Source organism: Numenius arquata, chromosome 2, assembly GCF_964106895.1.
Source record: "Numenius arquata chromosome 2, bNumArq3.hap1.1, whole genome shotgun sequence".
Lineage (NCBI taxonomy): Eukaryota > Metazoa > Chordata > Aves > Charadriiformes > Scolopacidae > Numenius > Numenius arquata.
Window position 1 is genome coordinate 48,417,865 of NC_133577.1, and position 122,716 is coordinate 48,540,580.

General features: G+C 48.7%; 1 protein-coding gene across 1 annotated transcript; it reads left to right on the forward strand.

The window, feature by feature from the left end:
• Window positions 1–3,543: 3,543 nt before the first annotated feature.
• Window positions 3,544–95,883, forward strand: GALNT14 (polypeptide N-acetylgalactosaminyltransferase 14). The gene is made up of 15 exons (XM_074168237.1): window positions 3,544–3,672; window positions 39,371–39,540; window positions 58,497–58,595; window positions 68,723–68,790; window positions 71,203–71,268; window positions 73,062–73,183; window positions 77,275–77,362; window positions 78,051–78,135; window positions 79,499–79,602; window positions 83,943–84,069; window positions 86,684–86,776; window positions 88,084–88,167; window positions 89,131–89,275; window positions 95,028–95,147; window positions 95,725–95,883. The coding sequence occupies exons 1-15, from the start codon at window positions 3,544–3,546 to the stop codon at window positions 95,881–95,883; spliced, it is 1,659 nt and encodes a 552-aa protein (XP_074024338.1).
• The last annotated feature ends 26,833 nt before the right edge of the window (window positions 95,884–122,716 follow it).

The window sequence follows — 122,716 nt, forward strand, 5'->3', positions numbered from 1 at the left end:
GCCAGGGCTTGCTGGGGTTGCTCCATCTTAAAGTAAACCATGATGTTCAGTTGAGACTCCTCAGCATCCCCACTTAGGGGTAGATTTTGATCCTTTCCTCTGATCGCTTCTTGAGTGTATCTGTTTAAGCCCCTTCCAACTTTCCAAAAGAAATTGTAAATTATTTGTGACCTTTTTGGAAAACAAATGTGGTTTTTTTTTTTTTTCTCCTTGGATGGGATCTCAGATATGAACCAAACTCAAACCCAGGAGTATTCCTAGTAAAAACTGCACTGAAGCAGTGTCCAGCTGGTTTGTAGACCTGGTGAGATTAAATTCCCTTGAAATGTGCTTTAGAGATGCCCTTGGAATAGCAAGGAGAGATACTTTCCCCTTACCACCCTCTGCTTAAAGGCAGGACCTTGAAGGGCCATTGCCTGAGGCTGCAGTTGTGAAGAGTCCCCCTTCCACTCAGAAACGATGTCCTGGTTTTTGCTCTCATGGAAAAAATTGCTTTCATCACCTTCGCAGTGCTGATACCAACAAATGCTAAGGACCCATTTCCTAGACTGTTTTTCCATCTCTGGCCTTAAATTTTGCTCTCTTGGAAACAGGTAGGATGTTACGGACCTCACTTGTGAAGCATCTGAGATTGGCAGAAGAAAAATTAGGAAAATGAGGAAAATACGGGTATCAATAATACAACAGAAGGGGGAGTTTTATTGCCATATTTTTAATGGAATTGCAGTAGGATTTTTATACAAATCTCTGAAAGCCTATGACTTCAAATAACTCTGAACCTACGGATTTGTACTCCTGCCTCGTTCTTGTTTAAATAGCTGTGACTATCATCTGCTTGATGTATTATCTGTCCCAGCACATGTGCACGCGGTCAGGAGGTATAGACTCCCTTGGAGATCCCATGCCTCGCTGGAGCTCCTCAAATCTCCTGTCTCATCACAGGAGGCCTGCACAGAGCAGCCACAGGGCTCCAGCAGGCAGGGATTCGTATGGTGTCACTGTGGTGTCACCCTCCTGGCTGGTGTAACAGGGAAGAGTCGGGCCTTTGCCCGTTATCTCTGCCGGGCGCAGCGGGTTATTCATCACAGCACCGAGCCCTTGCCAATAAAGCTTTTCCTCAGCAGAGGGAGTTGTTTCTCAAGGTAATAAGATAGCATTATCTGATTGCATTTTTGTCAGGTATGTCCTATTTATTACCTTACCTGTAATCTAATTTGTAATGCATTTCCCTGATATTTTTCTATATTTCCCGCCTATATTTTGTAATAACTTCCCCTGAAATTCTGACCTACAAAAAAGACATGGTTTTGAATCCAGATTTGAATGATAACACACACACCCCTCTCCAGGTGCCTTTATCTGGAAAAAGCTCTCCTGGCATGTAGAAAAGTCCAGTAGGAAAAGCTCAGCACCCTCTGCAAACGTGTCAGGGGAACGCTATGTTACAGCAGCTGAGGTCGCTTCCTCACTGCCAGGAAAACGCCAGCGGCAACTTTCTACTTGTGGCAAGATGATCATTTTGGGTCAGAAAGCCATTCCTGCTCTGAAAGGGAGGTATGTGAGAGGCAGCAACCAGCCTCTGCCCATAGCTGGGGTGGGCACAAGGTAAGACGACAACTATAAGCCATGTGAAAAGCCACCATTGATGAGCATCAGCTACTGAAAGTTGCTCAGGTGCTTCACCTCAGCTTTCAGAAGAAAGCAAAAAGCACCAGTTTGGGGAAAAGAATGACACCTGCCTCCACCTGCAGGTCCCTTCTAGGTTGGGCAGAGATGCCTCATGGTGGCAGAGCTGGAGTGAACGGTCCAGCTACCCCCAGCACAGGGCTGAGGAAGGTTAATTGGTGTGACAAATGATGCACACCACAGGAAGAGGTGGCATTTTCAGGCTGGCCTCCCACGCAATGTCGGGCTGGTGGTTCACCAGGGCTTTCCACTCTATTAGTTTTGCTCCTGCTTGGCTGCACCACCAAAACAAAGTTCAACCTAAGCCTGCCTGCTGGATCCTGGATTTCATCATTCTGGTAAAGGCATTTCAAAGTCAGATGGCCTTAAAACAAAGAAAGAGAAATGTCCCTTTTTGTGGATGCTAATGAAATTTTTATCTGGGCATCTTTCTGTGAATGTTGGGCCTGAGAGGCATGGATTATGTTAGGGGAGAAGGGCTTACTGAGCCCTGGAAATAAATCAGAAGAGGACAGAGGATAAAGATGGCAAATGATAAATTAACAAGTGACAGAAAACAACTGCAGGAAATAATAAAAACCAGGAGGAGTGTGTGGGAAATGCATAGGAGAGGTTGTTTACAACATGTGCATCGGACTTTCCAGCATTTGACATCTTATCTCCAATTCATTCCATATGTTACTTTATGCATGGATTTCTGTTTTTATGGGGTTTGTTCTATAGTTTTTGTACTAACATGAATGACTCACATCTGCTCCGATACTTAATGTATTCTCTAATGTCTTCTGCAAGGGATTGCTCAGCTCGTGCAGTACTTGTCAGCGGCAGGATCGGAAGAGCTTGTGAGTCAGGCAGGTGAGCAGGGACAGACTGGGCGAAGCAGCTCTTTTCTGGACTCCTTCTCCATTGGTTATGTTTTTTCCCCTTAGCAATGTCTGTAACTCCCACTTTGGCTGCCCTGCGTGGACCGGGTTGTTGTGCCGGGGCTGTGGGTGGATCCAGCAGGGAACACTCCACGGGACAGGGATGACGGCTGAGGGCTATCCCCGCAGGACCACGGCCCGGCACGGAGCTGCTGCCGGCATACCAACAGCTGATGATTATGATTTTATTTTTTAAGTGCTCTTGACAGCTCCGGAGACTCGCATCTTCTCTTCCAGATCCAGTAATTAAATTCCACCTACCTGAATTCCCCCTGCTGTTTCAATTGGATAAATTAATCTTCCCGTCATGTCTAAGCCTCCTCTGGGTGTTGTTGAACGGTGGCCTCCCCTCGCCCCGCAGCCGGATGGGAACCGGGATAGGGACCGGGACCGGCCCGGGCCAACTTCGCGGCGGCGATGCCCGTCCCCGCGTATCCTTTCGCGCTCGGTTCGGGGGCGCCGGGAAGCGGCCCGGACCCACGCACGGTGCGTGGGAGAGGAGAGAAAAGGGCGTCCCCGGTTACACCCTCCCCCTCCCCTTTCCCCTCCAACCGCTGTGCTGGGTGTCCCCGTCCCCGGGTGGCCGCATCCCCGCCGGCGCGGGGCGGTCCCCGGCGGAGCGGGCAGGGCCCCGCCGGTCCCGGGGTGCCAGCCCGGCTGTCTGCGCGCTGCACCTTCCTCCGGCGAGCGGCACCGGCTCCAGCCCCCCCCTCCTCCCGGCACCTCCTCCTCCTCCTCCTCCTCTTCCTCCTCCCCTCCCCTGCAGAGCATGCACAGCCCGGGACTCGCATCGCCGGCTCCGCGGCGGGCGGGCGAGACCCTCCTCCCCGCCTAACCCGGCTCCCGCTGCCCCCGGAGGCGCCCACCGCCCTCCCCTACCCCCTTCCCTGACCCTTCATCCCTCCCCACGGACTTTTCTTCACCCCTCCAGAGGATGAGGCGGCCGACGCGGCGGCTGGCGCTGTCGCTGCTGGGGGTGCTGTGGCTCGCCGCCCTTCTCCTCTTCTTCTTCGGGGCCAGGAGGAAGTTGGAGGCGGCGGGAACCGAGGGACGCCCGTCGGAGGTAAGGAAGGGGCGGCGGGGCCGGGGCAGAAGTTCCCGGTGGTTTTCGGGACCCCTCTCCCACACCATCCCATCGCGCTCCCCTTAAAGTTTTGAACCGCCTGTGTGCCCTTTCCTTACCCCTCTTCCCCCCCTCCCTCGGTGAATTAACCCCCGCCCGGTCGCGGTGTCCCCTCCTCCGCACGGCCAAGGGGAGCGACGAGCCTAGTCGTTCCCCCCCGCCCCGGCTCACCGGGGGCTGCAGCCGTCGGGGGTCCCCGAGCCGCGGGTGCCGCTGGGGGGTGGCGGGGGCGACGGCGGGACCAGCCCTCTGTCCCGCCGCCAAGTTCGAGCATCCCTCACTTCGGGGCCTGGGGTCCCCTGGGGAGCAGGGCGCACTCCAGGAAAACGAAGCGCGTGTTTTGTGGTATCACACGTGGGGCAGGGGGGACTCCTTGCCCCACTGGGTCATGCAGGGTTTCTTAGCCCTCTCCTGAACAAGAAAGGCTCGATCCTGGCCCAGACGAGAGGCAGAGAGCGTTCAGGTGGTCCCTGGTTGGGGCATATCGGTTGGTGGGTACATCAAGCACGTTAAATCACTGGGGTTTTTAATTACTGGTTTTGTTTGAAGACAACGGGGAGGGGGTGAAGTGTTGCCCTGTAAGTCTCAGCCTGGGTGGAAGAGGGGTGCCTTTGCAATCCTGGCTTTCTGTGTCATGTTTGAGACCCCAGAGCACACCAGAATGACAGCACGGGAGAGATGCGAAGAGCATCCTGCTCAACACAGGGAGTGAAACAGCGGAGTTTCACTGCCCAAAGGCTGCAAAAAAGCAGGGAGCTGCAAACAGCTTCATTTGAACAAGGTCCTGTGTCCTCTCCTCTCTAACGGCTGAGCAGCCTGAGCTTAGCCGGGGGTTAACTTCCCAAAGGACACGGATTGGCTGCTGATCTTAGTGATACGGCTGTAAATCTTCAATAAATTAGTCGGGGTTAAAGCCCAGGTCCTGAAAATCAGCTGAGATTAAAGGTTATCGCAGCAGAGGAAGGGTGCAAGCCCTCAGCTCCGATTTTGCACCGGTGACACCCAACCGAGCGTTTGGCCCATGACTTACAGTGACTCTATGTGTTGGCCAGGTCTTTGGAGAGTCTTGTGTATGCGTCACCTCTACAACTGAATTAACGACCTGATTGGAAAAAAAAAAAAAAAGTCAGAACTCATAAAGCTTACTTTGATTTTTTTTTTTTTTCATCCGGAGCAGAGGAATTATTGGTTTTCCATGTTTTTTAAATAAAAATGATTGAGGAGGTTTTTTTCAGGCTTTCAGAAATCTTTCATTCCTAGCAGAGGGGAATGAATCTGTGCAATTTCAGGCCCCCAAATAAATAATTTTATATACATTTATTTATTTAAGCAGGGAAAGGTAATCAGTCACTGAAAATGGAGTTAGAAGACAGGCGCTTTCTTAACTGTAACTATGCTTTGGTGTCAGTAGGTTTCTATCGGAACTGCCTTCTTAAAAATTGCAAAAGGAGACCTGCCCTGTTTGATGTGAGCTCTTGTATTCTCTCCTTGAAATGAACCTTGCCTCTCGCTTAGCACCAGCTGCAGCCGAGATGCTGTTTCATTTTGTGGCCTGTTTTGAGTCTCCGCTCCCGTTCAAGGCTCCCCCCGCCCCAAGGAGAGGGTTGCTGATGCTCTTAGGGGCCGGGCTGGGCTTCCGCAGCTGCTGGAGCGAACTTCTCCCATCACACAGGATTGGGCCCTGAGTTTCGAAGCTGCAACCTCCAAGTTGCCATAACTCCAGCAATTTCACTGCTAAAGTTGCCTCTCCTTCTTTTCCTCTGAATTTTCCGTCAAAAAAGTTGCATCCCCTTGAGATCCATAGAGTGCAGATTCTTTTTTTTTTATTATTATTATTATTTTTTTTTTTAATGCATTATATTTTTTTGCTTTGGAAACCGCTTTTGAGCAGTATGAATTGTAAGCTGGTTGTGAGCGGGGGGGACGTGGTGTCACTTTGTCACTTCAGCTAACCCCTCTGAAGGGCTGCAGAACCGACTTGGGTACCAGAGGCAAGGGATGCCGGGCTCCAAAGAGGAGGGTCTTCTGTTTCCCCTGGCGCACGGGACTGGGCAGTTAAGAGTTGTCCTCCCAAATTGCTTGAGAAACTGGAGGTAGTAGGTTGGTAACAGCACTGCAAACTTCGTGTCACAGCTATGGAAAATGGAGCAAATCCACATCAAGTTTCCTGGCAGCGTTTCTTGACCTGTGTGGTTTGTTTTTTTTTTTTTTTTTATCCTCCCCCCAATCGCCCCCCCTCCGCCTTCTCTCTCAGTTGAGCTTTATTTCTGCAGCCATATGCACACCATATATCATGCCTCGTGTGGATTTAACCTTTAGACCCTTCTAGTTAGGCTCCAGCTGGTAATGCCTCCTCCTGCCTGCGCCTGTCTCCCGGCAGAGCTCTCGGCACGTGTCCCATGCTGGAAGGAAGGCCGTGGTGGCTGGCTGTGGCACCTTGGTGGCTTGCCAAGGGCCAGCGGCAGAGCTGCTGCTCCCGTCCGCATGGAGGGTTCTCCTCGTTCATTGCTTTTATTTTTGATCTGCATTCCCTCCCCTCCCCCTTTTCCCCAAATCCTGTGCCAGCTCCAGCCCTCAGCTTCCCGGAGGAAGGCTTGTGATGGCTTTTCCTATACCTAGAGATCCCTGTGTTGGGGTTGGCAAGGTCTGCAAGGAGCAGGTTCTTGGTGTGAGGGGTCTGCTGTGGTCTTCCAGTCCTGCCTGCCCCCAAACATGCTGTCGGCCTGGCCCCCCTCGGCCCTGGTGGAGGTGGGTGTTGGGGCAGGTCTGACAGCGGTAGCTGGGCTTTCCTGAGCTGCTTGTGCCCAAAAAGGTAGACGCAGCCGTGTGTTGTAATTAACTTGGCTTCGCCGCCTCTTTTTCTTTTTTTTTTTTTTTTCTTTTTTTTTTTCTTTTTTTTTTTTTTTTTTTGTGTGTGTGTGTCTGCTTTCTCCTCTAATCCCACCTCCGTGGTGCTCTCTCTCACCGCTGCCCAGTACCAGGCAGCCTGGGAGGGCTCCCCTTCTCGCCGGCCCTTGCTCCCCTCAATCCCCGTCACCTCCTTTCTCTCCTCCTCCTCCTCCCTGCTGCTTGCAGCCGGGGGCGGTACGTGCCAGGGCTGCCCGAGCAGGCTGAGGCTGGATTTTAGGGTGTGAGACTCCCTCTGGGCTGTGGGGTGTAGTAACCTTGCAGGGCTGGTAGCCTCTAGAAGAACATTGTTTGCTCCATTTAGGACCTTAAAGCTGTTCCTGGGACAACTTCCCCGCTCCCTCCGGTGCTGTTATTGCTGCTGTCACTTGGGATTTGGGTTTTTTTTAGTCTTCCAAAGGGCAGATCAAGCCCTATTAGTGCAGTGAGCGAAACTTGCCCTCACCCTGCCCTTTATAAAGTCCTTTATAAATTTATAATTTATAAGTTGGTTGAGAAGAGGAGCTGGAGCGACATGCTTGTCTCTGCCGGGGTTCCTTGTCCCTGGGGCCTGGCCAGCTGCCTGGTTAGTAACCGTGGGCTCAGCTGGCAGTAAAGCCGAGTCTGATGGATGAGGGTGTTAGGGACACGGGGTTACGGATCGACTGGGACTCCTTGATACATCCTGCCCTCTCCCTGCCTTTTGGTGGAGGATTTCAAAACCCTTTGCAAGCATTAATTAGTTCCAGCCTGTCTCCCTGCCCCGGCAGTTTTCCAGCTGGATAAACCGGGACCCGGAGAGGTTAATTGAACTTTGTATCCTTATGGCTCTTGGTGATTCCAGAGGAATTGGGAGTCGCTCAACCCTCTTGGAAAATCAGGCTGCTGGTGACCCACCTGGAGTCACACAGGGAGGTGGCGTCGGGGCTTGGCACATGCTCCGGTAATTTGGGCTCGTGGCCCCGGACTACGGCCCAGCATCTCCCCTGCCTCCCCTTTGCTTTTCTTTGGGAAGGGAGAGTACACGCATATAAATTAATAACTTAATTACATTAAGAAATAATGAAAGGAACTGATACGCGGGATTAATTACAAGCAAATTCCCAAATTGATTTGTGAGGAGTACGTGTGGCTGGCTCTGCAGGGATGCTCCGTGAGCGTGCTGGCTCCCCCAGCTCCTGCCGGTGCCCTGTGCCAGGCTGCTGAGGATGCTAAAGATGGAGCAAGAGAGGGGTAGGGGACAACACCACCGTCATCTCATCTTCTCCACCTGGTGAATCCATATCAGACCAAAGTGGGGAGCTGGCAGTGAAGGGCTCGCAAAGGGTCTGGGCTCCGGTGCTCGGGGCCAGCAGTGCCTCCAGGAGGGGCAGGAAGGTGGTTGTTTTTTGTCGGGTTTTGGGGTTTTTATTTCTCTTCTTTCCTTCCTGGGTGCCAGCTTGCACCCTCTGATGAATGGCTGAAGCATAGCCGACAGCCTCTGGAGGGAAAGCGAGTCCATCATGGGCTGGAGAAAATATTCAGAGGAAAAGTTCCTTTTATTAAAAAAAGTGACCTAATATACTTGCACTAGTGTTTGCCATGAAACAGCTCCTTTCTGGGTGCGTTCAAATGCAGCTGGGGGATGGCTGCTGTGAGGTGATGGGAGGCTCGGCCCCCTCGCTGCCTGCTGGAAGGGCTCCGGGGTGCTCGGCACCCGGCAGGATGGGACCCCGATGCGAAGGGACGCCTGCCAGCTCTGCACTTCTGTGCCTCGCACCAGCCTGCGCTTCCTTCTGCATCGTCGCCTTCTAGAGAGCCTCGGCACCTGGAGCTCAGCTGACAGTCTCCAGATATTAAATTCCTGTCAGTTTTGCAGCAGCAGAGCCACTTAACAGATTAAAATAACTGTGTATCCTGCAAAAATCCAGATCTTGACAATTAAGGGATTGAAGTGGGCAAAGCTGTCGGGAACAAAAAAGGCAGAGCGTTTAATACCAGGGAAGCTCATGTTGGCAGGGGGCACGGCTTGGGGCAGGGGTAGGTCCAGGATGGGAGAGAAGAGGAAACTTGTGTTACACTTTACCAGTGGAATCTCTAGGAGCAAACCCAGGCTTTCTAGCACATCCAAAGCTTTGATGGTGTAGGAGATAGGGTAGAATCCAGTTGCTGTCTCCTGCCGGCATATTTTGCGATGAGTGGGGAAATATACAGTACAAACCTATGCCCAAGCCATCCTCCTCTGTGGGACCAGGCGGGACAGGTCTGGTCTGAGAGAGTTGGGATTATTCAGCCTGGAGAAGAGAAGGCTTCAGGGAGACCTTAAAATGGCCTTCTAGTACCTAAAAGGGGCTACAGGTGAGATGGGGAGGGACTCCTGATCAGGGAGTGGAGCGATGGGATGAGGGGTAACGGTTTTAAACTGAAAGAGGGGAGATTGAGATGAGATCTTGGGAAGAAATTCTTTCCTGTGAGGGTGGTGAGACACTGGAACAGGTTGCCCAGAGAAGCTGTGGCTGCCCCATCCCTGGAGGTGTTCAAGACCAGGCTGGATGGGGCTTTGAGCAACCTGGTCTAGTGGGAGGTGTCCCTGCCTATGGCAGGGGAATTGGAACTGGATGATCTTTAAGGTCCCTTCCAACTCTAACCATTCTATGATTAATAAGTGCTGTTTCTCTGGCGTTCGCCTTCCTTTTGGTAGGCCTGGGGAAGAGGTTTTCTCAGCACAGCCACCTCCTGGTGCAAATACCTGTGTCCTCAGGGAGCTGGAGCGAGGCAAGAAGTCCTCCCAAAGTCAGCACTTGATCACCTTGGCTACTAAACCAGCCACGGACAAACCAGTCTGCCTTTTACATCTTGTTTAATTAATCTACTGACTGCCGCATCAAGGCGCTGTCTGAGATACCTGTGAAACAATAGGCACTCGATAAAAACCCTGTTAATTTTTCACTGGTAATTGCAACACATGAATTTTACCCCCATTACATTCTGGTAGAGCTCCCTGTTGCAGCTGTGACTGATGAGGGGCATAAATATTGATTGAACAAGACCTGTTGGCTTTGCAGAACGGTGAGCGTTGGGGTGTCCAGGCGCCTTTCCTGGCTCAGTGCTTTTAAAAAAACACCAGGGAAGGATGGAGAGGATGCAAGGATTATGCTTCTTTGCTTGTAAGATGCTAAATAAATTTTTATGCAGCTGTTACGCATCTTGTTGTCAAGAGGTGTTGAGCACCAGAAGAGGAAAAAATACTTTTTATTCTGCTCTGGAAGAAAGAGCTGGAAAAGTCCTGCTGCTGTGCTCTGGAGGGGTGTCAGAGGTGGTGATGCTCCTGGGGTGAGCTGGGCTCAGGAGTGTCACAGCCTCTCTTGTAATCTGCTTCTCCTGGCAAGGTCCCTGAGGAGCCTCCTCCCAGTGGGATGTCTCTGGAATGCAGCGTCCCTTGCTAGCTGGTGTGGCCTGGTGGTGTCCCCTCAGTAGGTGACAGGGAAAGGCATGAGCCCTTGTCCCTGCAGGTGGGTTTTTCAGGAGAGCTCAGCTCTGGCTCATGGCCCTGAGCCCTTGGGTGACCCTTAGGGATGGGCTTGACAAAAGAAAGTCCTGCTTTTGAGCAGGGGGGTGTGTCTCTGAAATCAGCTCTGTGTCTGGATGCCAAGGTGTCATAGACACAGCACCTATGTTGTGAAGCGTCTTCATGCTTGAGAAAGATGCTGACTACCAGGGAAGATGTTTTTTTTCATAGAATCACAGAATGGTTTGGGTTGGAAGGGACCTTAAAGGTCATAGAATTACAACCCCCTGCCCTTGGCAGGGACACCTCCCACTAGACCCAGGTTGCTCAAAGCCCCATCCAGCCTGGTCTTGACTTTCCACTTGCCTATTTATCCTTTTGCCACCTCAGATAGGTACAGAGGTGGATTATTTACTCAAAAATTTCCTCCTCATGAAATTCTTCCTTTCCATGATAAGAGAACATCCCATCCCTGGAAGTGTTCAAGACCAGGCTGTTCCACAGCCCACGGGATGCTGGTTTGGTACTTCTGGGTGTGTTTTCCCCATGCTCTAGTCTCTTTGCTGGTGGGAAAAGCAAGCTTGGGAGAAGCTGTGGAAATGCAAAAGCAGCCTACTGCAGCTGGGAGAGAGAGACACGGTTCTAACCATTCCCTTCTGCGAGGGCAGCCCGGCATTTGGTGCGATAAAACCAATTACGGGGAATGTATCTGCAGAGAAAGCAAAAGTAGGATCTGTTTAAGAAAGACGTTTGCATGAAGGGGTAATTATGTGTAGCCTAACGACAAAGGGTGCAGCGGATTGACTATTAATTGGAGTAGTGCGAGCAGGAGATTGCTGGCGTTAGCTTTGTGTTTCTTGCTGGTTTCCTCCTGTTTAAAGAAGGAAGGGGTGAGGAGCAGATGATGGGGGGGGGAGTGTGTGTGCATTTGCTCTCAATCCACTTTCCTGTGCAATGAAACAGCCATTTCCCCCCCTTTCTCTCACAGCGAAATGTTCAGATTTGCCAGCGACACTTAGCACAGTTGCTTACTAAGCTGCAATTAAATTGATTTCCCACCCTCTTTCCCCTTTTTGGTTCCAAAATCTCAGCAGGAGTCAGCGTTACGGGAAGAGTAGGAGAGGAGGAGATCTTGGACCCCCTCCTCTGCTCATCTAAATCAGTGCTGCTCCACTCTTCCTGTGTATTTCCATAGGAGTTGGGGAAGGTGGGCTCCTAGGTATAGGTTTTCCCATGTGGCTGCTGCTCTGGTGGGGTGGGGAGCCCGAGGTCAAGCTGGATCAGTCTATAAGGTGGCCCTATAGACTTTCCCCCTGGGAAGGGATCCGCTGTGGTGTTGGGTGTCCGCAGGGGAGCTGGGGCTCTGACTGCTCATGGCACAGGGGTGCTGGGAGGATGATGATGATCATGATTTCTCATCATTAACACCTTGCCTTGGGAAAATGATGGGTGGTGACAAGTTCAGCAGGAGTTCACTGCTTTGTTTACGGACGACGGGCATTAGTAGTACTAATAGTTTGCTGTCAGGAAGCTCCTATGAGCCTTAATTAACCCTTACTGCAGCCTGAGGGAGCGAGAGAGGCGCCGTGGTCCTTTGCACATCACAGAGAAGCGTTTTGGGAAGGGACAATGTGCCGGTTTCACTTCCCCATGTGTGGGGGGGAACACGCTGGGTTGGGGACTGTCCACAGCTAAAAGGGATGCAGAGGCATCGGTGGTGGCAACTGTGGGGCTGGGGCCATGTAGTCCCCCGCCAAACTCTGTCTTGCCCACACGTGGGCAGAAATTAGTGATGATTTACCACAAAGCAGCTTGAGCTCCAGCTTTATGATATTATTTGGAGGAGCAAGTAAGCTAATGATTGCATCTCGTCTCGGGAAGGACCGCGGGAAGGGCAGCACCAGAAGAGAATTGATTCAGCAGCCAAACAGGTTCATTTTCACATCAGTCTGAAAGACAAGGGAAAGGTGGATTATTTATTTATTTATGTGTGTATTTATTTATTTATTTCCCCGCTCTGTCTCAAGTGCGACTGAGGGTTTTAGCCTTCTCCTCTTTGATTTTCTAGTGGAAACGCCAACGATAAACCTGATTGGAAAGGGATACGAAGAGAAAAGGGTTCGTGCAGTGCAAAAACAAACGAGCTCTGAAATCACCTTCTATTCTCTAAACATTATTTGCAGAGCCAAGGAAATTGAGACGGATTATTCCGGGTTTTTTTTTTTTTGAAGCCACTGAAGGAGTAAGTCCAAAGGATGTACTTTGGCCCAAGCAAGGAGAGCAAGGCTGCTTTGTCCTGGCTTTCTAAATAGCTTTGCCTGCATTTAGACACAGACCATTTCCTCCTCAAGGACCACTGTTGGCATCCGCTGGTTACAAACACACCTCATAACACATTATGGAGGCACATGGCTCGCAAATAAGACACGAGTATGTTCAGTGGCACGGGCCTTGGTTGCAGCCCCCCCTGGGCGGGGGAGTTTGTGCACATCTTTTCTTTCTTGTGCATTGAATTTTTAGTTGCTTGGCATTAGGTGAGACGGAGGAAAGATGGGAGGGAGGCGTTACCGGTGCAAGCAGGCTCATTTTCAGTGGCTTGGGTCAGTTCTTTTTATTAAATGTTGTTTATTTATTTTTATATTTTTTATCTTTAAGAAGAGGTTTGGTTTTTTTTTTCTTTGAGTTGGGGTAATCTGTTCTACCCAATGGCTTGATTTGGAGTCCTTCAGGATGGAAGAATATCCTCTAATACCCTTTGGGATCTGCATCAGGGGGATGTTTGGGATGCGGCTCCTTTGCACTTTGAGCTTGCCCAGCCGAAATGTGAAACTTGGGGTTGGGTTGGGGAAGGTGGGTGGTTTTCCCAGTGGGTAGAGCAGTGGGAAGACTCAGGGGGGCTGCTGGAGCTGGCGTCTGGGAGCCGAGCCAGGAGGGAAGCTGTCGTGTTGCACCATCCTGCCCTTCGGCAAGAGCGGAGCTGGACGGGGAGGGAGCAGGGAAGAGCTGTGGCGTTTATAATGCCCATTGCATTTTCCCGGCGTGAAAATACAGTGTAATTTGGAGAGAGAGAGAGAGACTCAAGCATGCATTAACCAGCCATCTGCTCCCGCGACTGGGATCAAAAAGGATGAATATCCATACAGAGCTCGGAGTTAAACTGTGTACAGTGTGTCGGCTGCATATGGCCTGCTTCTCATGGTAATGAGAAACGCTTCGTGAAGCGGCCTCCCATCCTGCAGGAAGATCTCTGGTTTAGGCATAGAATCACAGAATGTCTTGTGTTGGACGGGACCTTAAGGATCATCAAGTTCCACCCCCCTGCCATGGGCAGGGACACCTCCCACTAGACCAGGTTGCTCAAAGCCCCATCCAGCCTGGCCCTGAACACCTCCCGGGATGGGGCAGCCACAGCTTCTCTGGGCAACCTGTTCCAGTGTCTCACCACCCTCACAGGAAATAATTTCTTCCCAAGATCTCATCTCAATCTCCCCTCTTTCAGTTTAAAACCGTTACCCCTCATCCTATTGCTCCACTCCCTGATCAAGAGTCTCTCCCCATCTCTCCTGTAGCCCCCTTTAGGTACTAGAAGGCCGTTTTAAGGTCTCCCCGAAGCCTTCTGTTCTCCAGGCTGAACAACCCCAATTCTCTCAGCCTGTCTTCATAGGAGAGGTGCCCCAGCCCTCTGAGCATCTTTGTAGCCCCCCTCTGGACCTGTTCCAACAGGTCCATGTCCTTCCTGTGCTGAGGGCTCCAGAGCTCGATGCAGTACTCCAGGTGGGGTCTCACCAGAGCAGAGTAGAGGGGCAGAGAGATCTCTTGAGTAAAACAGAAGAACCAACCACAGTGCAGCCCTTGGGGATGGGTACTCAGCCCAGCAGTGCCCCGGTGGTCCTGTCTGCTGGCCGTGGCGCGGGAGGAGCTGATTTTGGGGTGGAGGAGGTGACAAACGTGGCCTGGGGCTGGCCAGCAGCAGCTCTCTCTGCCCTGCTGCCATGGCATGGAGTGAGGGAGGGAGGGATGGATGGATGGATGCATGGATGGGTGGACAGTTTGCTGCAACGCAGGGATGGCACACGTCTTGGGAAGGTGCTAGCAGCGATTCTGCTGTAGGGTTGAACTTCTGGGAAGTGAGAAGGAAAAGCAATTTGCCTTTTTCTCTGAAGTTTTGACATTTTTTACCATATAGTTAAGTACCCACGAAAACACTGTTCTGGGTGTTTGAAGACCAGGACTGAGGTTTTAGAGTGGAGTGTGCTGCTGTGACCATCACCACTTTAATTTAGCCTCTAATAAGAGGGTGTGGCTTGAATCTTGCCCGGTGCAGTGATTTACACGAGTCCCGCACAGCGTGCCCAATGGCCTCGGCTGCCTTTTCCAGTAACTATTTTGTTTTATTCCTTCCTGCTCCCTGCTGACCCCAAGCCCATAGATGGAGGACAATGTTATGCACTTTCACGCAGACTTTTCTGTTGTGCTCAGTGCTCTGGCAGCCCAGGGCTTCATGAGCAGTAATGATTGTATTTTCACAGCTCCTGGATAGATAAGGATGCGCATCCCCCTTAGCAGAGGTGGTACATGAAGGATTTGGTCAGTGGTAGAAACGATGAGCAGATCAAACCTACAAACAGCCTGAAATCTACTGAGACTTCAGCTGCTGCGGTCTGAGGACGTGTCAGGTATTTGCGCACAATTAAGCTTTGCAAAGGCTTCTCACTTTGCCTGGTTTGGTGGCAATCTTGGGGGGGGGAAAGTGAAATATGTGAGCCCATTAGAGAGGCTGTCATGTGCCTGATTTGAAGTCTGAGCCCCAGAGCTTGGAGAAGGAAGGAGGTCTAAAAAGAGAGGTCACCAGGATTTTGTGATGGGACCAAAACAACTTTTTTTTCTCCCCTGGTTTTGTGATTTGAAAGAGAATCTGGTTCTCCCTGCCCAGCCCTCAATCCCCCTGCAGTAGAAAACCAGCCAGGACTTTTTTTTGAATGAAATAGCTGAAATTTGAAATTAGACTTGCAAGTGGCAAAAAAAAAAAAAAAGAGAATTGGATGGTGAGAAGAGCGGTATGTTGGTGGTCCCTGCTGCTGCGGGTGACAGGGTCGTGCCTGATACTCTGCGTAGACATGGATATATCTCCTCAACAGAGACCTCCTGGATGCACCTGCACGCTCAAGAAACACGGTATTTCTGCTGTTTAACCAAAACCTTGGACTTGTGCTATTTAACCAGAGCGTTGTACTGAGACGGCAGTTGTAGAACTGGGGCAGAAGCTGGTATAAAGGCATTTTCTGAAGGTGGAGCAGCATGTGTGGGTCCAGCACAGGGGTTTGCTGGAAACGAGCTTGTTAAATAAAGTGTAATTTGCACCTTTTAGTCTCAGTGATGCCAGCGTGTGGGCACCCGTATTTGGGATAAAAGCTTATTCTGCTTCAATTAATTTTATATCAATATAAGCTGAATAATTAAAGGTGTGCATGAAAGACCGGGTAGTCATTTCCCTTCCCTCCGGTGCAGAGGCTGCACTGAAATAACTGGGGAGGTGGGAGCACCCCGCAATGCAGGTGTTAGTCCAGCTGAAAACTGCCTGCACCATAGAATCATAGAATGGTTTGGATTAGAAGGGACCTTAATGATCCTTTAGTTCCAACCCCCTGCCATAGGCAGGGACACTTTCCACTACAGCCGGTTGTTCAAAGCCCCATCCAGCCTGGCCTTGGACACCTCCAGGGATGGGACCATCTCACAGCCAAACAATTCTGAGTTTCTAGATGTGAGTAGCCACCTGGTTCAACTAATTTTTGGTGCAGATCTCCTGGTATTAACACCAGTTTGGGCATTAGCACCAGCTGCGTGTATGGCCTTGGGCAACCCAGCATCTCTCTTTCTGGATGCAGGCATGGGTCCCACAATGTTCTCCCCATCTTCAGGCAGAGCTAGCAGCTGTTACTTTATCTGGAAGATAAAGCAGATGAATTTCCACTTTTTTCCCCCTTACTTTGTTTCAAGTCTGTAGGGCAGGAGTGGCTGTAGTTGGCAGGCATTTTGTTACAGGAGGTTGCGATAGATAACTGGCCGTTTTGGCATCAAAATCATGAGGAACTTTTCAGAATGATATTAATCCAATAAAAGAGTAAAAACTTTTAAAGCGTAGAAGCTGGGGAGCTTTTTCCTTTGAGAATGGACTAACGCTTGACCTGAAAAGTATGATACATCTCTACTTCTGAGGTGCAGGAAAACTCATGCTGTGCTCAGGGTTTCTTCTCCTCCCCCGGTAATCCTTTCCCAGTGCATCAGGCAGAGGTATGGGAGATTAATTTGCCGAAGGTCTTAACGTTTGCTATGTGTGATGGGGACTGAAGTCCCACCCGGGGCCAGCTTTTGCTGAAGGAGGCTTTAAAGCCACCCAGTTCATCCCAGCACGTGCTTAAGGGCTTTTGCCGCATGGGATTTGCTTTTGAGAGAAGGTGCTGGGAAGCCAGTGCTCGCTTTTTCTGTAAGTGGGGCTGATTTTGGATGCCGGCGAAGGAGCGCGGTGGAGTTTGGCAGCCCGGCAGCGTGGTTTAGTGCCTTCCCTCGTGCCGCCTGGCTGTGCTCTTGCACGAAGCCACAGCGTGATTACAAGGGCTGTTAAATGCCCTTAATATTCATGCTGTTAGAGAGAGCGTTACTCCTGCGGGCTCTGCTGCTGTTTGCAATTGCATCGCACCGACGATTAAATCACCGATGCCGCATTGAACAGTGTGTGAAGTCCCTCCAGCCAGGAGATTCAAAGGCAGAATTAAATCTCTCCTGTTAGCCGACCTCCTTTTTTTTTTTTTTTTTTTTTTTTCCTCCCCTCCAACTCTTAAGTGGCAGCGTTGTTTAAGCAAACAAAACACAGAGGGAAGGGCTCAGAGCCGTGAAATGAGACGGGAAACGAGCCTCTTGCAGAGAGGTTAAGAGAAGAGGGCACGGGCGCTGCGAGGGAAAGGAGCCGGGGGTCAGGGCAACACGGGCGGGAGATAGCTTTGCTGTACACACCGCTTCTCCTCGTGCTCTTCTCAAACACCGACGGGAAAAGCAGTGTTCTGAGTAAAACATACATATGTGTATATATTCATGTGTATATATACTGATATATACTTGGTAGTGCAGCAAATGAGGGAGTGGCACAGGATGCTACGGCAGGGGTGTGGGGAGGCTTTTGGAGCCGAAGCCACCAGCTGCTTATGGTGGAAGGTCCCCAGTCCATCCTGATCTCTTCTGGGTGCTGGGGGGGAAGCTTCTCCCTGTTGGTTTTATTTTTTTTTTTTCCTCTATGGATGAGTTGGTGTTCAGTTTGCGGAGCGTCTGTTTCCTGCCATGCCCGTACCGTTGTCCCAGCTCCCGGGTTTCCTTGGCTGGCACTGGGATGCAGACGTGTCCCCATCAAAGCCTCTTCCCTCACATGCGGCCTCAGCCGCCACAGGGGGGGCTTCAGCCTGCCGGGTATTTTAGGGAAAAGAGCTAAAAGCAGTTTCTCGGTACCCTGCTTCACTCTCCATCCCTCCCAGTCCCCTGAGGCCGTGTCCTCTCTTCCCTGCCTGCTTCCCTGCTCAACCACAGGTGTCATCAGTGTGTGGCTCATCTCAGAGGTGTCCTGGTGCTTCCCGTTCTGCCCCAAAATGTGCAGTATCCATCTGGCAATACAGACTTGGATTTAGGTCATGGGACTGGGGGCATTGAAAGGCCCGTGGGTGTCTGGAAGAGGGGTGCTGAGTCAAACATCCTTGTCCATGGGGAAACGTTGGGGTTTTTCCAAAGGCAGGTTCCCGGAGGTGCCGCAGTGGCCTCAGCCCTTCTTTTCTGCGCCGATATGGACAGGGAAAAGGCTGGCACCCCCATAAATGACTCCTTTACAGAGTCTTGGTGAGAAGAGTCCTGACGAGGTGGCCATTAATGAACCTGTCGGTTAATCACTCCCCCGTCGGTTTTGGTTAGAGAGAGCAGCGCGGCGGGGACGCCTGGCTGGGCACCGGCAGGAGGCTTTGCTCAGGCTTCGCCGAGCCTCCATTGATTTTTGAGCTTGTCACGCCGCTCATTAGGAGGAGGGAGAACGAATTAGGTGCTTAGCAGAAACGCTCCAAGTCGATCCTGATGGAGCAGGTTTCTCTGCTGCCTGGTTAAGGAGGGGAAAAAAAATCGTCTTGCCCAAATCTCCTCCGCTCCTTGAGCACTCAGCCTCAAACCTCCCGTCTTCCATCTGTCCCAGCATCGCCGGGCCCTCGCTGCAATAAAGAATGAGGGAAATTGTGCTGTTGGTGCTCTTGGTTCGTGGGATGGTTTTCTGCCCTGTCTCCCTCCCTCTTGTCCTGCCAGGCTCCCGTGGCTGGGTCCGTTGCTGGTGCTGCAGAGATAAACGGTGGCTGTAATGTGAACTGAGAAAAAAAAAAAGAAAAGAGAATTAAAAAAAAATAAAAAAGGGGGAAAAAATGGGGGGGAAAGGTGTATTCTACAACATATGGGTTCGGAAATGAAATATCTACCTCGACCAAGGCCCCTTGGCTCAGCAGCATGGTCCTGGCAATGATTTGAGGTGCTGCAACGGGACCTGCTGGGGAAGGGAAAGGGGTTCCTGTGTGTGCAGAGCTGCTCTGGCACCCTGCCTTCCCCCCCCCCCCCCCCCCCCCCCGGCTTGCTGACAGCAGCTAATGGATGGCGGAGATAAGGATGAAAGCCAGTATCCGCAGTGTGTGCTGAGGCGCGGGGCTGAATAGAGGGCACCAAATGGAGCTAAATCATAGACCAATTTATAGTCTCGCCGTCTACGGCTGTGAGGAAGGTTTGAGCTGAGATACTATTGTTTGAATGTCTCTGCAGCTCTTAAGGTTGCAACCTCTCCATTTGCTGCCTGCCTTAGCTGGGTTTCTTTTTTTTTTTTTTTTTTTTTTTTAAATTTTAAAGCACTTTCCTGCTGGTGAAAGGCTGACAGCCCCCAAGGCTTAAGTCTCCTACAGATTTCTGCAAGCAACGGCGGCGGTTTCTGGGTCCCTGAGCTTCCCAGACCGTGTCCCTCAGCCCTGGCCCATGTTTTGGGGCCAGGGAGAAGGGTGTTCGGAGCCGAGTTGGTGGTAGCCCCACTGGTGGCTAATTATCCACTCGGAGCTGAACGGAGCCTGGCAGTTCCCCGTGGGCCACAAACCAGATGTCGGATGGCAGTGATTTAAAGCCTCTGTCGTCTGGAGACAAACTGGTGATAATGATTCTCTTTTTATAGACGGGGACTTTGAGGCACGGGAAGATTTAATGGGAGGCTGCTTTGTAAAATAAGCTACTTAGCTAAGTTTAGTGAAATCTTAGCCAAATTAACTAAAACTCAGCTAAATTTAGCTAAAATCATGGGAGAATTGTCATTCTTGATGGGGGGGAAAAAGCAGAAATCAGAGGCGAAAGCGAAGAGTTGGTAATGTTGATGAAGTTGTGTCAGTAATTCAGGAGCTTGCCCCAGCCTTGAGTGTGCTGCTGAGTTTTGGTCATCTCACTGCAATGGATGCTGGGTTGGAATAAATGAAAGCGGGACAAGGAAAGTTACCTGCAGGGGGAGAGAGAGGGATTTCACCAGTGGACTTTGCTGCTGCCCGGCATCTGCAGGGTCGAGCATCTGATGGCTGGCAGCAGGAGGATTTGATGCCTACATGGCCAACCTCAGCCACAGCTTTTATAAATGGAGGAAAAGAGGTGGCCAAAAAAAAAAAAAAAAAGGTCTTTTAACTCGGGATGGTCTCTCGCTGGCTAAAAATTAGGGAAAAACATCACTTGTAAAGGAGTTGCATGTAGCCAACCAGTATGAGGATGTTTGTGTCTTCATGGATGGTGGTGGAGGCAAGGTACTGGGTGAGGTGTCTGGTTGGTACTGGGGTTGGATATGGAGGAAAAAGCAATGCCACTGTAGTCCTTCTCCCTTGGAAACAAATCATAAGGAAGGAGAAATGAAGAAAAGCCTCTGTAGCTGAAGGAGGAGGTGAAAGAGGGTGAGGTGAAATTCAATTCTGCAAGCCTGGCTGTCGGCCAGCAGGCTGTGGTGAACTTCTGCCATGTTCTTTGGGATCTGTCACAACCGGGAGCACTTTAGGAGCTATTTTTCCTACAGCAGAGCTACATCTTTCCGGAGATGTTAAGCTGCTGGAGACAAGATGGATTGCTGCAGAGGTACAAAGGGCTTGGATGTACGGTTTTCCCTTTATTCCAATTTATGTTCGAGAGAGTTGTAGGCCCAATGGAAAATTATTCCTGGTAGAAGATCCGATGATGTGCTAGTGGCTTTCTGCCTTTTGGCTTTTCCCAGAGGCAGTCCCAGTGGACTAACCGAGGGGTGTCGGTGTTACTGGCCAGTGGTGGCAGAGCTGGGCTGTGGGGTCACTGTCTCCTCCTGTGGTGAGGAAAGCCGGGCAGCTGATGTCCCCTGTGGATCAGAGGTATGATTTTCTGGACTGGCTCTTATCCACCCGTCTATTTTCAGCCCTTGGAGCCAGCAGAGTCCTTGCATCCGCCTTGCATCCGAGTGGTACCAATGAAATTAGATCCAGGTGGAATGATGCCAGGGGAAGCCATGGGGCAGCATCCCTGCCTGCAGCAGGGGGGTTGAGGACCACAAAATTGGACTTCAGGCTGACCCCAGAGCCTGCACCACTCTGGAGAAGGGAGAAGGTGATGCAGAGCTGGTTCAGTGAGCAATGCAGGGGTTTAGCCGGCATCCCCAGCTCGCTTCTAGGGCAGGAATTATTGCAGCTCTGTCAGGAAAGTGGTCTTGGAAGAAATACCCTTGTGGAGGCAGAAATCTGAATAATCTATCAGTTTTCAGGCTGCTCTGATAAACTTTTGTTTTCAGAAGTGAGAAACAGGTGACACAGTCTTTTTCCTTCCTCCACAAATAGTCAACCTCCAAACCCACCCCCCTGCCATTAACACAGTGAGTAGGGCAAAGAAGAAATATTTCTTTTTTTTTCTTCTTTTTTTCATTCACTTTTATTAAATATTTTATTAAGAAACATTCACTTTGGCCTGCCCAAAAGCACTCAGTTTCGGTTAATGAATTTATTTCTTCCATCTGGAAGCCCTCCACCGACAGCAGCCCCCCACCAGCAGGGCAGACGCCGGCCCTGCTGCTTTCCTGGGGTCTGGGCAGCGTTTTGCCATCAGCAGTGTCCTTTTGTGGGTGTGGGGGCTGCTCGAGAAGGGACGGGGATACTGGTGGATGGTGGCATGTCATTTCAGTTCGGTAGCTCCTGTCTTGGGTGTGGGGCTCGGCTCCGGTGTCGCATCGGGAAGACGGTGCAGTCGTGACGCACACAACCGGCCCCTCTTCCAGGTTTGTGGGTAATAACGAGCTGTGGTGTGAAATAGCAGTTTCTTTTAAAGCAGACTTCTCTGCAAAAATCCCCGTGAATTTAATGAAGACTTGGAAAAGTTGTTCCTGGTATTTTTATGCCGGCATATAGATATCCGTAAAAGAGCCCTCCCTTAAGCTGAAGAGAAAGGAAACCATTCATTTTAGCGTCTGTGCGTTTATGGATTGATTTTTACAGAATCCTATTAGTTTCACTGCCGGTAAATGGCACTAGGACTCTATTTCAAACCAGAGAATGTCAAGAGGAAGAGATGAGTGTTAAATATTATCCTACCTGTTGCTGTTTGGATGTAGCTCCTGCTTGTGTCTGAGCAGAATATAATTGCAGAGGCCAGGAATGCCAAGTCGATCTCCTTCCGGCTCTTTGCTTAATGAAATCATTAGGAACCAGGATAACATAAGAGGCTGGTATTACACTGTTTCAACAGCCTATTAAATAGATCTGATAACTTTTGTGCAACGCTTTCTTAAAAGCAAAGAAATGCTCTCCTGTAGCTGTTACTTGGTGCCCACTTTTGAGAAAGAAATGATTTATAAATCTCTTCGTAAAGAAACAAGTTACATACAATTTAAAAAAAAACAACAAACCAACCCTATAAACCATAGACTGCTACTCCTCCCCATAATACAGACGATTTCTGGGGTTTTTTCTTTTTGCCAGGTGGAGGGCAGAGCATCCTCTCCCAGCCCAAAGAGCTGCTGCCAGCCCGTCTCTACCTGACCGCAGCTGGCACAGCGACGTGTTGCAGTGGCCATTTACACCTTCCCTTCGCCCGGTGTTCAAGCCGCTGACAGCCAGATGGTTTCATAAACAGCCACATCTCCTTGGGCCAAGGGTAGCTCACCTTCCAGTGTCATTACCCGTCTCTCAGATTATTACGAATGAAAACATACTATTAATGTAATTTCCCTTCCCCCCCCCCCCGTTTAAGTTCCCTGCTTTGTGCATGTCACTCGGATTTGGCAGTCCAGTGCTTTGATTTATGTTGATAGGTCGTTTTACTTTTCAATTTCAGTTTCAGCTACACTTGATTTGCAGGATGTGGGGAACTTTGCGATTAAAACCAAAACTGAGCTGCACACATTGGAGCGAGGCAGGAAAAGAAGCAGGCTAACGCATTAGTAGAATCATAGAAGAGTTTGTGTTGGAAGGGGCCTTTCAAGGTCATCCAGTCCAACCCCCCTGCAATGAGCAAGGACATCCTCAACTAGATCAGATTGCTCAGAGCTCCATCCAGCCTGGCCTTCAATGTTTCCAGGGATGGGGCATCTACCACTTCTCTGGACAACCTGCTCCAGTATCTCACCACCCTCCTTTTAAAAAATTTGTTTTTCCTTAAATCTAGTCTAAATGTACCCTCTTTTAGTTTAAAGCCATTACCTCTTGTCCAGGCACAATAGGCCCTGCTGGAAAGTTTGTCCCCATCTTTCTTCTAAGCCCCCTTGATGTACTGAAAGGCTGCGATAAGGTGTCCTTGGAGCCTTCTCTTCTCCTGTAGCTGGAGTAAGAAGGCTTTGTCAGTAGGTTCCCCTTGAGTGGGTGGCCTGTAGTAGACACCAACACTTTCAGTATCACTAGGTTTTCTAAGGGTTGCTCTATAGCCTGTGGAAGAGTGGGAAACTTTGGTGCTTCAGATTGAATGTGGCTACCCCAGGAGCCGAGGGGATGCTTTAGGGAGCACTTGCTGTGCATTGTTGGTGTGTAGAGTGTCATAGTGATGCTTCACAGTCCCCCCGGAGGGGACTGAGTGATGCCAGCTGACATCACCTTCCCTTCCCTGTGGTCCTGCTGCAAGCACAGCATGTTACGGATGTGTTGAAAGGGAGGTGGGTAGCGCTGGTGGCTGTGATAGTGATGTGGAACCCCTTGTGAGCAACAGGCATCGCTCATGATCGAGCAAGATGCAAGCTCATTCATAAAACGTTTGCAAACCATTAACTGTAACCCTGTTATTAGCTGCTTGTATCCGTCCCTGCTGCTTGGGCTGCTCCTTTTGTAGCCCAGCAGCCCGAGGCATATACTTCTGTCTTCCATCCTTGTAAAGCTGATACCGGGATAAATAGAAAGAAGATTAGGCCTGATGAAGATTAGGAATATTTTGGATATGTTTCAGTTAGTTTGCCGTGGCAATTTAATCCTCCTCTCCGTGACTTCCAGCAGCACTGGAAGAAGAAGAGAAGGCGCCCGGGGCTGAAGACTGATGGGAATGTGGCACAACGAATAGGGGGCACTGCTTAGCCGTGGGCATGTCGGTCTCCTTCTTGGGAAAAGCGAATCTGATGCTTTACCAGACCGTTTAGAAATGGCAAAATAATGCGAAAGTCATATATATATTTATGTATGTTTTTCTATATATAGGTTTTCTGCAGCTGAGAGGGAAGGGGTTGTTGGCAAGATCAGCAGTGTAGCCTCAGATGTGTTATTTAGGGAGGTGATGCTGCTGGTTTTCAGCCTCCTGATCACAGACCCAGAAAAATGTGTCTTAAAGTCATTTCTCCTGTTTTGCCTCTGTGGGCTGCCCAGCTTGCCCCTGCATCGCGGCAGTGGAGACTCTGAGGATGTCACTCCAGAAAGAGGAAAGGATCTTTTATTTGAGGGGAGGTTGGTGGAAGAGGTTGGTGGCAATGTGTGACCAGCAGCCTTGCTGGTCCCCCAGCTGCAGCGGGCACCTGCCAGCACAGCCTTGCCACGAGTTTTGTCCCTGCTTTAATATTGGGGAATCATTTCTGGGAGGGGAGGAGAATGTGGATGCTCTCATTCCTGGGCAGCCTCGGGCTTTCCTGCCCGTCTGAGCGAGGAGCTGCCCTGCTCTGCCTGGGGACTGGTAAAATTCTTTTCCAGATCAGCGTTGAGCTCTCAAAAGCGGTGCAGATGCTTCGAGCTTGCCCTTTTTGCCGTGTGTAATTTGTGAGTGCAGCCGAGGCCGGGAGCTGCGTTTTGGGTGGGTTAGTGCCAGGGCACCTTTCAATTGCAGGGCTTGGCTCCTGGCAATGACAGGATCTGGCAGTGTCATCTGAAGCCTAAGTTTCAGCCTCTCCCAAGATCTTTGAGTCTATTTGGAGCTGGATTGTTGGGGTTTTTTAATTATTTTTTTTTAAGCTTGAAAAAAAGTGGCTTTTTTCCCCCACAGCTGTGGGAGAGTCCAGTAGTTGGGCTAACGGTTTATAGCACATTCCAGGTGGATTTGCATCCCACGGAGGGTTTCTGGGCCACTGTGGGCAAAGCAGTCACTGTCTCTGCACTTTAGCTGCCCCGTCAGGGTGTGGAGAAGGGATGGGGAGCCCTGGGTGAAGCGGTGCTGTGTTCCAGGGACAGGGGACAGCGGCCGAGGGGAGCTCCCTGTGCCAGCCCCACTGCTCTGTGCTTCCAGATTAGGGGAAATACAGCCCGGGATCACGGCAAAAGCTCTCTTTGCCATCTTCTTCACCCACTTGGAGGGTTAAAAGTGTCTTGGTAGCTCACCGTGTAAGGCTGTAATGAAAATTACGCTCAAAGCAGAGCTAAAATCCCATTTCTTTTGCCCTTTAATTATTTAATTTATTTTCTATATTTAACGCATTTGCTCTTTGTGAGTCAACTGGATTTTTCTGTAATATTTTTTGCTCAAATATTTATCCACGTCGGCGGAGGGAACATTTTAAAATGAGCCTCACCGAGCTCGCCCTGGATGCCCTAGTGTTTCTTCTGGCTTCTCCTGCTATTGAGACGAAGCGGTTCCTCGCTTTACATTTCCCATGTGTCTTCCCTGCTGCTTCTGATACAGGCGAAATGTTAAGCCAAAACACAATGAAGAATTTTAATTTTATTCCCTGCGTTCACCACTTTTTGTCTCGGAAAGTAAGGGGCCGGTGGGCTTAGGCTGCTGCTGGCAGCAGAGCCCTGCTCCGGTAGCGCTGGCTGATGCCCTTTCCCGTTCAGCATCACTGATGCTGGGCAGAAGATGAGGGATAAGCCACCAGGAGCCTGCCAGAGCTCAGCCATGGTGCTGGATATGGCAGAGCCCCCTCCAAAACCCTTGTGGTTTTGTTTCCCATCTCAGTGTGGAAGAGCATCTTGTCCTGATGTACCTTGCTCCCAACAGCCCCTGTGCTTTTTAGCAGCATGGACTCATATTTTAGAATAATGAGGCTTTTGCTGCTTGTCTTTTTGTAGATATTTAAGTGGCGAGGCAGGGGGCAGGACTGTGGAACAGCCTCTTCCAGGTGACTTGTGCGTGGGTTTTACCCTGCTGCCGGCAGAGGGGAATGATGCTTGGGAAGCACAACCAGCCCCATAGCAAGCACCGAGGGCTGGAGCCTGGTGGGCAGGTCACAGAACCACAGAATGGTAGGGGTTGGAAGGGACCTTCAGAGATAGAATCATAGAATGGTTAGAGTTGGAAGGGACCTTCAGAGATAGAATCATAGAATGGTTAGAGTTGGAAGGGACCTTAAAGATCATCCAGCTCCAACCCCCCTGCCATGGGCAGGGACACCTCCACTAGACCAGGTTGCTCAAAGCCCCATCCAGCCTGGCCTTGAACACTTCCAGGGATGGGGCATCCACAGCTTCTCTGGGCAACCTATTCCAGTGCTTCACCACCCTCACAGTAAAGAATTTCCTCCTAATATCTAATGTAAATCTCCCCTCTTCCAACTTAAAACCATTACCCCTTGTCCTGTCACTACACTTCCTGACAAAGAGCCCCTCTCTGGCTCTCCTGTAGGCTCCCTTCAGTTATTGGAAGGCTGCTATGAGGTCTCCCCGGAGCCTTCTCTTCTCCAGGCTGAACAACCCCAGCTCTCTCAGCCTGTCTTCATAGGGGAGGTGCTCCATCCCTCTGATCATCTTTGTGGCCCTCCGCTGGACCCGTTCCAACAGGTCCATGTCCTTCCCTGATCTTCCTAGATCGTCTAGTCCAACTCCCTGCCAGAGCAAGGTCACCCAGAGCAGGCTGGACAGGAACGCATCCAGGTGGGTTTTGAATGTCTCCAGAGAAGGAAACCCTACATCCTCTCTGGGCAGCCTCTTCCAGGGCTTCGCCATCCTCAAAGTAAAGAAGTTTTTCCACATGTTGAGATGGAACTTCCTGTGTTCCAGCTTGTGCCTGTTGTGCCTTGTCCTGTCACTGGGCACCACTGAGAAGAGCCTGACCCCATCCTCTTGACACCCACCCTTTAGATATTGATCACCATTGATGAGGTCCCCTCTCAGTCTTCTTTTCTCCAGGTCTCTCAGCCTTTCCTCATATGAGAGATGCTCCACGCCCTTGATCATCTTCATGGCCTCTGCTGGACTCTCTCCAGCAGTTCCCTGTCCTTCTTGAACTGGGGGGCCCAGAACTGGACACAGTGCTCTAGATGTGGCCTCACCAGGGCAGAGTAGAGGGGGAAGATGACTTCCCTCAACCTGCTGGCCATGCTCTTACAAAGGGGTACAACCGCAGCAGCTGTACCTGGCTGGGATGAGACTCTTGGCCAATGCTGCTGCCAGTGCTCTTCCAGAGCAGGGAGGAATGTGCATCCCTGCTGCCTGAGTTGCCGTGCAACCTCCTCCGAGGCATTAAGCGATGTTGGAGACGGCTTACCAGGGACTGTAGCATGGCACAGACCATTAGTCTTGCTGAGTACAGCCACGATCGTGCTTAGCGCTGCCTTCCTGCCTCTCGCTGCTGAACCGTAGAGCACTTTGCAACGATTAATTCAGCGTGAGACTCTTAAGTGAGCATTATTGCCCCTGTTTTAGAGCAGACATAAAGGTCGCTGGCAGGCCAAGAGCAGAAACTCTCTGCCATACAGACGTTCACCAGCCTAGTTGTCACAAGCCACCGGCACCTTTTGGGTTTCTCAGCACCTTTTGGGTTTCTCAGCACTTTTTGGGGTCCGTTTCATTGCCCTTGAGATGTTCCTTCTGCTGCAGAAAGGGGGTGTGTGTTCAGATGCTCATCTGTACCCAGGTGGTTTGGGATTAAAACTCTCTTTGCCTGTGTAGGAGAAAAGGAAGTCCTGGCTTGTGTAAGCAGTTATTTCTGGTGTGTCTCTCCCCGGCATCGGCGTTGATGTGGGCAGCAGTAGCACGTGCTGCCAGCTGCAGAGGGACCAGTCCCAAGACGGACCAGCCATCAGGACCAGTGCTGGTTTGAGCTGCTCAAGCCTGCCTGCCCCACGGTTGGTAGAACGTCTGCGCTGATGGCTGCGTTTTTGGGAAGGAGTAGCACGTCTGCTCCTCAGCAGGTCTTCCCCATCCACAGGGTTTCTGCTCCCCACCCTTCCTTCCACGAGGTGTTGTGGCTTTTGCTTGCTCTGGTGTGCCTATATCTGGTGCGTGCCCAGTCAGGAGCACCATCAAGGCTTCCACATTGTGTTTTCACGACTGATGACTCCAAAAATCCTCTTTTCCTTATTGCAGTGAAACGTGTGTGTATGTGTGAGAGAGAATCAGTGCCAAATGCAGATTTTATTATTTTTCCCGATAATAACAACAAAGCTTGCTGCCTGGCTGCTGGTTTCCATCCAGATCCCCCTGCTTTCAGGAGGTGTTTTGAGTGTGCTGCAGCAGGTGACTTAGCAGTGGGTTTGATTTTTATTTTTATTTTGAGTGGGTTTTGGTACAAATTATTTTTATTATTCTTTTTTTAGCTTCTAGAGATGTGCAGAAATATTGATCGATGTTGCCAATGTGTTGGGGGAAGGGAAGGTTGTCCTGTGTCTTGGGTTGTGACATAGCAGTGCTTTTTGAACCACCGTCCTCCTGGAAATGAGAGCTCCACTGATGGTCCCTTGGTGGTAACGCAGCTGTCCTCCAGATTACAGATGTTGGTTGCTACAAGCCCAATTACAGCTTTGGTTGTGGGTTTTTTGTGGTTTGTTGTTTCGTTTGTTTTTTTTTCCCTTCCTCCTCCTGTTTCCCTTTTGCATCTCTGATCTTCCTCGCAATGTGGGGAGCTGTGCTCGTGCTGCGCAGCAGGACGGGGTGGTGGGATCTGCATCTCCACGCTTATTTGCCTGCTTCTCTTTTTGGGAAGGTGCTTAATGCTGCTTAAGCCTGTCCCTCAAGGGAAGCAGTGGCTTTTGCGGTGGCAGAAGGTGGCCTTTGCTCCGGAAGAAGCTGTGATTTTTCCCAGCACCATCTCTTCTCTCCCTATGGGGATGATTTTTGGGGGCAGATTTACCTTAAAACATTGCTCAGGCCTCCATATGAGCTTTGGACCTCGCTTCCAGCTCTGTGTTGTCCTTGGGCTGTCCCTGCTGCATGGACCTGGCATGTCCCATGCCCGGCCGCAGATCTGCTCAGGGTTTGCTCGTGCAAGAAGCAGCATGGTGCTGCTGGAAGGTGACCAGGCCCTGGAGATCTGCCCGACCAGGTCACACCAGCCCTGCTCTGCCTCTGGTCTCCCCCATCCCCAGCTAAGCCCGCGTCCTCCCAGGGCACAGCACTTTTTTGAGGCTCCTGCAGCGCCTCTGCTTGTGGCCAGCAGTCTTTCCTCGACAGTCTTATTTATTTTCTAACTCGCCATACCTTGTTATGGTGCATTTTTCACTAGCCAGGGTTTGTTGTTTTTTTTTTTTTTATTTTATTCCTATTACTGAGCTGAGATAGGGGAAGGTTGGGCTGACACATATGCTCTAAATTATGCTGTTGTATCTCTGATGCTGTCAGTCATGTCGCTCCCAGGCTTGGGATCTTGCAGACACTCCAGCAGCAGGTACCTAAGGATCAAAGGTTTAGATCAGTTCTTGCTGTCACAAATGTTTTATATCTAATTTCTCCTTGAGGAGAGTTGGGGGAGGGGAGGGGGGAGAGAATGGGCTGGCAGCTGGGTAGTACATGCACCCTGGAGCATCATCGGCGTGACCTGAGCTTCATCTCCTTCCTGCCTGCATGTTGAGGACCAGCTCAGGGTTACAGAAACACCTGCGCCTCTGCAAAGTGTGTGTGTGTCTGAGGTGAGGAGATGGTCACATTGAAGCCTGGGTGCTTTCTGTTGGTGGGGTGGCATCTGAGAGGTGGGCACTGGCGGGTCCCCACACTCTGGCTCTGCATTGAGGGTTTGCAGGATGTCCCAGGGGTTGGTACCCCACAGCTGCAGGAAACCCTCCTCTGGCTCCTACACCCTCTCAATGCATGTTTTCTGGTGGTCCTTTTAAATATGTTGGAGAGGTCATGCTCTGACCAAGGTTTTCTCTCCCAATACCAGGGTAGCTGCTTGGTGTGGTTTGGACTGGGCTGGCCCGCAGCGCATCACTGCACGGAGCGTGTCCACCAGGAAAGCTCCCTGAGAGGGCCTGGGGGGGGTTGATTAGTCACCAGCCATGGTTTTCCTCCGCTTTTCCCACTCTGCAAAGAGCGGGAGTTGGGAAGAGAAAAAAGAACCCTTGTGCTGGAGTTACTCAGTGCAGGTGATGCTCCCTGGGGTGCCTCCAGGGCCAGGAGGAGTCTGGGGCTTTTCCAGAGCTGGAAATTGAGTGCAGGAATGGGGAGTTTTGACTGATGGCATTTCTTGTCCTTTCTGAGCTTCTTCCCTGGAGCGGCTTGTGCCTTGGTGCCCACTTGGTAAAGCTCTGCTCCTCAAAAGCAGTTGGCTGACAGAGGGAGGGGGAAAGGCAAGCTGGTGGCTTCCTGAAGACAGCTAAAACCTTGCATATAACTGCCTTGTCTATTTGCAATTGTTTTATTATGCTTTAATATTTTTTTTTCTTATCTCTGGGGTTTTTTTTCCTCCTGTTAGAATAAACCAAGATAAAATGAAGGCTGAGCTTTCCCTCTCTTGGAGGCACTTTTCCCTTTGTGTTAATACGCTGCTGTTATCCCTCGCCCCTCGTTGCTGCTCAGCTTGGAAGGGCGGCTGCTCAGGGAAGGATAGTAGCATTAGTTTCTAAAGCCATGTAAAGATCCCCATGGAAGCAATTACCAGATGGATTACCCTTGGCTTTGCTGCTGCGGAAAGGCCATGTCGGGTCGAGGATGCCGAGTGTATTAACAGCACGATCCCTTCCTTGCTCCAGAGGTGCGGTTGGGATTAGCAGCCTGCTTTTTAAAGGGCTGGGTTCAGAGCAGGACTCCGGCTGCTGGCTCTATTCCCCTTCCCTCCCCCCAACCTTTTCCCCCCAGTGCACCCCATCCTGGGCTGTACCTTGGCACGTGGGACCCAAAGCTCCATGGGTAAGGGGGGGAGACCTTCTCCGACCTCTGAGATGCTCAAGCTCTGTGGTTTGGTGGGAGCTTTGGCTTCCGCACAGGAGGATGAGCAAAGCTCAGCTGGAGACCGAGTTGCAGCTATGGGCTCCTAAGTACTAAATCATCTGCTGCTCCCACTGAAGCCTGGGAGGGCTGGGTTTGACCTTCATGGCTGGGAAGCAGCTCATGTCCGTCCTGAAAAGGCACAGAAGGAAAACAAAACACCGTCTGTCCGTGCAGGAGCTCCCTTTCGCCACTCTATTTACTCGTCATTGGTCAAGGCTCTTCCCAAACACGTTTGACCTCTGATGGTCCTGGGGATGAGCTGAACCTGGCTGGTGCGCAGGGGGGACACGGGATGGTGCCTTCGTTTCTTTCCCAATTAGTGCCTCCTGTAATTGCTGCTGACCTTCAGGGTAGCAGCTCTTGGGCTCGCCCACGCCATGCAGCCAGCAGGAGGTGGCACTGAGTGGTGGCAATGGGCTGTGGAGGGGCTGCCCGCGGTGTCCTGGTCAAGGCGGCACAAGGATGGCAAAGATGCTCTCTGCCATCTCTCGGCACCTGGCAAGCCTGGGATGGGGTGACAAAGCGACCCCCTCTGGCAGAGGGGCAAAGACTCTTGGGGGAGGTGGCATCAGGGAAGGATGGAGAGGGCAGGTCTCCCACTGCTGGTGGGAGTGGCCTCTTTTTTTTTGCCCCCCCCCCTTTTTTGTTTGTTTATTTGTGGGTTTTTGTTTTTTTTTTTTTAAAACCCACAAACTAAACAAAATGCCGAACTCTTAAAAATATAAAATTCTGAGTGGAGGCAGAGACTCTCTTGCAGACTCTTAAGACCTATTTAGTCTTGTTTGCTGTCCGGAATTACTGTTTGCAGAGCTATTGGAAGAGTTAGCAGGAGCCAGTGGGCTCAGGCTGACCTCGCTCATCCTTTCTCGGGGAGCTGTTTTGGTGGAGGCTTGGGAAGACTGGTGCAGCCCGAGCACAAGCTGTTGAGAGAAGGGGAGCTGCAGGCAGTGGGAGGAGGAGAAGATGACCAAAAATCCTCTCCATCCTCCTGCTTGGCTCTCAGCACAGACAGAGCTGGGCCTTCTCTTTTCTCCAGTCAGCAGCTTGGTTTGTGCTGACCTCCTAAATATTCAGCTCATTATACAGTGTAACATATAAATAAAACAGAAGCAGGCAGCAATATTCTCCAGGAGGATATAATCGGCTTCCTTTCCTTTTTAATTATACAGGATTTGTCTTCATGTGTCAGGCTATCCTATGGGCTAATGTATTATTTTAAAGAATTAAAGTCTATGTTCTTTACGCAGCGAAGCGCTTCTGTACATCTGTGCGCGCGTACCTGATTTTGGGGGTCTGAGCAGGAAAAGCATCTTTCCGAGTGGGAACGCAGGGAATTTTATAGCTGGAGGTTGTTTCTAGAGGTCAGTGGCCTGGACCCTGTGCTCCTCTCATAGGGAGGCGGGAGGTTCCTCAGCATGTTGGAGATAATGGAGATCACCACAGGGGTTCCTTGGGAATCTGGCTGGGGCGTGTGATGCTGACTGGGAGCGTAGCCACTTTCCAGCCTCTCTCAGCCCTGTTGCCTGGTGCAGTAGATGTCTTAATTGTGTAAATGTGTGCATGTGCAACACAGGAAAGATCCAGACACCCCCCCGGCAGAGGCAGGATGGTGTCCTGATGCTACAGCCAGCAGATAGGAGCATCGTCCAGGCGTGAAGCTGAGGCCCAGGCTGCCTGCAGGGGCTGGGGGGGTATATTTTAACCTGGGACCGCTGCCGGCACAGCGAGTGCTTGCTGATAAGCGTGGTGTGAACTCTGAGCTGACTTGCTTTCTCCTCAGGGGAAGCCCTGGAAACAAAATTTGGCCTTTCATCAAAGCAATGAATCTGTCATCTTTCCCTCCTTGCGAGTCCGAGTCCCCTGCTCCTGATTTGCAAATAAATTCCCCGTTTTGGTGGCTGCCCTGGCCGTCCATTTTTAAAATTAAAGCTTTGGTGCCCTTACTGGAAAAAGCATCAATAATTCTCTGGCGGCTTTTCATGCTATTGTGTTTGGCTGGAGACTTTAGCAGATTTAAACCTCTGGAGGGTGTTTCGGACCCAGTGTATCATTTACCGCAGATGCAGACCAGAAGATACACAAATAGCTGTTTCTAGCTGTGATCTACTTAATGATGGCACAGCTGCCCTAGCCCTGGGTTGGCTCCTTGCACTGAATTAGCAGCCAACAGCCTGTGCTGATCGTAGTTGAGCATGGGGACATTCAGAGGAGGGCACTGGAGAGCCTTCTCCAGAGCCTGAATGGGGATATTTCCTTCTAGGCAGCAGCTGCAGCCGTAATTCTTGAAGGTCAAGTCTTCTTCCAGTTCTTGAAGGTCAAGTCTTCTTCCAGGTCCCGAAGGTCAAGTCTTCTCTGTGGTGGCTTTTCAGCCTTTCTCAGTCCTGGGGCCTGATGCAGTAGGTGTCTTAATTGTGTAAATGTGTGTGTGCGTGCAACACACAGGAGAGATCCAGATGCTGCCCACGCAGGAGTGGGCGTTAGAGGGTGAGTTGGAGAGAGACGGATAAAGGAAACTGGGCAGTGGGCAGGGAGGGCAGCAAGGGTGGTGATGGCATGGCCTGGGCCTCAGGGCCAAGTGAGAAAGTGGGACACTTGCTAGAAGGTCCTCAGGGACTCGTGTTGCCTGCTGAGCTAGCAGAGGAGGAGGCAGCAATGCTCCATCCTTTGAAGATGGAGCAGTGTGCCTGCGGATGTGCGCGAGCAGGGAAAGGTCATTGGCAGGGAGAAGCTTAATGGTGAATGCTCAGAGCTTCTCCAGGGACCCCAGCTGCAGGACATGCTTTGCTGAAGTGCTTTGCTTTAATTAGGTATCCGTATTAATATTTTATTTGATTTTTTGTTGTTGTGTTCTTTCTTCCCCTAGCAAGTGGGGTCAGAGCAGACTCAGATCTGCAAGTCTCCCTGGAGAGTCAGTAAATCACCTCCAGGCAGTGGGAGATGCTGGCCCTCCGTGAGGCAGGGTGGGATCCGGGCAGACCTGGGTCTGCTGTGCATTCCTGTGGGGTCCCAGAGGAGCTGCCACCAAGGTGCACTTGGGTGTTACACCCAGGTACCAGTGCAAGAGGAGGAGGAGCTTCACAGCCCTCACATAAAGGATCTGGGGCTAAAATCCCCACCGGGTAGGAAGACTAATTAAGGGTGGATGATAGCTGAGGCCCAGAGCTACATCCGTTTCCGATGCATGGTTGGTGTCAGCGCAAAGCTGGAGAAGAGGGCACTGAGCCAGTGAAGCACTTAAGCAGGTACTTAACTTCAGGCATCTAAACAGGGATTTCTGTGGGCTCCTCCGAATGCCTGGAGTTGCTTAGGTTTGTATTTAAGTGCTTGATTGTCTTGGGGGCTGTGCAGTGTGGAGAAGAGGGATAAGAGAAAGGAAGTCTGGGATGTGACCCTTCCAGGGTCTGTGATGGTTTGCTGTTGAGCAGTACCTGATGCGCTGGAGGACGTAGAATCATAGAATCGTCTAGGTTGGAAAGGACCTTTCAGATCATCTAGTCTGACCGTCAACCTGACACTGACAAAAGACGGGTATGAAGGCTGCTCTCCAGGGACCCACAGCCTGATGTTGGCACCACCACGCACCCTTCAGACAGGGAAAAGAGCATGGCCATGGTGTCCTGTCCATCTCCCCCTTGTATCTTGGGGATGAGGCCACCGGGATGCATGGCACTGGGTGCACGGGGCGAAGCATGAACTTGACTGATGGATCTTGTGTCTTGATGCTCCATCTGGGCAGTTCGGGGAGACAGGGAAGAGGACAGAGGCAGTGTGATGCTGCCCTGCTTCTTTCTCCTCTGGGGCTGCTGACCCTCTTAGTGCATGCGCCGGCACCAGGGGACAAGGAAGGATGAGCCCTGCCCTGTTTGAAGCATTATAATCCTTTCAGATGGCATTAGCGCCTCGGCCGGTAACGGCTCTATAATTGAACCTCCTGTTTGCCAGGGCCTCGTGCTTCAGCGAGACATTTAAATCTCATTTGTGTAATGCCTGGTTGCAATTCCCGCTGAAAGATTGTCCTCTGCCTCCGGTACCCCCGAGCTGCGCCGAACAGGCACACGTGCTCCAACTGTCCCCAGGCAGAGGAGTGACCCGGCGCGGCTGGGCAGAAACGTGCCGAATGGCATCTGAGTTTCTAGAATTTTTGCTTGTTTATTGGAGCTTTTGCTAGGCTGATACCTCTCTATCTACCTATTTATTTATTTTTCTCCCTCCCTCCCTCCCTCCTATTTTTCTTTTAATGTCTGAGTCCCAGGGAAGGCAGGATGGAGGCTCAGCTTGGTCAGGGATGAGGTTTTCCAGGGAAAGCTGGATGTGAGGGGGTCCGAGGCAGAGGCACATTTGGCTGCTGCCAGACCCCTCCTGGGGTCATCATTGCACCTGCAAAACCCCTCTGCCTGACCAAATATTGGGGCTCCCTGGCAAATCCCTGGCAAAACCAGCCTTGGGTTTGCTGCCTCTGGAAAGGATGCACGTGGTGCCCGTCCGATTCACCTCAGTCTAACGACAACACTGAGCACCCCCAGGAGGGAAAATGGCTTTTATTTTATCCAAGGTTTCAGTTTTCTATTTTAGAACAGGACCAGGAAAGAAGAAAGTGAATCAGAGTCTGCTTTTGGCTCATGCCACCCACTCTTTCTTCTCTTTCTTTTCCTGGCCTTGGGGACCAGTGTGACCTGCCCGCCCGGCTCCGCTTGGGCCAGGCTTTTCACCTGAAATGCCCTTTCCCTGTTGGGCCACCTCACCACCACAACACGCTGGCCCCTTGCTCAGTGTCCAGCCTGCTCTGGCCTCTGGTGCCAGGGAGGGGTGCCTGAGGGGACAGGCAGGAGGGGACCGAGCATCCCGCGGGGATGCTGCGGGCCCGCAGCAGCCACCGGCTGGGTCGCTCCTTCCTCCTTCCCGCTCCAGCGATCCCTGCTGTACTGTAATCACACAATTATTATGCCATTAAAATGTCATATTCGCAGAAATCCACATAAACAAGGCATTAGCAGTTGCCAGAAAATTGTAGTTTTACTGCTAATGACCTGCTCTCCCCCCGCATCACCACCCCTCTTTTTTTTTTCCTAATGTTATTTTTTCCCTTTTTTTTTCTTTTTTTTTGGTTTCTGAGCCATGATTTAAGAGGCAGATGACAAATTACATCTTTGCACCGAGAGGCTTTCGATCTTTAACGTACAGTTGTGGTGAAAAGCTGCCTCCGTGCTTGCTGGCGGGGGGTTGCCATTTGCCCTTTGCTGGTGAGGCAGTGGGCAGTTTTGTGGGGTGTGCCTTTAGTGGGTGTTTTTGGGGGGTGTGCCTTCAGTCGGTGGTTTTGGGGGGTCTGCTTTTAGTGGGCTGGCAAAGGAGAAGGCTCTCAGTGAGCTCTCTTCTCGGCTTGGTGCTGGTCTGAGGCAGGAGGTCTTCTCCATGATGGCTTTTGTCCATGTCTCCTTGCCTGGAGGGGTCCCTCTCATTGATCCCCCCCCAATACAGTGTCGGAAGGGGAGGCACTTGTTTGCTGAGAGCAGCTGGCTACCCCTTGGGTATTTTTTTTCCCTCTCTTTCCTGCAGACTCATTGAGTCTCTCAAAGTCTTTAAGCATTGACTGTGTTTCCTATAATTAATATCAGCCATTAAACTGCAATGTTGAAAGAGAAATTACCTAATTCCAAGGAAAAAAATGAAAATTTATTACCAGTACATGAGAGAAAATGAATATGAAACTTGGAGAGAGGAGCCCTGTAGAAGATAAATAGAAAGGCAAGTGGAGTATTGACTTGATCCTTTTCTAGTGCAGGGTAATTTGGCTTCTAAAGTGAGTTAGATCATAATAAATTAAATTTAGATTTCTGCACATCAGTTAAATAACTCCCAAGACAGAATTCTGGTGTGAGGAAAAGGTGATAATACATGGCGGAAATATTATGATGAAGACCTTATCCAGTAACCCGTACCTGATGTGGCATCCCTGGGTGAGTGAAGGGGATTTCTCCCTCTGCTTTAACTCTCTTTTTCCATCCCTGATCAGGTGCCGAGGAACAGGGTAGTCCCTGGGTGCAGGTCAGGGTGGTCTCCTGCCTCCCACTGCTTGCGTAGCTGGGAGCTTCTCATCTGAGGCCACTGCCTTGCTTTCCCCCACCACTATGTACAGGTATTTTTTTTGCAAAGGTTAACCCAAAAAAGTTAAGAAAGTTAACCCAATCCCTGAGCTTGTTTTATAACTAAAGCTCTTTGGCCAGGTAGTGGTTAAAATAACTCCTTAATCTCTATTTGATGTCCATTTGCTATTGATTTCACGTGTGTATTTAGCTACCGATATTTAGGAACCATCCTACTGATAGCTTTCCTCGACTGAAAAAGGAGAGCCTGGGGGAATCAAGATGCAGGTTTCGTGGAGGTATTAGTTATTCACTGTGGTGTGAACTAAGAATGCAACCCTTGGATGAAAGGTATATGCAGGGCAGGATGAGAAACAAACGCCATGGCATAAGGCACTGGTATTTATCTATGCATCCATTTACCGCTCGGACCACCCCCCCCAGTAACAGGATGGTAGTGGGGGTGGATGGATGCAGGAGAGATGCCATCCCAAACCTCAAAGCACGTGCCAGGACCCTCCTGTGGACCGAACCCTGCTTCTGCTGGCCTGGCCAGAGCCCCCCTGCCCTTGCAGCACATGCAGAAGCTCCAGTTTTCCTGGAGCCGTGGCTTCCTGCAGGAATTTGCCAGCCCTCCAGCCTGAGAGCCATCGGATGCTTGCCCGCCTGCACCCTTCTGGCTGATCCAAGGCTATTGGGTTTAACACATAAAAAAAGTAAATATACATATACATCCAACAGCCTTAAGTGGTATGTGGCTGCTTTTAAAAGCCATTTATCTTCTTATTAAGTTTGGTAAAACCAACTTTTACTTTTCTTCACAGCATTAAAATTTAGGGACTGCAACTGCACGGCGGTTGCTTCAGTGGCGCCAGACCCCCCCGGGGTCATCACGAAATCTTATAAACGTCGGGCTGTCGGTGGCTCGGCGGTGCAATCGGCTCACTTTTCCCTGATCTTTTACTGCGGCGGTAAATCACATTTTGCAAGATGCCTTAGAAAAAAAACATAAGCAATATTTATCACCCTGTGTACGTCGGTCCTGCTGAAAGCCTGCAGGTGGGTTACATACATCCTCCTTGTGAACCTCCTGCAGTGACTTTACTGGTTTCAGAACTTTCTTCCAGCTTTGAGTAAGTTTTTCCCGGTCCGGAGTAACTTTCTCCTAGTACGGCTGGTGGCTCAGTGGTTTCTTCTGATCTTCCCTGCACGGGGTTAAGCACTGGAGGAGCTCCTGAGAAGGCCATGGGGTCACACTGGGTGAGGAAGAATATGACCCTGTGTCTGGAAACCCCTGCATCCCTGGGCTCTGGTGGCTTTTTGGGGGTGCTCATGTTGCCGTGACCCAGGATGGTGTGGAGCATCGTGTGGCTGGAGATGCCCAGCTTGGTGCTGCCATGGTTCACTTGCAGGAGCTGTTGCTCCCTCCTCCCCTTTCTATGACTAGAGAGAACATGCTGCCAGATGTGAGTAAAATCAATTACGGGATAAAAATCACCTGTTTCAAAAGCTTCATTTTGCACTATTAGCAGGCAAAATCGGCTTTGAGATGGTGTGAGCTGAGGGGAGGGGGGGGGGGGAGAAAAGAAGAAGAAAAGATCAATTATTGGATAAGATCACAATTTTCTTTGGGGCTGAGATGTCTGTAAATGTTTGCATCTCTCCGTCTTACACATAGGCTGAGATCAAAGAGGTTGTGCTGCTGTAACGATGAGATCTTATCAGTGCTACATTGTGCTCGCTGGCTCAGGAACTCCTGAGGGATGCTTAAACTCCCCGTCCCCAGCAGCATCATGCTGCTGAGGGATGCTTAAACCACCTCCCCCCCCCACCCCCCCACCCCCACCGACAGCATCTTGCTGCTGAGCGATGCTTAAACCCCCTGATGGCACCAAGCTGCCAATGGATGCTTAAACACCCCAACAGCTGTCGGAGCTGTTGAGTAACCCCCAAAATACAGCTCCTCCATCCTTTTGGAGGGGGGGACACCACACGGGCACATGCTTGCCCACTCTTTTCCCTGCGGTAGGGCTGAAGTCCTTGGTGGGAGATTTGTTGCAGCAAAGATGGATGGGAATCAGGCTGGGAGGACCACGGCTCCCTTCTTCCAGGGTCCCGTTGCTGGAGGTGGCCCTGGGGCCAGGGTATGGCTGTGGAAAGGTGGGACTGTGCTTGATGAAACTGCTACTGTCTCATGGCCCTTTCCCACCTGAAAGGTTACAGCGGCGAGGGGGCATGTGGTGTAAAATACCTTTGTATTTTTTTGCTGGAGAGAAATTAAAACCCTAGCAAGACCTTTGCGCTTTTATATTTCTCGAGACGGTGCTGTTTGAGAGGGAGAACCACCAGAGACCTGAATTTGTTTTCAAATTAGTCATTTTAAATTCAAATTGGCAGGCTGTCTTTGACATGCTGTTTGAAGACCTAGGGAAAAAAAAGCAACCAAAACCTGAAGCCCTAATGAGGCTCCTTGTTAGCCTGCGCTTGCGATGCTTGCCCGGGGGGCCGACCGACCTCCATCAGGGCTCAGGAGGACCTCCAGAGCGGGGTCAGACGTCCTCCCACCTCTCCTTTCTCTAACGGGGCTGACTTTGTGCGCGCAGGGCTCAGACGTGGACTGGGACGACCTTTGGGATCAGTTTGAAGAGCGGAGGTACCTGAGTGCCCGGAGGTGGAAGGGCGGCGAGGACCCGTACCGGCTCCATGCCTTTAACCAGCGGGAGAGCGAGAGGATCCCCAGTGACCGTGCCGTCCGCGACACCCGCCATCACAGGTTCTGCCTCACCCCTGGTTTCTCCTCATCTTCCTCACGAACCTTCATTGTATGGGTGGATAGTCCTGTTCCTCTTCAGGGCCGTGGTTTTGGGATGCTAGGTGGGTCTGGGCCCCTTCCCCCACACCCACCGGGTGCTCTTGGGGTTGGTTCTGTCTGGGTTGTATTCTTAGGGCTGAATCTTTTCCTTTTCTTGATTTTCTTGGCATGTCTGGCAGTCCTAAACCTATTAATTAAACCTGTATAAATTATTCCAGGACCATAGGGAATGAAAAGAAAAGCCTTTTTTTTTTTTTCCTTCAGAAAAGTAATGGGTGTGCAAGAGCACATCTCCACGATGGGCAAAATCTTCACGAGTGCTGGGAACTCTTGCTCTGCAAGAGGATGCAATGAGATGGTGCAAGGGTGTAAAGTAACCCCTCAGCACTTACTTTTCTCTGCAGAGAGAGGAGTTAACATGGGGAACAAGGAACTGGTGGTGAGTGAGGGGCAGAGGAAGGTAAGAACTTGTTGGGTTACAAGCTGCTCCAGCTCCGTTGGGGTCAAAAATGTCCTCTGGCACGCAAAGGACCTTTTGGGAGAGGCAGGGAGGATTGCAGTTGCCTTGTGGGACCCGCGGTCGCCTGCTGCTGTCAGTGTGAGTAGGGCAAGGTGGGAGTTCTGGTGCACCCTCCTGTGCCGTGACTGCAGCTGTAACTGCAGCTCCGGTCACCCCTCCAAACTCATCAGGGAAAATCATAGAATCATAGAATGGTTTGGGTTGGAAGGGACCTTAAAGATCATCCAGTTCCAACCTCCCTGCCATGGGCAGGGACACCTCCCACTAGACCACCTTGCTCAAAGGCCCGTCCAGCCTGGTCTTGAACACCTCCAGGGATGGGGCAGTCACAGCTTCTCTGGGCAACCTGTTCCGGTGTCTCACCACCCTCACAGGAAGGAATTTCTTCCCGAGATCTCATCTCAATCTCCCCTCTTTCAGTTTTAAACTGTTACCCCTCGTCCTATTGCTCCACTCCCTGATAAAGAGTCCCTCCCCAAAAATCTGCCCTTCGCAGCGACAGCTTGTTGATGGTCGGTGGGGTTAATTGTTAGTCTGCTGGGCAGAGTGATGCCGGAGTGTCCTGCTGGTGTGGGAAATACCCACAAGGTTCCCTCAATGCAGTTTTGCCTCATCCTCTGAGGGCACAGCGTATGCCTGACCCCCAGCAGCGGTCCCCCAGTGGGGTCCCTTCTGAAGGAGCTGTTCCTGGCTTTATAGCCGAGCAGCCGTCCTCTCCTGCCTTCTCCTGGGAGCCCACTGGAGGGAAGTCCTGCTCCGGTGGGAGCTCTGCGCTGGACCCAAGCATAGCACTTTGCTCCCAGGTCAGAGCGATTCAACTCCTGGCATCCTGACCCAACTCTGAATTTCCCTTCTTCTAGTCCAAATGCGGCACTTTAGGCTGAAAAGCTCAAACAGCAGCAGTGCTCCAACACTAGAGCAAGCAACGTGCTTTATTTATTTATTTATTCTTTTAGCTCCTTTTCATAGTAAGGACCAGATGCTCCTTTCTCCAGAGAGGAGCTGTCAGCCCTGATGGACGCCTGTTAGAGCTGAGCGGAGAGCGAGTGTGCTATTCCTGGAGAGGATTAATGCCAGGGATATTAACCATCTGCCCTATTAAAAGTGACGGTTGACTTGGTTGCCCCCTCGCTGTACCCCTGCTGTGCGGTGGCAGCCACCTTGTTCCCGGGCGGGCAGATGCGGCTCTGAGTGCTCCTGCAAAAGAAAAGCTCTCATTAAGGAGGAAGCGAGGGCACAGCACGTGGGAGGGGCTGGGGCTAATTGCGTTTGCTTCCAATTTCCTTAACCCAGTAATTGGATTCTGATTTATCGAATATGCCTGAACGATGCTGCGGATGATGCACCATTAGCCGAGCATTAGAGTGGCCGCAGAGGAAATGGGGCTGCCGGGAGATCTGGGGGAGGCAGGCGCTGATGGGTGAGATGGAGGAGGGAGAAGGGTCTGGGCATTGTGGTTGACAAGGAGAGGAAGATGCAGAGTTTGCAGAGGCCTCTCTGGAAAGAAGTCCTTGCTCGTGATGCAGGTGTCCAGGGAACTGCCAAAGGCGATGCTCTGGTGGGAAAGCGTGGATGAGCATGGACTGCTCTTGAAGAGCAGGGCGAAGTTGCTGGTGGCTGTGGAAGAAGAACATGTGAAGAGAGTCCAGTCGGTGGTCCCTCCTACAAGGGGGAGAGCAGAGTTCTGCACACCCAGCGTGAGAGATGGGGAGGAACCCCCAGGGTTCAGGCTGCGTGACCTGCTGGAGGCTGTGCTTAGAGACTTGGTTTTGATGGCAAACCAGGTTGCGGCTGCTTTGGGAGAGCCAGGCTGGAAGTGCTCAGACTTTTCTTGTATGATAGTGAAGCCAAAGAGGTGGACCTCAATTCTGCTCCAGCTTGCCTTGGAGGAAGGTGTGTCCTAGCATAGGCCCTACACCAGGGGCACCACCATGCCAGGAGCTGTGCCAAAATGCTCCTTCCCAGCTGCTGTTTCCAAAGAAAGCTTGCGTCAAGGGCAAGAGACTTTGGAGAGGGTCTTACCCACCTCTTGAGCACATCCCCATGGGCAAGCAGGCTCTCCTTCAGCCTCTCAGCCAGATGTTGTTGCCTGAAGCAGCTTGCTCTCCAACTAGGTTTTCAGCATGTTTGCTCTCCATCTTTCATCCCCTCTGCACAACGTGTGGCGGCACCAAGACTTGGAGATGTGCAGACCACAGTAATGCCCAGAGACCAGCACCTTGTCGTACTGATCCTAGGGTTGTGGGAGTGCTGCTCCTTACAACCCCTCTGTGGAGTGTTCTTCACCAGGATGGTCGCAGAAGATTTCCTGGAGTTCTGTTTGCTAATCCAGCCAAGCATCTGGACTTGCCAACAATAGCTGAATACACAAAATCTGGCAAGGCCTGAGCAGCAAACTCCTTGCCAGAAGGTCACGGAGAGGGCAAATACTTTCGGCAGTGTGGGATGTGGCACCGACAGCCAGTTGCTTAGCAATGTTTGCTGGATTGATTACGTTTTTAAATTGCAGCTAGTGGAATGGTTTCACATGGAAAGGAATCACAGTGCTCCAAGGAATCAGAGCTGGAGAAACCATGGTGGCTCTCCTCGCCTGCCTCCGGCCAGCGCAGGACTGAAACTTTGTGCTTGGTTTGTGGGTGATTTCAGCCAGGGAAATGCCATGACTTCTGTAGACCGCGTCATGTCCCTCAGCCTGGAAGATCTCATAGCTGGAGCATTACTCCTGGTGACCTGCCCATGTTTCCCTGCTGTTGACTGCATTCCTGGTTGCACGTTGACTAAGCCCTTGGAGCACACGAAGGGATGTCTTTCTCCAAGAGAGGAGCACATATGGTTCTATGGTGGTATCTTACATCCCCACCAAGAGTCAAGGTTAAAAAAAAATCCCCATGACCACAGCAGAGCAGGCTGGACTCAGATCTAGCCGGCACGTCCACATCATGCACAGCCAGCTCACGCTCCTGGAGTGGGTGGCTAGTCCGCCTCCGCTGTGGTAGCCACACGCCGTTGGGATTACATCATTGCAACGTCCCACCTTCTACAACTCCCACCGGCGAAGCACAGGACTGAGAACGGCAGCGAGTGAGTCAGTGCCAGGCGCATGTGGGGAGAGGAGCTGAGGTTTCCAGGATTGCTCAGCGGCTTGGAAAAGCCAAGAGGGAGGATGCCTGCCCCCCCATCCCCCCTCCTCCCAGCCAGAAGATTTCGTCGTGATGGCTCCTGGGCGTTTTCCATCTGCGGCAGACGGCTCCTGGGGAGGCCGGTACTTGCCGCGCCGTTGCTCCATATGCTGCTGGGGCTGACCCTCCGCCTCCCAAACGCTCTGTTGGGTTTAACAGATGTGCCGATGCTGTTGCGGCTGCCAGGCTAAGGCTGGGACCCACGAGTCTCGGCCTGAGCTGGGGTTTGCACCCACTGCCGGCGGCAAAGCAGGGAGGTGAAACTGGGGATGAGTCGAGTGGCTTGGAGGAAAGGTAAAAGCCTCCAGCCGACTTCTTGAGCTATTGTAAATCATGTCAGCCAGCCTCAGGCATCCCCAGCTGCCTGTTTTCCTCTATTCATTGTGATTTTTTTTCCCTCCGCAGCACCGATATGAGCTTAGCAGTGCCGTCTCAAGAGCTGGTAGAGCAAGGAGGCCAGTGATGGAGCCTTCTCAAATCCTAGCATAAGGCAAGAATCCTCAGAATTTTTGAGGTTCCCTCTCTCACTCCTCCTTACAAGAGGCCCTCCCTTCCCAGCTAAACTTGAATTTAGAAGCTGCTTGAGGGGGTGCGTCTGTGTGCATGTCTGAGGGAGAGAAAGCAGCTCTAAAATCAAGCTACAATTGAAGCGTGAGGCTGGCAGGGATACTGGTAGATACAAAGATCAGGCGTTGCATCGTCTGCTGAAGATGAGAACATCCTGGCAGCCTGGTGGCCCAGTCACGCCAACTCGTGCCCCCCTAGAAAAGCTCTGCCCTTGTAGTCTCTCCTGTTGCCTTGGTGGGGAGCGACACACCTCACTCAAATCGCAGTGTGGTGCCAGCTGGAGAGGGTCTGTTGGGTGGGAGAGCTGCTCAGGGCTGATGGCTCTGCTTGTGGGGACAGTTCATGGAAGGATGGGAAAGAGGTGATGCCTGTGACGTTCCCCTGGGGCAGAAAGCTGCTGTCTTGAGTTCTCAAGGTCCAGAAAAGTCAGGGTTTTAGCCCTGAAGCAGTACACCCGGCAGCTCTTGTTGGGGTCATGGAAAATGCCTGACTGTGCTTTTCATGGGGATGACTGTGAGGAACACATGGTCCCGAGGATGGTCCTACCTCTGCCAGGTGTGGTACCTGCGTGGATCTCTACTGCTGCACACCTTCCCCATGTCCTGTGTGGACGTGTTTGGCCTGCAGCATGTGAAAGCCTGCGTGGACACCCGCGTGCAGATGGCATGAGGGCAGCTCTATTTGAAGTGGCTCCTTTTTTTGGCTGTGCTGATGATTGCATCCCAGGAGCGGCAAGCAGTCAAGTGCGCTGAGAATATTGTAATATCTTCTTGGAAGTGAAGATTCGAAGAGGAGACAAGTAGATTTGAGACAAGTAGATTTTGACAGCATTGCCTTTGGCTTACTGTGTTTATGATCCCCTTGGATTTACATTGCCTTGTCTTCCTTCAACTTCCTTGTCCATTAGACCAAAACCACTTTGAGGTGAACTGAGGTGAACACTAGGTCTCAGCAGCTAGGAATGCCTTTTGTATCCCATATAGGGATTTAGACATCTGATCTTTCTTGCCTGGTTTCTTGAGAGTATCCAGAGGAGGAACTTAATGTCTGGAGATTGACATGTGTGGAAAAGCCCATCTTACTCCGCGGGGAGGACGGAGATGGGGCTCTGCTCCGCTGTACTCAGCGGTACCTGACCATTAGACCTGCAGAAGCAGGTGGCCAAGCCCCCTTTGAACTTGAGGGAAGGTTTGCAGGGATGTTACTGGGATGGATCTTGAGCGGTTGAGAACAGAACTGAAACTGGAGGTTTTCCTGGTCTGCTGTTGCCCTTCCCTTTGCTGACTCCATACATTTCTCACCATGGCCTCTGGGTTGTAGCTGAGCTAATCTGGTTTCCTGTGTAATGCAGACTAAGTCCAGAGGGATTCTGTTATTTTTAAAATCTGCTTATTCAGGCATTGTCTTTTGAGTTGCTAACTCTGGATGTGCTGTGATGTAGACCAGGGCAAGAAGTCATGTGTGTGCAGGTGGTCTCCCTGCTGGCTCCATCTGCTCAGGGCAGAGGGGTGGTGGGACAGCAGGGAGCGGGCCATGTCTGAGCAGAGGTGCCTAGTGTGTGGTGGGGGTGGATGGACCTCTATCCGTGAGGATGGATGGAGCTATAAACTCTGAGACGTGAAGGAGGGAGCCTGGTGAGGAGGATGGGGGAGAGGGAGCGCCTGAAGGCTTCAACACCTTTGGACTCAGCAGTGGCAAAAGCTGGAGGAGGTGTTCCCATGCTGCTATATGTATGTGCTGCTGGCTTTGCTCTCTCTTGTGTGGGCTGGGGGTTCCCTGGGTGGGTGCTCCGCCAGGAGACATACGTGGTGCAGAGGATGCTCTGAGGCTGAATTAGCTGGATAAGAGAAGATCTGTAATCACCCTGCCCCTTTGGTCTTGGTATCCTTCTTATTCCTGATGACAGGCAAGAGCACAGCATGACCCTGCAGGTGAGCAGTTACACAAACGAACTGTGGAAAACACGGTTGAAACAGAAGTATCTTCATCAGGAAACAGCATGATTGCTTTTGTCTCTTGGAGACCAGGCCCCAAGAGGTTAGTGCTCGACGCTGTGTTTTTCTGTCACCTCCTTAGGCTGTGATCTCTGGGGATGAAGATATGAGAACAGTGCATCAAGGAGGGCAGGGGTTGCTGTGTGTCTTGGGCATAAAGTGGAACCACCTGAAAGGGCCAAGGTTTTATTTCTGCCGTCAATCAGCTGGCTTTTGTGGCCTAAGTTTGAAACTTTCACAAGCTGGGCGATGTCTTAAGAGAGAAATGCTCTTGCCTGTTCTTCTGTGCAACTTGGTAACCGTTTGGTAGCAGTAGAAATAGCTAGCACAGGTTGTTTATGTCAGGGAAAGTATTTTAATATGTTTTTTTTAACTTCTCGTAATGCAGTTCAGCAGCTGAAAGTCAGTGAGAGAGATGGCTTTGGGCAGCCAGCTCGCCAACCACCGATCAACTGTTTGAGATCCAGCTGTACCATGTATGTAAGAGGGGATTGTCGTGTGCTGGGATTTTCTGTTTTAGGGAACTGTCATTACTATCTCTTCCGGTCATAGTTACCCTGTTTCCAAGCTCTTCAGCCTTCCAGGAATTCAAACCTTTGCTATACAGGTTGGTTACTAGCACAGTCAGTTCCCCTAGCTGGGAAAACTTGCTGTCTGCTAACAAAAGGCACAGTATGGAGCTCCTTTTGTCAAAACCCACTACTTCTACTTTTGTGCTAGGGTTTATACCTGCTGACACTCAAGGTTTGGACCTCCTATGACTATAGGTGGGCCAAAATCAGAGTTTTTCACTCAAAAGAGCTCAGTTCTGCGCTTTGTAGATTCAGTCCATCTGGAGTCCTCACCACACATAGTGGCATTTTGTACATGGTCTTCTGGGTGGACTCAAACTTGAAACTCCAAGGAGATTTGGGAGCAGGTATGTGATCAGAATCCAGAAAGATTGTTTTCAGGTAGCAGAGAGAACAAGGAGTGCTGAGATTTGCAGTTGTTGGCAGCTAAGAAAGGAGAGCAAGACAGGTTTCCTTGGTATTAATGAGAAATGGGCACTTCATAAAATCATAGAATAATTCAGGTAGGAAGAGACCGCAGGAGGTCTCTGATCTAGCCTCCTGCTTGGAGCAGGGTCAGCTATGAAATCAGACCAGGTTTTTCTCTCGATGCAGAAACCACTGAGCCCTCTTGGGCTCCTGCCTCTCAGGCTTGGCCCAGCGTTCTGTAAGACCTGACATAATTTACAAACCCTGATTGCAGTGCACATAATTTGCAGTTCTCCCCCAGCTGCCTGTGTTCATGTAAGAAGCTTGGAAGGTGCTTGAGAAGCCTGTCCTTGCAGCACTTGCCTTACCGTTATCTTTCCTATCTTGCAGACACGATGGACCCAATTCAGTCACAGAGAGTGCATTTAAATGAGAGGAGGGTTAGGTGCACACTGGAGCACGCGTGCTGAAGCCTCTCATCCTCGCTGCCTGCCACGTTTTCCAGGATTAATTGTTATGTCAGTAGCAAATCTGTGTTTCCAATCTGTGTACCGCTGTGTGGTCGCTCTGATAGAGGTGCTGAGGTGACTGGAGACCGTCACCCATGTGATCAACAAGCAAGAGTCTGTGCTGCTGCTTGGGTGACATCAGTGTGTTTGGTGGCCTCAGGTCATTCTTGGTGGGACAGCAGTGAGAGGAGTTCCCTCTTGTCCTCTTCTGGGGCTCATCACCTAAGAATGATTTGCTTAACTGCCATACTCATGTATCTCTTCTGGGTTGACATTGAAAGGCTTTGCCCGTGGTGAGGTTGCTTGGACTTCAGCAGAGTCCCCACAGCGCTTCATAGAATCATAGAATTGTCTAGGTTGGAAGGGAAACTTCCAGATCATTGACACTATCTGCTTTTCATGCTGCTTGGGATTTGCAGCTGTTTTCATGCCCTGCTTTCCACTGTGCATCCTCTGCAGTGCATCCAGTGCGAGATGTGGTGACCCTGATTCCCTGTTTCAGGTTGGAACTGAACTCCTAAACTTTTCTCTTCCCTAAGGATTGACAAAACTCGGTCAGAGACAAAAATCCGTCTCCCACTCAGAGACAAAAATTCCACGGAATCTGTACTCTGTGATGTTGCCCGAAAGTGGAGAAAAAGTGGAGGCTGGTGATGTTCTGGAGCAGGGTTGGTTGTGTCTCCGTCATGGATGCTGGAGGGATATGGCCAATGTGATGGTGCTTATTCTGCAGCAGTGGATTTGCAGTCCTATTCCTCCCCCTCCTTTTCTTTTTCTTGAGTGAGAAAGATGAGGGCGACCCTTGGGAAGGAGTTGAGGAGAGAGCTAGACTGTACGAGGAGCTGATGGAAATGTATAGGCGGGTGTTTTGAATGCAGGAGGATGTGTCAGTTAAGTGACTGTGTTACTCTTTTTTTTTTTTTTTTTTTTCCTTCTGGAGGGCAATGCTAGTTATATCTGAAAGAGCTGTGCTGGGAGTGTGAGTTATGGCACCTGTCTGCGCAGCGAGCTGAAACCATTCCTGAGCTGTGTTCTCAGCTAAAAGGCATCTGCGGGGCAAAGGGGATCAGCAGCGTGGGTACTGGGGGAGTCCAGAGGACCTCGGTGTCTCGCAGCCTGGCTCCTAGCAGTGGGGGTGACTCTGGTCTGCTCCAGCAAACACCATAATATAAATAATATTAAATTTCCTACTCACTGTCCTTTGTTTCATAGAATCATATAATCATGGAATGGTTAGAGTTGGAAGGGACCTTAAAGATCATGGAGTTCCAACCCCCCTGCCATGGGCAGGGACACCTCCCACTAGACCAGGTTGCTCAAAGCCCCATCCAGCCTGGCCTTGAACACCTCCAGGGATGGGGCAGCCACAGCTTCTCTGGGCAACCTGTTCCAGTGTCTCACCACCCTCACAGGAAAGAATTTCTTCCTAAAATCTAATCTAAATCTCCCCTCTTTCAGTTTAAAACTGTTCCCCCTCATCCTATTGCTCCACTCCCTGATCAAGAGTCCCTCCCCATCTCTCCTGTAGCCCCCTTTAGGGACTGGAAGGGGCTATAAGGTTTCCTTGGAGCCTTCTCTTCTCCAGGCTGAACATCCCCAAAGTTTCTCTAAGTTGTCCCTTGTCCCAACCCCACAGTACCTAGCTGGGTAGGAAAACCATCCACACAGGACAGGCATCCTCGATTTTGAGGACCTCACTTAGAAGGAGCCACAGTCTCTATCCTAATTGTCTCTTCCTTGGAGGAGAGTGCCTTTATTTTGTTTGGACTGATGTTTTGCTTGCCAAAAATTACTGTTTCAGAGAGGAAAAAAAAAGCTGAAAACAGTTTATCCCCCTTCTCCAAGTGATAGATTTTCTTCACCGAAGTTGTTTTGGTTTTCTTTCCCCATGAGACAGTTTTGGAAATTCCCCACCCACCTGTCCTTTGCATTTTGCCAAGAAAAACGCATGCACAAAATAGTTCTGGGTCGATCTTTAAGGTCCCTTCCAACTCTAACCATTCTATGATTCTATGATCTGAAATGACTCTTCCCTCCTCCTTTTCCAGTTTCTCCATTTGCTCTGCTTGCATCCCAGCCCTGTTCTCAGCAGCCTCCTGGGGAGATGTGTGCTGCACCCCCCTGATGAGGACTTCTCTGCAGGCACTGGGGGAACCTTCTTCTCTGCAGTCCCCATGGGAATTTGCTTCAGTGGTGGGTTCCTCCCATGAGAACAGGTTTGTCATTGGGATGGAAGAGTTGGGGGGCCCCTTAGGGTTTCCTTCTTGTTGTGTAGATGGGCATCAGAACAACGAGGGAAGAGACTGCCCCAGCTCTGGCAGAGAAGGGGCTTGGACCTGGTGCTCTGGTGCCAGAGCTGTGCAGCTCTTGTCTGAGTCTCAGCGCCTCAGTTTAAAGCATCCCCTGAACCTGAGGGCATAGACGACGATGAGCAGAATATGTACAGCCTTTGGAGCTGGGTTTGGCCTCTCTAAGTATTCTACAGCAAGTTAGTTTGTGTTGACAAGTAACTGCTGGTTAGCTGTGCTGTTAACCCGGAGTTGAGATGCTGTCTATCCATCAATACCACGTGTCTCTCTCCAGCCTCCAGTCTCTTACTCGGTCCCTTGGGAAACAGCAAAGCTAGTGCTGCCAGGGCTAATTATTCCTCAAGACAGAAGACATGTGATAAAATATTAACCTTTTTCAAAAACAGAACCCCAGTTAATTAGCTCCACTTCTGCGACACATTCACCCAGAGATAAAAGCTCGCTCCCCAGATATCTGTCTGTGGCGCGGTGATCTTTCTGCATGTCTCTGTCACGATGGGGGACGGGGAGGGAGGGGGGAGAGCTGGGAATATTAATAAAAGACAGTGACCTGCCAGTTGCTGAGCCCTGAGGACAAACTGCTCCATTTCAAGGTGAGCGATGTCCGGGTGCAGGCACCGCTGCTTTCATTCGAGAGGCTGAAACTGGAAATGGAGACTGAGCAGGTGGTGGGATCCCATCTGCTCCGCTCCCCTTGCCTGGGTTACGTCTGTGTTGTCGGTGCCCCACACTTCTGAAGCCTAAATCTGGGGGTGGTGCGGGTGGACAGGGCTCAGTAGAGCTGAGAGAATAACCGTGTTTCCATTCTTCGGTTATTTAAGAAAAAGAAAAGCCAGGACTTGGCAATTTCAAGGTAAAACAAAAGGAAAACTCTCAGTGAATCTAAAAGTAAAAACACAGGAAAACTTAAGGCCAAAGGGATCTGTTTTTCTCATCCTGAAAAGGAAAAAAAATTCATTTAGATCACAAATGTTTTTGACACTTTAGTCATCTGAAAATGACAGGCTGTATTTAAAAGCAAGTGATTTTGAGTATCAGTTGAAAAGCACAGGTTGGGCTCCTCTAGAACAAACGATGTGCTGGAGTGGAAGTGATGCTGTGACGTGCGTCGGCGGCTGCTGGAGCCGCTTGTGGGATGATGTAGCACCACCGCAGCAGTCGCTGCACCGGGGGGGAGGGCTTCTTCCCACCAGAGGAAGGGATGGGGGGTCTCTGATAGACCAGGATCAACCAGCAGCCCCAATGGTGGCCCTCAGGATGGGTGTGCCAACACCAGTCAATCCATGGAGCCACTGGGTCTCCTCTTTAAACTCAATGTGCCTCCTTCCCTGCAATGGACAGAGAGGATCCTGGGGGTTTTATAGGGAAGTAAAATTTAACCTTGCTTTTCCCAGTGCCCATTGCAGAGAGTGATGCAGTGCCCTCCTGAGCCATGCTGGGGCCCGCTGATGACTTCATGATGGACATCGCTTTATCACCAAGTGCTTTGGCGCTCCTGGGGTGCCATTGATCACTCTCTGCTAGAGCCATCCTCTGCCTTTGACTGCTATAAGATATTGACCATCTGTCTTACAGTTATTATGTGCCATCGATTACTTTGATAACTTGCTCCAAGTAATTCTGACAGAATGAAGTTGTTTGTTTAACTTTCATGCTTGTCTCAGTTTTTCTATTGACCCAATACGTTTGCGTAGGCTGAAATCGAAGTCGAGTATTAGTAAGCAATGGAACTAATTCTCCGAGGCTCGCTACTATTGATAATTAAGGCCATGAGACAGTTTCTTCCATCAAACTCTTGTTTGTTTTTTTCAGCTACCCAGTGCCTCAAGTCCTTCTCCATCAACTGTAGCAAAAGGGCGATCACAGGCAATGATTCAGGGCCGTTTGGGTGGATTTTTGCTGAAAGCACTGCAGAGCCCTGCATGCTTGAAGTGGTTTTGAGCTATTGCAGCATGGAGTTGGGTTTGTGCTTCTCCCACTTATGACCAACGAGGCGTTGTGGGGATGGGGACTTTCACTTCTTTGCTTTGCCACGTGGTGCCAGGAAGCTCTGGTCAGAAAGCAGCCTCCCTAATGTATCTTTACGTCTGTGATTCTGACCCTCTGGAATGTAATTTCAGGTTGTCCTGGCTTCTAAAGATCTTTAATACAGGATTGGTGGCTTTCCAGGAAGGTGCAAGGTGCCAGATTTTGCTTTACTTTCACCGAGTGAAAACCTTTGATGTCAGCTCTGATATTCCAGTAAAACTGGCATCAGAAATTTGGCCACGATTTAAAATTTTACTGAAAACAAAGAAGGTTCGGTTCTTTTGTTTTGTTTCCTTTTTTTTTCTCCCCCCACTTTTGTTGGCTTCTTTTTTCTTTTTGCCTCAGTTCTGAGGAAGGAAGGGTGGGGGGAAGTCAAGAAGCAAGACAGACCCTGAGTCTGTGTGGAGGGCTCTAGAATTCTGAATTATTCATGAGCTGCTTTGAAAATCAAGACACACAATCTAGTTTAACTTGTGCAGCCGTGCTATTCTCTCCTTCCTTTTTAGTAGGTTCTTTTTTTTTTTTTTTCTCTCTCCCCTTTTCCAAAGACAAAAATCCAGCAAATTTTTAATAAATTATAAATGCATCATCTCGTTGCTTTTGAGGTTTGCAGGCAGCAGCACGTCATGTGCACAGAAGGTTATTTTTGCCTTCTTCCATTTCCCCCTTTCTTCGAATTTAGCTGTTTGATTAATTTTTCAGATACCTATCTTGCAGGGAAAAGAAAGAAAAGAGACCGAAAGAGGCGATGAGTTAGAGGAAATACTAATTGTGCACTAGCCAAATATAGCACTACTTCAATTTCCAGAAGCTGTGTAGAAAAATGTCCTCCTTGCTCAACCCAAGATGGTTGACCTTCTCTGGTCAACCCACAGTTGAGTTGAACTAGGGTTCCTGTTTGCATGTTCCTGCCCTGGTGGGCAATGTGCATGGTGGTACCCTGCCAAGGCTTGGAGCTGCTTGCCTTCAGGGTAAGCAGTAGCTGTGGCCATCACATTCATGGTAGCACATCGACTCCAGAAGAACACAGAGGCTGAGAAGACCTCTTTCATCATCTGCTGCATCTTCTCCTGCCCTTTGCCTTTTTTCTAGTATTTTTGCGGTAGCATGTGCTGGGGAGGGGAGAGGCGGGGACTTGGACAGGTTCCTCTGGGAGTCTAATCTACATCCAGAACTGGTTCAGTGCCTTGGCAGTGTTTTCCTGTTGGTCTTCCTTACAGTTTTATCCAATTACATCTAGTTAAAGCCTGCTAAATAATTCCTTGACGGCTCTGACGCTAACCACCATTGAATATTTGTTGCAGATGTGCCTCCTCACTGTTGCTCAAGCCCTTGCATAGCCCCAAGTCGTCTGCTCAACCAGGGATTCCTCCCTTTTTGGATTGCTCCCATTTCTCCCTGCCCCAGCAGCCCCTGGGGCTGTTTCATGCCACCCTGGAGAGTTTTTCAGTCCCTTTTTGGGAATGCAAATCTGGGACGTGTGCCAATCCAGCACAGAGAAATCCTACCAACCTTTCTCAAGGGTGTTTTTTCTTAACTTTGGCAAGCTGAACTTCAGCTGGAGTTCCCTGCAATTACATGGCTATCACCAGCTGACACCTGACTCCTCCTCCCTCCTTCTTTCCTTTTGGCATGGCTGCTTTCCAGAGTCCTCCACCTTCCAACTGTTTCTTTCAGCCTCTCTTTGCTCTAGACCTTTTGGTGTTTTGGTAGGACCAACCTGCCTGCAGTCATGGCCAACCTGAGGTGGATCTGCAGGATCAGGATAGATGCTGCTTTCCAGAGTCCTCCACCTTCCAATTGTTTTTTCAGCCTCTCTTTGCTCTAGGCCTTTTGGTGTTTCCATGGCACCAACCTGCCTGTGGTCATGGCCAACCCGAGGTGGATCTGCAGGACCAGGGTAGATGCCAGAGGGTCTCTAGCTGGTGGCAATCCCGGCAGCCATTGCTCTTCCTATAGTGCCACAAAGGTCACATATGTGCTCTGAGCAGTGACATTCATGCTCCAATTGTGGTGTGTCCTGGTGGAGTGCTCAGCATCAAAGTTCTTAGCATTATGGAAGAAACCCCAGAACTTTCTTGGTAGGTTTTTGTCCCAGACCTGACCCCAAGTGCAGGATGTACAAGCAGTGAGTGCTGGAGACCTGCAGCAAGGCAGACCATGGTCAACCCTCCTTCCAGGTGGCAGCCTTGCTAGGAATTGTCCTAATTGAAGGGGTGCAAAGTGTACCTGTAGAAGGAGGTGCTGGCATACCTTGGGAATATGAAGTAGGAATTGGAAGGTCTCTCAAATCTGGGTGACAAAATATTTTGAGGTGACATGCAGAAAGGATGGCTTGGGAAAAGCCAGGAAGAGCCGAGGGTGGTGACGAGGGTCATGAAGAAGGCCACTGACCCCTCTGTGTGCTCCGGTCATGCAAATACCGTTTTGTCGTATCCCATTTATGCTGTTGTATGAGACTGATGTATTGACTGTAACGTGAACGGCGCTTCTTGAATTTTCCACCTCTGGAGGGCATGAAGTAATGATTTTTTGAAAGGTACCCTGCAGTCAGACTGAAGTCACTGGACTTAATGCATGGGGAACTGAGAAATGCACAGATAACTGGGAAAAATGCCAAAGACTATATTACCCAGAGGTCAGGAGAGACAGCGCACGGTCCTGTCCAGCAGTAAGATCTATGAACTTGTTAGCTCCCATACGATTCGCCGCGTATGTTGCTTATAGGTCTAAGTCTCATCATGCCCAGGGTCCCTATTTTCAGAGTATTTTCATGGAAATCGCCTGTGATTTTGCTTCAGTTCGAAGACAGGGTTTAGGCACAATGGTATGACCAAGGTGCCCATGTGTTAACGGCATGTTGGGAATACGGAGTTGAGATGTTCTGCTCCTTCCACCCTGAAGGACTTACAGCAAGCAGCCAGTCCAGGCTGGGATTTTCCAAAGGTGTTTCCTAAGATGCAGCTGAAATGCCCCACTCATAACTTTCTGATTCTGAAATTATTTCAAATTCGAATGGGGAATAATCTTAAAACAGAAAAGTTAAACTTTCCATCAGATGGAAGTTAGACTGCTGGATTTGCAAGAGGAAATAATAATTTTTTTTCTCCAGCTGGATGCTCTCTCTGGGATTTTTAGGGTAGGCCAGCCTGGCTTCTGCCTTGTTTTGGTCCCCCAGATGCTGTGAGCTGGTGGAGCAGCCCATCTTGCCAGCACTTCAGCCTGGCGGGATTCCTGCTGGCACTTCTTGTGCAAAGGTTGCTCCCTGGTCCTGCTGCAAGGTTTCAAAGTATGAAACTTTACATGACTTCAGCCTGTGAGTTTCAACACACTGCAACAATAAGCAATGCAGCTATGACTTCCCCCCCCAACTTTCTTTTTTTTTTTTGTTTGTTTGTTTGTTTTTTTTTAACAACCTCAAAAAAACCCCTCAACCCTCCAAATTTTATTGTTTTCCTGAAAATGTTCTAGGTGGTGTTTTTGTGGGGTTTTTTTTTTGTTGTTGTTGTTGTTTTTTTTTTCTTTTTGGCAATTGGGTAACCTATGAAAATACCATAAGCAGCACAAAACGTTTATCCAGTGACAGCCCGAGGTAGCACAGGCAGCTCTTAGCAGGTTTATTTTCATTATTACAGCAATTTTAGGGCTGCATGCTGCAATTTTCACTTGCAGTGAGGTATTAAATTGAAATTACCCCAGATGTAATTGTCACACAAAATAATTCTGGACATGCTGGATTTAATGCTTTTCCAAGCTGTGGTTTTTATTACCCAAGCAAGTGCCAAAAAAACACTTGTAGTCAACAACTTAAACTGAAATTTGCCTTCTGAGGAGCCAGGATGTTTAGCTGCAGTTACACTGGGGGAGGAAGGGAAGGAAAAAAAGAAGGGGGACCAACTGGAGGGAAGTTTGGGAGGGTTCCTGAAGGAAGGAGGAAAATCCTGAGCAAGGGCAGAGTCGGGGCCACACAGGGACCCCGGAGGAGCCCTGGCAGATGCAGCAGCTCAGCCTGACCCTTTTTGGGCTGATTTTTGGGGCGGGGAGTGACCCAGTGCTGGTCACAGAGGTGAAGTGAGGCTGGGGGTGCTACCAGGTCCCTGCCCACTCCGTAGCATCAGTCCAGTCTTTGGGATGCAACGAGCCAGGCGTGAGTCACAGAGCCACTGACCAAGCCCTGGAGTGTTCTCTATGTGATGTTTGAGTGGTTTCCTCGTGCATGTTGTCTAATTAGGCTGGTCTGGGTGTCTAGACATCTGGAGTTTTAAAATCAAGTAGTTGTCATGCATGAGGAGCCTTTGTCACAGCCCTGGTGGGCTCATGCAGCGTGCAATATCCCTGGCACTCCCACTGGTGGGTGATACAGCACGCATCCGCCCAGGCTTTATTTATTAGCTTCTTAACTGTCGTAATAACATAAGTAAAGTATTGATGGCTTTGTATTTTCCACACTCTTTCATTCTTTTCCAGAAATAGCTCCCCTTGTTTGCTCCACACAAGCCCCCCCTCTCCCTGGTGTCGTATTGGCAGTGGGTGGGAGGACACGCATCTGGGAAGGGTTGGGAGATAACGGTGTATAAATAGCAGAGGGAGAGCAATCGTCGTCTGTCTCTGCAGCTCTGCAAAGCGAGCAGGAGCTGAGCCTGAGAGTGGAAAACCAGGCTCCCAGCAGCAGCATCACCAGCAGCTTCTTCTTTCCCATCATATCAAGTTGGCAAAGTTCAGCTGAAGTTGGTGATGGAAAGGGCCACCGTGACACAGCTGAGCAGCTGAGGGCACGACCCGGTGCTGTTTAGTAATTCAGAAACCCACTGCTTTTAGCATCCCTGAGATGTAACTATGATGAATGAGGGTGTTGTTGCACGGGGCAATGTCACTGAATTTTCTCGCGCATGCGGAGGGACCGTGCAACTTCAGTGTCCTTTGAGGATGGACCTAGAATTAGAATTGGTTGAATGACGAATTCTGGGGGTTGGTGACTATGCTGAAAGAACAGGGTAGTAATGAGAAATCTGCTTTGGTCAAGCGGAGGCAGGATTTGGGAAGGGTTTTGATGAGAGAAGGCAGCAACCAATTTAGTATAAGCTTGCAAATGTTTTTTTCTTTCCTTATCTTTGGAATTATTTCACCTGTTGCTCACTCTTTTTTCCTTTCATTTATGTCACTTCGTAAGTAATTGGAAATGCAATTTAAATTGCAAAATCCAAAAAAAGGTGAAAAAAACCTCATTAAAAAGAGCTTCTCAGGCATTTTGGCATTTCTGAGGTGCAATATGCTGTGCTGACAGCATAAACCAGCAGCATTCGGCTACTGTTGCTTGCTTTTTCCTCCCCATCCCCACCTTAATTTTTCCATCTGTTTTTGCTTCGCCTTTGAAGATACCGTGGGCCAGAGCTTTGGAGGAGGAAACTGGTGTTTTGTTGAAAGAGTGGTTCTTCAGTTCTCTTTCCTGCTTTATTTGAGGATGGTTAGTGGTAGCACCTGGGCAGTAACACAAGAGCGGGCAAGTGCCTTATGGATGGGAAGGGGCATGATGGCTGTGATGAGGAGCTCCTCAGACTTGGCACCAGCTGCCCACCTGCCACTGGTGTGGCATCCTCTTAAGGCCATCACAGGGGCTGACAGGGACCTGGAAAGAGCAGCACAGATGTAAGAGGTGTATCCAGATTTCCTGAGCTAGGAATATGTTGGTGTCAGTCTATAAAAGCCACAGATTTCATCAGCTAAAGGTCAAAGTCATTACAGAGTCTACAAGGTTTCCTCCTGGGGCTGTGGTTGAAGTTGTGGGTTTTCACCTTCTGCAGGCTGGCTTGGAAGGTGTTAAATCCCGATCTTCCCTGAGGTGAGGTTATGCTATTAAGGCAGAATGAATAAGGAAACAATCAATTTAGAAAGGGGACTTGGCTTACCTTGCAGCTGGCTGGTGGAAATTGCTGCCTTGGGAGGTGGGGGAGAGGCAGCTTGGAGCTGGAGCTGCAATGATGCTCTTAACCTCTGCTGGTGCCACCAGCTGGGTGGGTGCGAGAGCGCTCAGGCCACTGCTTCAATCTAAGAAAGAAAAATACACCTTATCACAATAAACCAGTACTTCTGAGATGATACTGAAAGCCCCATGAAGCTCAGAAAGCCACCGAGGCAGGGTAAGACTTGCAGCTGGCCTTCTGCAAGCACCTCACCTGTGGCGTCAAGGACCCGTTTCTGATCCCATTGTGCTAAAGTCAGTAAGGAGTATCTTTGCTGGAGGTGGAATTGCCCTAACTAATATAATGCCCTTCTTTACTGTGAGGGTGGCAGAGCCCTGGAAGAGGCTGCCCAGAGAGGCTGTGGAGTCTCCTTCTCTGGAGACATTCAAAACCCCCCTGGATGCGTTCCTGTCCAGCCTGCTCTGGGTCACCCTGGTCTGGCAGAGGAGTTGGACTAGATGATCTCTGAAGGTCCCTTTCAACCCCTACAATTCTGTGATATAAAAAACAAGGGTCTTTATCTTCCCGCCGCCCATTGGTGTGGGAAGCTGGCGGTGCCAGGAGGGTAAGCTGGCTGGGAAGCAATGGTTAGAGAAGAGGGCTGCAAGCTGGGTGCCTCCATTCTCATCCTGCCCTATTAATGACAGTTAAGCTCTTTTTTTGCTGCTTTAATCCTCCATGACTTACTTGGCAGTTTCTGGACTCCTTCAGAAAGGATTCACGCAGAAAAACTCTTTTTTTTATTATTATTTTTTTTCAGTAGTGGCTGGCAGACCATCTTCTGATGGATACTGCTGCCTGCGTTAATGAAGTGAGCTCCTCCCTTGAATTCCAGCTCCTGAACGGCCTTTTCCTCTTTCTCCCTCCCCAGGTGTACGACTTTGCGCTATCGCCAGGACCTGCCGCCCACCAGCGTCATCATCACCTTCCACAACGAGGCCAGGTCGACCCTGCTAAGGACAATTCGGAGGTAAGAGCTTCCAGCTTTGCTGGAAATGGTCTTATTTATAAAAGCTTTTAAAAAAACCGAGGTGGAGTAGAGGTTTTCATGAATAAAGGAAGAATCTCTTTGCGCCCAATGGGACTGGGGTTGTTCAGCCTGAAGAAGGAGAAGGCTCCGGGGAGACCTTAGAGCCCCTTCCAGTCCCTAAAGGGGCTACGGAGAGGTCGGGAGGGACTCTTGATCAGGGAGTGGAGCCATAGGACGAGGGGGAACAGTTTTAAACTGAAAGAGGAAACTGAAGATTTAGATGAGATCTCGGGAAGAAATTCTTTCCTGTGAGGGTGGTGAGACACTGGAACACGTTGCCCAGAGAAGCTGTGGCTGCCCCATCCCTGGAGGTGTTCAAGGCCAGGCTGGATGGGGCTTTGAGCAACGTGGTCTAGTGGGAGGTGTCCCTGCCCATGGCAGGGGGGTTGGAACTGGATGATCTTTAAGGTCCCTCCCAACCCAAACCATTCTATGATTCTGTGATTCTATGACTGGACCTACCAGCAATGGTCTCAAATGCTTACTGGGAGAATTAGCTCTTCTCTGAGAATTAGGTTTTTGTGGTGGGATGCTCAGAAAAATAAGTAGTTGTGCTGCCTTTTCAGGGTCTAGCACGGGGCGTTCTTCAGGGAGCAGCAGATTAGACAGAGCCTGGGATAACAGGTTTCCTATCCAGCTGGATATCGGTGCTCAGCTGTATTTTGTCCCAGCCCTCTGGGGACAGCTATTGTTCTGCAGATGTCTACTCCAGCACTGCTGTTTGAGCTTCTCCAGTGACCCAACAAGTGCCAGAAAGGCTTGCTAATTAGAGAAGCCCTAATGGTGCACATGCAGACTGGATTTTCAAGGACTGTTTCCGTACGCCTCTGGATACACGGTGGAGCGCTCTGGGCACACGGCCATTCCTTCATTTGTTGGTTTGTTCTTGGCTGTGTTTTGCTGTAGTGGATAGACTGAAGGCTTCGTTTTCACCGCAGGTTTTTGAAATCAGCGCTTAATCCCAGTGTGTGCCTCCAGTCTGCAAGTTCTCATGTAGGAAGATTTAGTGGCCGTTGAGGGGTCTACCTCCAGGTCTCGGCTGGTGGGTTCCTATGTGACAAGCTTGGGCGTGCTCTGCTCTGTGCCAGTGATAAGTGTTTTGCAGGTGTGCTTCATGCCCACGTAGTGAAGGTTTGTGATGTGCTGCAAGCCTTGCCAGTTAAATCCTGGCATCTCCAGGGACCTCTTGCCATCATTGGTACTGGTCAGAGTGGGGTTGCTGGTCAGGGGATAGGACTTCAGCTGTGCCCTGGTCACCATCACGTCCTCGCTGGGCTCTTTTCTGCAAACAGCATCCTTCCTCAGGTGAGGAAGGAGTCACAAGCGGGTTTGACAGTCCTGAAATTGAATTCCTGCTTTGCTTTATGGTTTCATGCCCAATCCCATCTCCTTCGCTTCATGCTTAATAACCTATCACTGCTTTCTCTCTCTAGGGTGTGTGGATTTTGGGTGTCATAGCACTGACACGTGGTGCTGTGTACCAGCTCCTTCATCCTAGACCTTCTCTTTTATCTTTACAGTGCCTTTCCCATCCTCCAGAACCCATTGTAACAGAGGTGGCAAGGCAAAGCGAAGTGCAGTGCTCTAGCCCCCGAGATATAGGATGCTTATAACATGTAAAGTGCAGGGATAGACTTTATTTCTCCCCATAACTCAGCACTTGACTGTGCCTGGCAGGTACGATCATGGGTGATGTCACGTGAGAGACATTAGACCCATGATACAGCTCTTATGCCTGGACCCACATATCTGGCTTCATTAGAGAACTGTCCATTGCAACGATGTCAAGGTTAGAAAGACAGGTAGTTTGAATTTTTCCTTCTTCCTCTAGGTTATTGTCCTCTGAAGTTTCTGATTTCCAGCTATGAAAAGACTTTCTTCCTTGCTCCTCTTTTTTTCTTTGCTTGACTTTATTAGTTGGCTTTACTGCCTTCCTTGCTCGGTTGCATGTGATTTCCACCACAGCTTTGTCACGTGCTCTGGAAATTCCAGTGCTTGTGTTCTGTCTCTGGGGAGGTTTTCCACAGCTCTGGGGTCCCTTCTGAGCCCTCTTTCTTGGAGACTGATCCCAGAAACTGAGATGAAAGCCTTGGGGTCCCCATCTCCCCTGCCCTCTGCCTGGGCTGAGATCCTGAGCCGCCCATCCTTTTTCTGGTTCCCATGGTTTGGAGGTGGCCTCCTGGCATCAGGGTTCACTGTGTTCCTCCTGGATGCAGTACTTAGAGGCTTGCTTTGATACAGCTGGCCCGAGGGGTACCAGCCTTGGTGGCAAAGTGGAATTGGTGACGCAGCTCCTGCTTTGCTCCTCTCCAGCCATGACTGTGCACATCTCCTTGCCTGTATTGCCATCTCCTTGCCTGTTTTTTGACCCAGCTGAGAGCTCATCTGCCGCCTCAGCCTCTGTAGGTTAATTTGCTGTGCCTTCTGGCTGCTCTGGTTTCCCTCCCCCACCCCTTGCTTGGCAAATGCTTAGTTTAATTAGATCTTCCAAACGACTCCATCCCAGGGTGGCTGTAACAACATGGATCATTTTCCATGGCTAGTCACAGCAAACTCTGTCCTCCTGACACTGCTTTGTGCCTTTCGGAGCAGTCTGTGGCCAAGAGTCTCCAAGTGCTTTGGGCACGGCAGTGAGTAAAATGGGCACCTCTTCTACCCTGTCCTCCCCAGTGCATCTCCATGGTGTGCTCTTGGTGTAACCCAGGTGACAGATGGACAGACTGAGGAGCAGAGAGGTGATTTGTCTGTGGCTGGTGGAAGATTTTGAGTTGCAAACCTGGTTTTCTGAGTTCCAGCGAGCTGGATTTTCCAGCCCTGTTGCGGAATGAATGTTGTCAGTTAACCACCATGGCAGGAGCAAGAAACAGGGCTGAGGGACATTTCTTGGCTTGTCCAAAGCCGTGGGACGATGGGGTGCTGTCTCCCCCGAAAGGGAGCACTTCTTACCGGACCCCATGTAAACATGGAGGGGTGGCAGGGGGAAATGCTGGTGAAAGCACCCTCTAGCAGGGATGGACATCAGCTCTCGCAGATGGGACCCACGCACATGAGGAGCAGGAGGGATTTTGCTATTCCTGCCCTTTTCCCAGGTGCTTGAGAGCTTTAATACTCACCGAGTGCTGAGGCGGAGCTGTGTCACAGGCTCAGTGTGTCGCGTTCAGCTCTGGGTGAGGATGCGAGTGCTCTGACCCGTGAAGCAGAGGCACCTGCACGTGGTCTCCACAGCACCACGTACCCAAGTCATGTTGCCAGCCTTTGTGACAGTCCATTTATGAACAATTTGCATCGTCAGAGCTATTGAGAAAAGCTAGTGGACTGTGTTGAATAATGAATTAATTTAAAAGTTTCATGATGTTTTCTCTGACCGTTTGCCAGCTGGAAGAAAAGAAGTGGGGGGAAAAAAAAAAGAAAAGCTAAATTAATCGAATGCTCAAATCTCTGCAAATGATGTAGTCAGTGTTTATAAATACATATGTAACTATGCTTGTGAATACAAAACAAGTGTCCAGGTAGTAGGAGCTGGGTGTCACAAGAAAGAGAAGTAGAAAAGGGGAGAAGAGGCCAGGAAGGAGGAGATGGTGAATAGCAAGGTAGCTCTTGAGATTATTTTTTTGTTTGTTTGTTTGTTTTTTTACTCTGCAGACAGCGAAGAAACTGCCCTTGGGTGTTTGTTTCAGCTAACTCACTTTTCAAATGACCTTGGTCAAGTTTCTTATCCCCCACCCCGTCATTCAGTTTCATGTATTTCAAGCTCCAAGGCCCAGTACATTAAAGATGATGAGAGTCTCCAACAGTATGGGGATGGGACGTTGTGAGTAAAGCCAAGGAGGGAAGGCAGGAGCAAGGGAAAGAATAAACAATACAGAAGCATTTTTTTAAAAAAAACCCCACAATTTCTTCTTTTCTCTCTTTCCATCCTATGCTAGTCTGGATTTAGGAAGGGAATCCAGCTCATTGCCCAGGTCTAGCTGCCCAGCTCCTCCAGAGGGAGAGCTTAGGAATTTTCCGAAGGCCATAGCAGTCACTGGAGGGGAAGGAGCAGATGGCCAGGCTCCAACACCTGGAACCAGGCTGGGTGCTGGCGCTCTTGACAGCGATGGGTAGTAGTGCCTGCCCTTCGTGTCATCCCATGTGGTCAGGGGGATACACTCCATGCCTTGCTTATGAGAATATCATCCTCTTCCCTTCCCATCCCTCCTCTGCAGGCTGAGATGTGGCCACCGCTGGGCGGGCAATCGTGCTTTCAGGGCTTGATGCCGAGGTCTGCAGGGAGCGAGGCTTGGTGCGTGCTCCATCCCTGGGAAACATCCCTGAGAGTGATGAGGAGAGAAATGCTGCCCAGGGCTGGGGGAGGCAGAACTGCAGGCAGCCTGGGGTGATGCTCTGCTCCCTGGACCATCAGAGACCATCAGGCTGTGATTTTCTGCAGCAAGTTAATTTTGGGAGCTTGGTGGCTGGTCAGCAGTGTTGCGGGCTGGGCAGGAGAGGAGTGTAGGAGGCTGTTGTGCCAGCAACCTGTCGGGTAGAGCGTGAGACAGTCCCGTTTAAGCTACTGAGTGGTCTGCGTTTGTTTATTCTTCAAACTTGCAGCTTGGGGAGCTCAGAACAGAAACAAAGAGACTTATTTACCTCTCACTGACAAACCAAAACACATCCTTTGGCACAAGTCCTGATGTGAATGCTGTGAATACTATATCAAATATTTAAATTGTTAATTAGCGAGGAGAATATCATGGCTTTAATTTTCTGGCTCTGGTAAGTAAGAGAAGTGACGTCCTGGACAGCCAGCACCTTGCACCTTCCCCTTGTGGCCCTGCCTTGTCTGCACCCAGACCCTTCTGAGGCAGGGAAATGACAAAGCCACGCACCTCCTTCCTCAGGCAGCGGTGGCACCGTATAGAGTCTGTGCCATAACTGAAACAAGCCTGATTAAAGAAGCAAAAACAAGCCAGGTGTTGTGCAGAAACTGTATAATTAGCACTTTGTGCCGACTATTTTCTTTTTTTTTACTTTTTTTTTTTTGCTTAAACCCAGGACTATTTTTTTTTTTTCTTTCTTAATTTGCTAATCATCTCTCACAGTGACTAAGTACACAGCCCTCCATGCGCTTTTACCTTTTGATGTTAACATAAGAGAACTCTTGAATTTCAAAGAGCTTGGTGGGTATTTGAAAGAATAAAATGCGAGAGCCGCAGTGTAATCAAAGCTCATTATGGTTATTCTTGGTGTGATGTCTCTCTTCCTACATAATTAGCCATTTTGGGTTGTTGAAGCAGTTCATTTTGGCGGGCATTTTCTCTCCGCGCTCTCGGTCTGATTTCGATAATTGTGACCCTTTGCCCTTTCAGCACTTTATTATACTCCCAAAGTGTTTGGGTTCCCCCCCTCCCCGCCGCCTCCACCCCCTCTCCAACAAGTCCCAATATGTTGCCATGGAGAGAATTAATGGGTTCGTGAGTTCCCGAGGATCGATGTCTCTAAAACAACCGGTGTTCTGGGTGATGACCAAAAACATACCGATCTTTGGTCAGAAGATCTGAACTCCTCCCTGCAAACGTTTTCCATGTCTCACGTGTCAGGCTGACTTTTGCACTGGTATTTATTTGGAGGTGAAATTGTTGAATCCAGGAAGCCAGTGCTTACCTCTGGGTAGGTAGAAAAGGATCCTGACAAACTGTTGAGGAAGATGAAAGAAGGACTGTGCGATGGAAAATTTAAGGTGAAATTCTCCGTGGTTACAGCTGCATAATGTCTGCTAAATCCATTGAAAATTTCAGCATTAATTTTTCAAGATAATTCAGCAGTGAACCTGGTCTTAGGGAGCTGAATAAGCGTGATCACTTTCTAGACTAGAGGCATGAGTTTTCATTTTGATAGTAACAGGTCTTTTGGCAATTTAAAGGTGAAAGTGTTGTGATCTCTGGCTCAACAGAACTTAAAAGCTGTTTTGATTTGTTAAAATATGCCCATCACTGCAGTATATCTACCTATGTTTGATTTCAGGGAAAAAATTCTATAAATAACAGGGAGACTTCAAAGCCCTATAATATTAATTGTCTTCTGATTTTATCCATATGAAAGGAAAAAAGCCATGCACACACATAAAGAAAGAAAAGAAAGTATAAGAAAAAAGATATCAAAGTTGAGCAAAGGCACAAGTAATAGAAAAGCTGTCTTTGAATTTTTAAAAGTGCTTTCATAGCCTAACTGAAAAAAAAAAAATCAGAAAAAAAATCCCTGTAACATTGAAAATGTGCCGTATTGGGTGCCTGTTTCCTGTCCTCCCTGAGGAGCGCTGCAGGAGGGGGTGTTTATCATGGGTGCGGTATCACCTGATTAATAGAGCCCAGGTAGAAAACGCTTTGGAGACGTGAATTTGGCTTTGCTGAAGAGCCGTTGTGCTGCGGTGGGAAGCATGGCTGTGGTCACAGTGTTGCAGCCTTTGCCTCGGATCTCTTTGTGCCTGTGTCAAGTGGCCCTCAGCTCGGCCACAATTTTGGGGCTTGCAGGTGTCTGCGCACGGATTCGCAAGAGCGATAACGAGCTCAAAGCCCGCGGAAATCAGCGGACACCAAGTCCCTTGGAGCCATGGTGGACCCATCCTTTGAAGGACCCTCACCAGGGCTTTGTTCACTCGGGGTATGGGATAGTGTTGCGCTGTGGGTGAGTCCCACAAAGGAAGTCAGCAGGTCGAGGGAGGTGATTCTGCCCCTCTACTCCGCTCTGGTGGGGCCCCACCTGGAGTACTGTGTCCAGCTCTGGAGTCCTCAGCACAGGAAAGGCATGGACCTGTGGGAATGGGTCCAGAGGAGGGCCACAAAGATGCTCAGAGGGCTGGAGCACCTCTCCTATGAGGACAGGCTGAGAAAGTTGGGGCTGTTCAGCCTGGAGAAGAGAAGGCTCTGGGGAGACCTTAGAGCCCCTTCCAGTACCTAAAGGGACTACAGGAGAGATGGGCAGGGACTCTTGATCAGGGAGGGGAGCCATAGGATGAGGGCTAACAGTTTTAAACTGAAAGAGGGGAGTTTTAGATGAGATCTTGGGAAGAAATTCTTTCCTGTGATGAGGGTGGTGAGACACTGGAACAGGTTGCCCAGAGAAGCTGTGGCTGCCCCATCCCTGGAGGTGTTCAAGGCCAGGCTGGATGGGGCTTTGAGCAACGTGGTCTAGTGGGAGGTGTCCCTGCCCATGGCAGGGGGGTTGGAACTGGATGATCTTTAAGGACCCTTCCAACCCGAACCATTCTATGATTCAATTCTGTGATACTAAGTGATGGCAGATGGCTGGCTGTGATGGTGCTGGGTGAGGCTGCTTTCGATGCTGGGGGATGCTGTGTCACCCATGGTGATATCTGTCATTAAGCCCATGGAAGGATGATGGTTTATGGAGCTGGGGCAAGCCTTGGAGAGGCCCCTGCCTCAGCCTGCGCGCTGACTTTTTCCCTCTTGCTCTGGTCAGCCCTCTGCATCCCACAGATGCCCATCGTTGGCATTCAGGGGACATCTTCCCTGATTTACAAGGTGGCAAGTCTAGGCACAGGGTTGGCAGCCAACAGCTTGGCCTGGGAACAGTAGGAGCCCGCAGCTGAGCTGAGATGGGGCTGCACATCTCCCCAGCCCAGCGCCTTGAAAACAGTCCGTGCTGAGTTTTCTTCCATAAGAAGTGCCCTGGAGGGGGGGAATTCCTCCAAGTCCCTGAGTGCCGTTATGAGCCCAGGCCTGAGTCTAGAGCCCAGTGCAGCTGGGTTTTGGTTGAGTTATTCTTGCTGGTATCAGCAAAAGTGGAATCAGCCCCTTTGGACCACCTTCCTGCAGAGTTAAGCCCTGCATTGCACTTCTGGCAGGCGAATCTACAGGGGAGACGGGGCAGAGGCAGGCTCTGAATATTCAGCTTGCCCGCTGCCTCCCCCTCTCCTGCTCTCAGCAGGTTATTTATTTATTTCGCTGGCTTTTTTACAAGTCTGTTTCTTTCCTGCAGGTTTCACCAAGTTAGGTTTCCAGGCAATCAGCGCTTGTTAAATATTCCACTGAGCATGATATTGCTCTCCTGTCTCTCTGTACTGACGCTCAGCTGCGGTAATTTGCTGAACTCAGCTCTCACATATGGGGATTTTTTTTAAAAATAACAAACCTATTAATAATAATAATTAAAAAAAAAACACTTGACAGGTGGGAACGACACATCTAAATTGTTCTGTGTGCCCCAGCAGGAGGAGGGGCATTCAGCCACTTTTTCTAATACTTGGTGTAGGCTGTGGGTGTTGGTGAGGTGGTGTTGGTCTAACCCTGCTTGGTGTGAGCCTTGGCAGTGCCGGGGTGGCCTGGCTGTTAGGGCTCCCGCTATAGCTGTTTCTTAGGGGGCAGAGGCTTTCTTCTCCCCACCCCAACATTGACATGCAAAGCATCTGAAGTAGGGAGAGAATTATGGCTTTTACCAAAATCCTGAAACTGGAGGAAGCTGGGATTATGTTTTCAGGGAAAGTAATTCTGGGCTTGGAAGTGATGTCGAGGAGCTCCACAAGGGACATGCAGCCTCTCCCACCTTGGTGTGAGATAAACCCCCCTTTTATTTCAGGATTTCTGCTGGAAAACCAAAACAAAACAAAACATGGAGGGAGGATCCATTTCAAGCATCTGCCTTGGGATGTTCCATTCTCCGTCCAAAAAAAAACCCTGACTCAACTCTTTCTCTCTCTAGAGGGTTTTAATTCGAGCACCTGGTGGGGTGGGCTTGTGGTTTATCATCAAGAAGTTTTCATCAGTGAAATGCAGCCCTTTGGCTAAATGTCCTCAGATACCTGAGGGTGATGCTGTGATACCTTCTTGGGTTCCTGCCGGCTGCACTGGTGGTTCCCAGGCTCCCAGGTCCCCCTGGGATCCTGCCCTTCAGAGCCCTCTTGGCTGGGGTCTGGGCCAGCGACACGGTTTTGCAGACTTCCAGGCTTTTTGCCGGAGCTTTGGGAGCCTGAGAGGCTGGGGAAAACTGTCAATAAGGATCTGGAGGTGTCAGGGTCTTCAAGCGGTGTCTGTCTTCTTATGCAAGCAGTAGGTTTGAAGGTTTTTTCTAACCCAGACCAGAAGGCAGACTCGGGTGTGAAATTTGGGGGGGCTTTGAAATCCTGTTTGAAAAAGGAACTGCGCTCAGGATGAGGACAAAGGGATTTAGATTCTGGAATGGCCCATGCCACTTAGCTGGTGTTATCAAAGCCCACATGAAGCCCTTAGGAGATTTTTGGCATGTCCTGGGGTTTCTCCTTCAAGAAGTCAGCTTTGACCCTTTGATGGGGCAGGATTTTACGCACGTGTAATTCTGCCAACCTCTGCATGGTGTGAGAAAGGGGAAGAACAGGTCTAGACTTTTTAATATTAAAAGTAATAATAACAAAAAAAAAAAACCTTGGTGGCATAATTAAAGGAAGATCGTAACTTTCAGTGATGTTTCGCAGAGTCTGCTCACCCGGAGGGAGCTGTGAACCACATCCTCCAGCCTCTCTCTTTCATTAAATAGGCAGGCTCCAACCCTGCTCTTATCCTCTCGGCAGTCTCCGAAGCACAATCAGCGCGCGGATAAAAACAGGAGTTGTCCTGCCACGGCTGTGAGCTCTGTAAAGATGGGTTTGAGATGGGTAATTTTCTCTGTGTTGGCCCTGCTGTTGGCGGGCACCGTATCATTAGCCCCGGGAGAGGTGGTGGGGTGACGGCAGCAGAGCTGTAAGCCCCGATAGGAGACTTGGTGGGACGTGCATGTTGCTGAAAAATGCCTGTTTCTCCTGGCTTTATGTACTGCTTTTGTTCCCAAAGGTGGTAAGGGTGAATCTCAGCTATTTCCCAGGAATTCCGGGTGCTCGGCTCTTAAATCAGGTTACAGGGGCCTGATAATCAGGAACTGTAGGTTACTGGAGGGGGGTGGGTGGTGGTTTCTGGGTCTCATCCGGTATATCCTTTCTGGAAATCCAAGCCTAGTGGTCTGTGCTTTGGCAGGGATCAGTTCCTAGGCTTTTCTACCCCCTTTGCTGGGTTGTTGAGTTGGTCAAGCACTGTCATGGATTTTCTCTCTTCATTCTTTAGCGTGCTGAACCGCACCCCGGTGCACCTCGTCCATGAAATCATACTAGTGGATGACTTCAGTGATGATCGTAAGTGTCCCTTCCTATATTAAAAGTGGGGGGGTGAACTGAAAAGAGACTGCAAGAGACTGGGATTTAGGCAGAGAAGGGGGAAGAGTTTGTCAAAGTGAAAGGAAATTTCAAGCTCTGTAGGTGTGGAGAGCAAGCCTCGCTGTGCCAGGTTTGCATCGCCGGGTGGAAAATTCAAATTCCAAATGATCAAACCTCTTCTTGTGAAAATAATACAAGAAAAGTGCGTAGCAAATCATTTTTACGCCAAGTAGATGTGAATCCAATCCTTACCTGCTTGTATGCTGCTGCAGCCCTGGTGCATTTGATCTGGCTTTCAGCAGCAGCTGGGAGCAATTCTGGTTTGACACCACTGGAATTGCACAGGATAGTCGTAGTCTGACCCTCCTAATGTGTTCTGCATTAGTAATATGCATATGTTCTGCATATGTTTATGTAGGTGGCCAGCCACTCTTGACTGATTTTTTTCCCACCCATGTAAAGAGGATTTCTCATGTGGCTTGTCCATTTCTGAGATGCACCATCAATAGTGCTGTACACCACAGACAGCCCATGTTCTCCTGCCGTTCTCTCCCAGTTTAATAGTGAAATCAATAGGTCCAATCTCCAGCAGAAGTTGGTATCTGAAGCCCCGGGGGCTCCCAGGGAACTACCCCAGCTAAAGACCTTGCCTGGTGAGATGGGCGAGTGGAAGATCCAGGGGCTGAGAGTTAAGTGCTCAAAAAATCTGCCTCGGGAATAAAAAGGATGATAAAATTCACCTAGGCTGAGTGGTCCATAGTGCTCAAGGAGCTGCAAAACGTAACCATTTACTAGGAAACATGAAAACAAAGCCAGAGAGGTTTTTAATAAATGGATCTACGCTTTGCTCTTGAACGTTATAAGTAGGCAATGTCTCAGGGAGCGTTAGGGACAGATTTCACATGAGACCCACTCCCTGGGGAGCCGCTGAAGCCAGGGGAAAGGGGCTGCAGTGATTCCAGTGAGCTTTGGAGTGACTCCAGTGCACAGAGAGTGGGGGCCAGGCTGGGCAAGGAGCAAGGACTCGAGCTGCTATGGAGTACAGCAGAGCAGGTTTTTTGAAGGGTGGAGGAAGTAAACGCCGGGTACCTGGCTAAATAGACAAAGTGCTTGCCTTCTTGAAAGGAGAAAGGTTTGTAGAAACGCAGCTCCTCTGTCACAGCGTGACCAGGGCTGGGTTTAAGCTCATCCCAGGGCACCAGGGGGAAGCCTGTTTCTCCGAATAACTTAGAGCAGCCCCTCCGCTACTCAGAACCGGTGCTTCTTGGCTGTCTTACATCTTCTTTCCTGTGATAGCCTGAGCCTGCTGGCATCTATTCTGCATGCATTTACATAAAATACATGTATTTGCATAATACACTGTACACACATGGTCAGCTTTCTCCCTGCAACCCGCCTCAAGCAATTGGTGCTTTTATCTCCTGCCCAGTTGTGTCTCGTTTCTCACCCCTCTTTGCCCGCTGACCTTTTATTCCCTGGGATGCAGTTGTTCTGCAGGTGGGCGCCCCACTCTTCCCAGCAAATCTCTGTTGTCCGTAGCCAACCCCTGCCACTTCTGCCCCCCCGGTGTGCTCAGAACAATGTAGGTCTCTACCCAAATTGTTAGGGATTTGGGTACAGCGATGTCTCGTGTTGACACAGATTGCTGGAGGAGATGAAAGCACTTGGAGGTGCCTGTGGGTATGGGGCTTATAGTGCTGAAGAAGAAGAGGCAGAGGGGTGAAGGGGTTGCAGCGGTCATGGCGTGGGCGTGCAGAGGTAGGGGAGGCTGTGCTGGGTGTACCTGCCTCTGGACCCAGGTCTTGCTGGTAGAAATCCAGGTAAGGAGAGGTGCTGGGGGTGCAGGCAGCACTGGGGCAAGAGCAATGGTTGTGGGGCCTCTCTGCCCCATGGAGCTGCTGCTGCCCAGGCCATGAGGAGCTCCGAGCTGCTCCACAGGGCTCTCTGACCATCGCTTTCTCCTCGCTCGGGGCTCACAGGGCCACCTCAGGAGGCTCCTGCCCCACCACGCAGACATGCATCAAACAGCTTATGTGTTGCTTTGCAGCTACTAAAAATAGTAATTTGCATTAATGTGCAAAAACTCCGACTCTGCCCCCAACCATGGCTCTTCTATGCTGACTTTACAGCATAACGCAGCTGTCCTCCGTGTAAATCTGCTGGGTTTACACTAGTTTTATGAAAACTGCTGCTCTGCCAGTCCTGGTTTACGCTGCATGAGCTGAGGGCTGAGGCTGTTGCGCCCCAGCGGTGCCATCGCCCTAACAAGCCATCAGCCAGCCCATGGCAGGGTCCTCTCTCTGCTCCCGGTTTCCCCGGGTACCGTTTCTGCTGCCGGAGCCACCACCAGGAGGGCTGAGGCTGACGTGTCCTCCCTTTGTGTCTCCCAAGCTGACGACTGCCGCTTGTTGGGCAAGCTCCCCAAGGTGAAGTGCTTGCGGAACGGACGTCGAGAAGGTAAGAGCTGCCTGTCCATGAGCCGGGTGGGAAACCCAGATTTGGGAAGGCCTGAGAGTGATGGAGTCGGTAGGGGAGCTTCAGTGGAGTGGGCAAGAAGGGAGATCAGTGACTTCTGGGGACGGGGCCCCTGATAAAAGGAGATGTGATAAAGGCCTGGGATTTGAAATGGATCCCCCTTCTCTGGCTGGAAGAAGATGCAACTATTAAGATATCCAATGAGGCTCAGCTGTAGCTTATTAGCCAGAAAATTAGAACAGGCAAAACAAAGCCCCGGGTCTTATTTTTAAAGATGTTTGCTCTAATGAAAGAGAGAAGATCTGCTCCTGCTGTTTCTGTGGAAATTTTTTCTTTAAATTAATTAATTATATTTGAATGATTAAGAAGGGCTATATGGAGGATGAATGTATGTCCTACTGGGCTGCTGCTGGCAACCTTTTGAGCCGTTTTGCAGCTCCTTGTAGTCTGAATGGGTGTTTTCAAGTCCTGCTCTGCAGTATTAGGAAAACAAAAAACAAAGAAGTTTTTTCAGGCTGAAAATGGAAGGCACGAGTCCAGGTGCGTATCAGGTTGCGGAGGCTGTAGAGCAGAGAGGGTTTGTCCGTGGATTCTTTCTGCAGAGGGTTTTAGCTTTGCAGGTCTGGTGTCAGGGTGGCACCGGTGGGTGGTAAGAGACATATCTGTGTTGGCAGGAAGATAGGGAAGGTCTCCATAGGTCCACACCTCCTTCTCACCCTTCTCTCCTGTGTTATTGGGGTACATATGTGCTCGCCCCTAGCACTGGATGGACCTGGAGGTGTTGGTACTCTACAGAGCAGTTGGGATTTGGGAACCCAGTCTGTAGGGCTTATCTCACTGAATACATCACCAAAACTGTGTTCCTCAGTACCTGCTAGGCTTTGGGAAGGGCTGGGGTGGATACACCAGACCGTGCCTACCCACAAGGTCTTACAATTTGCAGAGAGAGCATATGGAGACATCTTGCATTGAAGGAGGTGACCTCAGCAAGTGCTGGATTGCTCCAGGCTTCATTCTCCTGTCCCTCTCCCTTCTGCTCAGAAGCTGTTCCTTGGCCCCTTTCCTCTAAGGAGTTTCAATATGAAATCAGTGACCTCCTCCTGCATGGACCTGATGTGTGGCCTAATGTGACCTGAAACCCTTCCGCCTCTCTTTAGTTGTTCCTGTCTCCCCCTGTGTTACCACTGTTTCTCCTTCATCAAGAAGTTCTGCTCCCCTTGAGCCACCTGCATGTCCTCCTGTTTTCCAGGAGGACCGTCTCCTGTCTTACGTTGCAGACTGTCATCTCCTGTCTTATGTTGTGGTTCACTTGAGCACCAGCTGCAGGCAGGAGGGGTGTTGGAAAGCCATTTGACTCCTGTCTAAATAGGCAGTTTCCCACAGAAAACCCACCCTCGGCTCCCGTGGCCCATTCCCCCTTGACTTACATCTACGTTAGATTTATTACCTGCAGGGGTTTATGAATGCATTTTGAGTTGTGTTTTGCCCCAGAGGGTGACAGCAGAAATAATTGTGCAAATTAAGGATTGGCAGAAATGCCATAAATCATTAATCTTGGTGGAGCCATTTATTTGCTTTGGTGACCTTGGGAAACAGTTGGCGTGCCTTGCAGCGCTGGGAAGGAGGCAAGGAACCCGAGCCATGTTTTATCCAAATGAGATTTAGATGGGTCAAAACCCAGGGAGATTGTGTGACTGCAGGAGACCGGGCTGGAGGAGCCTGGGGGCATTGCCCGGCCGTCTGTGTGGCAGCTGACGTGGTGTGTCCCTTAACAGGCCTGATCCGATCCCGAATCCGAGGGGCAGATGTGGCACATGCAGGAGTCCTGACCTTCCTCGACAGTCACTGTGAGGTGAATAAGGACTGGCTGCTCCCTCTGCTGCAGAGGATCAAAGAGGTGAGTGCTCCTGAGAGACCAGGGTGCCCCTCAGGGGATGCACTGCTGATGTCCATCTCCTCTTCCCTCTCAACGGGCATGACCACCCAACCCTAACCACCTGCCTGCAGGCATCCCAGTAAGAAAGCGGTGAGTTTTTGGGGTGCAAAGGGACCTTTGCTGGTCTTCCTCCACCCAGCAGCCAGGTGGGGTCATTTCCATGACTGGGAGAGCATGTGGGTGGGTGGGACAAGGTGCCTCTGGGGGCAGTGAGGCTCTAACTGGCAAGCACAGGTTGAATGGTGGAAGGGGAACACGTGGGCAGTGCTCCGGCAGAGTTTTTAATTAGGCTCATGTAAAATGCTCCGTGCTGATGATTTAAGGGAGTGACGGCTCCTTGAATAGGGGCCGAATTTAATTTCATGCAAATTAAGCGCTAATAAATTGATTTAATAGGATTTAAATTCTGCTGATTTCGGAGCAGACAATGACATTCGCCTCTTGCCGGCGGCAACTCTCTCGCCAGACGTGCCCATGGAGGGTCCTGACACCTTGTCACTGGAGTCGGGGAGCTCTGTGCTGGTGACCTGCTGCCATGGTGCAGGGGATGAAACCTTCACCTCCGACATGGACACGTGGTCCCTTCCCTTCGCTGTGCTTCGTTGCCCCATCCTTGCTCCACCTCTGGCTCCCAATTGCTAGTATTTATTACTTGGTAATTTAAGAACTACTGAATTATGTTGACATAAGGGCAGCTGAGGAGCAAGGGGAAGCCAAGGCGGTGGCTTTGTGGAGAAACCTGCTTGACTGGTGTTCATGGTGCAGGGTGTCCTGCTTCTTACACCTCCAGATGTGACAGCGGTGCGGGCTGGGCTGTGCATCCCTTGTGCGCAGCAGTGATGGGACACGGGGAAGGGGGGACACAGCACTTTGCAGTGAGGTTGGTCAGTGCTGCTGGTCCCAACCTGGGCCACAGCGCTGCTGATAAATGGTAATATAATGAAAATAGCCTTTTCAAGTGGAATTACGAGAACACGTGCTACGAAACCCCACTCGAGCCTCGTAGCTGGCCTGCCCCAGGGTGGGATTCACCACTAAACTTTACTGTATTGGTTGTTTCTCGGAGCTTTTTAAAGGCAGGCATTCCTCGTTCTCTGCCCAAAGCCCTGTTGTATTTCGGTGAGGAGTATCCAGAGCAATTGCCTCTTTCCCAGGCAGAGCTTCTGATGTGTTTTGGCAGCAGAAGGGCAGTGGTGGTGGCAGGAAAGGGGGCAGGCGGAGCTGCTTTCCCACGCATCTCCAGGACCGTGCCCCACGTTCAGTGCCCGTGGGGTGGGTGAATGTGAATGCCACCATAGGAGTTTCACTGGATATAGCATCAGTGGGCTGAATACAGCATTGCATGCAAACCTCACCTCTGGGAACTTCTTTTTATTTACTCTTCTGGGTTAAATCTTTCTCTTGCCGTTGGTGAGCTCGTGCTGCTGCTCCAGCTGCACTTACCCTGCCCAGTGTCTTGAAGGCAGCAAGGGAGATCTTACTATGAAGAGTGTTGAGGGACTTGCAAAGCATCTGGGGTCCCACTTGCTTGCTTTCTAAATGCTCGTAGAAGCTGCAGGATAAGGGCCACGGCTCCTCTGTTTCCTTATTCCCAGGCCCACCTTACCCATCCTTTCCACCAGGGTTAAATATTGATCAATGAAGTGTATGAAATGTTACTGCTGCCACCTTCAGGTTGTGCTAAAGAGCCGGCTTTCCCATCCGACCGCTGTGGTGAGGATTAGCTGCCCAGAAAGAACATTTTCTTACCGTGTTACTCCTAGGAACAGCCTGCTTTGAGCTGCTGTGATTTAAGTTTTAAGCAAAGGAGCGGCGAGTGCCCTGAAGCACGCTGGGCGCTTTCACCACCACCACCAGCCACCCCATGTGTCGCTTCTCTCTTATTTTCTGATCTGGAGCAGCTATTTCTGCAGCTTTCCATGGTGGGAAATGCCGGAGCCCCCATGTGCCACCATGCACCCAGGTGAAGGTGCCCCTCGAGCCCCATGTCAAGCTTTCCCAGCAGCCGGTGGCATCCCCACCCCAAGGCCCACGCTCGCTTTCAGGCGCGGGCAGCCACGTGTCCAGCAAAAGGATTGGAAAACAAGCAGGACTACGAAGTCTAAGAGCAAGTGAAAGGGGTGTGAGGGGGAAGAGATGGAGTCCCGGGGGGTCTTGGACCTGTGCCCGGGAGGCTGCATGTCCCAGGGAGCGGCAGCGCCGGCGGGTATTTTGCACCAGCATGTTTGTGAGCGTGTGGGCACACGGGCTCTTGTTTTTCCTTATGGAAAAAATTATCTCTAAAGCCATTAATGGCGCACTTCAACTGAATAACATTTCTTAAAAAAAAAAGCAATTATCCGCCCAAGGTGTTTTTACAGCATGAGTCAATGAGCTCGCCCCGGACTGAATTCGCAAATGGCACTGGGATGGTGGCCCCCACCACGTCCAGCTCAAGCATCCCCCCCAGTTTGATGCTCTCCTGGGGCAGAGGGAGGCAGGTGCGGGGCAGCCTGGCCCTCTTGCCTTGCCTAATGCTGCTGCGGGGCCAGAGGAGTGACTTTGTCCTGTTTTCTTGTCCATTACAAGGTCATCGTGATGTTGGGAGACAAACTGGAATCAAGGTGCTTTTCCAAGGTTGAAACGTATCCATTGTCTTCAGGACTGTTTTCAGAGTTTTTTCCTGTTGATTTAGTTCCATAATTTGATCTGTTTGAGAAGCGTATTGGAGAAAGGCATTCTCAGGTTTTTGAGAATGTGGGGTGAAAGAGGACTGAAGATTTGTATGTTGTTAATATTAACATGCCCTGGCATGGGAGGGTAACAAAAAAACAGAAGGATGAAGCTGCCTACAATAAGACTTGATGTTCAACCCCAAATAAATCACACCAACAGCGCTGTGCTCTTGAGCATGCCATGATTTTTCTGTTGAGGGTCAGAGAGACCTTCATGTTAGCTGGGTGAATATAAATGTCCCCATGACATGGCAGGGAGAAGGTTGCTCTGCTGAGAGCTGCTAGTTAGACTCCTGACTTGACGTTTTTTATGGAAATACTGAGTATTTGTCACACTCATTTGGAAAACCTAAGCTCTAGTCCAGCTCTCAGCTTGTGACCTTTGGTTGCTTCTTCCTACATTTGAATACTTCTTTGTTAGGACTAATTTCTAAAACAAAGTCTTTTCCGAGTGAGAGAGCAAGCCTGTGTGTGCTCAGATGCTTTCTTTTGCATGGCTGTGAAAAACAATTTGATCTGGCGAGGGTAAAAGCTTGAAGTTTGAGCTATAATTGGAGTTTGGGATTTTTGAAAAGAAAAAGGGAGATAAGAGACCAGTCAAAGCTGTCAGAGTCTCTTCCTCCTGTAGATATTTTTGTTCATAACTGTTTGTATAATCTCTTTGCCCATAACAAGTTGTTAATTAAATCACCACCAACAATTTAAAATAATTCAGGTCCTTTTTTTTTCTTTTAACCCTTTCACACTGTTGGCAAAACTCTAACTGTACCCCATAGTTTATACATTTAAAAAATGCCTGTATTTAATCTGTTTGACTGCCTGTGTTTTTCCTCTGTCGTTTCAACTGCCTGTTTGCAGTTCTGCAATCCAGAATTCACTTCTGCAATCCAGTAAAAAGTATTTAAGGGAGGTGGAAGGGGAATATGTGAGTCAATTTGCAGAAGGCAGAGATTGAGCTTTGCATCCAGCTGAGTCTGGCGCCGAGTACAGGCACAGCCTGCGGAGGGAGAGGCTGCGGGTGAAGCCAAAAGCCGGTGAGAGATGCTGGCTCGGTGGCCCAGCACCACATAGTCCTTTTTCCCGGGAGAGACAGTGCCTGCCTTCCCAGGCTCCCAGCAATACCTCTGCCAACTGGCGCTGCTGCCGTCCATTCCTTGGCTGAACTGATGTGATGGCTGAGGAGGAGGAGGAGGTGGGAGCGATGGGCACTTGTCCCTGGCAAACCCAAATGACACCAAGATTTGAAACCACCTGGTGTCTCCAGGAGTTTAAAGCGTGCCTTGACCGGTTCGAACAGTGTGATCTGAAATCAAGGGTTGTTTCACTTCTGCTTTCCAGGATCCCACCCGAGTGGTCAGCCCTATTATCGACATCATCAACTTGGACACTTTTGCCTATGTGGCGGCTTCCTCGGACCTCAGAGGAGGTGAGTCTAAGCCGTGTGCATGGTATCCATCCTGTGGGTATCCATCCTGTGGTGTGAACACGCACTGGCCTGAGGAGCTGGTGGCTCTGCACCGCACCGCTGGTTCCTGCTATCTTGCAAAAAGTGCATTAATGCTGCTCAGTGCTCCCCGCTGGCTGTTTTCAGGCTATTTTAGAGACAGGTAAGCGTGGTGTAAGGAATGGTGTTTGCTACAGTGGGTAAGGCGGTCAAGCAGGAAAGAAGGGTCGTGTCAAAGCCACCCTTGGCAGTGCTGAAAGCCAGTCTGCTGACAAGAGGAGATGGGGGATGTCTAGGCAACAAACGGAGGATGAGACTGTAGCGCTCATTAGTATGCCGGTGCTATTTGTGGCACGCAATATCCATCAGAGCGTGTATTTTTGTGCACAAGGGGACAAAGTGAGGTTTTAGCAGCAGCTTTAGTTCTGACTTCTCCTGCCTTCAGACTGCTTGGCTTTGCAATTGTAATGCAATATGTTGTTTCTTGTTCATATGCAGTAGTAAAATATGTTAGTCGTTGGGCTCTTCTTCCAAGAGCTGCATCTCTGTGGCTTAAGCCATTTGGAAGTGGGGAAAATACTCCATCAAACACGGTTGCTGCAGCCTGCGTTGCCTCCTAATCCATACCCATTCCTAATTTCCCCATGGTGCTTCTCTACTTTGGTTTTAGGTTTTGACTGGAGCCTGCATTTTAAATGGGAGCAGCTTTCCCCAGAGCAGAAAGCCAAACGTCTGGATCCCACCGAACCCATTAAGTAAGTCAGAAGGGGGAAGGAGGCACTGAGGAACATGGGGCAGGACGGGTGTCTCATCTGACCTCACATGTGTCACCGTGCACCATAGCAGTGCGATATTCCTTCCAGGACAGCTCGGAATTTCTAATAGCTATAGTGAGCTCCTGGATAGCTTGGGTTTTGCATTACAGCTTCACCTTCCAACACTGAAGCCCAAGGTTGCTACAAAGGTAGAAGGGGTATATTTATTGTTATTTGTGGTTTGGTAGTGCTAGGGAGGCTCTTTATGGTTAGAGAAAAAGCCCAGTGCTCTTCTCACAGCTCAGCTGTCAATGAAAAGTAAGGCCTCAGCCCGCTTGATAAAAACTAGGGGCCTAGTCCAGCTTTTCCAGGTCAGCACTGCTCTTCTGGACCTTGCTGAAAGCTCCTCAGAAAATCAGGATGTGCAGGAGAGCTAGCGAAACCGAATGGGAGAGAGATGCCATCTGCCCTCACGCTGTGGAGTGGACGGAGTCCCTTGTTCTGCTGAAGAACTCTCCCAGCAGCAAGCTGAGTGCTGGTGTCTGCATCCCCAGCCGTGGAGCTCTGGGGTGAGCACCATGGAGGAGACCAAGTGTTGGAGGAGGCTCAGGGGTTCAGAAAGCTCACAGTGGAGCAAAGCACTGCTTCTCCTTTGGATGCCGTTGTGAACAGGAGCCGTCGCTGTCTTCCTGACGGCTCATGTTCTGGTTGTCCCACCATGTAGGGCATTGTGGAGACTTGCCCAGGCACAGCAGTCACCCCAGCTCCTCCCAAGCCTTTGCTGAGGCACCCACACTGTCTGCAATTGAATGGAGACAGGACTTGTGCCAGTAAACGGCTGGTCTCCTCAAGCTGTCTTCTGGACCTGCCCTCCCCTCCTCCATGGGCCTTCTCTGTGCGGTTTTTGTAGTTAATCCAAAGAATGAAAAATAACCCTGTTTTGAAATAAAGATCACACAGCTAGGGATGGCTTTAAAAAGCCCTTCTGAATTGGCTCTGCCTTCCCCTCCCCAGTGGAACAGTGCTCTTAATAGGCTGGCTCCAGGCAAAAAGCCCGTCTGAGTGAATAACCCCCTGAGCGCTAAGTGCATTTTTGATGCTGAAGCCTACAATCAGGGCTGTGAACTTTGGGCTTGTAGGAGTTGTGCTGACGGGTGCATTAGCCAGTCATTAAGTGCCAGGCAATTTGTGATTGACAGCAAAATACCAAGGCAGCTGAAAGAAAGGCTCAGATGCTTTTTGAGGTGTGTTGTCCTTGTTTGGTGAGAAGGAAATGCATAGGTAATGTCATGACAATGGAAGAGGAGGCAAAGGGAAGGGCTGCTTCTAGAATGTGTTCTCTCTTCCCTTACCCATTCTGCAGGACCCCCATCATTGCCGGGGGGCTGTTTGTGATCGACAAAGCCTGGTTCAACCACCTGGGAAAGTATGACAGTGCCATGGACATCTGGGGTGGGGAGAACTTTGGTGAGTCACTCTTCTTTCTCCTACGCCTTGCTGTGTTGACTTCTCTTCCTGAGTCATGCCAGATGGATACAAGGTCATTTTGGACTTTGCTTTGAATGCTCTACATGGTTTCGCTCACTTATAGGTTACGGTCTCAGGTGAGTAAGGGATCCAACAACCATGAATGATGGGAAGTGAGCAATTGTTGGTACTTGGGACTCCCTGCCTTCCACGCTACTTTGATTTTCTAGAGGTAAATACCCCTAACCACAGAGTTTCCAGCTTTGGTGTTACCAACAGATGAGAGAACACCACATGCACCCTCCTATTGCTTCCTGATCTTATTTTCTCATTAATAAAGTGAAGACATGCCTTATTCCATTGTCTGACAACAGCATTTCGAAGCTATGAACTGAATTTGCAGGGTGCCTGAAACAGTAGCTCCATGGGCATGCTCCAAGCAGGTGTCAAAGTAACACGGCTGCTTCTCCATTCCTGAATCATAGAATGGTTCGGGTTGGAAGGGACCTTAAAGATCATCCAGTTCCAACCCCCCTGCCATGGGCAGGGACACCTCCCACTAGACCACGTTGCTCAAAGCCCCATCCAGCCTGGCCTTGAACACCTCCAGGGATGGGGCAGCCACAGCTTCTCTGGGCAACCTGTTCCAGTGTCTCACCACCCTCACAGGAAAGAATTTCTTCCTAATAGCTAATCTAAATCTCCCCTCTTTCAGTTTAAAACCATTCCCCCTCGTCCTATTGCTCCACTCCCTGATCAAGAGTCCCTCCCCATCTCTCCTGTAGCCCCTTTAGGTACAGGAAGGGGCTCTAAGGTCTCCCTGGAGCCTTCTCTTCTCCAGGCTGAACAACCCCAGCTCTCTCAGCCTGCACTGCCAGGCTTTCCTTGACACTATCATTTTTTCTGCATGAAAAAAAGAAAGGTTAAGAGCTGACCTAAATTCAGTCACCTCTGCCCGTTATCACAGGGCAAGATGGGCATTAAGAAATCTCCTGTGTGCACACTTGAGAGGGCGCATGAAAGAGGTAGCAGCCTGTCCCTCGTCCCCCCATGTCAAGCAGAGCTGGCTCAGGCTGGGCTCTTCTCTCTTTGAAGCCGTAGCGATGCTGCAGATCAGAGCAATAGACTGGAGCTGTGAAAGAAAGGGGAGGGCACTCGATGTCAGGCAGACAGATCAGAACCTGGCTTTAATAGCTCACCCCTCAGGGGAGTGTGGCTAGCCAGGAAGGAAGGATCTTATGTCTTAACACATACAGCGATGCTGTCAGTCATCCAAGGGAACAGATGCTGCCGCCTTGCAGTAACCCATCAGCTGCCTGGCACTGTTGTTTCCTTCACATGCCTTTTTTTCCTCCAGCATATTTTATTTATTTATATCTTGTTACGCAGTAGGATCTCGCTCCTTCGTGCTTTGTCTCTGTGGGTGGGTGTCTCGCCACCGGACCGACACAAAACATCTGCTCCTCTTTAGTGGGGTGGCTCTGGGGAAACCTAGGAGGGAGCTCATCCTACGGAGTGCTGATGTTTCCCTTACTGGTGCTCTGCCCCGGGAGGCTGTTCCTGACCCAACAGCCGCTGGTGTGGTGTTGGAAGCCAGACAGCTTAACGCTGCCCCCAAAAAAGTCTGCAGAGCAGCAGGGCAGATCCTGTCCTGCCCATCACCCTGAGAGCAGAAGCCCACCCAGCTCAAAGTTGCATCTTCTGCAGGTGCAGCAGTCGAGGGTGGCATGTCTCACCTCTTCTTCACACCACAGGCAAGGGCGGCTGTCACCCTGCTGGCTCTGGTCAGTCCTGGGCAAGTGACAAAGAGTGGCTGCTCATTTTGGGGCACTTGCAGTGCTTTTCCTGGTAGCTCAGTCCCAAGGGGATGCAAGATTCTGGTCCTGAGCAGCATTGCTGTTGCCTTTAATGGTATTGACTGGGCAGCTAGAGGGGGCTGGAGACTTCAGGCAAAAGAAGGGCACCTGCACCGGAAACATCCCTTGAGGGTCAAGTGAAGCAGCATGATGTCGGTTCCTGCTCCTCTGAGCTGGCCCTGTGCCGTGCCTTTGGTTGTGCCTCAGTTTACCTTCTCCCAAGGCATTTAGATCTTGGCTGCCTGAGTGGAGACCTTGTTTGTTAGCTGCCACCGATGGCTCCCTGGGTCGTCCCTACCTGCTGAAACCTTTAATTGCCTCTACTGGGACTGGAGCAGGGTCTCCAGGGTGCAGCTTGTCTCCAGCAGAGAGCTCAGGCTCCTCCTCACCATCTCCTGCCTTCCCAGCACTGTGTTCTCATTCCAGTTTGCAGTGCACAGAGAGATCACCTCAGCCAACCTCTTCATTAGGCTTTAAATTAAGAGACAGGCGAGGGCTGAACGGTGCGAGTCTTTCCCTTGCAATGCTTCAGGGAGTTGCTCTTCTCCCCGGCTGAGCAGAAGGACCAGAGGGAAGGGAAGGCACGATGCAGCAGCCATGCTGCGGCTCACAGCTGCTCAGCTGATTGTCCCCCTTCATCGGCCACCCTTCTGATGCGCTCAGCAGCGCTGGCAGAGCGGCCAGGGCTGTGACATGCAGGCAAATGAGAACCATGTGCGAGGGGAACCGGGTGCAGCAGCTTAGAGCGGCCGCATCCTGCCGTAATCCCATTTCCCGGCCGCTGTGATTAAGGTTGCTCCCAATATAGCACCAGGACACGGCACAAGGGCATGTTTTATTGGCTTGTTAATACCCAGCGCTGGGGAAAGTGGTGAGGCTCCAGCTGCTGTTGCTGCTCTTGCCTGTAAACACAGCGGGGAAGGGAAAGGGAGGGGATTTCTGGAAAGAAATGCTTCTCTCTCCTGTGCTTTCCCACCCCAGCCTTTGCTGCCAGGGCCAGCTGTTGAGGATGGGCTCGAGCCTTGAGTTTTGGACCTGGGCATCAAGGCAAGAGGGCTTTGCAGCTGTGCCAGCCTCCCGTTTCCATCAGCTCAGGAGCAGGCGGGTGTGCTGGGAGCGGGGACGAGAGCCACATGAATCTGGGCTCCCACCTCATGCACCTCTTGGCTGAGCCATGTGGGCTGGAGAGTAGGGCGCTTTGGAGGTCTGGGCTCCAATTCTTCTTTGCTCCCTGAAGCTGTGAGTCATTTTTGGAGGGATGGCAGCTCTGTGGGCTGGCAGTGCCTGTCGTTGGGGGTGGAGGAGTCCTGTCCACGCTGCCCAAATGGCCTTCCTGCCACAGGCACAGCATCCGACCTGGAGACAAGTCATCCTTGTGCTGGCATATGTGAGGGGACTGCCGGGAGCACAAGCTGGCAAAGACGATGGGTGGCCTCCTGTCTGACTTCTGTAGTTAAATGTGTGTTTTGGGGGGGGAGGGGAGTGAAAAGAAATTTGTTGTTTTGGAGTAGATATGTGCTATGTATAGCTCTAGACTGTCAACAGATGATAAAATAGGATGCAAAGAACTGCAGAAGCCTTTTCTTTTTAACTTCATTTCTTTTTCATGCTGGTTGTGTCTGAGCATGACTGTCTGACAATATAGTTGCAGATTCATAGCTTCACAGGCATTAGGACCAGATGGACCCATTAGATCAGCCATTCTGCTCACCCGTCCTACCTCACCAGCTAGGATTTCATCCAGCTCCCTGCCAAGAGTCCCATAACTTCTGGTGTCAGTTGTGCCACAGGCTTGTTTTTCCTCTAGAAGGGCCCTGTGGACCAGCCAGGGAGCAGCTACGGGCAACCAGGAGGCATTTCCTGTACTGGTAGCTCATCCAGATTTTTGGGATGATCCCTCCCACCACTGGCCTCTGGTTGTGTGAAGGCGTGTGCCCTGTTGGTCCACAATATCAACACTCACAGCCCGGAGTAACTGGTGGGCAGGGTGAGCCCCTATCCATTTTGGGACGGTTGATGGATGCGCAGCTCCCTGTTCCCTTTGCAGAATCAATGGTGGATTCATAAAGATAATGACTGTCATAGTCATTAATATCGGAATGCGTGGCCTCTCCTTGTCAACTGACAGCCCTTTGTAGGGAAGTGACTCCGAAATAGGCAGTGCAGAAGTAATTATGGGAGCACAAAACTGGCAAGATGATGCCGCGATGTAAGCGGGAGCGCATGAAAAGGGACCTACTTACCGTCTCGCTCTTGCCATTGTGATAGCACCTGCTGTGCTACAGGCGGGTTCCAAGTGCACTGACTTCAAACAGATTGCAGGAGGCTTTGAAATGTGCTTTTAAGGGAGTTGTGCCTAGGAAAGCCCCTCTGGTAATTGATTTACCCCAGTTTAATGTGACAGAGGATGAAGTAAGAGGTAACGCCAGGATCCAGCCTGCTCTAGGACAGAAAGACAAAATGCTGAAGCTGCTTTTCTTGTAGAGATGTCTTTCCGTGTGTGGATGTGTGGAGGGAGCCTGGAAATCATCCCCTGCAGCCGTGTTGGACACGTCTTCCGGAAGAAACACCCGTATGTCTTTCCGGAGGGAAACGCCAACACATACATTAAGTAGGTGTTTTGTATTTGCTTAGTTTTTGTGAGATGGAATAAGGTCCTGCCTTGTAGGGAGGAGGGAGCCCAGAAGATGGGGAGGAAAGTTCCTTCGGGAAAATTTTGAAATATCCCTAGGCAGGAGTCTCCTGAGCTGAAGAATAATCAACCCAGTACGACTCTCCCTTAGAATTTCTCCAGTGTCAAGAATATGACAGAAACAGGGGACTTACATGGTACCTTGCATCACCACGGAAATGGAGGGATGGCCCCAGCATCTCCCTGAGCACTAACAAATGGTTTAGACCCTAAGGTCATCAGAACACATTTAGAATGAACTGAAATCAGGCTGCCAGCAATGTCTGTTAGTACCCGGTGACCTTAGCTGAGGGCTGAGCGTGGCTCAGCTGAACCAGAAAATTTGGTTCTTGATGCCTGTCGGAGAGGCGAGCCGAGCAGCAGTGCCGGAGCGTGCAGCTTTGCCTCGCTGACAGGGACACCAAAGGAACCGCCAGGGCATCCCAGCTGAAGGGGACCTGTCCTCACACACAGGAACGTAGGCTGAATCAGGTACTGAAACGGCTGGCTGAAATGGGCTAAGATCTTGGAAACAGCAGACAAGGAAGGAGGCAAGTCCAGAAGTGGGAATCGGCACAGGAAGCATGGTGGGGAGCAGCTAGTGAAGTTGAGAAGGATTTCCTCCTTTTTTAGATTGTGAGGCTGAAGGTTGTTCATTAAGTGAATGACTGAGAAAAACATCAGGAGCAGTTGTACTTAACGCAGGGCTGTTTCTCAGCTAAACTGCATTTGTGTGTGTTTACACAACAGGCATCTCTTTTAGTGTGGCTTTCCCAGTGTTATAAAGAGCCGAGAACAGTATTTGTGAAGACCCAGCCGCCTGCAGTGAGGTTACCACTGACCCCGGGCTCTCTACAGCTTCCCCACACTTTGTGTGAGACAATGAACTGGGGGAGTGCTAATTACATCTCTCTTATATCTAATATGTGATTTATATATCATATCTATCCAACCATGCAGCATGGGGGGCAGGAAGGGGACCTTGTCACCTCGCTTCAAAGAGATGGTGGTGAGGGGCACAGGGTGTTGCTGGCATTTCAAGGAGGAGGGCACACATTTGAGAGTCAACGAGGAGGGCTCTTGCTTTTAGTAGCACAATAAGACTCCTACACAACAGGCTGGGATGTGGCAGAATCGCCCCTGCCCGAGTCGCTGCAAACCTTGCGTGAAAAGGCAGGGTCTGCATTGCATCACCCGCAGGAGGAGCAAGGGGAGCTGGAATAGGTACGGCTTTTCTGGCTGCGTCCCGACTGCAGGCCCATGGGGACTTCGGGGAGGCCTGAGTCAATGTCCAGGTGTGAGCCTTGGCAGTTATCCCCATGTTTCTTATAAACCCGAATGAGATCAGGAAGTCAGAGAAAAAAAAAAAAGATTAGGTACAGATGTAGATGTAGACACAGTGACTTCTGCACCTCTTGAGCAAGAGCACTTAAGACTATTGCAGTGGCCTTAGAAAGAGAGGAAAAAGCACCATGAATCAGCAAGAGACTGAAAAGCATTCTAGAGAAACGTATCCGTAGGCATTAGGAGCTGGAATTTTATTCACCTTATGGTATCTATCAGCTTTAAACTTAACAAAGTGCTATATAGACTGAGAGGAGAAGCAGCTTCTGGCAACCTGATGCCATGTGGTACCTCTGTTTAAACAGAGATGTTAACAAAAAATATCTCCACCTTTCTGCTAGATATTGATTTTTTTTTTTTCCACATAGCCTCTTCTTTAGTGCAAGAGACAGCTCAGGCTCTGGTATTGTGCTGGCTTCACATGCAGACTGTCATCTCCTGTTCTGATCCTGTGGGGCTCAGCAGGATCAGAGCCTGCCCTGCGGCACCCACAGCCCAGTGGCAGATATCAGTAGCTTGGAGGCACTGGCCTGTCCTGGAGTAGGAGCTTGGAGGACTCCCCTGGCCTGGGCAGGGATGGGCAGATAGGCACGAAGCAATAAAGCCATTTGCAAGGAAAGTTAGAGCCATCTGAAGTCAATAGAAGATTTCCTGAGGTTCCTCAACCTTCTGCAGGCACCTGGCTGATGTGGAAGACTGACATTTATGCTACAGCACTGTGGCCAGGGTGGTTTTTCTTCAACTTTGAATGCTGAGGTTTACCTCAATGAAATCCAGGGGTGGAAAACAGGAGAGGCCATGTGGGATTGATGCAAAGGAAATATTTGCCTTGAGTCTTTGGCAAATTCTGCACCACTTTTCAGAGCTCCATCCCAGCCACTAAATAAAACCCCAGGCAGACCTGCCTGGGAGGTGATGCTTAAGAGAGGCTTCAGTTCTGAATCTGGTGGATGCAAAGCATCCAGCTAAGTTTGAAATGGTCAATTCTTCACCCGGGCTTTGGCCAGTTGTATTGGGTCCCTGGAGTAATGGGGAGGAGGAGTAACTTCTCTAGTAGTGAGGGGTGGGCTGGCTCAAAGGCAGTTTGGGTGAAGCCAGAAACTGAGTTGAGGATGGGAAGAGGTCAGGATGGATTAGGCCATGCATTTTGGAAAAATGTCACCTTGGAGGCTTCCTTGGTTTCACCTGCCTTGTGTTGCGTCTGTTTCAGAAACACCAAGCGCACAGCAGAGGTGTGGATGGACGAATTCAAGCAGTACTACTATGCAGCTCGTCCCGCAGCCCAGGGGAGGCCTTATGGAAAGTAAGCATCTTTCTCGGCTTGCCTGTGCCCTGCCTGCTGCAGGGGGTGTTCACCGTGACGTTGCCCTGCTGGCGGAAACCCGCCTGCCTTGTTTCTGTAGTAACGCTCAATTAAATGCTAATGGCAGGCAGACGCTACGGGTGCAGCAATGGAACATGTAAACAGCTAGTTTATATGCTGCGCTGGTTTATCCCGGGGAGTGAACCGAGCCGAGGTGGGGGGAACCCCCCCCCCCTCTGCATATGTCCTGCCCTTGGCATTAAGTACAAGTAGTTGTGGTCCCAGAGCAGAGTTTGGAGGAGAGAGTCCAGAGGTCTCGCTGGCAGCTGAGGGGCTGGAAAACCATCAAATTTTTGGGGCCTGCTAAGGCTTTATTGGAAAGGAGCAATCGCTTTGTATTCAGGGAGTTTGCTGTTCATTCTGTGAACAGTTAGAAACGCCTCCCTCTCAGGTGGACTGTACGTATTTGTGTTAATTTCTCATTTTCATTTCATTTCCTTCCTTAGAAAGTTTCCTTTGGAGCACAGTGGGTTCCAAATCCAACCCCAAATTTCTCCTGGCTGCCCTTCAATTTCTAAGATAAATTACTTGAAAATCCTGGTGACTAACCTGTTTCCACTGAATTGATACCCTCTTCCCATCCGTCAGCATGGACTGAAGTAGCAGCTCCATCCCACTAAATACAGGAGGATGTGGAGAAGGCGCTGGAGGCTTCCTGCTGCTCTATAAATGCCAGCTCGCAAATAGCTCCACACCTAGAGGCTGGCCCCAAGGGGAGCTGGAGTTTGGAAAAGGTCCCTATATAGCATGATCCTCAGCAGAGATTTGACCCTGGTTAATGAAAGAAAGAAGTATTTCACCGTGTGCTGACTTTAAGGTGTGTTTAGGTGCTCTTGTGAAACAAGGCCTTCTGTAGTCCTGTAAACTAAGAGTAGCTTATAATTTCTTAGTATGTTAATATATTAAATTAATGCTTATTGCATATAGTAGCTAGCATGCTTTTTTTTTTACTAGTTATTTTTAAATGACTGTACTTTTCCATGAACCTTTTATCCACCAAACTCCAGACCCCTTGTTAAAATGGCAATATGTCATCGTGCCGTTTTACCGGGTGAGACCTCCAAAGAGACAAGAGATCAAAACGACTGACCAAGCTCATGCAGGAGACAGCAGAAAATAGAGCTGCTGATGCTCTTGTGTTTGCTGTCTCTGCATAAACGTTGGGTTTCTCCCAGCCTCCTTTTTTGGTGCATTTGGTCTCACCTTCGTGATTTCCATCGTATCTCTATGACGTTTTCTTCCCACAGCATCCAGAGCAGAGTGGAGCTGCGGAAGAGGTTGAAATGCCACAGCTTCAAGTGGTACCTGGAAAACGTCTATCCCGAGCTTCGGTATGGATGTGTGATCTCCACCTGTCTCTAGTAGGCCAGCAGGCTGCCCCATCCCTCCTGTCCTACAGAGCTCTCTTCTGCCCCTCCAGTCCCCACACCTCCCTCCTGCCCCAGAGAATAGGTATTCTCAGGTATCCTTCTGCCCACGCTGTGGGACAAGTAGTATCAGGAAATACCCAAGGTGGAAAAGCCACCATAGCCTCTGGTGGTTTTTTTTTCAGTACTTAATGACTCTTGCTTGCAAAAAGAGCACCTGATTTCAAGTCCTTTCACACTGTTCTGTGATACTCAAGACTTCTCTGTTGTGAAACCGTCCATTCGAGGAGTCTATGACCTGTATTCAGGTGGCTCTGCCTTACTCATAGCCTAGTGCTTTGCTTAATAGGCACTTCCACAGCAGATCCCTTTTAGTCGCCAAAATTACTCCAGAAATCATTGCATGCAGTCCCTCAAATCACTGTCAGGAGCCATGCTCAGAAAGTGTGCAGAAATTTTGGAGATACCTCCAGGGATCTGCTGGTGCAATGGCTGAGTGCTGAATCACAGTGTGAAAATGATTTATAGCTGGTTTTTTTGCTTTTTTTGACATGTATAGCATTGCATGGGAGCATTCACAGGGAATGCCACGGCTCTGTGGCAGTTTGTTATAAAGTTCCTCACTCTTGTAAACTGAAGGCTGACCTTCAGCCATCTCACAGTCTGTCTCTTGCTCCTCTGTTTGCCTCGTGCGGTGTTATTTATTTTTTCCCTCTTATAAAGGCCAGCCATCCATCTCTTGATGCTTCTGCAGTGTCCCTGTCCATGTACTGCTCTCAGTGGTTCAGTGTTGTAATAGATCTTGCCACTGTCATTTTCTGAAGGTGAAATGATGCGACTGCACCCTCCTTATCCCGCTGAGCCTCCCTTTTGAGTAATCCCTGTGCCTGGGGGAGTGGGGATGTTGTTTTCACACTGTTCCCACAGGATTCCCGAGGAATCTCTCTATCAGACTGGGATGATCAGGCAAAGGCAGAGCTGCCTGGAATCGCACAAGTCTGAAGCCCAAGAGTTGCCCGTCCTGAGCTTAAATCCTTGCATCAGCAGCAAAGGCACGGCAGCAACAGCACAGGTAAGATGTGTTGCCTTTTCCCGGTGATGCCGAGTGGAGAGAAGGCATCTCCGAGGGGATTTCCTAAGTTTGCTAAAGCTGTGTTGGAGGATTACCCGTTCTGACAACCCCTTTCCTAAGGCAGTGTGTAGTTAGACCCTGCCAAGTCCTCCTTACCTCGGTGGGGGTCCTGGGCAGCAGCAGGGACTGGTGCAGGAGCCACAGTAGAGGGTGGACCACTTATCTTCATGCTGGCCCGCACTGAGCACTTGCTGCTGCTCAGGAACGCCACGCGCCGTTCATCTGCAGAGATCAGAGAAAGACGAAGAGAACTGTAATTTCCTCTCATCTTTCAGCCTTATTTCTTTCAAAATACACTGAATTGCAGTGGTATTTATATCTTCATAGTCGGCATTCTCTCAATATTAGATTGCCCATTAAACTAGTGAGAATTTAATGAGGATGATCTCATATTTTTTTTCATCTCGTTTTTTTCAGTCTCACTGAGACGAGAAAAAAGCTGTACGAATCAGTGTTCTCAAAAGCATATTCTAGGAAATGTTAGAGCCAAGAGCAGGCACATGTTCCGTACAGCGGAGTCACTGGAGCAAGACTCTGAAGAGACAAAGCTTCAAAACCCGCCTTTGCTTCAGGCTCCCTGTGTGATTTTGGGTATGTCAGTGAGTTCTCTCACTGCTCCCATCTATGAAACAGGGAGGATGACAATCACTCGCTTCTTCGGGGTGCCGTGAGACAATTTAATAGGCAACGGTGTGCTTGCTTCCACTCGACTCTACATCCTGAACCCTGGTGGTTGCACGTTCAAACCAGGTAGCTACGCATACCAGCCTTGGAGATGCTGCTGAAAATGTCCCTAATTTGTATGTGCAAATGAAGCAGGTCATTATGTGCATCTCTTTTGCATGCAGTTGCACGCCTGCCTTTAGTCAGGAAAATAATATCTGTTTCACAGTCTGGTAAAGTCAGCAGTGACTACTTGAATTTTAGTCAGTTCAGAAAATACATTGAATATAACTGGAAGTGCCACGTAGTTACAGTTCTTATGGGTTAACTAGTTTCCAGGTTTTAGAATTCTTTTTTCTTTCTTCCACTGCTGCATGGACTTTTTACACAAACAGCGAGAGAAGTGAGCTGATGAGAGCAGGTCATTATGTTTTGCAGGGGTCAACTTGGCTGATGGAAAAAAAAATGCTTTAGTGACAATTGTGACTTTTAATGAATTGGATGCTTTAAAAAAAAAAAATCTGGAAAAACCAGAATGGAAAAATACTGCTGCAAGCTAGTGTGTCAGAATGAAATGGCATTGGTCTTTCTGAAATATCAATTCAATGTGATATTTTAAAATGAGAAGTGTCATGCCAACAAGTTGGATTGTTTCATTCCCATCAAATGCATTTTGTTTTGACATTTCTGTGCAGTAAATTTTTGGAATTTTTCATGCCACAAACTTTTCATTTTCCCATTCTGATTCTGCAGCAGTTTGCAATAGGTCAGCACTTCCCACTGGATGGCAACTCCATTTCTTGTGAACATCCGGGACTAACTCTGCAGGGGAACAGAAAAATGCACTACAAACAGATTGCTGAATAGCTATGCTCAATACACAGGCAGGAGTAGAGAAAAACCTTTTCCTTTGATCTTTTGCTGTCTTTCTAGGACAGTTCTCTGTTACTTGTACCCATGGAGAATATTTCAGATGAAAACAGGACATTTAAATTTTTGTTGTGAATAGAAACTTATATTTTAATTACACAATTGTTACAAGTCCTCTTGCTTGGCAACAGAGCACGTGCAGTTCTGTCACATAAAGCTGGGCTCCCGTCGGGCTGCTCCTTGCCAGGCTGAGGGGCTCCTTTCTCCTTCTGCCACCCAGGCTATGCCAAGCCGAAGGTCATATTTTAAAATAATTCCCTCAATTCACGATGACGGTGAGTAACAGTGACATGTGCCCGCTCAAATGATGCTAAAGCCTTGAAAAATAGTGACAAGCCTCAGATGGGGGTGGGTGTTGTCTGAGGCTTTGGTGGAGAGGGGGATTACCGGTTGTGGTGTGCAGCTGGTAGCTCTGCTCTCCCAGTCCACCTTCTTCGTCCTTGCTCCATGACCAGTTACTTCACTGGGAGCTGCTTTGTCTTTGAAAAAGCTGGAACTCTTGATCTCCAGGGGTCAGCTCTCAAGATCATTGGTTTCTCTTCAGAGCAGTCTGCAGCCCTGAAGCCATGGTAGCTCCCTCTTCTGAGGAGTACCCTGGGCTGCCCCGTTCACCACAACCCCCAGGGTACGAAGCTCTGCTGTTGTTACTACTGTCCTGGCCATGTGAGTGCTCAGCGTGCCAAGGTTTAGAAGATAAAGTGGTTTCTTACGGGGAAACAAAGCAAGAATTTTCATCCCAATTGATACAAATAAGGGAAGAGATTGGGTAGGATAAAAATTTGCATGGCTGTTTGCCTGTATGTTAACTCAAAGCTTTTCATGGATTCCATGGTGTTCAAGTGACTTTCCCCTGCCTCCCCCCAGCCCCCCTGCCCCGGATTTCTTCATTTTCTGCATCATTTTCTCTGGCTTTTATCTAGGGCTGAAAAGAGACAAGACATGATTAGAACTGGATAAAACACTTTGAACAGGACTGGCTTCCATAAGAAGCCATTCTGCCAAAATAGAAGATCCATGTGAAAATCTGTCAGTTTAGATAAGGACAGCAGCAGGACAGCCTAGGGGCAAGAGGCGGGGATCTAATGTCAGCTATCAAACTGATGCATATATCTAGTCTGAAGGCTTCACTTCTTATGGTGAACAACAGCTCTAGAGAGATGGTTACCACCACTGTATCTATCCCACGGCACTTTGCAGAGTGAGGGGATCGTCTTGCCATGAGAGGATGTAAATATTGGGAAAGCTTGAACAGAGCCTGGCCTGGAAAAAGAGCAGGAAGAGCCTCTGAGAGGAGCAGTCCTCCATGAGGTGCCTCAGGGAAGCAAGGAGGATAACAGGTCAAAGCAAAAAAAAAAAGTCCCATGGCCTGAGTTAGTTGGGGTTTCAACATATACACATAGAATCATAGAATGGTTTGGGTTAGAAGGGACCTTAAAGATCATCAAGTTCCAACCCCCCTGCCATGGGCAGGGACACCTCCCACTAGACCACGTTGCTCAAAGCCCCATCCAGCCTGGCCTTGAACACCTCCAGGGATGGGGCATCCACAGCTTCTCTGGGCAACCTGTTCCAGTGTCTCACCACCCTCACAGGAAAGAATTTCTTCCTGAGATCTCATCTAAATCTCCCTTCTTTCAGTTTAAAACCATTCCCCTTTGTCCTATGGCTCCATTCCCTGATCAAGAGTCTCTCCCCACCTCTCCTGTAGCCCCCTTTAGGTACTGGAAGGCTGCTATTCCACTTCTATTCCACTCCGCTCCCCAGAGCCATCTCTTCTCCACACTGAACAACCCCAACTCTCAGCCTGGAGTTACTTGCTCCTGCTAAGGAGCCTCATGGGTGCAGCTCCAGCCCTGTCCTGAACTAAAATGATGAACAATCAGTTAAAAATGCAAAGCAGGTTTTCAAAGCAGCTTGTAGGATCACGGGTGCCAAGAACAGGTGTTGGAGCTTGCTCCATAGGGCTTGGTTCTTCACAGATGCAGGACTAATTTGGCACCTGATTTCCCAAGCTGGTGGTTTACACAGCAGCTGACAGCATGCGTGGTTGGGATGTCTGGAACGTGTTCACTGTAGGATCAGGTAAACTCTGCTCCGTCTGACAAAGGAGAAGTAGTTGCCAGAAGGCCCTTTGGGTGCAGACCGCGGCTTTGAAAATGAATGCTCGCTATGTGCCGAAATCCTGGGCAGCTCTCACTGAGAAGGCTGTGAGCAGGCTGTTCAGAAAGCCAGGTTTGATTTCCAATAGCTGGTGGGGAGTAGTAGGCTGAGAAACAGGGGGTGTGAGGAGCACAGTGTGAAGTCATCCTTGTGGATCTTGGTCTGCTGTGCAAAAGCATATTTTCCCTTCCAGGTGGCTAAGAACCTGAATGAAATGGGATTTATATTCCTATGAATTAAATGCTTGTAGTTATCTGTTTTGAAGTTGGGGAGAGGAGTTGAAGCTGCTGACAAATGCCAAAAGGGTGGAAGAGTTCCTCTGGTCTAATAACTCACGTTAATGCCATCCGGAGCCTCCACCGTTCAAAGTCGGGGGAGCTGCAGGCTTTCCAGCTCTGAGATCAGGGCAGCCATTTTTGATTTCCCCCTCCAGCATTCAGAAAGGGTTGCAGTCTCCCAGGAGCACCTTTTTAGCCTTTGTTTTTCCAGCCCCAGCTTAAACTGCCACATGTTTGAGCACTGCCTTCCTCTCCATTGCCAACCCCCCTGCTCGCTTCAGAGCTGTTGACACAAGAGGACTTGATCGTAGAATCATTTTGGTTGGAAGAGACCTCTTTAAGATCATCAAGTCCAACTGTTAACCCAGCACTGCTGTGTTACCACTAAACCACGTCCCTCAGCACCACATCTACCCGTCTTGTAAATACCTCCAGGGATGGTGACAACCACTTCCCTGGGCAGCCTGGTCCAATGCCTGATAACCCTTTCAGTGAAGAAATTTTTCCTAAATTGATCCTCCTTTGCACCCTGGCTAGAGGCCCTTGTAAACCCCTTCCAGCCCTGCTCTTCCTAATTTTAAAGTTAATGCCCATGCGAAGTTAGAAGCTAAAAACTTGTTCCACAAGTCGCTCTCTGGGGTTTGTGGTTTCCCGTAAGCCAAAGTAGCTCTTGCCTGCTCATGCCGACACATAAATACCAGGGAGATGTCCCTACCTGGACAGTTTCAGATCCTCAGGAGGTGCTCTAAGTAAAATGAGCACAGGTGGATGACAGGAAATGTTTTTCAACTGGAATAAACAGTGGAATAAACTTCTGTGAAATACTCCTGGACTTAGCATTGCATCTGTACATTCATGATGCTTTCTCCAACACAATTGGAAATCCTGGTCAAACTTCTTAGCCTCTTCTATTTTTCTTCCAAGAAAAACACCCATGGGTGGAAAAGATGATAATCCCAGAGAGCCCCTGTTGTATGGTAAACTTTACACAGGACAAAGAGTCTCTGCTCCCCCAAAGATTATTTCTTGTGCTGAGGAGCTGATAAAGAGCAGGTGAACGTGAAAAACAGCATAAGGAAAAAAAACCTCCAAGACATCCCAGAGGAGCAGGAGTAGCAGTGGTCATTGCAAACCAATACAGCAAACATTTGGAGTTTGGTGCCACTCCATTGGTATAAAGGGGAGCTTTACCCCCGATTTCTCTGATACTTGGGAACAGAATCCTGGGAATTGCAAACATTTGCTGTATATCACCTCCTCTCTCCCTCTGCTAATGGCAAAGCATTTCTGCTGCTTTTCCTCGGAAAAAGAGGATCGCACATTGTGCGGTTGAACACTTCTGCCTCTTTTGCCATTTTTCCATCACCTTGTTCCCCAACCACAGCCCATTTCTGGGAATGAAATCCTTTGCCTTGTGAACTGTTTTCTTTCAGCAACTTCCGTAGGTATTCTCTGCGGTACACGCAGTCCCCCAGCGACACATGCAGTTTTGGGGAGGCTTGAAACATCCTACTTGACTTGTCGTGGTGCCTCTTGAAGCCAATGAGGTTTGTGCTTGGTTTCAGAGGGGCAGGATCCAAGGCAAAACGTTTTCTTCCCAGGTAGAAGAATACCAAGAATCAGCCTTGATCTCTCACCTTTCTTTTTCTTCCTCTTTACAGGAATGGACATACACATACAACCACCAAGTCCGCCAGCAGCAGCTGTGCTTATCCGTGTACACCCTCTTCCCCGGTTCCCAGGTGCTGCTGTCACCTTGCAAAGAAGGTGACAACAAGCAGGTGAGCCCTTCCGTTGATTCCTCGTTTTCTTTGACATTCCCTTTCTTTCGGAAACTATTACTGCATGTCAAATCGCCCGTGTACTCTGACTTCATTTGGGAAACGCAGTCTATCTGGGAGCACAGACTTTGGCCTGTTCAGCCCTTTGCCTCTTAAATGAGCGTGTTGATAAGGTTGTCTATTAGCACGGGTGGTGATCTGGGTACTTATCTGCAGAAGTCAAACCCAAACTGGCAATTTAGTTCACACGGGCTGCCAGTCAGGCAGCAGATGCTGAAATTTCCCTGTGGTTAATCATCGAGCTGGCATTTGAACCAGTGACCTGGGGAAAACACTGTTAGTAATATATTATCTTCCTGAAGCCAGGCAGAGACTGAGCTTAAATGAGTAAGCTTCTGGTGGGAGAGATGCTCAGTGTATGCTCTGCTGGGCATGGGCTGGGGGACCCTGTACTTCATCAGGCCAAAAAGGCTTAGTGACAACTGTCCTCTTGATGCTGGGACAGTGTAGTAAAAGCATAACGAGGAAGGAAGCTTGTTCACCCCCTGTTTCTCCTCTCTTGTGCGTCTCTCCTCAGCGATGGGGTAAAGTTGGGTCACACATTGAACATATAGCTTCACGCTTTTGTTTGGACACTGAGACGATTGGGGACACGAATGAGAGCACCAAAGAGCTTGTCATCAACCCTTGCGAGAGCACAGCCATGAGTCAGCGCTGGGACATGGTGATGTCTTGACCTGCTGGAGGACTTCCACAGCAGGGATGGACACTGAGACATTGCTACACGCGGCCAAGATGCACCACACAGAGCTCAAATGCAAAACCATTGGGGGCCCTTGTGTATTATGGGACAGGAGAAGAATCGTTCAAGTAAAAAGAAGGACATGGTGCTCCAGGTTGAACAATGGATGCTGTCTGCAAGGCGTGCCTGTTGGCAGTCATACGTTCAAAGAGAAGGGATGGCAAAAAACCAAACTTGAAATGTTTGGGGCTCTTACGATGGGCCCTACAGAAGTTCGGTGTGCACAGTATTTATTAATCTCTCTGAAAATACAGGTAGAAGAGCCTTGGAGACCAACAGGAGACTTGGACTCAGCAAAACAAGCATCTCAATAGCTTTTTGTGGGGTGAGGCTCGTGCGCAAGGAGAGATGTGTTGAGGGATGCTAAGAAACATCACCTGGGATCGAGTGGAAAACAATGAATTATCTTTGCACTTTTAATTGCTGTGGATGAGTTTGTCTTCTGCGGAGAGCGTGGGTGGAGCCATGTTGCACGTTCAAATATGTTTCTGATTCACGTACATGTTGTGTACACAGAGGCAGGGCAGGCATTTATGGCTGTGGCCAGCATCAAACCAGCAAGTAATGGTGGAGTCCTGCTCAGTGCTAACTGTACATGGGGGTTGTTGAATCTCCAAAGCCCAGGCAAACAAAGGATTCAGTGTGTGAGATTAAGGGATTTAAACTCTTGGGAAGCTGGGAGGAAAGGCAGTGATGTGATTATTTCTCCTTTCTGAAGGCTATGGGTGAGCCTTGGTCATGGAAAACTCCCCTATAATCTCACTCTGTGTCTCTCACTGCTTCAGATCTGGAATAAGTCAAATTTTCACTTTTTTTCCATAAAATTAATATTTTTGGTAATTGAAGGCAATTGTGTCATATTTGTGTTTCCCAATTTCCCAAATACAGAAGAGGGGACTCCCATGAAGTGCTGCTACTGAAGAAATGGAGGAGGTACTTAAAATTAGAGACTACTTTGAGAAAGGTAAAAGGATATTACCTGGTTTTGCTTCCTAGGTATTTTGTAGCCTAAGATGTGAAGTACTGAAGAAAAGGTTTGGAGTTCCCCCAGTCAAACCTGTGAGCAGGGAACCGTGGGTCACAAAGTACCTCTCTCCCCAAAGTCTTTTAGCATAGGCAGACTTGGCAAAAATTATTTCTTCAGGTTTTGGAGATAAGTGATTAACCAGAGGTCACGTCAGGTGCTATTGCTACGTGGGAGAGAGGTGACTGCCAAAGGAGAATAGGACAGAAGGCTGCAGAAGGGGTCTTAGGAATAGGAGAAGACCAGAAGGTCCTTTCCAACCTGTTCTTCAGAGCAGATCCCACCACAGCAACAGGCAGCAGGCAGTGAATCACCAAGAGCTGCACACATAGCTCTTGTGTTGCAACAACTCTCATAGAGAACTTTTGCAGGACCATCAATGTGACTTGAAAAAAATACAGTTTGTGTGTCTAAAAATGCTAGGGTTTAATGAAAACCCCATCCTTTGTTCCCTGTGCTGCAAACTACAGGTAAAATACCACAAGCTTAGAGCCTTCAAGTGCTCTCAGCATCCTTTCTTGAATAAATTGCTGGCTTTCAGGGTTTTACTGCCTCAGTTTCTCCTCCCTCAGTGCTGGGAGAAAGCTGTATGTGTAAATCTCCCTGGCTTTAGAGGCAGAACCAGTATAACTCTTTATTTACAAAAGGTCACAGGGTGTAAATACTTTCCATGTGCTACAGTGATTATTAACCTAATCAAGCTCCCTTGGTGCAAGCCTCAAGGGCTTCTGTTATGAAAGGGCTGGAGTAAGCTGTCATTTCGTGGTGGGAGATGGCATTGTTTCCATGTCACCCCTTTGTGCAGGAAACAAAGGGAAGTACTAAAATGGAATGGACCCATTCCACAAAGAGGGGTAGTGACCCTGGGCTCCTTCTGTTTAATTGAACCACCTACTTTTCACCCTGGTGATGACAGGCAAGTGCTAGTAATTCCCTGTCTAGTGCTTACAAGGGAGGAGATCCCAAAAGCTTGCAGCTTAACATGTTCACACCTGTACCATGCCTGCAGCGCAGCACTGCCCAGCCACTGGCACTTCTATCTGAAAAACTTAAGGAGACAAACAACTTGACATCAGTTTTTGAAGTCCAGCACCTGGCAGGTACACTCTGACCAGGATTCAGACCTATCTAGATTTGTTATTTTCCGCCTAAGCCAAAAATATTTGTTCTGCTGAGAGCCAAAGCTCTCTAAACAGGCAATGCTCTTTGCCTCAGAAACAGCTACCTCACTACATGTGTGTGCGCTTGAATACACGGACCCATGGGACCTGCAGGGATGTATTTTAGGAAGAAGTTATTTGACCAACTTTTCAGCTATCTTGCATTTTGTGAAAATCCAAAAGCTATACCAGATCCCTCCTGTTCCAAAACATGTGCTAAGGGGACCACTGTGAACTTGTTTGGGGGCGATGGCAGGCAGGCAATGGGGAAGATGACATCAGGCATAGTGTTCCCTACAAGAGAGTAGCATCATTCAGCTGTCTCTTGCATGCCCAAAAGCCACCAAGTACCTAACAGGCCTGGGGAGCAGCAGCCGCTTGGCAAACTGGTGATTGTGTCTCTTGCACATCCATCAGCTGTAACCCTTAGCTTGTTTCATGGTCCAAGAAACGAGATTAGCCCTGTGGATCAGCAGTGTTTTTTGGAGAAGCCTGAGTGTATCAGCCTGACTCCTGGGAAGCTTTATATAAGAAGGCGATGGACCGGCAGTCTCTAGACTTAGCCCCAGTATGGCATTTAGCAAATCTGCTCAGCGTCCCTGCAAAGAGACCTTGTGTGGTGTCAGGGGAAAGGTTAACTGCTGCTGAAATCCAACTCATACTTTTAGGTTTATTTCACTTATTAAAATACACTGGAGATAGATGAACCTTTTTTTGCTCTGTATTTGTTGCTTGCCTAGACATTTATCATCATGCTGTGAACAGATATATATGACATTGATAGGTGCATCTAGATGGGCTCCTATGCCTATACCTCTTAAGCCCTAATGTCATTTGGTAGTAATGCTTTTTGGTAACATTTTGCACTGACTTGAAGGAACAGAAGATAAAGTATGAAATATGGTTCTAATCCTGGCTGTTGAGCTTTGTGACAGCCTTTATGATCTCCAGGTAAGTCCCTTCTTGTGCCTTGGGAAAATTAGATTCAGAGCAGGAAACTCAGGGCTAGAACTACTTTTAAAGAGTCAACCAAGGCTATGCAAAAAAAGACCAAAAGAAGCACCTTAGCCTTCCTCTTCCCTCCTGAAGGAGATCCATGTTCCAGTGAGAGCACACCTACGTGGTTTTAGTTGCCTGGGGGAGGTCTTACAGTCCCTTCCTTGCTGCTTATCTGATTTCCAGGTATTTTGTGCTCATCCTCTCTGTGTACCATGGAAGTGCCATGAGATAACAACACAAAGCATCAATGCTTGGAACCTCAGCTTACAACATGCCAGTGTATTAATTCACTAGTCAAAAGGAGGAAATTGAATTCAAAGATCTCTGATTATCCAGTGAAGTAATAGGAAAATGGGGCTGATGGATGAAGACTGGAGGACTGTGCTTCAAGAGAAGTACCTGCTCTGAGTGCTAGTCCCTTCTGCTGCTTCTAGGAGTGACTTGGGATAGTTTACTTCATCTCTCTTACTCAGTTTCCTAAACTTTTAGTGAAGACAATGTTTTGAACAGAGAGAAAACCAAGCATTAGTTTTTGTTGCATAGAATACCAGCAGTACCAGTCTGGCAATGGACTGGCTATCTCTGGAGTTAGACCCATGGTCCCTTCGTCTCTGCCAGTACAGGATCTGGTTTGGACGGAGTTAATTTTCCTCATAGCAGCCTGTATGGTGCTGTGTTTTAGACTGGTGACCAAAACAGTGTTGATAACACACAACAATGTTTTAGTTATGATTGTGCTTGCACAGTGTCAAGGCCTTCTCCATCTCTCTTTTAGTTGCCTCAGCGAGTAGGCTAGGGTTGGGCGAGATGTTGGGAGGAGACGCAGCCAGGACAGCTGACCCAAACTGACCAAAGAGCTATCCCATACCATATAACATCACACTCGGCAATAAAACTGGGGAGGGGTTTTTCCACAGTAGATGTTGCTTGGAGACTGGCTGGGCATCACTCTGCAGGTGGTGAGTGACTGCCTTTCATTACTTTGGGGTTTTTTTAATTTCCTTTTCCCTCACTTATTAAGCTGCCTTTATATTGACCCACAAGTTTTTCTCACTTTTGCCTTTCTGATTCTTTCCCCCACCGCGTTTGGGAGGGAAGGAATGAGTGACTGGGTAGGGGCTTAGCTGCCAGCCAGGGTGAACCTACCACACTGCCCTCAGCAAAGCAGGGTCTGCAGTGTTGTTGGTTGGTGTTCTTCACCGCTTGGACTCTGGTCACAACTGTGCAATAGGATCTGCCCTGCTCAAATTTCAGATCTTAAAAGCTTTAGTAAAAAGCTATGGGCTAGAATTGTTTGTAGAACTGGTAAAGGAAGCAGAATCAAGCAGAATACAAACTGCTGACGATCAGCAGCAGAAGAAACTGTACCTCATTAATGTTTGGGTTAAATTAATTTTGAATGATCAATCCAGCTCCAGTTTTAATATTTCATGTGGCTGCTTTAGATGGCTGAAGAGTATAAGGAAGTCTGGTATGGGGGTCCAGTTTACCTTGAGACTTAAGGGCTGAAATCCAGTGCAATTATTCCGGGTTTATGGATGTTTTCCATATGTCCACTGTTCTGTTACTCACTGGAAGTGCCTTCAGAACCCTGTAAGAATAAAAACCTGTTACAAGCTACTACCTCTCTAACCGAGTCTAATTAAGTTTCAAGTTGAGCTGCATTTTAGCTTAGAGCTGACGAAAAGCAACATATAAATTTGCAGGTAAGAATGCAGTTTTTGTGGTGTAGGGGGCTGTTTTGTTTTCTCTAGTATTACCCAAGGAAACCCAAGCTGGTTGTGTGTGATGTACAACAGAAAACATGACTGAGTTTCAAGGTTGGGTTTTGCAGAAGCGCTCATCTAGCAATTATCTATCAACTGTCCATTGCAATGACTGATGTCTCTCATTTTCCTGGGATTTATGTGAAAGAAGTGTCTGGACAAGACATTGCTACTGTACAGGGTTAAAATCAGTTCTAAAACCAACCGACCAAGGAAGGAAAAAAGGAAAAGGAGCATTGAAAGCTTATATGTAATATAATGATACATGTAATAAAAAAAGGGTATTGCAAAATCAGGACTGTTCCTAGGCTGATAGATTTTGGAGTCTGCAAGTCAGTAGGAATGTGTTTAGGGTAATTTTTCAGAGAATGGTGGAAAAAAGAGATCTTAAGTGTGAACAAATTTACTGATTGTAAACATACTTTTTCCTGCAGTCTCTGCAATCCAAGCTTTCTTACCTTGGGCTGTGAGCTGATTACAGACAGAAGCGTCCTGGCCTAGCCTGTTCCCACTGCTCAAACTGAGAGAAGTGGGAAGAGGAAAACACCTGTCTAAAGATCAAGTTGAGACAAGTCTTCCTAGTTTTAAAATGTCTTAGTTTTAGCCTATTTTAATGGAGGTCAGCATCCTGGTATCATAACGCTCTTCTTGCATTTGAAATGTTTTTAGATGAATCAGTGTTAGAAGCACTTTGAGCAGTTTTTGTGAATTCTGATCCTGCTGACAATTCCAGGATCACCCCCATGGACATCCAGCCTGTTTTCTCTAGCAGAGATGCTTGTTTTGTCTTAAATACAGAGTCGGACCCAAAGCCTACATGCAGTCACCACCTGATCCAAGGGTATTACTAACATTAGCTCTGACTCTCCTGGGCGAAGCCAACACAATTTAGATAGCTATTAGAACTTTTACTGGACTTCAGCTTCCCGGTGCCACTGACAAGAAGGACACGCAGAGCAACGATCATTTCACGAGAAGTGAAAAGAGCATGCAGTTTGGGGAGAGAGCGCTCCTCATCCTCATCTTGAGGCTGCTTTTGCCTCCTTACTAATCCTCGGAGGGTTGAGCTGGGGAGGGCTGGGCACAAGCTGAGATGAAGGGGAATTTTCCTGGGGGATTTGTTGGTGGTGGGAAGCACCAGCAGGAAGTCTGAGGGACACAAGAGCTGGCAGATGGCAAGGCGGGAGAGTTCAGAAGATGCGCAATAAATTGCAGAGGTGCGAGGCTGCTGCAGCAGGTCAGGTGAGATTGGGGAGTCACCAGGGAGGTTACACATCATCTGAGCATGCCAGCGCCCGCTCCCAGGGGTGCAGGGAGCCTGGGTGCATGTTCAGGTCAGCGCCCTGCACTCCCTGTGTTTTTTGTTTTGGCTGATGACTCACACATTGGTTTGAAATGGCTGCTCCAGAGTGCTGTGGGGGTTAAAACAGATTTGCTTATCTGGTCACTACATATTTTTACTTCTGTTAGTGCAACTGTTGTTAGAGTGGGAGTGGATTATTCAGTGTCTTGGAAGTAAAACCTTGATTTGGACACAGCACGTATATTGATAATGTGCATTACTTGTCCTGTCTCTGCTGCTTTGCATTGCCAAACAGCATGTTTGCAATGGATCCTTAGCTTAAAGATCACAGTCATTGCATCTTGAAATTGATTCTCTTCTGCAGAGAGATGTTCAAAGCAAAAACCAATTTGGTTTGTATAAACTACATTAGATATAAGAAGATATCCCTCAGAGTGCAGAGGATCACCTTTGAAGCCATTTTCACCCTACCGTGAATAACAAGTTGCACAATAAAAGGAATTTCTTACAGCTGATCTGATCTCTACCCATCCGTGAGTTGGCTCTGAAATGAGATAAACCTATCTGCTCTAATTCAAGACAGGTGTATCATATTTCCCAATCACATTAGGGAGACTCATGAAGCCTGGTGGTGTAACCCAGAGCTTATTTACCAGGGCAAGTGAGGCAGCTTTATCTGCTTTGAGGGGCTTGCCTTGTAAATAAGATGCTAGGCTGCTCCTCCTGCCTTCAGGAAGAGGTAGCAAGCTGGTTGGTGGAGCTCTATCTAGGCTGCGGGTTGGTAAGCGGTGGCTCTAGAGGGTCACACATGCACCTTGGTGTTCTCTCTGGATAGATTCAGCATCTTGTATCTCTCTTCTCCCCTCTTCTGGTTTATTCTATTCTTCTACTCTGGTCCTCAGCTGGTGCTTGTCTGTTTAGGTACTCTAGCAGCCAACCTACAGAAAACAGCAAAACAGTGTGCTTTAAGGGGAAAAGCAGTGAGAAAAAAAAAATCCACAACAAAATCACCATCTTTCCCTCTCTTCCTCCTCCCCATCCCTCTTGGCCTTTTGTAATAGGTTTTCCTGATGTGTGCTAACATCTAATTTTTAGGATATCTAAGAGATATCAGGCCTTGGGATGCTACTTTGGTACTGGAGATAGAGGTGCATTTGCAGTGCAACTCCTGTCTGGAGTCATCCCCTCTCTTCATAGAGCCATACAATGGTTTGGGTTGGAAGGGACCTTAAAGATCATCAAGTTCCAACTAGACCAGGTTGCTCAAAGCCCCATCCAGCCTGGTCCTGAACACCTCCAGGGATGGGGCATCCACAACTCCTCTGGGCCAGCACGAGGCTGCCCGCTCCAGTTGTGCCAAAGCTGGGTATGTTTTGTGGGTCCTGTGTTGCTGTTTTCCCTTGGCAGGGGCATTAGCTTGGCTTGTGAGCACTGAAAAGTTATCCCTGAACAGGAGCAGATGGACTCCTAGCAATAGATGCCAACTGAGGTTGTCCCTGAGATGACAGGGGAAAAAAAAGACCCTAGCTGACCAGGTGTGGGGCAGGCACTGGTCGTTCTGCAAGCGACAGGGTGACATTCACAGCTAAGCTTGTTGCCTTTGGTGGCAGAAAGCAAATTTTCTGTTGGTTTGCCTGTATGCAGCTGTGGAAATGAAAGGTCCCATATTCATGTATCACGGTAATTAATGGTAGTTGTCAAAAGATGCCTGAAGAGTGTGAGCATCCAGCAGGGAAAGGAAAAATTTGTGGTGCCTCAACTGGATTTTGCAAGAAGTAACTGGATTGGGGGAAGAAAAAGAACATGTCCTTAACCTGACTTCAACTTTTCGTGGCAAATAATAATAGTAGCAGGTGTGGGTGGGTGTGAAGAGACTATGTGAGAGCCAGTCTGTGATTTGAAAGGTCAGCCTTGAGCTGTTTAATTTGTGAGGTGATGGGGAGTTAAAAGCTCTGCTTTCTAAATCGCGTGGCTTGTGTGCAGGGCTGTGCTGGGGCCTGGGGAGCCCTGTCCCCCAGTGATAGCTTGTGGAAGCTGTGTGTGCCCTGAGTGTGCTATTACCTTCCTGGTGTGACGTGCCCACTCCTGGGGGGAACGATGCCAACCTCAGCAGAGCCAGTGGGAGCCTGTTTACCTCTGTTGAGACCCCAATGGAGCGAAAAGCCAGGTCTGCTCAGGCAGTTGCGAGTTGTTCCTTGGAGGCTGCTCTTTCTAGGGCACTTGGCTGCCTGGTGCATTCTGTAGCCTACTTGTCAGCATATTATCAGCTAATTTAAAATGACTCAAACAAGCCCTTATCAGCGCATGAGACCAAAGGGTATTAGTAGGCACGATGACACGGATGGCTTTTATGAGCCACTTCATAAAGCCAAATCCTCGGGAGCTATTGAGGCCATAATTAGATTTGAGGATAATATGATTCTTTCCCCCCTGCTCTCTTTTTCCCCCCTCTTTCTTTCTTTATTTCTGGTAGAAAATCAATGAAAAAATTGGAGCACTCAGTTCATTCTTGTGGAGTCAGAGTGTGGCTGCGGGCTTTTTTGCTCAGTAACACAAAGGGATTACAACTTGATACCAAGCGGCCTGGGAGAAGCGTGAGCGTGGAAGTATAGTGGTCTTGTGCTGTAGACTGTGTGGATCCCTTATGTACGTGCCTTGAAAAGGCCTCCCAAGCCTTATGAGCGATTAATAATGAAATCAACTAATAACAAGATCCACAATGCGAAGAGAAAACTAGCCGGTATTTTGTTATGGGTCGAAAATGAGCAAACCAGCAGGGGACATGCTGATTGTGTCTGATTCATGTTGTCTCTATAATTCCAGCTAAAGTTTTAACAGCCCAGGAAGATGAATTACCCACTTTAACCAACACACAGATCAGCATGGGGTTTATTAGAAGCAGGCTATCATTTAACAATGTCAGGAGTGTATTTATTATTAAGCAGTAGACTCCACAGTCTAAATGGAAAGCCATTACTCCTCCATAGACATCAAACAAGGTGCGTTCATAAAGCCAAACGGCCAATACATTGTATGTTTGCATGAACACAAACACTGGGTCCACTTTACTGGACCCCAGGGCTTTCTATCTTTAGCTAAAGACAAATAAACTAAAATGTTTTAAGCTACTGGAGGACAAAGCTGTACACAATATGCGATTTTGACTCTCAAAACTCCCCAGTGACTTGGTAAGAAACCAGAGGGAGGATTCTGGGTTCAGCCCAGAGGGATTGGTTAAAAATGATTGCATGTGGTCCATGGTACAAAAAACATGCAAGAAAACTGTGCTAGCAACTAGGCTGCTTTCTAATATGCACTGTGTATTTTCAGCTTAGAGATGGCTCAGAGTCTTTCCCTTTTCCTCGAGATCTCTGTCCTTGTCCATGGGAAGTAAAATGTATGGTAATACACTGCAAACACATTGGCTTTATTTATTACTACATTAAGGTACCCAATATGGAAGCATAAATAATAGAGTTCCAGTAAACTACCACTTAATGTAGTAATATTTCAAGCTGGATTTGTGAGAATGGCTTGGGGCTGGCCATGTTTTCAGTCCAGTTTTGAAAATCCAAGGCATTTCTATAGGCCCAGTGTCCATACAACATTCTCAACCTGTAGCACAGCTGAACAACTCTAAGTGTTTCACAGTTTTGCTATTGCTGTACAATCAGACAGCAATCACAGCAATGGTCTTTTGGTCTACATGTGGGAAGGAGTTAACCGGGCACAGCCATCTGACTGATGTGGCCATATACATTCGTGGGCTCCCACAACTGGCTTTGAACATCACCAAAAAAATAAAAAGATATTTTCTTTGCAATTTGAGGCATTCTCAGACATATCTTTAACATGTCCTCTGAAAGGCCCTGATGGGAGGTAGCTTGAAATATGAAAAAATGGATTTTGGAAATTTAGAAGCCAAACCGCAGAATGAGCTGAGAGCTGGGACAGGTATGGAGCAAATGTGACAGACTACTTTTAACTCTCACCCTTTTTTTACCAGTTACCTGGAAATACCTGATTTCTGAAATTTAAGCAATATTATACACACTTCTTAACACTTCATAATGCCACTTTCAATTTATTTCCTTCATATCTTAAATTAGGGATTTGTGAATGTACTAGACTGGAAATGTGGAATGTTGGTTATGCAGAGTTAATGCTGGTCTTTAAACCTGCTCTTCACCAAAGATTGATTTATAAAAACTAAAATAAACCATTTGACTTTTCTGGTCCTGTTTCTAGTCATGCATTTTGAAGGGGACATGCCAAGTGTCCATTTGGATGTGTCAAATGCAGTCTTTGCATCTGGCTATGTGGGGCCTAATATCTGCTCTTGGTCTGGGACGTGGATCTGAAGGGTCTTGCTGTAGCAAGACTTTTTCAGTCCTCCTCACCTTCAGTGCTCAATTTGTCCAATGAAATTTAAAGTGCTTTTGTGTTTCCTTACCATCAGCTACTTCTCCTGCTGAACATAGTCTGTCACTGTTACCTGAATTCCCTGTAACCATTATCCACGATCAAGTCATAAAAGCAGATTTGATATCATCTCAACGGGAATGATTTTCATCTAGGCGTGATGAATACCTCTTGTACTCCAATAGCTTGGATTTGAGCCATGCATAATTTTTGCATTAATTATATCATTACTGTTTAATTGCTGCAATTAGCGGCATCACTTTCTCTGAGCCATCACTGTCATCATATGGCCTCCACGTTACAGCAGGCTCTCACTTCTGCAGGCTCCCACCTGTTGGGACAACCTATGCTAATTCTTATGTATGGAACGTCCACACAGAAAATAAATACATGATCTCCAAATGACAAGTCTGATTGTCTTGCTGCAACATAACTGTAACCAGGAAGACTTTCTTCTAAGGGTATCAAAGATCTGTGTTCAATTGACCAAGAGAAAGAGAGTACTTGAGCTGTTGCCTCTTCTTTGTGAAGGCACCTAAAACCCTGCAAGGTGACTGCAAGGAGCCAGTTATAGGTTTGTAGGACCTGAGGGAATGCCGTCATGATGAACTGAATGGAAGCACCTCACAGGCAGGCACAAGACCCTTTGTTTTCATCTTGCAGCAGGGCTGAGTGAAGCCTGAACTTACTGCTGTGGGTTATATCATCACTCTTTCTGACTTTTTGAGGTAAAACTTTCAACATTACTTCTTGTCAGTCTTCTGCACTAAATTAAAATCCATTTTAGATAATGTCAGAAGGATGCCAGTACAACAGGTTATTAATCCTACAGTTTGAACATCTGGAGAAAGCTACCGGGACTAGAGTACACTCACGATGTTAACTGTGTACCAATATCCACGCTTTCATTCTGTAAAGGAAAGGTCTTGTTTCTCTGAAGTAATTGCTCTTCCAGTAATCTGACCAGCCCTCAAGAGACTATACAAATTAAAACTATGCTCTGTTATTCAGAAGCAAGATTAGCTCTTGAAGGAGAGTCATACTTTGTACTGTGGTGGTTGGGCTCAGAAGGCTTCTGACTGTCTGAACCTCTGGTCTCCCACTGAACAGCACCATCAACCATCATTACTTTACTGCACAAAATCCAGCAAGCAACAACCTTGGTATTTGCTTAGCAGCAGGAGATCATTATCCAGGAGATGCGTTCTTTGTGCCTTTAGACCTTCTGCCTTAAATAAGGGCTGGCCATCCTGCCAACTGCATAAAACTCACTTTATCCTGAGTATGAATGCTTATTTTGAGTAAAACAGAAAGAAATGCAACTTCCTGAACTGCTTTTAATTCTCAGTGGTTTTTTTTTTTTTTTTTTTCTTTGGTGTGTACAATAAGAAGGCTATATGTGTGCTTCTGGAGGCTTTTTTTTTTTTTCAATGGCTCTTCTGGGAGTTCTTATTATTGTTGCGTTCATTTGAGTTTGCTTACACAGACAAAAATCACTCAAGCAAAATCATTGCTGATCACTCTGCAAGTGGGAATGATGTTGAGGTGACAGTTATATGGGCTCAGTTGTGTGAATATAAACCATCTTCATTGGTTGGAAAAGATGCCTTGGCAGGGGCTCAATCTTTTTGTGTTTGCTTTCAAGTGCTTAGGAAGAAAAGCAGCAATTACAGAATGTGGCTTTTGGTCACTTTAAGTCACCCGGTGATGAACATTTATGCCACATATTACCAGCTTTTTAGAAGGCACTGTTCTGTGCCAGTGGTTACCCGCTGTACAGATAATTGTAAAACAAACTCCATATTCCAGTTGACACCCCTCCTAATTACATCTCACCTTCATTAGGCTATTAAAGTGATAAATGCTAGCAATTACATTGAACCCCAGTGCAAACCCTCTGTCTGTGGCATGCACGGACTGCGGTGTGAGTGATTTGCCCAGGAGCCTGGCAGAACTCTGCCAGCGCAGCAAAGCTCTGAACAAAACAAGAACAATAAAGGGAGGGGAAAAAAAAAAAGGCACAAAAAATAAAAAAGCCTGCAAAACAGCTCAGCTGATTAGAGAGTATCTGACAGTAAAGTCTATACCCAGCATCGAACTGCATGGCTGGCTGGGGCTGATCCGCTGGCTGTGAGTGGCAGCTTCTTTTCATTTTAATTAGATCTGTGCAGGAGGGGAGAAAGTGAGCGGATCTGGCACGTGTTTTGACAAGGAATGAGGTGTCTAGATCTGGCACTGGTAGCTGTGCAGTGGTCCTTGTGGGCTCACACACTTTGGCTCTCCCATGTTCTTGCATTTGCAACCTCCTTTGTGCAAAAAGGCAGCTTTCCTGGGCCTGGTGTAGATGGACTTCTGTAGGATTTACATCTGCAGAGTCACCTGTACGTGTGTTGTCTCACACATGAGATGGGGGGTAAAGAAAAAGCCATTTTTGTGTCACTAGAAAGGGATAAGAGTGTGTGACAGTTTGCAGGGGCTGTGGGGGGAAGCCATGAGGAGGACTCCCAGGTGCTGGGCTGCCCCGTGTCAGGGGTCCTCTGGCCTCTGTTCTTCCCAGGCAGTTCTTTCTGGAGAGCTGGGGAAAGAGCCAGCAAGATTTGGATTTTGGCTTTTTCCCTGCTGAGCGCTTTGGGAGAGCAGCCAAGAGGGGGAGCCAGGGGATGGATGGGGCATCTTTGCCCCAGGGCCTGCAGCACCTCCTCCCCTTCTCCTTCTCTGGTCATTTTCTGCAGGGTCGTTTCTATCACTTTTTTTTCCTCACATCTCTCTGTATTTGTGGTGTTTCACCCTTCCTTAAGCATGTTTTCCCTGTGGGTGCCACCACCACAGCTGAGGGCCTAGGCTGGGCCCTGTGGCAGGACGAGTCCGGGCAGGCCTGGCCTCTCCTCACAGAGGAACCTCCCCTCCCCAACCCCCCGCGATAAACTACACACTACGTATACTATGCTAGGGGACAGAGATGAAATCGTCTCACTGATCACCCTGATCCTGGGTGCTGTGGGGTGGTGACAACACAAATCCAGCCCCCAGCCTGGTCTAGTGACGGAGTATGTGGGGGACACCCAAATGGGAGTTCTTCTGCGGCCTGAGGGTTTGGAGTCACCTTGCTGCAGCTGCCTGATGGCTGGCTGTTAATTGGGCGTATATGGCTTTACAGCAACTGCGGCAGAGCTGCCCGGTTTCAATCTCATAGCAAATTTAATTTTAAAACCTCGCAATGCTTTGTTATTGCCACGTGCGTGGTTCAGTGGAGAGATCAGCCAGCCACTGCAGAAGCAGATGTTTCTTTTCCTGATGGATTGAACCAACACAGGAGATGAAGTGATAGAGGTTTTTTTTGGTTTGTTTTTTTTTTTTTTCAAATAAATATGATAGCTTCTGGAAACTTTTTCCTGAGGGTTTCTGTAGGGCAACTGTTATTACTGCCAGGAGCGTGCCCTGAGCTGGGCTCAGGCTTGCCCAGCTCCTCAGGGCTGGTGTTTTGGGAGCCAAACAACTAGGGTTTCCTATGAGTAAACCATTTACCAGAAAGGGACAGACAAAGTTGCCTCTTCTTGTCGTTTCTGATCTTCCTATGGACAGATTGAGGACTTCTCAAATGCATTTGCTGTCTAAAATATTTGCTGAATAAGGCCATTAGTCATTTCTGATTTATGAATTTTTCAGTCCGTGAGCAAGCGCAAAGTAAGGTATTTGAGATTCAAAATCCTGGCTGTGCTGATGTGTTGATTAGCTGGTCTGAATGCATTAAGGTACTTGATGTGTTTCTATTTTCTGACTAAAATGACTGTGACCTTTAAATGTTTTGTACTATTAAAAATAATAAGTCATTAAAATCCTTAGTAGTTGGCCTATGCCCTAAGAATATGATCCAGAGTTAGGAAGAAGCAGCTGTGGGCTGCTTATTGACTAATGATAGCAGTGGACTTCCCTCCAGCTTCTTTCGACAGGGATAGCTGTTTGATCTGTGCATTGCCTTGCCATATCTGAATATCTTGCAGAAGTGCCCTGAGCAAAGTTATTAGCGTCTGTCACATGTTATTTATTCCCTTTTACCAGAAAAAGAGCCAGGTAGAAGGGGATGATTTGTTTTGGTATGGATTCCTTCTCTAATAAGGACTGTTCCTAGCAAAGCTTTCTGCATCTCGTTAGGTACAGACTGGACACCGCACTAGTCAGACTGAAAGGTTTGCTCAGAATACTATTTTGAATATATTCTTGCCAGTAAAATTACTTAGAAGCACATTTGTAGAAAAGTAACATGAAAGTAGGAGGAACCCGGAAAAAAACCTAAAGCCTTAGAAAAAGAGGAAAGATAATTCCTCAGAAAAACAACGGGGGGATTATAAGCCACTTTCATTGAATGCCAGCCCATTGACCTGTCTTTCAAAGGAGGATGTCCACAGTCTTATGGAATTACCCTGCTGTTGCCATTATGAAAGGCATGCTCAGACTGCCACCACCCAGTCACATCCTGGCACTATGTCCTCTTGGTCACTGGGGGAAGAGACAGAGAAATCAGTGGGAGTTCCCCTGTTAGGTGCAAGGGTGGAGTTCAGACCTGGTGTAACTTTCTGTGAAATCAAAGGTGTTGGTGTGACTGTGGAGCAGAACACCCTTCAGCCTAAAGACCTGGCCACAGGGCTAGTTGGAGGTATTTGTAGGTGGCTTACTCAATCAAGAACAAACAGATCCATGTGTGAGTCAAATCAGAGCTCAGGCTGAATCCAGGTGTTTGGTTTGGTGCTACTGAGGCTTTCTGGGTGTTGCATTACTTAAAATCTTCTCTGGGCACCACAGTTCAGGCTCTGATACCTATTGCAAATGATGACGGCAACAGAAGTCAACTTTCCTGTGCTTTGGTGACACCTGACTCACTGTCCACGAGAAACGCAACCACAGGTAATAGTCAGCAGGTAGAGTCAGTGGACCTGGTCTTTGCTAATATTTACTTCTGAAGCACTTTTGACACAGGCTTTAACAAATGGCTTTATACAGATGTAGGCGTGAGGGCAGGCATTAGTGAGGTGCTAGAGAGGAATGGTGAAAAAGATGGTCAAGGTCAGGCTGGCAGGGAGGCATAGAACCTTGTGTTAGACCTATTGATATAGAGGGAGAAGAAAGGAAACAGGGACATGTTCAGGCAAATTAGCCTTTCCTCAGGTCTGAAACTAGAGCCATACAACCCGAAAAGGTTGTTTTTGCTGGCTGGCAAAGCAGCACTATTATTTACCAGATAGCAGTTTGCAGATGCTGATCCCCCTGCCAGCCTGGATCAGACTGCCTTCTTTTGAGGAGGAAGTAAGTTTGTGATATGGGCATATGCCACTTGGCCTTAAAGCTTGGGCTATTGGCATCTCCTGATGTATTTAACAGTAGGGATGAAGCTTCAGAGTCCTTAGCTTATTCATGATGTGGCCATTGACCCCAGGCAGGGCTGGGGTGCTCCTGCCTTGTCCCAAAAGATGTGCTCCAAGGTACACTGATGTTCCCAAAGGTTCTGTCAAAGTCAGTGACGTTTGGGTTAGATCCTGAAGCCAGCAGGCAGCTGTGCATGGTTTTATTTGGAAATCCAGGCCTTGAGCTAATCCCTGGTTAGAGAAATAAGAGTTTCAGGTGTGTTTCTGAGACAGATTCTTGAATTATATGTGGGAATTAATTTTCCAACTAAATGCTTTCTGGTTTTGCTTGAGATGATTGTCTTTCTGTGAATGTTTCACCCATAAAATTTTCTCTCTGGAGTTCTGACAAACCCAAAGGGGTGTAAAAGCACACAGTTCAAACCCCTTGCAGTGCTGCGGTAACAAATAGTGGGGTACGGCCCTGGCACTCCCAGCCACTGACTTTAACATTGTCTGGCAGCGACAAGGAACTGTTGAACTCTGCTCTTCACTTACTGCTCAGTGATGAATGAGATAACAGAGTCTAACCTGCCTTTCAACCACCAGCAGTGGCAAAAAGGGCAAAGGGTTTTGTACTTGAAAGGAGGGGGAGGTAAAAAAACCTGTACATATATATATATATAATATACCTGCCTGTATATCCCCTGTGGCCTGTGTTGCAGGTCTGGTAACACAGCAAGTAAAACAAAGGCACAGAAATATTCATAAATGTAATTTTTATGATAATCACTTGGCTTTTCCGCAGCACGTAACTGTGCTCATTAATGAAATGCCCAGAGATTTATTAAGTCGGTTTGGTTAATAAAAAAAACATTAAAGATTAACTGTTCTGAAATGTCCCTGTTTTTTCTACATGCCCAGTTGTTAAAACACAATAAAATGTTTTTAATCATTCATCATTCTGACATGGAGTAATTGTTTATTATTACTGTTTGGATTACGGAGTTCCTAGTCAGGGATCAAAGTCTTATTGTATGAGGCACAGTACGCACATAATAAATAGCAGCCTGTGGCCCCAAAGAAGCTGCAGGATGGGGTCTCTATACTATATAATTTTCAGTGTTTGTCTCCCAGCAATGCAGTGTTGTCTTCTCTTTCTGTGTCTGTCTGACAGTCCAGTTATTTAGTGTGAAACCCGTCTTTGTGACTTCCTCACAAGATGCTGCAATGTTCTCTGTAGCCCATAGTTAATAGGACCATCCCCAGTGCTTTGGCAGGAGGCTATAAAGGGACTGGAGAAGAGGAAAGTAATTCTTTGTTCCAGGAATCTGATCCATCACAGCCTGCAATATTTCCTCCTCAATACCATTCTCTGTCACTCACTAGGACATATATTGGGTCAAGCACATTATAGTTTGATTCTCCAGCTAATGGCTACTGAGGCCTGGTCTCAGTGCACTGCAACAAGCACAGTAATCGAAATTCAGACTGCAGGAGAGAAATAGCTTAGTCTTCATTTTAGCACACCACAGATATGCTTATACAGAGCTTTCTCTTGGATGCAGTAAACAAGGGGCTTGATTCAGTATTGCCTCAAAGTCTCATCCCACATTAATGAACAAAATGTGACAGTACAGAGAGGTCCCAACATTGATTGTTCTTAAGTTCAAGCTGTCTCATCTTCTTGCTCCAGAGAACAAACTTTTGATGGTTCACTGTGGCAGAGTCAAGGTCCCTGGTTTGTTCTTGGGAGCTGCTAGGATATTGCCTTTTCTCTTCCATTAGTGAGTCAGGAGAGCTGCTTTGCTGAGCTCTGCTCCATATTCATGCCCTTTCTGCATCTCTGCATGGCTCACCAGCATCAGAGTAGCCAGAGGAAATTAGATGAGGAGGAGAAGGACGAAACCTCGCTCGTCAGGTGTGCTGTGGGGGATATGACAGCTTCTCATCCAGCTCTTGCTCCATCTTAAACCTTCTTTTATATTAGTGTTGGTATAGTGAGATTAGTGATTTGGTATGGGAGTTTCTGGGAGCTCACCAAATTTAAAATTAACATGTTCTGTTCCACTTTTACAGTGTCCCACTTCCCTTTCAGGCATTGCCTTGCATTTTTTTTTTTTTTTTTTTTTTTTACTGGATGGAAAGATTTTCCCAAAAGTGATCCGCTGTCAAATACCTGAGACTTTGCCATTCTATTTACATTTTTGTTCCATATTTTGGCCCTGTTTCTATTCTGGTTTATGACTGCTACCCGTAGCCTCCTGTGCTTGGTCACAGAAGTTTTCTAGGGTTTAGTCCTCCCCTTCCTTCTTCCACAGGAAGGAGGAGGTGTTTAGAAATATAGTGGAGTTTGGCCAGAAAAGTTAAATGTGTTCTGTGATGAGTTTCCTTTATCTATTGTAGAATACAGATATCCAGGGAACAACATTATTTGAAATGTCAGTGAAAAGTGTCAGCAATGTTCACTGTGGACCATATGCTGCACTGGTATCTTACTCTGCCTACGTGCACTGAGCCCTAGCTAAATGGCTTATCTAGCTACTTAAGGTATTTAACTAATACCTCAGATATAGTACCAATCTTCATTGTTCTGCATACTGAGAGAGCAGAGCCGAGAGAGCAGAGCTGCATTATCAGAGCACGTTGTGCAACTCTGAGAGGGGACTTTCATCCTGACAAAAGAGCTCAGGGTTGGAGCTGCTTTGAAGCTGCTTATGCCGGTAATGGGAGGCTGCTGCCAGCAGAGAGTGGGGAAAGAGGTCAGTGTGGGAAATGGCATGGGTGTGTGTCAACAGGATGGAAAATGAGAGCAAACACATAAAAATCTTTCTTTTCAGGGTGCTGCAGTGGTGCATGCTGATATATTTGTTCATGCAGGTTGCAGCTGGCCCCTCATAGATCTTGAAAGGAAGAATTTGGGGAGGACAGTTTTCTCCATCAGGCATTGAGCCATTCGTGTGTCTGAATCCTGGTACCATGCTGCTCAGGGTGACTGCCCCAAGGAGGGCACCACTGGTGTCTGTGCTTTAAATTCTCTGCTTGCTCTGTAGACATTCACCACATGGTCTTTGCTTCTCTTTTGGCTTGAGTGTATTTCATGTGTCCTAGGCACTAGAACACCCACCAGAGCCATACTGCAAAGGAATAAATACACTTTCCTTTCAAGCCTGTACTGGTATTAAAAGTTCATCCAGGTAAATCCCTAAACTCTTTCTACACAAAATCTTGCTGTTTTTTTCCTCCTCTCTTGACTGCAGCCCTCAGCCGCAAAACTGTCTTGATTACTGGAGGAGGCCACTTCTCTCTGGAGTTTTTCTCCATGGCCTTGCTACCCTTCCTATGCTTTTCAAATAAGAGGTCATATTGTCCTTTGGTTTGAGCCGAAGCAACACTGCTGAACAGTGTTGCACAGGTATGCCCTCAAGAATAAGCTGAGCTGCTTTCTTTGTGGGGAGTGTTTTGTTTTTTATCTACTATCAGTCAGATGATCAAGCTTGGAGGCATCTGGCTACAAAGTCAGGAGGATGTGAAAACATGACTGTACGCAGGCTGATAACTTTTTTGGTTGGTTTGTTGCATTATTATTTTTTTTAAACTGCCCAACCCTGTGATGTTGGCAAGTTCTGATGCTGTTATGAAAGCTGTGAGATGACTCTTCTCATGGCCAAGATCATCTTTAGAGAAAGACCATATGGGCCTCTAGTTAGGGGATTACAGAGCATGGGATGCTTTTTTCACAGGAAGGTCTAGCAGCAGGTAAATGCAGGGCAGCAACAGAAGCTGCACTCCATCTTGTGCTGTGGTTCATTTTCTACTGAGAAGGAGATGCTGTGGGATGGGAGTGAGTTTGGGCTTAGTGTATGTGAAAGGAACTGTGGAACATCTCGGTTATCAAGAGCAATGGATGGTAACTTCTGGTTGCAGTGGGGCATATCCAGAGTTTATCGAAATGCTATAAACACCTGTTTTAGGTATTCTGGATTCCAGGGAAACAGTGTGATCCTGGGAGCCTCATGCCTGTGCTCACTAGGGCTGCAAGGGGAGCTGCCTACTGCCCTGTTCCAGAGGCAGAAAACCTGTACCTGAGATGAACATGCTTTTTTCAGACATTACCAGCAGGTTTCTGCCTCTTGCCATGCTCTCCATCCTCTTTCAAGACAGTCTTGTTTTTCAAACTGCTAGGTACATTGCAGGTATGTATTTTGGAGTATTATTGCTTCAGATGAGGTGACTTCTGTTGGATCAAGAGAAGGTGAAGCCAGAGTCATCAAAAACAGCTGCTTGCTCTTTTTGTATCTTTTAAATTTCCAGGAACTTGCTGGTGGGAGTGCTAGTCTGAGAAATTAATTCAGTTTCTCCTTCTCTCTTATTATTTGTATTTCACAGAACCAATATATTTGAACAATGACCAACACTGTCAGCATACGACACGCTTACTGTGTGGTGGTGAAGCTCCACAAGGGCTTCTTACAGGACGAGGCTAGGATGTTATGCCTGTGGCTTCCAGCCACATCGTGGTCTTAATTTCACTGTGACAGTATTAGGGTTTGCCATAATTAGCTTCAGGTCCCCTTTCTCCTCCTGCCCTGATTTTGATAGTAACCCCATTTTCAGGTTTTGAGTATACGCTGAAGAACACAGAATCATAGAATGGTTAGAGTTGGAAGGGACCTTAAAGATCATCCAGTTCCAACCCCTTGCCATGGGGAGGGATGCCTCCCACTGGACCAGGTTACTCAAAGCCCCATGCAACCTGGTCTTGAACACTTCCAGGGATGGGGCATCCACAGCTTCTAGCTTGTCTGGGCAACCTGTTCCAGTGTCTCACCACCCTCACAGGAAAGAATTTCTTCCCAAGATCTCATCTCAATCTCCCCTCTTTCAGTTTAAAACCGTTACACCTCATGATGGAATACTGGAGCAGCTATCTGGCTTGTCTCAAATTGCTGCTTTATTATTTCTAGGCATTGGATGTCTTGTGGGAGCAAGGAGTAAAAGTGGCCAGCATGTTGCCTATCTGACTGGGATACCAGCAGTGCATCCTTGTTGGCACCTTACAAATGATGAGATGTCAAGGAAGAAGAAGCTGGGCTGTGCAATACATGCCACAAGTCAGCAAAGACCAAGGCAAGGACTGTGAACTGTGAATGTTTCTAGTAAACTGTCTGTGGATGATCTGCGGGCCCAGGGTTCTTCATTAGAGGATGGCAGGAATGATTCTGAAAAACAGACAAATGTGAGACTGTTGCAATCTGTTCATACAAAGACAAAAACAAAACATAAAAGTGTGAAATAAATTGTCTCGTGCCTCCGGCGCTTTGACAAGGGCTGGACACAGAAATGCCAAACAAGGGCTAATACGCTGTTGAAAACAAGAATTTCATTTTGATGCGCCCTCTACAAAAGTCTGGCTCTAACAGAGTCTCTGCTGTTTCATGGAACCCAATGCCCATTTATGAAGAGACAGACAAGGGACACTCTGGTGAGAAGGCTAAAAGTGCTCCTTCACTTACTTAGTGTACTTATTTACCTTTCTGAGCAGTTACTGGAAAAGTTTGATAAAGCAAAACAGTGGTACTATGACCAGGTGAAAGGGTATCCGTGTCACTTGCAAGGATGATGTTGTGACAGCTCTTTAAAGAACGTTTCGATGATACTCATGATGATGGGATGGGCTCACTCTCATGGAGAGTTTCAGTGCTAGATGCTGTGGGATCAAACTGGGCTTTCAGTTTTGTAGAGATTCAGTACATTCCAAGTGCTTTCACATTCTGTTCCTCATTCAAATGAGAAACAAAGTCTGGAACTTCCTGGGAAACCGCATTCTGAAAAATAATGCCAGGCTGAATCTAGTGAGCTATTTCAATAACACTGGAATCTTTTTTACATTGCAACATTAAACCTTTTGGATAATACAGAGAGAATCCTGAAGTGATAGGTTTTTCATGAGCGAAAAATGAGACTATTCCAAAATCAAAATGGAGCCTGGTGGCATTACTGAAATGTATCATTCTCATGGTGAAAATTCATTGCTAGTGGCTTTCATGTTTGACAGATTGGCATTTTTCTGAAGGAAAAATATTCCACTGGGAAATTCTAGTGCTAATATGGGTGTCAGTAACAGGCTGCCTGTTTTTTTTATTCTTTTTATTTTTATTCTTGACAAATTCCCACTGCAGTCTGAAGTTGGTGGATATTTCTTCTGAATATAGGGCTCTGGAGAGATATATTTTTCACACCAAATCCCCCCCTTCCTCAAGTGGCAGTAGGATCTAGCTGTGTGGATTCATTATGTACTGTTAAGCAGCTGCCACATTTCACTCCAGCAGCAGTTGTACTTCATTTACAAGCAAAATAATTCGTGTGTGAATATGGCAAAGTGCTGCAGCTCATGGTGAATTTGCTCGGAGGGGCAACTCATGGGTGAGGACTGGGTAAAAACAGATGTTGAAGTAGGACTTTGCTATTTGCCTGGTAGTTTATACGCTCATAAAAGTTTGTGCTTCAGAAGGGCAGGTCCTGCCAGAAATATGACAGCATAAACACAGAGCAAAGGAGATTGTTTATGAATAATATTATTCATAGCCTCCCTGCATCTTGTCTACAAGAAGCAAATAAACGGTAACACTTGACCTATATACAAAATTATGGATGAGAAAATGAAATGGATTGATAACGTTCTTCTGTTAGTCCCGTAATGTGAAAGCAGTGCGACACCTCATCACTGCAGCAAATGTGAAGGTGATGGAAGGAAGATTCCTCCTTTATGTAAAACGGAGTGGTGTTCACCATCCTGGAAAAATTCCCAGCCTGTTTCTTTTATTTACCATAGTGTAGATTAGGAGTATTTCTGCTACAAAGAGTGTGATCTTCACAGGGGTAAAAGCAACGGAAGTAAGAAATGAAGACATATGTCTGAAATGTTGCAAAAAATGTCTGTCTTAATACTTTGGCACATAAGCTCTGTGGGTGGAGTGAGGGGAGTTGCCCTTCTTAATGCCAAAGCTTCCACCAGTACTTGGGCAAAGTTATGTTCCTCTCTTCCCTGTCCTTCTTCCCCAGAAGATGATACAAAACTCACTGCTTCAGAGAGGCTGCTGGCTATGTGGAACTGCAGTCTGCCCTCAGGAAAGCTGGGCAAAGAGGGGAGAAGATAAATATATTTAGTTTAAAATATCTTTTTTTTAAAAAATGCCTCAGCTTGGGGCATTTTTTTGTGTATTTTTATTCCAGGGCAGAAAGAAATAAAAGTTCATTAAATCCCAAAATACATCAAATTCTGTGGTGCCAGCTGAGACCTTGCTAAATTCACAGAAAAAACAGGTTCAACAGTGCTTCTTGGTGTTTGCCCTTTGGTGCCTGTGCCCACTGTACCGGAGAAAGGAACGCACCGCAGCTGTTGGCTGTAAGCATAGGGATCTTCCTTTATTTGTGCTTTTCACAGCCCTGAGGTGGTCACTGGCAGCGTAGAAGCAGTTTTGAGTTTCCAGCGATCCGTCAGCTTCTTTTGCTCGCGAGTGGATCAAGCTGCACAGCTACCCTGAGGTGGATTAATGATCCTGCTCAGCAGAAGCAAACCTCAAGTCAGGGCAACGTTGCATCTGCCACAATCTTACAGGGTGCCACCAGCAGAAAACACCCCTGCTCTCCCAGTGCTCAGCCCTGTGCTTTTCACTCAAATGCCTCCTTTCCCCCCCCCCCCCCCCCCCCCCTCCCCCAGGATTCTACAAACAGTTAGGAGACCAAATAATCCAAAGGCTCATTACCATGCATAAATCCCTCAGCCTTCTGGGTTTCCTTCTCTGGGAGCCACTATGAAAATGGACACATCAATACAGCCTTCTGCAGAAAAGCTGACAATCTCAAAATGGTGTCATGCTGCAATAACTGAAATCTCCTGCCAGGTTGGTGATGGTGCTTTCTAATCAACTTTGCAATGAATATTTCTTAAATCATGTTAATCCACCATTTAAGCAGAGATATCAGTTCCAGACAATGAATCACCATACCTGGAGGGGAATATACCTGCCGTTTCCCCAGAGAGGAGGCGATTAACAGTACGCGTGCTGTCAGATGAGCTAGCAGCGCTAGCATTTATCACCCCAGAGCTCCTTTCCTGCAATGAAGGAAATCTTTGCTCTCTGCTTCTGGTGCAATCAGCTTTTATTTATGTAGCGGTTGTGAAAAAAATGGCTCTTAAAGGAAAACTGCACCTGTTTTGCTCTCTGGGGCAGGTTTTGCTCTAATTTACAGGAATGCCTTTCCTATTAGAGTCTGCTAAATGTTGAGTTCTCATGCAGAAATGAGAGCTCTAAAATATTAGTAGGCAGAATGCAGTGCACAGCTTTCAAAGATCCAGTTCTGGAGACCCACAGAAGTAAATTAAACATTGATGAGGAAGCTGAACTGTCTTTTTCACAAGCACTTTTTATGTTCTCATTTCCCCAAGCTCCTAGGGACCAGCTGCTATGGGAACTGCTAACCATCCCACCTCAGAGAGACTGCAGTCCAAGTTCGAAGTCTTGAGCTGAAGAAATTTCTGAGCCCAGGTGATTCTGTTACTTTGGGTAAGGAAAGAACTACGCATTGGTAAGATTTTCTGCTGAGCCCCGAGCTAAATGTCATGAATGGCCACTGCAGAGTAACTTTTCTCTTGATGAATAAGCTGTGGTATCTTGAAAAAAAAAGGGTAATTTCTTGGGATAAGTACCTAAGCTGCTGTGTACCTGCAGCCATAACCTGAGCTGGTTTTCCATTCGCCAGCTGGGGCTTTGACAGCAGTCATGCCTCAGCATAGTGCTCAAAGAGCACTAACCATGCAGGTCTTCAGGTGACCTTTGCAACCCCTGTGGACTTCTGTGCTGCCACTGCTGTGGCCCACCTGGCCTGAAGCCAGCCTGGATGCTGCTGCATGAACTACAGCTCGAGAAACAGAGAGATATTTCTCTGAGAAGGGACCTCGGTAGGTCTTTGAGTCCCACTCCAGCTCAAAGCAGGGTTGACTTCCAAGTTACGTGATGTTGCTCATGGCCTTGTCCAGCTGAATGTCTCCAAGGGTGGAGATGCTTCAGTCTCTCCAGGCATCTGTTCCTGGGCTGAATTACTCTGAAGAATTTTTTTTTCTCTCCAACTATGTATCATTTCCCTTGCTGCTTCTTGTGCCTGTAGCCTCTGCCCATCTGCTGTGCACCCTCAAGAAGAGGCTGGTTCCACCTTGTCTGTAACTGCCTTTTAGTTAGTGTGAGACTGCAATTAGATCTCTTTAGGTTTCTGCTCTCAGCCTATCTCAGTTTGGTCTCCCAAAAATTAAATAACCTCCTCCTTCCCATACTTTTGTACTCTTTAATTCTTTGGTTTTGGGCTTTAGGATAACGGGAGGCCAGTCTGCTAGGTCTTGCAAATATATGGATAACTCTTACTTCCTCAGGCAACCCTGGAGGAAGTGAACTACCCAAGTGAGTGAACTGATGCGGAATTTAAGTAAGATCCCAGTGTAAATGCCTAAGTATTGGCCTAAAAGTATCTAGTGCTTTTACTGTTGCAGAAAGAATGACACACAGCTCTGATAACTTGTCTCATGGTGAGTACTGCCAGGCTGTGCCTGGATCCAGTATGATTGCTGTGTTTCCTGGTGGTGTGAGGAGAAAAACAGATAGTGTGGAAGTGTGGGAGGTGCAAAAAAATTTTCATATAAGAATAACTGTGACTGAAGCCATGGTTAACCACAGGAAACTATCAATCGACATAGGTCGATAGACAGTTCATTGTGGATGGCTAGTAGAAGTGTGTCTATATCTATCTATCTATCTATCTATCTATATCTCTGTGGTATGATATCTGAATGAAACAATTACACCTGAGTCAGATTGCTTGCTTTTGGACTTGAACTTGAGTTCAACTTGGTTGTGTTTACCTAAGGCGTGGCGAAAGCAGCCCTATAAAGGAGAAGAGGGATAGTGCCAGTCTGTCTGTCACTCTGTTGTTGCTGGCTGAAGAGCTACACTGGAGGCACTACAGGTAAAACATCACTTTGCTGTTTTTCTTAGTACAAGATGAAGCAGGTAAAATACAAGTAATAGTGCTGGAAAAGCACCACAGATACATTGAAAGGGATTTGTCTTGGGGAGGGAGAATAAATTAGAGTCCCCATCCTTAATGTTACCTGGAGGGAAAGAAAAGATGAATTTGCTGTCCTAGAAAGAGCCTTATAGTAAAACGGTAAGTTGTCAGAAGTAATTGGATCAAGTGGGAGTGGAGATCCTAAGATGAGGAGGACTTTATAGTTACTGTATGCTGCTGTTAAATGAGGTAGAAAAAAAGTATCTGGAACTGTCCTATGCTATGTATGCAAAACGAGGAGAAAATTGACTTAATAAATAGCCAGAAGGGAGTATTTCACAGACTGTTTGGAGCAGAAGGTCATGCAAGATGCCACTGGGAAAGTAATCTCCTGGAGGATTGCCAAAGTGCCTGGCTCTGGTTTTGATTTTCTGAGGTACTCAAGGCTTTCACACGTTGTATGTACAAGGAGCTGTTGCCCATCTGGGGTTTGGGATGCCCAAGTTCAGGTCCCAGCTCTGCCTCCACGGTTTTCTGTCACTGTGGGCAAGCTGCTGAAAAGCAGCACCCTCTCATTTGTTTTTTCTCTGAATGCAAGGAGAGCTAATAAGCTCACACATTCCTTCATTATAAGACAATTCTGAAACTGACTCCCTGAAGTTTTTACAATGCTCCAAATACATGAATGACAG

Excerpts from the sequence above, each read along its gene's own strand:
- GALNT14 (XM_074168237.1), top strand. The coding sequence starts at position 3,544 with ATGAGGCGGCCGACGCGGCGGCTGGCGCTGTCGCTGCTGGGGGTGCTG. Across the intron at positions 68,791-71,202 it reads GGATGACTTCAGTGATGATC|CTGACGACTGCCGCTTGTTG; the intron begins GTAAGTGTCCCT and ends GTGTCTCCCAAG. Across the intron at positions 89,276-95,027 it reads GCACGGCAGCAACAGCACAG|GAATGGACATACACATACAA; the intron begins GTAAGATGTGTT and ends TCCTCTTTACAG.